The sequence below is a fragment of the Thermobia domestica genome, chromosome 7 (assembly GCF_964235325.1).
Source record: "Thermobia domestica chromosome 7, izTheDome1.hap1.1, whole genome shotgun sequence".
In the NCBI taxonomy this organism is placed as follows: domain Eukaryota; kingdom Metazoa; phylum Arthropoda; class Insecta; order Zygentoma; family Lepismatidae; genus Thermobia; species Thermobia domestica.
Genome location: NC_137460.1, coordinates 146,593,418 through 146,737,596, shown reverse-complemented (window position 1 = coordinate 146,737,596; position 144,179 = coordinate 146,593,418). Strand labels below are relative to the sequence as shown.

The 144,179-nt window shown below is 36.2% G+C and overlaps 2 protein-coding genes across 4 annotated transcripts; one reads left to right on the top strand and one right to left on the bottom strand.

The window, feature by feature from the left end:
• The first annotated feature begins 58,574 nt into the window (after positions 1-58,574).
• shtd (anaphase promoting complex subunit 1) lies at positions 58,575-81,048 on the top strand. 2 transcript variants are annotated; one of them, XM_081765371.1, is made up of 3 exons: positions 58,575-58,808; positions 69,288-69,423; positions 73,535-81,048. In XM_081765371.1, the coding sequence occupies exon 3, from the start codon at positions 73,581-73,583 to the stop codon at positions 79,479-79,481; it is 5,901 nt and encodes a 1,966-aa protein (XP_081621497.1). In that variant the 5' UTR covers positions 58,575-58,808; positions 69,288-69,423; positions 73,535-73,580; the 3' UTR covers positions 79,482-81,048. The 2 variants fall into 2 exon arrangements, with proteins under 2 accessions (XP_081621497.1, XP_081621496.1); XM_081765370.1 differs by lacking the exon at positions 69,288-69,423.
• Positions 81,049-92,384: 11,336 nt separating this feature from the next.
• On the bottom strand, positions 92,385-140,876 carry LOC145690462 (uncharacterized). 2 transcript variants are annotated; one of them, XM_081765369.1, is made up of 4 exons: positions 140,685-140,876; positions 138,586-138,764; positions 100,704-101,021; positions 92,385-93,166 (listed from the first exon to the last, which is right to left on the bottom strand). In XM_081765369.1, exons 3-4 carry the CDS (start codon positions 100,982-100,984, stop codon positions 92,437-92,439), a joined length of 1,011 nt encoding a protein of 336 aa, XP_081621495.1. In that variant the 5' UTR covers positions 100,985-101,021; positions 138,586-138,764; positions 140,685-140,876; the 3' UTR covers positions 92,385-92,436. The 2 variants fall into 2 exon arrangements, with proteins under 2 accessions (XP_081621495.1, XP_081621494.1); XM_081765368.1 differs by lacking the exon at positions 138,586-138,764 and having other exon boundaries at positions 140,685-140,875.
• Between the last annotated feature and the right edge of the window lie 3,303 nt (positions 140,877-144,179).

Genomic DNA, 144,179 nt, shown 5'->3' with positions numbered 1-144,179 from the left:
CATCAATAGATCCTTTGCATGTGTTTGTTTTAATTAGACTATTGGATTTCAACGCAATGTGACAGTTTGATTTGATCGATAAATAATCCTTTTAAAAGTTAAAGGAAAGATTTTAACAATGTTTACTAGATTTTCCGATTCTTAAGTAGTCCTTTGCTCTTGTTATTTTCCAATAATGATTATCTTAAGCTGTATCTAATTATCATTTTCTTACTTTTGAACATTCTTAAGTCTCTCTCTCATGCTGAGTTTCCTACTTTGTCCACACTCGGCCTATCCTATTACCCATTGAAGCCTTAGCGGTTTACTCCCTTTTCTATTTGCTTTTGGTATTGCTTTTGATTTGGTTCCCGCGTAAAATTCAACAGAGTGGACACCGGGATGGGGTAGTTGCTCTACTAATGCAGGAAAGTATGTGGACAGATAAGTACAACAAACATTATCTAAAATAATACTGGTCATAGGCAAAATCAAATGGGACTAATAAATTGTTTAAGGATCTGAGAAGTGAACTTTGTGCCGGACAATATTGTGTTCGTATCTTTTCTTGGGAATTTTCCCCGTTTTCCTTCATAGTTTTATTCATTTCGTCATTTCTTTTAGCCTAACCGACATAAATGTGGTACGTAATACTCAGATTTCACTTATTTCAATGTTTAAGGAGAACGAGAATGTTTGTCAGCAGTGGTTAGTGTAGGTTGCGAATATAGGTTGCAGATGTACTCGCTGTCCAAATCAGCTATTTTGCTACAAACTTATACAAATTCTCATATTCAGTTGATAAATCTCCGAGTGTCGATATTGATCATAGTGCAGTACACTTTTTATAGATAAATAGATACTGAGACCTTCATAGCTAACATGTCCTTAAAGACTGATAAGCTCAAACAAAGAAAGAAAAAAATCTAATTCCTAATAATATTTAAAGTAAACTGAGCAAATTATAAAAGTTTACAACATCGGCCTCTGCCACCTTTCCTTCTTACGTTTCATGAAATTGGAATTTATTTTACGGATAAAGTGTAGTATATCGCCTATTTATCTGTTGTACAATCAAATAGCTTTATATGTAATAGGGTACACATCTCTGATGTGGTAGTTTGTGATTCGATTCCCAACACCCATGTTTTCCTTCATTTATTCACCCACATGTCTTAAGAGGTGTTCTTCATACCCACTAGAAATAAAGATTTCAGTTCAAGTATACTTTCTGACTTGAGCCCATTCAACTTGTTGGTATTTAATAGCTTCAGCTATATATCAGGTCTAATTTTGAAGTGCTTACTCATCATTATTTAGTGTTCAAACAATTTTAACAAGGAGTCTGCTACGCATATGCACTCTAAAATAATACGAAAAATTACAGTGAGAACTATGAAATTGTTGACAAATCCATCATTAGGTTAGTTCTAGCTTCGTATTGCTTATGAGGAATTCAGTTGACTCTGAAGATCGTAATGTTGGGAAGAAGAAATAAAATGATGTGAACTATCAAATCGTTGTAAAGAAAGATAGGAACATATTCCGCAAAACCATGAAGATTATTGAATACAAACTTTTTTTTTGTAGTGTACATCCTCTTTCTCTTCCTCTCTCTCCCTCCCTCTCTCCCTCTCTGGACCTCTCTCTATTTCTCTACCTCTCTGTACCTCTCTCTCTTCATCTGTGGACCTCTCTCTGAAATTCTCTCTCTCCCTATCTCCCTCTCTGTACCTCTCTCTCTCCCTCCATCTCTGGACCTCTCTCTCCCTCTCTGGACCTCTCTCTGAACTTCTCTCTCTCCCTATCTCCCTCTCTGTACCTCTCTCTCTCCCTCCATCTCTGGACCTCTCTCCATCTCTGAACTTCTCTCTCTCCTTATCTGTCCCTCTCTGTACCTCTCTCTATCCTTCTCTTCCTCTCTCTCCCTCCATCTCTCTCCCTCTCTGGACCTCTCTCTATTTCTCTACCTCTCTGTACCTCTCTCTCTTCATCTGTGGACCTCTCTCCCTCTCTCCATCTCTATACCTTTCTCTATTCATCTCTCTCTTCCTCTAAATGTACATTTTGTTTTGTTTTGATTGTCAGCATTATTCATTTCTCTTAGCTTACAGAGCATAAGGAAAAGGAGATTACACTAAATGATCGTTGTATCGATTTCACGTCTCATATAACCTCTGTACTAAAAGTAATAAGAATAGTTTCTCTCTTTGTTCTAGCTTGCCTATGAGATGAGACGAGATGAAACAAAAGTTTGTATGGTTAAGCGGATAGCGTACATGTCTTTGACATCTAAATTTTATTCATACTTATATTTTTCTAATATCATTTTCCATTTATTTCACAAGTAGCTCTTAATATGTTCATAGACTTTAGTGTTTCGAAGGATTTTTATTGGCTCACAAATAAATTTGTTCATAGCTTGAACAAGCGATTCGTTAAAAATGTAATTGGTAAGTCAAAATACATACCGCAAAGCAGATAATCCAATAAAAGAAATATTCAAAAGAAGAAGAAATAAGTAATAAGAGGATTCGATTCCCAAGTAGAATGTTTAAAAGAACTTCAAAGTCTATCAGTTTACTGTCTAAGGACTACAAAGAAAATAGCTTTGATGATGGCGAACTCCAAACAAATTCATACGTATCATGACTATCTTACGTGAAGTTTTCCTTAATCCTGCCACGCAAATGTGATGTCGAATAAAATAAGATTGTTTTCACATTACGCTCACAAATTCAAAAGCAAGGGAGGTTTACACCAATTAAATGTTAGAATGAGACTTGACATACAACTTGCTTACTGTTCTATCTTCACGAATACATATTTTCAAACTAATTGTTGAACCAAACTTCACCTTAGATGGTTGAGATCCCGGGTTGACCAACTAAAATTATGGCTGAACATATTGTGTCTGTAACTTTTTTCTTGAGCATTTTCCAAGCGTTCCTCTCAGAGTTTCTTCATTTTACCAATTGCTTTATCCTAGACAAAATAATTGTGAGGTGTCACATTTCATTTTAATACACAGTCAAGGGGAAATCATTTCAATACATAGCGAAGAGAGACCACTAATTATTTATTTAACTAGTAAAGAATCTGATTTCAAATTTCAATATAAGACAGCAGTGGGTCAGTGGTAGTACCAGCAGTTAGACTTGTAGTGAACTCTCTTGGAGTTTTTCAAGACGAAACAACATTAAATCATTCATTCATTTCTCATAATTACTGTCTCCTTTAGCCTATCCAAGTTTAAACTTTGATTAGTTTACCACAAGACAAAGAGAAATATTACTGGTGAAAAATCAAATAAGCAATTTTCTTTCTCTCTTTTCAATTGTTTTGAAATCTTCAAGGTTTGTACAGTATAGTTCCGTGTACAGTTTGTTTTCTACTGTACCAACTAAAATTGTTTCATGACCAAGTGGTTAGTATGATCGTCTTGGCTAACTGAATAGTACATCAGTGTTGGACATTTAATATTTTTATTTGTACGAAAACATTTTCTAATATCACTCGTCAAGGATTCGATTCCCGAAGATAGGTCATGTGACAACAGATTAATTCTTACAAGGAATGTTCTAAGAATTTAGAAAAAAAAATAGAGACTTCTTGCTGAAAAATAAACTCAAAATTCAACCATTCATCAAAATAGAACCTGCATTAATTTCAAGTATATATAAAGGAAGAAGAAACCTTATATGTTTGCACATTAGTTATTGAGACTATTATCAAAATACCTCAGTACTGTTAAAAAGTTAGAAAGGTTTTAAAAATTCAGAGGAAAGAAAACACAAATTTCCCAGCACCCATCCAGCAAGAACACACGATTTATTTACAAATATATATACAACTTATTTTATTTCAAAAATTTTTCTTTTAATTTTCTTGCCTTCTCTAATCTATCCCACTTTTCCCCTGCCTTCACTATAACCCAATCTTCCCCATCGTTCAAATATATATCAGCTTCATTCGCTGCCCCGCTATTACCCCGCTCCCCCACTATTTCCAGTGTTACTTCTTCCACTGGTCGAAGTTCTTTTCTTTCTTGAGTTAGTGGCACTGTTACTTCTTCCACTGGTGTAGCTTCTTTTCTTTTTTGAACCACTTCTACCACTGGTGAGTAGCGCGTCTTTTTCGTCCTTTGTGATGTCCCCTCATCTCTTCTCCTTTTCTTTCCCTCTGCTACATCTAATAAATTATGTATTTTTTCAAACCACTCGATATGGTTAAGGGAGGAGGAGGAAGAAGCGGATGATGATGTTGATGGTTGGTGTTGGGACTCCATTTCTTCTGGAAAATAATTAAAAAAATGTTATTAGTACAACATAATTTCACCGAAATAGTGCAAATTATACTTAATAGAAATAAAAATTCTGTTATTCTATCCACGTACGAAAATCAGTTTCTTTTAGCCTTTAGTTTGCAAAAGCTATGTAGAATTCTGGCAGAGTACTTTATACATTTTCCAATTCTGAATAAATCTGTACAAGCAAACTATCTGTGTTGTGTAAGACCCAAAGCTAAACGTACCAATAACTTAAGATCAAATCTAGTGTTCCCTCACAATATAATCGGTAACGTTCTTGCATTCAGTGCGAGCACCACCTGGTTCAATTTCCGGTAGGGGAACTAGTGTTCCCCCTCACAGCGTAGTCGCTAACGCGTTTTGGCTTTAATGCGGGTGGTTCCGTGTAGCGTACTTGCTTTCGCTTTTTGCGTTCAATGTAAGCGATCCCGGGCCCGATTCCTGGTATAAAGGTGTCGCGACGCGGACGTAGCCGAAAACGTATTCAAAGCAAGCGGTTCTGGTCCAATTACCGGCGGGGCATTTAGTCAAAAATAATAATAATGTTTTTCTCATTTACACCAAACAAATGCCTTGCGTGATACCTAATTTCCCTCTTTTTCCCGAATAGTGTGCTCGCTGAAAATTGTCTGATCTCACAGGTTAAATGTTTAGAAATCGGAAATATAAAATCAAATCAATCTTTCATCATCGTATAAAAGATAAATCTAATTCACCCGCAAAAACTCTTGCACTTGTAAAATCCTATATCTCAATCCCGATAAAAAAAAACATATGACTCCACTCCTACAACATAACAAGCAAAATTTTGATGCTATAAAACGGAATTCATACAAAATTATTTATTTATTTATTTAAAAAGGTGGTAAGATGTTCACTTCATATGTTTAGGGGGTATGTAGTTCAATCGTAGGTTATGCCAACTGAACAAACACTATGTCTGCGGATTCCTTATACTTTTTATACTAATACTACCAATATGTTTCCAAGAAAAAAATTCAAAACCAATACATTAGCAATAGTGATTTAATACTATTTTAATAGAACTAGTAGTGACACCTATCGGCAAAAGTCATAATTAAAGATTAGTTGTGCGTTGAAAGTTGAGCACTGCTGACGCGTGTGCGACTGATTTCCGTATATTTCTCAGGTGAGTATAGTATATATGTTTTCAATGTGTAATAAACCATAACACATATTCACTTCATTCAAATACATATGCTTGTATATTCTGTTGGTCTTAATATTCTATCAAAGTATTGAAAATCAAACGCGTATAAGTAAAACTATTGGGTTAAATAAGGAATATAAACCCAAGTCTTTCAGTGACAGAGCAAATATTTACTTAAGTGGTGCGGTACCTCATCATTTCTGGGATATGAACCCCAGTCTTTCAGTGAGGGACCCCTCTACTAGTATTGCTGCATACGTTTACAATAAAATCCTAGTGCCTCACTGTGAAATCCATGTATAAAACAAGTAACGTTCAGTAATAAGAGGCATTACTCTTAAAGACGGGTATAGCCCCTCTTCTCTACGCAAAAAGAGCGCGTTCACTATTTGGAAAAGTTATGAGGGGGGAAATTCAGTTCGGGTATAGTGTCCCCTTTTCTCCACGCAAACGAGTGCATTCAGTAATTGAAAAGTTATGAGGGGGAATTCAGTCCGGGTATATTCCCTTTTCCACACGCAAAAAGAGCGCGTTCACACTGCATTGGATTCTCTTTCTGCACCCCTAACAAGATATTTCGTATTTCATTTCATTTTACAAAGCCAATATTTATTTTTCTCACTCATTACCTTGCTTAATATAGAGTTAGTATGTACAAAAACCATGTGACTACCATATGATTAAGATTCTGAATACTGCAACACATGTTTAAAATACGCAAGTTCATATTTCTTATATTTTTCAAATATATTCCCAAGACTTATTCAGAAATAAAGAACATCTAGCTTAAATTTCTCTCATTTAATTACATTCTTTCATTTGTCATGTCTTGGAAAAAGAACCATTTGAGTATTCACTACGTTTCGTGATAGCCAAGCTATTCTAACACGAATTCAAAGGGAGAAGTCCGCTGCTATGATCCAAAATGAATCAATGAACGTAGTTCTTTTCTTTCGAGTCTAACTGTGGGAAAGAAAAGTCTACACATTTACGTAAAATTGCAATATTCGCATGTATCTTGGAAAATTGCATCCAATACAACTAAGAACTCTTTATATAAAACACTTAATACTGACTGATTTTCTAAATATTAGGGATACAAGCAAAACAATTGTCTATCTTTTCTGTTGAACTTAATTATTTTACACTAAACAATATATTTTGAACATTATCTGTAGTAAATATTGAATATGTATGTGTTCTAAAAGTGTTCTTTATGTGTAAATTGCTTATTTTCCGAAAAGACTTCCCAATATGAATACAGATTCATGACAAATCATTCAGACACAATGTATTTATATAAAATCTACCATCAAAAATATTGGACAGTACGCAATTCTGTTTAATCACAATTCCAGTTATAAAGATTCAAAGAAATTGCACACTTGATTTTTTGCCGTAAAGATTTATATAAAATCTACCATCAAAAAATATTGGACAGTACGCAATTCTGTTTAATCACAATTTCAGTTATAAAGATTCAAAGAAATTGCACACTTGATTTTTGCCGTAAAGTCCATCAGTGGCGGGTCTTAAGGCACATTACCAAACATTTCTAAAATACTAACTATTATGTATTAAACTATAAAGTATCTCATTGACGGTTCTTAATGGCTGTCACCACGCATTTCTAAAACTATAAGTCCGTCCGTCATTGGCGATTCTTAAGGGACGTCACCACGCATTTCTAAAACTATAAGTCCGTCCATCATTGGCGATTCTTAAGGGTTGTCACCACGCATTTCTAAAAACGTCAAAAAAAAAAAAAACGGTAGTCCTTATCTTCCTTCAGTTATTCTATAAAATCAAAATCATCCATTCATTCTTTTCATATAACTAACAATTCCTCTGGCAAGTGCAATGGTCGAAAACAAAGATATCGCGGTTCCTAGCCCCTTCCCCCATGTTCCTTTTTGCGTAGAATATCTAGAGAAAATCTTAAATCCAGTTAGTGACAAACTGTTGTAGCGTGTGATAGTGTTAATTTGTGCTTAGTGTTGTTTTGCATTTCTGAATTTTCGGTTCAGATGATTGAAAATGAAGAACGCAAAATCAATTGGTAGCTTCTTCAAACCAGTTCAAAAATCTCTGTTGTCGCGAATTCTGAAGAGGAATTTGAAGCTTAAAATATATAAAACGATAAACGTGCCTATTCTGTATGGTTGCGAAACATGGTCCCTTATTCTGAGGGAAGAACGTAGACAAAGTATTTGAGAACAAGATCTTGAGATGAATATTCGGACCCAAGACGATCGGGAATGGGGACTGGCGGAAAATTCATAACGAGCAACTACATAATTTTTACACGGTTTACCAAACATTATTAGGGTCATCAAGTCTAGGAGGCTCAGATGGGTAGGTCTTGTAGGTAGCCAGGATGGAAGAAAGTAGGAACGCTTTCAAAGTCTTAACTGGTAGTCCAATCGGAAAACAACCATTAGGAAGACCTAGGTGTGGATGGGAAGACAATATTAAGATGGATCTCACAGAAATAGGAATACAAGTTGGCTAAGGATAGAAGTCAGCGGAGAGCTTTTGTGAACGCGGCATTGAACCTCTGGGTTCCATAGGCCATAGAGTTAGCTTCTTCAACCTGTTTATAAGGTTCCCAAAAAATCAGGATATTCGCCATCATTAAATGATGCGCATCTCCTGTCCAGTGTAACTTCTGAGAACATGTTTCTTCTTTCGTATGGACATCAGAACCAAAACTCTTGTCCAACACGATGAGAATTTGTAACTCTGATTAACTGTTCTCATCCAGTAACTAAGCTTCATAAATTGGCTTATGTGATTTAAAAAAAAAATGACTAATTAATTTTTACATTTTAATTTTTTCATTCAAGCGTTGGAATGCAATCTTTTAACGTGCTATGATTTATCCCTTTAAGCTTAAAAAGACGGATGATTGATTGGAGTTAATGATTATGAAAGAATTAATAAAATGAGAATCTGGAAGGAAATGAGAGAACCTGGAGATAACCCACGACATCATGTCCACAACAAACTCTCATGGTCTGGGATTAAACGCGTATCAGAGATGAGCACTTTACCACTGAGTCACAGCGTCACACTAGTTTTAAAGTCTAATATCAGTAAAAGAGATAAACCTTTCGTTTTATGCACGTACCTCAAAACAGTCAATAATTGAAGGGGTAATTTGGATAAGGGCGTATCGACCTATTTCCGGTAAAATGAGATATACGTATTTTCTGCAATTTGAGTATGTTCGTATGTGTCTAACGAGGGAACCTATCCAAGTGTAACTCTGATTTCGAGTCGAGACTATGACCGTTGGATACCTTGTCCCAAAAGAACATAACACGAAAAGGGATAATCCTCGATCGCAACCGTTGCAGAGATATAAGCGTGAAAAGTTAGAGTTGTTGAGTTGATTTTAGTTTAGCGTCCCTTTCAGCAGCGAGGCTATATGAGACGTGGACCTACTGATTAACGTGGAATCCGAACCACATGAGCTCCCGCCGGGAATCGAACCCGGGTCTCCCACGCCAAATGTGAAAAGTTAGAAATTGAGCTCCATACTATACATTACAAAGTCAGATTCTGGGTCAGATTTTTCGGAAACGGTCAGGTAAGGAACTCAGCTAATACATATCAAATTAGTGTGGGGAGCACAGTACATTTTGAATGAAAAATTTATGTCCCCGGGGCACTCGCAGGGTCCCAGGCGGGGTCCAACTCAAAATTTGCAAATGAAACCGGGGGTCAAGTAGCATATTGTATGAAAGCTATTGTTAAATAAAAGAAGATAGAACAAATCTCAACTCTCTACCAGTTGCCCGTTTGCACAGGGTTATCATTCGTATCTCCTGAAAAATTGCTGAATTGCTAGTTACGCCCTTATCCAAATTTACCCCTCAATTGTGGGCCACTTCTAACATCGTGTTGGTCTAACGTAATCAAGGAAAATCTGATTTTTCAATTTCTCTAAAATTGTTTCTATCACGTTACTAATTACGTGCATTAAATTATTTTGTATATCTTTGAACATCGCTTGAAAACAAAAGACAAGGCCAACAGAAGAGTTGTGATAAGCGGTTACCTACACAAAGCGAGGTATGAAATTCATTATTAGAAATCGTAAAATCCTGGTGTAGTATCTATTTCTTCGAGTAACTTTCCTGTCAAGTCTTCAGCAGAGGGCCAGCCACTCTGATTGCCGTGTAAGATTATCTTCAAATGTAACTTAATCAAAAGGTTTCTGTTTTAGCTAATCGACGATATCTTGTTCCAAGTTTCTAATAACATTTAGTAGTACCATTAATGTTTATTCGATATAATAACTGTAACACAATTACATCAACATTCAATGCAGGTAAACATTGTGAGACTCCAAACAAATGTATGTGTCATGCTTTACAGTAGTAAGTGGTTTGCAGACAGTGTTTCCCGCAGTACCATAGTGTGTCGTGAAATTTCAGAATTTAAAAATCACGAAACATTTATTACCGGTAATTAGTTAAAAATCCATCTTGAGACAGGGTGTAGCAATCAATGTCTCCAGCACCAGCAACAATGCTCAGTACTACACAGTGCCAGACTGGCTACTTGGCAATTGCCAACGGCCCGAGGCCCATAAGGACCCCGCAGGAATCACGAGGAGCAGGACCTGTAGGCCTTGGTCCAATTTTTGCGATCGCAAATGCTTTCTTGAATCTTCCTACCAAAAGGTTGCCTAACTTCGTCTTTCCGGAAGAAGTTTTCTCGGCCCCTTGCCCATATCAGGACGGATCCATGAGGCAGTAAAACTTCTAACTCTATGGCCTTTGGAACCTGGAAGTTCAATGCCGCGTTCACAAAAGCTGTCCACTGACTTCTAACCTTAGCCAACTGGGTGTAGTTTTTACTCTGTGTTCCTATTTCTGCGAGTCCCATCTTAATATTGACATCCCATCTGCGCCTAGATTTTCCTAATGGTTGTTTTCCGATTGGTTTTCCAGTTAAGACTTTAAAAGCACTCCTACTTTCTTCCATCCTGGCTACATGACCTGCCCACCTGAGCCTCCTAGACTTGATGACTCTAACAATGTTTGGTAAATTGTATAAATTATGTAGTTCCTCGTTATGAAGTTTCCGCCATTCCAATTCCCATTCCTCTTGGGTTCGAATATTCGTCTCAGGATCTTATTCTCAAATACTTTCAGTCTACATTCGTCCCTCAGGGTAAGCGACCATGTTTCGCAACTATATAGAACAACTTCCATGTATTTAGTTTACTCTGCATTTACTTCTAAACCCATGTCCCTGCAAGCGTTTAATAAGACCGCTGCATTTCTTTCTATTGTTCTCCTATCATCCCCTATTAAATTTACATAATCAGCATACACCATAACCTGGTGAATACCATTCAACTCTAGGCCCTGGTTTCTATCTTTGACTTTCCTTATAGCGTATTCCAGGACAAAGTTGAATAATAATAACGAAACACATCCTTGTTTCAGTCTATTCTCGACGTGAAAGGTCGAGGACAAAAATTTTTCCTACCCGGCCTTTACTTTGGGATTCATTTAAACATATCTTAATTAATCTAATTAGCTTCTTCGGTATTCCAAATTCTGTAAGAACGTTGTACAATGTTTTTCTCCTAACCGAGTCGCAAGCCTTTCTAAAATCAACAAATAATTGATGTACCGGGGTATTCTATTCCCACTTCTTTTCGCGTATTTGTCGAGTGGTAAATATTTGATCGATTTCGTCTAAATCCGCACTGATAATCTCCAATAATTTCATCTGTGTATTGGGTCAATTTTGCTAATAGAATGTTTGAAAGAATTTTATAGAATGTTGACAGAAGAGAAATGCCTCGATAATTATTACAGTCAGTTTTGTCGCCTTTCTTGTGATTGAAAGAATTCTTTCCACTCTTGTGGAAATTCTTCCTATTCCACATAAGGAGAATGAGTTTGTGTATCTTGTTCCACTTTTTTTTTTTTTTTTTTTGCCAAAAAGTTAAAATTAATTCAGCTGGAATTTCGTCTACACACGGTTCTTTATAGCAATTTCTACTTCTATTCGGTTAGGTCTAGAATATACGGTTGTGCGGGGTATTTCCCTTTCTCCAAATTAGTTTTTGGCTGCGTGTTAAACAAATTGTCAAAGAAATCCAGTAAACCTTCATACTTAGGAAAGAACCCCTCTAGTCCGTAACGGGCCCTTGCGCTTATTCACTTTCACCTGTTGTCTCATGCATACGCCGTTAAGTCAAAACCATTTGTACTTTACGTTTTATGTTTACATAAAAAGATTTATTTCAGAATGTAGACAAAGAAAAAGTAATTGATTTGATTGCCTCATCAAGTGAAGAAGTGAAGATGTACGTTAAAACTGTCAAAGTAACTGAAATAACTTCAGGATTGCGTTTTATTATCTCAGTATTATTGTAACCTTTTTTGGGATCTGTTTTGAAGTACATATTGATTTAATACAGAAAGTATGATTTTGTAACATGTTTTGCAACTAGGGAGCCCTTAAAGGACCCGTGCTAAGGGCCCTCAACTTGCCCAGTCCGGCACTGGCACTACATAGAATTGCTACTTTATACAAACTTATCCTATTATGCGCTGTTATAGTCTTACATTATTATAATTTATATTATTATTACTAAAAAATCAGTTGTGTCATGAGTATTCAGTAAAGTGTATTGTAATTCATAAAAAGTTTGGAAACCAAGACCATATGGTGTGTTTGAGAAAGACAGACAAACACCACCGAACATAGCCGGGCAAGCGGGTATTCGTTAGATTTATAGATGACTGGTGCGCTTAATAGCAATGAAGTTAAATAGGAAACTTAAAGAATGAGAGGGGAAGACGGAGCATAGTAATGGATCTTTGGAGCTCCTCCGTGGCTAAGCGGTTAGCGTACGCGTCTTTGACGTGGAAGGCCCGGGTTCGATTCCCGGCGGGAGCTCATGTGGTTCGGATTCCACGTTAATCAGTAGGTCCACGTCTCATATAGCCTCGCTGCTGAACGGGACGTTAAACTCAAAATCAACTCAGTAATGGATCTTTCTTTTATCATTTCGATACACTGGATTTTAACGAAACTTTTGCTGATTTCTAGCTGCTCCTTCCAGTCTCTTGACAAATTTAGCGCAAATATACGTACATTCTGATTGATTTTTTTGTTATACTCTTAAAACCTTTAAAATTTCATAGTTGTATTATCCTGTTTTGTCATCACCGCATCTCGCGATGAACTAAGATTACTATCTAACGCCACAAAGGCACAAACTTTGTACTCGTACAACAAATTGGCTGAGGTACGCAGACAGAAGGTAGTGCGTTGTTGAGCAGTCGTATGAAAGTGCACCATGGAGATCACAGTTGCTACTATTTATTATTATTATTATTATTATTATTATTATTATTATTATTATTATTATTATTATTATTATTATTATTATTATTATTATTAATAATAATAATAATAATAATAATAATAATAATAATAATAATAATGAACCCGAACTGGAACATTCTGCACAACAAACTGAAAAAATAGCAGTGCATTTGAACCAAGACTGGTGAATGAATGCACCATTTGTGTTGGTTTGTCAAATTTTACAAAATGAGTCACATGAGCACCAACATACATCACGTTCGAATGAACTCCTCAGGAACACCGTGGAAGGGGACCCTCAGAAAATTGCTAATGCCAGAGATGGCGTGGGTCAATGAAAACTTGACACATCATCCACCGTAACCCACGGACCACCACCCACCAAAACCCATCGTCATCAACTCTGACCCATGATCCACGCCCTCCTCTACACTGACACTGACTAAAGAGTTTACACTCGTAATAAAACAAGGCTGTGAAATTATCACTAATCGGATTTTGAATTTCTACGGTCAATCGCTCGAAACGGCTCTCTTACAATACCAGTGGATCTAATCTTTATGATATAAAATGGTAAAGTGTTTGTCATGGATCATTTTACGATGGCTTTCAATTTAATTATCATATACAGAGTGTTTTCAAAACAACACCGACGACGTTTGGGAGGTGATTCCTGACACCAAGATAAGACAAAATAGTATAGACCAACGTGCGTGCACAAATGCTTCCTTTCGGATTTATAGGCTGCCGAAAACATGAAAAAATGAAATTTAAAGGTCCATAGCTCCAAAATTGTGGGACCTACCTTAGTCGGATCAAGATTTCACTTAGGAACTAGTATGTACCCTATCCAAATATCCAAGTTTCAGAATCCTGCGATACTTCTGCAACAATTTTTATAGAAGTAGTTGGTGAGTATTTCAAATCATATGCCCGTAGCCAAACTCCCACTACGAAAATTGTTGCGTGAGTAGAGCAGGATTCTGAATCATGCATTTTTGGATAGCATACGTATTAGATCATAAGTGAAGTCTTGACCCGACTACGGTAAGTCCCATAGTTTTGAAGTTATGGACCTCGAAAGTTCATGTTTTCAGCAGCCTGTAACTCCGAAAGGAAGCATTTGTGCGCCCAGGTTAGTCTATACTTTTTGTCTTATCTTGGTGTTAGGAATCACCTCCCAAACGTTGTCGGTGTTGTTTTAAAAACCCATTTTCTTGTTGAATTACAGTTACTTTTCAGTGGAAAATAATATGAAATTTGAAAATATCAAATCAAGGAAATGTAGGTCAACGTAAAGGGGGAAAAATGTAAAATTCGACTGTCTGGAAAAGCAAATAGTAAGTCCTATTACTATTATTACAATTACAAACATCAATATCCAAAAGTACCTGAATTCTTATTTCACTTAGATATATTCATCTCAGGTAAGTAAATAGAAACAAATGAAAAACGAAGGAAAATGGAGGCCTTGAAAGCCGGGGTGTAGCTAAGGGGGGCCCACCGGGGCCAGGCCCCCCAAATGGTTTCCTGCCCCCCCCCAAATAACCAGCTTTTAAAACATCAGAGTAAAATTATCTCGCTTCATTAATTTAAAGGTAACAAAGTTTATTGACAATTAATAATTTACGGTAAGATAGTATGGAGAAATATTGTTTTTCCATACCGATCGAAAAATGGTATAGTATCTCTTCCTTATACCGATCGAAAAATAGGATACTTTTTGTGACAACAGATTACACAATTTACTGCGATTTATATTTGACAGTTTGAAGACAAACGTTTTAACAAGGTACCGGTACTACAAATACAGCCATAAAACAAAGGTACTAAACTGATTTGAAAGTACAGTATATTTTTAGATGCTTTAACAAGTGTTTTAAAAGACATAGAGGATGGAAAATTTGGCGAGAAACTGTTTTTATTCAATTTGGATTTCATTTGCTCTCTCTTTTATTTCTACTCAGTGTAATAAAATAATTATGTTTTATTTTTTTTAGTCATGAATAATAAATAAATATTTTTGTCAGGAAACCGTAAAGAAATTAAGCGAAATTTCAAAGAAAATCAATCTTGTGTAGACAAGTTCTGTATACAAGGTCCTAAATTTAAATATAAAGGTAACCAAGAAAAGTTTTGTTGCTTTTTCACCCACCACCTTCGAACATCGATATGTCACCTAACTTGGAAGATCAAAAATAGTCCCCATCAGCATCGACGACCTTCTGAAAACGTTCTGGAAGGCCATGGAATCCATCGCGGTAGAGTAGGATTGACTAGATTTGTCAACAACAATAGCTTTTATTGCCCTCTTAATTGCTTTTATGGCTGTATACATTTGATGTCAATATGGCCGTGTCGGCCTTGGGGATGTTTTAGGGGGAGGTTGTTTTATTACCCTGTTTGTTAGGTGGTTAGACGGGTTCCTGGAAAAGGTTGCGTGTTAGGAGGGATGGAGTAGTTTCTAGAAAAGAGGATGAAGGACGTGATTTTGATAGGGTTGTTTCTAACAGCTATGCTATGATCAAATTAATTATTCTTTTATTTGTATTTTCTTAATAAATTAGTTGGAACAATTTGTATTGGTTCGCTTGCTATGCAAGCTCCTTATTTATTGGATCGTATGCTAAAGCATACACGTTGTTAAATTTGATTGTGATTATATATTAATTAATTTGACCATTTGCATAGCAACTTGTATTTTGATGAATCGTATGCTAAAGCATACTCGTTGTTAAATTTGATTGTGATCATATTAATTCTTTATTCTTTCGCTTTAGGGATGCGCTCGAGTCGAGACATGTCTCGAATCTCGACTCGACTCGACTCGAATTCGAGTCGAGATTCGAGTCGAGACACACTTTGTAAAATTCGAGACGAGTCGAGACAAACGTATTTCTCGACTCGAATTTTCGAGTCGAGACACGAGTCGAGTCGAGACGGCTCTTAAAAATCTCGACTCGACTCGAATGTCTCGAAAATCTTTCTATAATTTTTAATATTATTTTGAAGAAAGTATTCACTCAGAAACAGCCTTGAAACCAATTCCAGCTTTTATTCCTTTAGAAAGGTACAGAACGCATAAAATTAATAGTTAATCTTTAAAGATCAAGATTTAATTTTCAGCTCAATTCAGTTAATTAGAACTAATAGTTAATGTCGTTGTATTTGGTTGTACTGCAAATATAATGATAATAATAATAATAATTTATTATCTAGTTTGTATAAAACTATTATCCGTAGTCTAAATCTAGTTTGTATAAAACTATTGCGATAGAGTGAACTTCATAAATTCTCTGAATGAGCAGTTGGTAGTCTATAGTAATTTAGCATAGTTATAATTATTGTGTTTTCGTTCCCATGAACGCAATAGGGTTACGTAACTTCTGGATTATTCACTTGCCCAACTATTCTGAGGCTTTAATATGTTGCAGCATATCACGAGCTACGGATAATATATAATGTAACATTTGTTGTACATCACATATTATGATACGAGACTATTTTACATAGTATATCTTATCTAATATAAATAAAATAAAGAGTTTGTTTGTGTGTTTGTCTGTCTGTCTGTGCGACCTGGGGACCAGACGAGTGGACCGAGAGTTCCCAAAGTTTGGTCACGGGAACCTTAGTCCAGGCCCCAGATCAAGACGAAGGGTTTTTTTTTAAATTTCGAACCAGGGGGGTCTCGGGGGGACGTTTACTGGGACCGACCTGGGGACCAGACAAGTTGACCGAGAGTTACCAAATTTTGGTCACGGATACCTTGGTCCTGGTCCCAGTCTAAGGCGAAGCGTTTTTGTCAAAATTGGAACCAGGGGGTCTCAGGGGGGCGTTTAGCGAGACATGTAGTAAAATTAATCCAAATTGATCGACATTAGTGTCAAATCCATAGTTTTCACGGTCGCTGAGATCAATGGTGACACTTCCATCAGCGATGACTTGCAAATTCAGCTACTACTGTATGCGGGCCGGGTGTCAGCGGGTGAGGAATACCGAGACATGTATAAATAGCCCATATTGATTGATACTAGTGTCAAATCCATAGTTTTCGCGGTCACTGAAATGAATGGTGATACTTCCACAGGTGTTGACTTCCAAATACAGCCCCCATGCGAAGAATGGGTATATTAAGCTAGTATTACAATAAATGGACTGCTTGGATGCCAAGAACTAGTACAGATAAGTACCATCCACTTCTATGAATAGGTATTTTTTAAAAGGATTTTTGTAAACACTAAGTTATAAAACAATGAACTACATACAGTAGTTATGGTTTTGGTTCCCAACATAAAAGAAATATGGATTGTTCATGAGATATTGAACTTCAACTTTCACTCCTGGAAAATTTCAATTTTGGAGTTAGGCCACTTGGCATCAAAGCAGTTCACTGTAAGATAAATACATTCCGCACATTAGTAGCATAGTTGTTCAGGAGCCTTCGATTTCCATCCTCTCAAATGAAAGCTGAATGATTGCTTGATACATGCTGACTATATAGGAGAAATAGTGTATTAAGTTTTCGAGCTTTGGTGCGTATCCGTATTTACACTCTGATATAACTTTAAGTTCACACTCAAATCGAGCTAATTGTTTAATGCATTTCGAAAGCTTTTGTTTTTATGCAGCTCATTAAGGAAAATCTATTTCATAATCGTAACATTTATGTACTAAGAAACTATGAACGTAAAGTGGACTCGACCTAGCTCCGTGGCCACTGTGACTCGGTGGCACAGCTCTCACCCTTGGTGTGTGAGGACTCTGATTCTGTGTGTGTGTGTGAACTCCGCGGCTAGTGTATGCGTACAGAGTCGGAAGCGGTATGTATTGTTTATACTACTTACAACGTTACCCCCCACATAAAATATAAATTCACCCTTTCTCCCTTCTCTTTTTCGAATAAAATGAACCGACTCTTATGCTGAAGAACGATGCTAAAAGAAAATTGAAACATCTGTGTCTAAACTTTCTTTGAAGCGCAGTCTTTTGTATTTGTAAGGTTTTGCGAGTGTTTTCGAGATAGCCAAATTTTTACCATGGACTCCTGCTGCGAACTGACCGTGAGTAAACACCCGATCTCGCTGTGCTCAATTTCTATCGCACACGTGAAATGGGTTTGTTGTTTCCAAAACAAATAGGAAGTTACCTTCTGCTTTTGCATTTCTGCACGCACACAGGTACCATTGTTGTTTTAATGATCAGAAGAAATATCAAAACCATCCGATATATATGATACAAAACAGCTAACAGAGGGAGGCAAAGAGAAAAGTAGGCCTATACCAAGTTTTCCGCGTGGTACCATTATGGAGAATAAATATTTGATAAAGTCACGTAGATGCGCTTAAACCTATTCCATCTGTCCTTGTAATTTTTCTGGTCTCATCAATTTCTCAGGAGAATACGTACAACATATGTCCAAATTCCATATATACTCTTTCTAAACTAATGAGTAAAGTCATTAAGAACACCAACTGATATCAATAAACAGGAAAGAAAACAATACTTTATACTTCTATCATTTGGTACACATCTCTATGAAGCACAGCTTGTTTCTTTTTGAAATAGCTCCTTCGTGTCACAGCTGTGGCTAGTTTTGTTTTGTGTTAGGATGAAAGAGAGAAATGCAACATTTGCTTCGAGGTGAAGTTATATATATTATTAAGATGAGCGGTGTTAAGCGAGGTTTAACAAAGAGTGCCTTTCGGATGCACAATTTAACGGGTAGTTGCAGTCCGTGTTGAGAATCGAACCAAAGCTATGTAAGACATGTTAATATTGAGCTCTTTTGTGGTAAAAGTGAACTTCAGAAACACACAAAAGACTTGAAACATCAAGCTAATGTAAAGCAATTGAAAAATAGCCTACCTATCGCTGCATCTTTTCTGTGGCTAGAAACATGCAGTGTGTAGCAACAAGAATCGTGTTAAGGACTTTTTCTTCGAACATAACATTCCCTTCCACACCATAAAAGACAATATAATGTTTGTTAAAAGAAAGTGCACATAATATTTTTAAATTTTGTTTGTGATCCTATCATGCATAACTATAAATAATGCCTTTCATACTACGAGAATGAGTTCAACTATACGTCATGGCCCCTCTAAAGCGGGGCCGCGGTGGCTCAGTGGTAGATCGTTCACCTCTGGTGCTTGGGGACCCTGGTTCGATCCCAGCTCGTACCAAGTGAACTTTGTGGTGGACAAACACCGTGTGCGTGGGTTTCCTCGAGGTTCTTCCGTTCCTCCCACTTTCCTCATTCCACGATTTCACTAATTTCTCATCATCACCCCTCTCCTTTAGCCTAACCGGCATAATCGTGGGACGTAAAACTCAAAGATTTCACTTCATTTTTTCCCTCGAAAGCGATATCTTTCAAAATTATTTATTGTTAGATATTGTAAATTTACGGTATCTATTTTAGTGGACGGGAAATTTTGCATCTAATCGGATAATTTCATGGCTTCTAACAGGAATTCGCAGTTACGAAATTTGCATCACTGTCTTTTGAAAGGATGCCTAGAAAAAATACTACTAGAAAATAACTGAAAACACAAAATGGATTTGATAGCCAAATTCACGTCATCTTGGTGCGTCATCATTTTTCTTTAAATATTTGTATTTAGTATTAGATTAGAGTTTAGTGTCCCTTTCAGCATCAAGGCTATATGAGACGTGAACTTACAAATTAACGTGGGTTCAGAACCACAGGAGTTCCCATCGGAAATCGAACCTAGGTCTCCCGCACCAAAGACGCGTACGCTAATCATATGGACAAGGGTGTTCGATATTTAGTAATGTGTACATAAAGTTGTGAAATTGCGCTTGTATAATGGAATGCAATTCCTTCTACTGACATAAACCTTCACAATACTTAGCTAGACAAAAATGAGCTCCTCCGTGGCTAAGCGGTTAGCGTACGCGCCTTTGGCGCGGGAGACCCGGGTTCGATTCCCGGCGGGAGCTCATGTGGTTCGGATTCCACGTTAATCAGTAGGTCCACGTCTCATATAGCCTCGCTGCTGAACGGGACGATAAACTCAAAATCAACTCAACTTAACTTAGCTGGACAAAGTATCTTTAAAAAGAAAATGTCACTCTTTATGTTTCAGTTCCTGGTTCGACTGAAGGATGGAACAAATTGCAATGAGCATTTTTGGATCCTATTTTGTGTAGTTGATTCATCATAAATTTGGTATTTGATACGGATATAAACTATTACACTTATTTGGTGTTTATTTCTAAATAATAAGTCCTAATACAATTTCATAAAGTTGTAATTCTTCTTTAGTTTGTATCACTTTACACAATGACAAATGCAAAAGGTGTGTTGTATCGGTGCAGTACCAGTTTTTCACGTTTTTTAAAATGTTCCAAAACCCAAAGAATAATCTTTAATGTCTGATATTTTAGTCGTCACAAATTACAATTTTATAATGTAGTCAATGTTTATAATTACTGGGCAGTTGGGCGTTTAAACTAATGACATCATAATAAAGTCAAAACCCTAATTTTGAGTTGAATTGATTCTGATTTTAACGTCCCGTTCAGCAGCGAGGCTATGTGAGACGTGGACCTACTGATTAACGTGGAATCCGAACCTCATGAACTCCCACCGGGAATCAAGCCCAGGTTTCCCACGCCAAAGGCAAGTATGCTAACCGTTAGCCACGAAGGAGCTCCACCATAATTTTAGTGGGCGATAAGAAATATCTCGCCAGTGCTTTTACAATAAATAAAACTTTATAAGTATTAAAGAATAGTGGTAAGAGATTTTATAATAGCTCTTTTATTTATGAGATATGAATATTTTGAAAAAAAAACAACTAAAGAATAGGTTGGCGGAACCACAAAAGACTCGTAAAATAAACTTTCTTATAAATACATACGCACCTTACTCACCTTTTATAATTGCTATGCTTACGTTCTCCATAAAAACAGAAATTCTCTTATAGTGATACTTTACACAAGATCATGAAGTGGGTTCAAATTTAATTAAAGGCAAAATACAATACAATAATCCACAAATATTGCCTCAAGTGAGTTTAAGAATTCTAAACACTAGTCCGAAACCGGGCTCTGCCGTTGCGATCGATTTACAGGTCTTGAGACGAAAGTAAGAGGGGTCTTACGCACACAGTAAGTAAAAACAATTAATATGCCGGTAACTTTCCCCCAAATGGGTGTATCTTAAAACTAACCTCACCATTATTTTTCTAATTAAATTCTAGCCCGAAATTATGTATCATATTACCCTATTCCCATATTGAAAACTTGACCTTAATTCAAAATGGCGGATTTCAAGATGGCTGCCATCAAGGTCATATCTACCATACGACTTCCCCCCAGGACTTATATGTATCCACATGGTTTTTCTTCACTTTTCTTCATTAACGCTCCGTTTACAAAGGGTAGTAAGGGACTTCTGTGGTAATCTCTAATAACCACATCACAACTCTTAAAAGTTATTAAAAAAATAGAAAACATGCACCATGGCAAAAATTTGTCATCACAAGTAATGATGCATACATGCCTTCTATCAGCAAAAAAAGTTTCATTGAAATTGGAGCCGGACATTTGAGTGATGTCCCTTGTGGGATGTGATTGAACGTGACGTCAGAACACATCGCCCCCATTCCCGGAATTTACGGGAATTAGGTGACCTGAGTGAGCACATGTGGTGCCAGCTCTCTCCAGCGACCTATCAAGGATCATTGCGTGTATGCCAAGACGTGTCGCCGTTTTTATCCATGCCAAAAGTCGACATACTGACAATTAGGTAGGTAGTCATGATGGTCTGGCTGATGTGTGCGTATATTTTAACTCGTACATTTTGTCTCGACTCGAATTTCGAGACGTCTCGACTCGAATTCGAGTCGAGTCGAGACAGAGACTGTCGAGTCGAGACACGAGTCGAGACAGAAACATATTTTCGAGTCGAGACACGAGTCGAGACAACATTTTCTCGAGACGAGTCGAGACAGGCTTAAATCTCGACTCGACTCGACTCGAATGCATCCCTATTTCGCTTCATTAGAAGCTCTTTCTTATTTGTATTTTCCTAATAAATTGGAGGGAATAAACTTTATTCATGCGGGACTTTTTAATTTGACGGATTGTATCTTTATTTTCTCGAACCCTGTGTGAGCATACTAGAAATTTCATGTATAGAATATGTATACTGCGGTATGATATGTAATGCGTGTACATATACAGAGCGTGGTACTTGTACGTCTTTCGCTGCGGAACTTAAGACATGAACTGAACTTTTCGCGCGCTTTTTGGAAACTTGTTGTGCAACAGGGGGAAGATGACGTTGCTGGGTAACAGGTGCGTGTTAAAACATGAAGACAAATACAAAGGAAACCGACGACACGCTTAGTATACATCACAGAGTGCCGACAGAGTAATAAAAACAAGTTTGGCGCCAGGGTAGTTGAACACAAGACATTGTCGGCGAAGATTGAGGTTGTGGTAGGTAAACATGTTGAATCATGCCCCTTTGCTAATTGGTAATAAAAACAAGTTTGGCGTCAGGGTAGCTGAACACAAGACATTGTTGACGGCGAATACAAAGAAGATTGAGGTCGTGGCAGGTAAACATGTTGAATTATACCTGTATGCTAATTGGTAATAGAAAAGAAGTTTGGTACTGCGTTAGGTGAACACAAAACAATGTCGATGGTGAATACAAAGAAGATTGAGGTCGTGGCAGGTAAACATCACAGAGTGCCGACAGAGTAATAAAAAGAAGTTTGGTAATGCGTTAGGTGAACACAAAACAATGTCGATGGTGAATACAAAGAAGATTAAGGTTACGGTAGATAAACATTACAGAATACCGACAGAGTAATAAAACAACTTTAATGGTATAGGAAATGAAAATAAAACATTGTTGACGAAGAATACAAAAGAAGTTTGGCACCACGAATGGTGGTACATGACGCGACAGTGAACGGAAATACAAAAGAACTGTTGATCCTGTTGAAACATGAAGCGGCACTGAATACAATAGAAGATTGTCACATTGATATGATACCGAATGAAAACACAAAAGAAGTTTTGCAGTATGAATTGTGTTGACACTTTTCTTTGTACGTAGATAACATTTTAAGTGAATAGTACAGGATATGAATAACATTATTGAGGGAATACCGTTGTAAGATGTGAATGAACGTGGTACAATGTTAATAATATTGACGATGTTGTTTCAAAAGAATGTTTGATCAATAAATGATACATGACATCATAAATGAAATGTAAGTATATGTTTTCTCCATCCCTTATACCTATTGAAAGTTGTATAGAGAATTGGGAAAGTACATTTGAAAATATTTTAAATGATGTAAGGGGCGTGTTTTAAAGTACCACGTGATATGACGTTGACATAAGTTTTCCTTATATACTGGGTATGATGAGAAGACTGACATAGTATCATCATGGATTCGTCTGCCAGTACAGTACAACGAGAAATTCAACTTTGCAACGAAGTAGATTGGGATTCTTCATTTGACTATGTTGAATCTCCCAACAAAAAGTTTAAATTGCATAGAGAATCTCCGGACTTGTTTATTGATGAAGAAACTTGCTATTTTTCACCGGATTCTCCAGATGTTATTATAGAGGAAGAAACTTGCTCACCGGCTTCTCCAGATGTTATTATAGAGGGAGAAATTTGCTCACCGGCTTCTCCAGATGTTATTATAGAGGAAGAAATCATTGATTTAAGAGAAGAGCCAATATTAATTCCAACTTCGCCCGTTGGATCAAGAACAACTTCACCAGTACCAGTAACAGGAACACAGGAGCAAAAGTTTCAAGTTCCAGCGATAAAGTGGACACTTGCAGAAGAAGAACAAGAAGGAAGATCAACATCTCCTGATTTATTTAATGAGGAAGAGGAGGAAGAAATTTGTAAGTTATTCAACGAGATAGAAGAGTGCAAACCCAGCACGCCATCACCAAGTGTTTCACCGTTGGACTTTCCATCTTCACCCCAAAAGGTTCCATTGGATTTGCGTGTGCAGTACCAGTGCGAGTGTAATAGTGACTTTGTTAGTGAAACATGTGTTAAAGATAGTATTTTAAAGTGGGAACCAGATACAGTTTTACTCTGCCCTGGTTGTAACCTAAATTTTTTCAATCAGTTCGGGCACAGGTGCCTTCTTGTGAATATATTAACTCTCGAAGCAGAAGCATGGAAAATTATGGCAAGCAAAAATGTGAGAGACAATGTGTATTCAAATTATGTGAAATCACATTCTGCTAACAAAAGAAGTGAACATTTATTTCATGAAAACTATGACAACTTATTAAAGAACCCAAATTATATTGAAGGACTAGTGAACATTTTATTAGAAAAAGATAGAAACGCTACAAATTGATTTCTTTTTTGTATGTAATATAATCTGTATATATTATTTTCTATGTGCGTGTGTGTGTGTGTGTATGTGTGTGTGTGTGTGTGTTTGTACATATATATAATATTTTCTATACTTGCTTGCTTGTATATATCTTTATCTCCAAATAAATATATACGAATTTCATTTCTTGATTTTTATTTAATAAAAGAAACTTTCCTAAATAAAAGGTATCATTGACATTTTACAAGGTGAAACTCATTTATGGTTTCTATCGTTTAAAATTGGTATTTGATGAGTGTTTTATATTTTTTCTTCATTTTACTAATACTTTGAAGTATTTAAAAGTTTGTGATTTTGAAACATAGAGCCTCAAAGTTTGTGTAACAAACAAACATACCTTGAATAAGAAGAGTTTATGTAACGAAAGATCCACATAAATAAATAAATAAGAACGAATTTGTGCAACAAATATTTGATGAATTACACTCTATGAGTATTGTGTTAAGAAAAGTAAGCAGACTTTCTGCAAGAATTTTTATCATATTCACAATCATAAATTGTTCAGAGTTCCACAGAAACTTTTTTAAATATATTTACAATAAAAAAATTAACACCGACTTTGCAATGAGAAAGCATTTTTAAGTTCACACTTAAGTGTCCTTAGTATTTTACATAGTATTTATTTAACACTACATAACTATGTTGATGTAAGAGTATTACGGTAAGTAAAACGAAATAAGAAGATTGTTCATCGTATTCTTAATACGTTCACACAAAGTGTTCGATTAAATAATTACGAGATATTAAATAATACAAGAGAATAAAAAAAATTAACACCGACTTTGCAATGGCAAAGGAGAATATATATAAAAACAGAAACTGTTTTTACAAATGCGAATCATGACATACAGAAAATATTTTACATACAAACATCATAACATGCAGAAACTGTTTTTACAAATGCGAATCATAACATGCAGAAGGTGTTTTACAAACGCGAATAATAACATGCAGAAAGTTTTCACATACAACCATCATAACATGCAGAAACTAATTTTACAAACGCGAATCATAACATGCAGAAGGTGTTTTACATACAAGCATCATAACATGCAGAAACTGCTTTTACAACCGTGAATTACAACATGCAGAAAGTTTTCACATACATGTAATATAACACGTAGAAAGTGTTTTACATACAAACATCATAACATGTAGAAACTGTTTTACAAATGCGAATCATGACATGCAGAAAATGTTTTTTACAAACGCGAATCATAACATGTAGAAACTGTTTTACAACGTGAATTACAATATGCAGAAAGTGTTTTACAAACGCAAATCATAACATGCAAAAAGTTTTTCACATACATGTGGTATAAATGTCGAAAAGTGTTTTTCAAAAACAAATAATTAACACGGAACTTCTATTGAAGTGATTGAACAAAATTAAAACTAAAAATACAACTTACGAAAATGAAAATGTAATTTTCAAAATTAAAAAATGCAACTTGTCAAAATGAAAATGCAAGTTGTCAAAACTAAAATGCAACTTGTCAAAATGAAAATGTAATTTTCAAAATTAGAAATGCAAGTTGTCGAAACTAAAATGCAACTTGTCAAAAATGAAAATGCAAGTTGTCAAAATTAAAAAATGAAAATGTAATTTTCAAAATTAAAAATTAAAAGTTGTCAAAAATGAAAATGTAACTTTCAAAATTAGAAATGCAAGTTGTCAAAACTAAAAATACAACTTACGAAAATGAAATTGTAACTTTCAAAATTAAAAAAAATGCAGGTTGTCAAAATAAAAATGCAAGTTGTCAAAATGAAAGTGTAATTTTCAAAATTAGAAATGCAAGTTGTCAAAACTAAAATGCAACTTGTCAAAATGAAAATGCAAGTTGTCAAAATGAAAATGTAATTTTCAAAATTAGAAATGCAAGTTGTCAAAACTAAAATGCAACTTGTCAAAATGAAAATGCAAGTTGTCAAAATTAAAAAATGAAAATGTAATTTTCAAAATTAGAAATGCAAGTTGTCAAAACTAAAATGTAACTTGTCAAAATGAAAATGCAAGTTGTCAAAACTAAAATGCAACTTGTGAAAAAATGAAAATGTGAAGTTTTCACATGCATGCAATATAAAAGTGTACAAACAAATTTTAGGCACGCTGATCATAACATACGGATTTTTTTTTGTTACATGCACATGATAAAGTTTTTTAGTTGCATGAAATAATTTTAAGTACGATAATGTAAAACGCATTTACACAAAAGAAAGTTTTAAAATCATACATCTAAGGAAATAATATAAATGAAAACAAGTAATATACAGTGATAAAATTTTATTTACAAATTACAATAAGATATATATATATATATATATAGTTTACATACAGATACATTTGTGATTTTAACATTCCTTGATATATTGTTTAATACAATCTATATTTATATTAGTATATGTACAATTACATATTGGCCAGTTTACTGCTGAAAGTTTTTTATCACTTGTTTTTGTTAATTTATACACATTGTTATTATTATTATTTTGTAATTGATTAGCAGAAGAGTTTTATTTTCCATTATTACTATTTTTTGTGCATATTATAATGTAAATCTTTTTGTAAGAATAACTCTGTAATTAACTGAATGTTATCTTTGTTTAACAAAATGTTATATAATGTATATGTAAATGTCCAATCATCAATTTCAATATCACAATGCACTGTTGCAAAATCTTTATATAAGTCATCAAAACTTTGTGTGCTTACCATTCTACGCCATGCATTATAGCATAACATATCATAGTCTAAAGTAATACACTCATGTTCATTTAAATTTGCGCGATTTTGAAAACACCCGTAACACAAAAGTTCTCGCTGTGGTTTCCAACGGTCAATACATAATAACATACATTGTTCATCTATAGAAAAAGAAGAACACCGATATTCGCAATAATTGTATGTATTTAGGAAACGACATTGGTATTCACAGTATGGATTGTTGATACACATTTTTATCGTGTTCAAGATATGTTTCTCTTAAATCAGAAATGTGATAATCATTGAATGTAATCTCCTGATATGTATAGTTAAATTTGTTTATAAGATGGGGAATAATGTTCACGTCTATGTATTTCACATGAATCTTTAGATATTGTTTTAATATTTCCTCGCGTGTTGATTTCTTAATTAGGAAATTCCACACAGTAGTATTTAATTCTTCATCACTTTCACTTACACATTTATGCTCAGTTTCTTTCTCACTACGAATTGCACAACTTTCACAAAGTAATGGTTCAGAAAGTTTATATTTTTCTAGTAACTGTTTTACACAAACTTCATTTACTTCATTAGGAGTACAACCACACTTCACATCATTGAATATCAGAATGTCATTAGAAATTGTATTTTGATCTAGCACTACTACTTCCTCTTCAAAGGATATTTCATTCGGGTATCTGAAATTTCGTCTATACACACTATCGTCTATGCTAATTTCTTGTGTTGGATAAATAATCCTATATTTTTCAGCGTCTTCTTCAGGAATGTCAGGATCATTTGGATGTACAACAATAATTTTCTTTTGTTTTTCAAGTTCAAAACGTTTTTCACGTGGTGAAATGTACTTTACATGTTTACTTTGCGATAAGGAAAGATTGGTTTCAATTTCACCTTTCCTTTTCTTATTATGAAAAGAAGAATATGTTTTTAATTGTTTAACATTATTTATTTCTCGCTTTGCAACTGCTGAAACATCTGCCTTTTGACTGTACATCTTAACAACGTATCACCCACTTTATTTGTGTTAGTACAAGTACACGCATGCGCAGAATTTATAGTGCAAAGGTAGGGGATGCGCGAAACAAATGCGCAGAAAATAAGTATGAATATTTTAAAAGTTTTTCCCCATTACAATATTTGTTTACGTATTGAATTAGATTCTGTGTATTTTAAATATGAAAAATATTTAATTTGATACGTCAGACTAACTGCACTTTTTTTATTTTGATTGAATATAATATTAACTTAATAATAACATTAATTATATGCATGATCTTATGAAAATATAGTGTGAGAAAGCATGATTTTATTCATACAGATTTAATGGATGACAATTCAGTATTTGGATGTTACAGTACTATATCCACTTGTAATGTTTCATGATACAGAACATATACACAAAGTAAAGAAATATGCATGTAACAGTAGACATATACGTGTAACGGCTGACTTATGTTTGGCTTATGTTGCACATGTAAGGAAAAAGGTATTATTGAATGCACACATTGTGACACTCAGCATGTCTTAACAGACACATATTGTACCCCAGAACTTCATAAAGCGTTAAAGACTGGATATAAAATTCTGCAAATTATTGAAGAATGGGAATTTGAACTGTTGGTTATGAGCTTAGTCATTTAAATATATCAGGAAGCTTTAAGATTTTACCTTATGTCAAATCAAAGGAGACAAAGAAAAATACATGAAAGAGTATCATGTATATGAAGGAATAGAATTAATGGAAGATAATATTAGGATGAACCCATGCATGAAACAAACTACATGTCAATGTACGAAAAATGGACATAACGATCAGCCTTAATGCAAAACAAAAGATTTTGTTTACTTGGTGTTAACGCAACGCTATGCTACGGGTGTGAGGGTAAACATATGTAAACTTACTGCAGGCAGCATTCCTGCATTTTGGCTGTGTACCGACTATTGTGTTGAAAAGTTGCAAGTCCGCAAAGATATTATTGATTTGTACTGTGTGGGCTTCTTTCGTCAAGACAATATGCTGAAAGCTACGTGTGAAAAGATTAGTGAATTTGTGTCTGTAGGGAAGACTACTGGCTTAACTGCTGATGATTCCGACGAGTTAATGGGTGTTTTTTTTTCGGGGTTAGTACGAGTTTTGCACCAGAACATAGTATATGTTCCACATTGTATGGTACAATCACTCGGGATTACTTTTGCATTGTTAATAGTAAAACTATGCAATATCCTTATTTTGGTATGCGTGGAAAGGAAGTTACCATTGAATGTATGCACACTAGTGGTATCGAAGACCCGCAAACATATGTTCGCTCATTATTCGAATTTGTACAAGAACATACACTAAATGACGTCAATGATGATGATATGTTTATCGGTATTACTATTGAAAGTTCGCGTCAAAATTAAACAAACGATGTACATGACATGACAACCTAAAAAGGAATTGAATCCCGATATATCGTTCCATATAGTTGAAAATGTTTAAATACTAATGAACATTTGGAAAGAAGGGAGATCCATGCAAGGGAAAAGGTCGAACCCATGGTTCAGCCAAATAAGAAGATTATGTAACGCTTTTGGAAAAGTGTTATACCCCAATGAAGAAACATTGTATATTGTCATCCTCGGAATGGGTAAAACTGATCAGCGTCGTAACTACGTGTACAAACTAAAGAATCAGCCTGAGCGATTGTTAAAGCAGGGTATGGATTTGTGCGATGATGCCAATGTTAGTGTTGACCATTAACATGGTTGTACTATTGCAAATGCGAAGAAGTTCGAAAACAAACTAACCTCTGAATACCAGATGATCATTTATGAGAAGAACAAATGAGATAAGAGTATAAAATATCCGTGAATTAAAGATGACAACAAAATTTACACCTTGTATGAGAACCAATTGATAACTAACATACATAAACGTTTGTAACCCAATGTTTTTGTGGTTATTGTTTGTAGGATCTTACATGTATTATAGTGAATATCTTACTATCACTTATTTAGTAAAAATTATCTATTCATTCTTACATTATGAAACTTTTAACACATGCTAACAACTCATCAAGACTTATAAACACTTATTTCCCAAATAATTCTAGCAGAAGCGTATCTTTCAATATTTTAAATTGAGTTGTACATAGTTTTCATTTTGTATTGGTGTTAATCAGTTCTTCTCTGCAACATTTACCACATTCTTTTCATCATTATCAAAACATATGTTTAAAATTATCGCACTATACCGAACTATGCAGTAACTATTGTCAAGTTTCTTAGAGAATTACAGCAGTTAGATTCATTTGTTATCAGTTTTTATGCTCACAGAAGAAATCAAGTCTTATCAAATCCTTTTTACACTTTGTATGTGTCATACACCTACAGCGGAGTAACATTTTATCCATACGTCTATTATTTCTTCATATTTTTCAATCACAAACAGTATCACTATCACTATAGTTTTTATTCCAAATTAAGAATTTCTTAAAATCTTTCTGCAAGAATATTTCTATCAGTTGATTAAGAAATGTATCATTATGAATGGCATCATCATATATATGAAAAAACTGTTCTAATTTATTAAAAGTATTGCCGTGCATCTTTTGAAACTCGTGCCAAATTTCATCCTGTGTATCAATATCCATAACAATACTTTGTACTTTTGTTTTCAATATATTTTTATCTAACAGAATACAGTCATGGTTTATTGCGTCTTTTAATCCATCTGCACATCCACTGCAAAGAAGCATACTTCTCCTTTTAGATTCCCACAGTTGAAACGCATTTATTAAGCACTGCGTGGTTATGCGAATGTTATTGCAGAAACAAAACCATACGTTTTCAGCATTAGACATTTTTCAGTTCGAATCTTCAACAGTTTGAAAATATTGTTTTTATGTATTTTTCTAAAACACTAGGCATAAATATTTTCACTGTCCACTATACGAAGAAGAAATCTTTTTTCATCGACTACAACAGCACAAGATTATTATATGTACCTTTGTTAACCCTGGTATTTATACGTTTCACCGTAGGATGTATTGTATTATTTGGATTAACCAATGAAAACAGGTTTGAACAAGTTTAAGGTAGACCTGAAACTCATAGTTTCCACCCCCATTATTTTTAGCTGCTATTCTTTTATGATTATGAAGTGATTCTTATATTCAAATTAACTTGAATATTTCATCTTTGCAACAGTTTTTTTTCTACAACAGACAAAGTCACCCATGCCATTTACCCGCGCTTGCTTGAATATCACATTTTTTGCAATAAAATATTTTTATTTTTACAAGAGTTTTTTTACGACAGATAAAGTCACCCATCCCGTTTACCCGCGCTTGCTTGAATTTCTATATACTGACATTTAGATTAATAATTAGAATTCACGATACCTGAACATCAATAGATCCTTTGCATGTGTTTGTTTTAATTAGACTATTGGATTCCAACGCAATGTGACAGTTTGATTTGATCGATAAATAATCCTTTTAAAAGTTAAAGGGAAGATTTTAACAATGTTTACTAGATTTTCCGATTCTTAAGTAGTCCTTTGCTCTTGTTATTTTCCAATAATGATTATCTTAAGCTGTATCTAATTATCATTTTCTTACTTTTGAACATTCTTAAGTCTCTCTCTCATGCTGAGTTTCCTACTTTGTCCACACTCGGCCTATCCTATTACCCATTGAAGCCTTAGCGGTTTACTCCCTTTTCTATTTGCTTTTGGTATTGCTTTTGATTTGGTTCCCGCGTAAAATTCAACAGAGTTGACACCGGGACGGGGTAGTTGCTCTACTAATGCAGAAAAGTATGTGGACAGATAAGTACAACAAACATTATCTAAAATAATACTGGTCATAGGCAAAATCAAATGGGACTAATAAATTGTTTAAGGATCTGAGAAGTGAACTTTGTGCCGGACAATATTGTGTTCGTATCTTTTCTTGGGAATTTTCCCCGTTTTCCTTCATAGTTTTATTCATTTCGTCATTTCCTTTAGCCTAACCGACATAAATGTGGTACGTAATACTCAAAGATTTCATTTATTTCAATGTTTAAGGAGAACGAGAATGTTTGTCAGCAGTGGTTAGTGTAGGTTGCGAATATATGTTGCAGATGTACTCGCTGTCCAAATCAGCTATTTTGCTACAAACTTATACAAATTCTCATATTCAGTTGATAAATCTCCGAGTGTCGATATTGATCATAGTGCAGTACACTTTTTATAGATAAATAGATACTGAGACCTTCATAGCTAACATGTCCTTAAAGACTGATAAGCTCAAACAAAGAAAGAAAAAAATCTAATTCCTAATAATATTTAAAGTAAACTGAGCAAATTATAAAAGTTTACAACATCGGCCTCTGCCACCTTTCCTTCTTACGTTTCATGAAATTGGAATTTATTTTACGGATAAAGTGTAGTATATCGCCTATTTATCTGTTGTACAATCAAATAGCTTTATATGTAATAGGGTACACATCTCTGATGTGGTAGTTTGTGATTCGATTCCCAACACCCATGTTTTCCTTCATTTATTCACCCACATGTCTTAAGAGGTGTTCTTCATACCCACTAGAAATAAAGATTTCAGTTCAAGTATACTTTCTGACTTGAGCCCATTCAACTTGCTGGTATTTAATAGCTTCAGCTATATATCAGGTCTAATTTTGAAGTGCTTACTCATCATTATTTAGTGTTCAAACAATTTTAACAAGGAGTCTGCTACGCATATGCACTCTAAAATAATACGAAAAATTACAGTGAGAACTATGAAATTGTTGACAAATCCATCATTAGGTTAGTTCTAGCTTCGTATTGCTTATGAGGAATTCAGTTGACTCTGAAGATCGTAATGTTGGGAAGAAGAAATAAAATGATGTGAACTATCAAATCGTTGTAAAGAAAGATAGGAACATATTCCGCAAAACCATGAAGATTATTGAATACAAACTTTTTTTTTGTAGTGTACATCCTCTTTCTCTTCCTCTCTCTCCCTCCATCTCTCTCCCTCTCTGGACCTCTCTCTATTTCTCTACCTCTCTGTACCTCTCTCTCTTCATCTGTGGACCTCTCTCTCCCTCTCTGGACCTCTCTCTGAAATTCTCTCTCTCCCTATCTCCCTCTCTGTACCTCTCTCTCTCCCTCCATCTCTGGACCTCTCTCTCCCTCTCTGGACCTCTCTCTGAACTTCTCTCTCTCCCTATCTCCCTCTCTGTACCTCTCTCTCTCCCTCCATCTCTGGACCTCTCTCCATCTCTGAACTTCTCTCTCTCCTTATCTGTCCCTCTCTGTACCTCTCTTTATCCTTCTCTTCCTCTCTCTCCCTCTCTGGACCTCTCTCTATTTCTCTACCTCTCTGTACCTCTCTCTCTTCATCTGTGGACCTCTCTCCCTCTCTCCATCTCTATACCTTTCTCTATTCATCTCTCTCTTCCTCTAAATGTACATTTTGTTTTGTTTTGATTGTCAGCATTATTCATTTCTCTTAGCTTACAGAGCATAAGGAAAAGGAGATTACACTAAATGATCGTTGTATCGATTTCACGTCTCATATAACCTCTGTACTAAAAGTAATAAGAATAGTTTCTCTCTTTGTTCTAGCTTGCCTATGAGATGAGACGAGATGAAACAAAAGTTTGTATGGTTAAGCGGATAGCGTACATGTCTTTGACATCTAAATTTTATTCATACTTATATTTTTCTAATATCATTTTCCATTTATTTCACAAGTAGCTCTTAATATGTTCATAGACTTTAGTGTTTCGAAGGATTTTTATTGGCTCACAAATAAATTTGTTCATAGCTTGAACAAGCGATTCGTTAAAAATGTAATTGGTAAGTCAAAATACATACCGCAAAGCAGATAATCCAATAAAAGAAATACTCAAAAGAAGAAGAAATAAGTAATAAGAGGATTCGATTCCCAAGTAGAATGTTTAAAAGAACTTCAAAGTCTATCAGTTTATTGTCTAAGGACTACAAAGAAAATAGCTTTGATGATGGCGAACTCCAAACAAATTCATACGTATCATGACTATCTTACGTGAAGTTTTCCTTAATCCTGCCACGCAAATGTGATGTCAAATAAAATAAGATTGTTTTCACATTACGCTCACAAATTCAAAAGCAAGGGAGGTTTACACCAATTAAATGTTAGAATGAGACTTGACATACAACTTGCTTACTGTTCTATCTTCACGAATACATATTTTCAAACTAATTGTTGAACCAAACTTCACCTTAGATGGTTGAGATCCCGGGTTGACCAACTAAAATTATGGCTGAACATATTGTGTCTGTAACTTTTTTCTTGAGCATTTTCCAAGCGTTCCTCTCAGAGTTTCTTCATTTTACCAATTGCTTTATCCTAGACAAAATAATTGTGAGGTGTCACATTTCATTTTAATACACAGTCAAGGGGAAATCATTTCAATACATAGCGAAGAGAGACCACTAATTATTTATTTAACTAGTAAAGAATCTGATTTCAAATTTCAATATAAGACAGCAGTGGGTCAGTGGTAGTACCAGCAGTTAGACTTGTAGTGAACTCTCTTGGAGTTTTTCAAGACGAAACAACATTAAATCATTCATTCATTTCTCATAATTACTGTCTCCTTTAGCCTATCCAAGTTTAAACTTTGATTAGTTTACCACAAGACAAAGAGAAATATTACTGGTGAAAAATCAAATAAGCAATTTTCTTTCTCTCTTTTCAATTGTTTTGAAATCTTCAAGGTTTGTACAGTATAGTTCCGTGTACAGTTTGTTTTCTACTGTACCAACTAAATTTGTTTCATGACCAAGTGGTTAGTATGATCGTCTTGGCTAACTGAATAGTACATCAGTGTTGGACATTTAATATTTTTATTTGTACGAAAACATTTTCTAATATCACTCGTCAAGGATTCGATTCCCGAAGATAGGTCATGTGACAACAGATTAATTCTTACAAGGAATGTTCTAAGAATTTAGAAAAAAAATAGAGACTTCTTGCTGAAAAATAAACTCAAAATTCAACCATTCATCAAAATAGAACCTGCATTAATTTCAAGTATATATAAAGGAAGAAGAAACCTTATATGTTTGCACATTAGTTATTGAGACTATTATCAAAATACCTCAGTACTGTTAAAAAGTTAGAAAGGTTTTAAAAATTCAGAGGAAAGAAAACACAAATTTCCCAGCACCCATCCAGCAAGAACACACGATTTATTTACAAATATATATACAACTTATTTTATTTCAAAAATTTTTCTTTTAATTTTCTTGCCTTCTCTAATCTATCCCACTTTTCCCCTGCCTTCACTATAACCCAATCTTCCCCATCGTTCAAATATATATCAGCTTCATTCGCTGCCCCGCTATTACCCCGCTCCCCCACTATTTCCAGTGTTACTTCTTCCACTGGTCGAAGTTCTTTTCTTTCTTGAGTTAGTGGCACTGTTACTTCTTCCACTGGTGTAGCTTCTTTTCTTTTTTGAACCACTTCTACCACTGGTGAGTAGCGCGTCTTTTTCGTCCTTTGTGATGTCCCCTCATCTCTTCTCCTTTTCTTTCCCTCTGCTACATCTAATAAATTATGTATTTTTTCAAACCACTCGATATGGTTAAGGGAGGAGGAGGAAGAAGCGGATGATGATGTTGATGGTTGGTGTTGGGACTCCATTTCTTCTGGAAAATAATAAAAAAATGTTATTAGTACAACATAATTTCACCGAAATAGTGCAAATTATACTTAATAGAAATAAAAATTCTGTTATTCTATCCACGTACGAAAATCAGTTTCTTTTAGCCTTTAGTTTGCAAAAGCTATGTAGAATTCTGGCAGAGTACTTTATACATTTTCCAATTCTGAATAAATCTGTACAAGCAAACTATCTATGTTGTGTAAGACCCAAAGCTAAACGTACCAATAACTTAAGATCAAATCTAGTGTTCCCTCACAATATAATCGGTAACGTTCTTGCATTCAGTGCGAGCACCACCTGGTTCAATTTCCGGTAGGGGAACTAGTGTTCCCCCTCACAGCGTAGTCGCTAACGCGTTTTGGCTTTAATGCGGGTGGTTCCGTGTAGCGTACTTGCTTTCGCTTTTTGCGTTCAATGTAAGCGATCCCGGGCCCGATTCCTGGTATAAAGGTGTCGCGACGCGGACGTAGCCGAAAACGTATTCAAAGCAAGCGGTTCTGGTCCAATTACCGGCGGGGCATTTAGTCAAAAATAATAATAATGTTTTTCTCATTTACACCAAACAAATGCCTTGCGTGATACCTAATTTCCCTCTTTTTCCCGAATAGTGTGCTCGCTGAAAATTGTCTGATCTCACAGGTTAAATGTTTAGAAATCGGAAATATAAAATCAAATCAATCTTTCATCATCGTATAAAAGATAAATCTAATTCACCCGCAAAAACTCTTGCACTTGTAAAAATCCTATATCTCAATCCCGATAAAAAAAAAACTTATATGACTCCACTCCTACAACATAACAAGCAAAATTTTGATGCTATAAAACGGAATTCATACAAAATTATTTATTTATTTATTTAAAAAGGTGGTAAGATGTTCACTTCATATGTTTAGGGGGTATGTAGTTCAATCGTAGGTTATGCCAACTGAACAAACACTATGTCTGCGGATTCCTTATACTTTTTATACTAATACTACCAATATGTTTCCAAGAAAAAAATTCAAAACCAATACATTAGCAATAGTGATTTAATACTATTTTAATAGAACTAGTAGTGACACCTATCGGCAAAAGTCATAATTAAAGATTAGTTGTGCGTTGAAAGTTGAGCACTGCTGACGCGTGTGCGACTGATTTCCGTATATTTCTCAGGTGAGTATAGTATATATGTTTTCAATGTGTAATAAACCATAACACATATTCACTTCATTCAAATACATATGCTTGTATATTCTGTTGGTCTTAATATTCTATCAAAGTATTGAAAATCAAACGCGTATAAGTAAAACTATTGGGTTAAATAAGGAATATAAACCCAAGTCTTTCAGTGACAGAGCAAATATTTACTTAAGTGGTGCGGTACCTCATCATTTCTGGGATATGAACCCCAGTCTTTCAGTGAGGGACCCCTCTACTAGTATTGCTGCATACGTTTACAATAAAATCCTAGTGCCTCACTGTGAAATCCATGTATAAAACAAGTAACGTTCAGTAATAAGAGGCATTACTCTTAAAGACGGGTATAGCCCCTCTTCTCTACGCAAAAAGAGCGCGTTCACTATTTGGAAAAGTTATGAGGGGGGGAATTCAGTTCGGGTATAGTGTCCCCTTTTCTCCACGCAAACGAGTGCATTCAGTAATTGAAAAGTTATGAGGGGGAATTCAGTCCGGGTATATTCCCTTTTCCACACGCAAAAAGAGCGCGTTCACACTGCATTGGATTCTCTTTCTGCACCCCTAACAAGATATTTCGTATTTCATTTCATTTTACAAAGCCAATATTTATTTTTCTCACTCATTACCTTGCTTAATATAGAGTTAGTATGTACAAAAACCATGTGACTACCATATGATTAAGATTCTGAATACTGCAACACATGTTTAAAATACGCAAGTTCATATTTCTTATATTTTTCAAATATATTCCCAAGACTTATTCAGAAATAAAGAACATCTAGCTTAAATTTCTCTCATTTAATTACATTCTTTCATTTGTCATGTCTTGGAAAAAGAACCATTTGAGTATTCACTACGTTTCGTGATAGCCAAGCTATTCTAACACGAATTCAAAGGGAGAAGTCCGCTGCTATGATCCAAAATGAATCAATGAACGTAGTTCTTTTCTTTCGAGTCTAACTGTGGGAAAGAAAAGTCTACACATTTACGTAAAATTGCAATATTCGCATGTATCTTGGAAAATTGCATCCAATACAACTAAGAACTCTTTATATAAAACACTTAATACTGACTGATTTTCTAAATATTAGGGATACAAGCAAAACAATTGTCTATCTTTTCTGTTGAACTTAATTATTTTACACTAAACAATATATTTTGAACATTATCTGTAGTAAATATTGAATATGTATGTGTTCTAAAAGTGTTCTTTATGTGTAAATTGCTTATTTTCCGAAAAGACTTCCCAATATGAATACAGATTCATGACAAATCATTCAGACACAATGTATTTATATAAAATCTACCATCAAAAATATTGGACAGTACGCAATTCTGTTTAATCACAATTCCAGTTATAAAGATTCAAAGAAATTGCACACTTGATTTTTTGCCGTAAAGATTTATATAAAATCTACCATCAAAAAATATTGGACAGTACGCAATTCTGTTTAATCACAATTTCAGTTATAAAGATTCAAAGAAATTGCACACTTGATTTTTGCCGTAAAGTCCATCAGTGGCGGGTCTTAAGGCACATTACCAAACATTTCTAAAATACTAACTATTATGTATTAAACTATAAAGTATCTCATTGACGGTTCTTAATGGCTGTCACCACGCATTTCTAAAACTATAAGTCCGTCCGTCATTGGCGATTCTTAAGGGACGTCACCACGCATTTCTAAAACTATAAGTCCGTCCATCATTGGCGATTCTTAAGGGTTGTCACCACGCATTTCTAAAAACGTCAAAAAAAAAATTCTGTAGTAAACTATAAGTGCATCTGTCATTGGCGATTCTTAAGGGATGTCACCACGCATTTTTCTCTAAAAAGATTAACACTGCCAAGATATTTTTCGTGTCCCCACATATTCTTAACTATAATAATAATGCTAGTTCCATTCTTCACTCTTTCCTGTGGTCAACTTGTCCAAAAACGCAACCGAAACGGAATCAAAACTCAAACATAGTATTCAAACAATTTTAAAAAAAACAAAAAACAAATATTTCGTTCCTTCGTGGTGACCGTTTAGGAAGCTAGCTTTTCCGGTGTTGGGCGTTATGCCCCCGCATGTATGGATCCCCGTGTTTGGCAAACACGGAAGGCAATATAAGTCATGGGAGGTTCCCCTGTTTGGGGCACTATTCCCCCATGTATGCTTCCCCCGGTTTTGGCAAACACGGAAAGTAATATAAGTCATGGGAGGTTCCCCCTGTTTGGGGGTGCTATGCTCCCCCACAAGTTAAAACATATTGGCAAACTCTTAGTTCGTTTCTACACTGTGTTAATTATTTTCATAAGAAAAACAATATGTGTTAATTTTCTAGGGGAGTCCCACCATTCGATACTTATGCAACTATATCTAATCAATTATAATGATATAAAACTTACTTGAATATAATATCTTCTTCTTTGAACAAGACACAGAAAAAATCCAGAAAAACACTTTAAAGAAGCAATGCAGAAGCCTTCGCGAGCAAAATTGTCAATACAGGAATGTGTACTCCATTTATATAATATTTTTTATTTATTCATTAACATAAGGGGAATGGAATAGGGGGAGAAAAAAATAAAGTAAATGAATTTGCCTTGTAATACAGAATTGCCTCACTCTGCAAAGAAGCAGAAAAGAATTCCTTTGTCGGTCTCTTGCCGAATCGAAGGAAATATTTCTTTTCTATAGAGGTAATACCAGGGAATTTTCACACAATGCCTAAAGTTTGAAAAACATCGCCAGCATGTCTGAATTCGTACCTCAAAGACGCCAAATTGTCGTATTTTTCACAGCAAATAGTTGTTTACCAAGCAATAAAATTCGTTAGCTGGGTTCAGGCGACAATGTTCCTAAATTTTAAAATTCCGGCTTTATTCAGTAAGCTATATAGCTATCATTTTCAACATCTGTTTCAATAACTTATATTTTGCCGAAAAGAACAGGACAATTATTGTATGTGGCAATACACAGAAACCATTCTACAGGTTCTTTTTTGTGTGTGTGTGTTGTTTTGCAAACTCAAAATGAAGGACAACCATTTATTCATCAGGTTATTGGCATTGAAGTCCAAGGACAGCCTGGCAACACCTTGTTTGTTTGTCCGAACAGGGTAGTGGGCGGGGGAAAGGTTGTTGATCGGAAGACCAGCCACCACAAGTGGTTTGAAGAAAACATCCTTTGTGAGGAAAAATGTGTCAGTTGTCGCGGGTGGGGAGAGGGTATAAGCATGTTCACACAAGATGCGGCCAAAGAGAGGCGGTGAAGGGTGGGGAGAAAAAATGTATGTCACTTGTCGCGGGGTTGGAGAGGGTAGAAACCTGTTCACACAAGATGAAACCAAAGAGAGGCGGGGGAAGGGTTGGTTCTCCCGTTCACTCAAACTAGAGGGAGTGATTGGCAGGTATCTATCTCCCATGGTTAAACATTGGAGGCGGAGCAAACTGGTTTTTCCTGGCCAATCATATCGCAAGGTTGTTTGCATAGGGTGTGAGAAACTGAACGTCAATCTCCCAACGCTCAGTATTGCAATGGCAGTTGGAGCAAGAACACAGGAGCTTGCGTATCTTCAGTTCTGTACCGCTGAAAAATACCAAAGTTAAGTCTGTCATTTAAGAGCCAAGCAAGCTAAACGAAAGAAGTGCAGTTCGCAACAAGAAAAATAAATGAAAATAAATAAATATTTCTTCCTTTCCTTCCTTTTTCCTATCTTAATACTTTACCCCGTAAAACAAAGCACCATTAAAAATCATTGCTAAACATTGGAGCTTAAAGGGTGTAATCATATTCATTATTCATAATTTTCTAGTTCAAATAAGAGTGTTCAATTAGTTACGAGCTTTACAAGTCAGATCATAATTAAATTAATGGGGAAAAACCTTGTGGGAACTAGGGACCGCGTTTTAAGCCATATACCAATGCTCTAATTATCTAAATCATAGTTTTAATTCTAATTTAATTATAATTTCGATTCAAGAAACGTATTAAATCATGTTTAAAGCTAGGAACAGCGTTCAAATCCGTATCCTCAATCAAAAACCGTGTTGTTTCATGTTTGAAGCCGTATACCATTGCTCTAATTATCTAAATCGTAGTTTTAATTCTAATTTGATTATAATTTCGATTCAAAAACGTATTAAATCATGTTTGAAGCTAGAAACAGCGTTCAAAGCCGTATCCTCAATCAAATATCGTGTTGTTTCATGTTTGAAGCTAAGGATCGCGTTCAATGACGTATACCATTGCTCTAATTATCTAAATCATGGTTTTAATTCTAATTTGATTATAATTTTGATTCAAGAAACGTATAGAAGCGTGTTTCAACAAAAAAGAAGGTCATTCCACTTTTCCAAACAACCTCTATTGCACAACTAATAAAACCACTTCCCCCAGAAACCTCCCCCAAGGACGGGGCCGGTCTCTCCAAGGCCGACACGGCCATATTGACATCAAATGTATACAGCCATAAAAGCAATTAAGAGGGCAATAAAAGCTATTGTTGTTGACAAATCTAGTCAATCCTACTCGGTAGAACTTGGTGGGCCGTGAAACGAAGAAGGTATCAGGTGCATTTTGGACTTTTACTAGGGATTTGAACTGACGTCCTCTAAGGTGATTGTCCAAAAAATGGAACAGGTGATAATCGGACGGTGCAATACCCGGGAAATATAGTGGTTGCAATATTGATCCCCATGCAAGGCGGAAAATGGTCTCCTGAGTCATCCTAGCCACGTGGAAATTAGCGTTGTCCCGTAAACGAGAACCCATTTGCAATTCAGAAGTGATGGCTCCAGAGTTTTGAACTTTTGTTGAGCACAGCTCAACTGCTGACACTACACAGTTGCATTGATACTCTGACCAGCTGGTAGCAGTTCCCGATGCACGAAGCACCAAACACACAGAAGGACCTTCTGGTACAGTGCTGGTTTCGGCTGTTTTGAAATCGGTTTATGAGATGCTAACCAATGATGACGGCGCCGTGGAGCTTCGATAGGACCCACTTTTTATCACATGTCAACGCCCTGTCCAGAAATGGCTCCAAAACAGTAAATAAACACAGGCGACTGCCGCGTTGCCTTCTGGCCCGGAGTCAAAACATGTGAGACCCATCAACCCAACTTGTAGTGCTTCCCAAGTTGATGGATGTGCTGCCGAATGGTTTCTCCACACACTGAATTGTAGTCCCAGTTCCTCTTTGTACATATGTTGGTCTTCTTGCACGTGGTGTTTTCGGGTGTTTCGTCATCGTCCTTAAACTTGTTAAACCATCGCTGCACTGTCCGCGTCGTCACGACACCCTCAACAAAGCCTGGCATATCCTCTGTCTCGCTACAGCGGCGTTTGACCTCCATTTGAACTCATTTAGCATACATGCTCTTATGACTCTCTGTGGATGTCCCATGTTCCCTCTGTCTTTACGCAAGTTCACGGTGTATCTGAATTGCCACAACCAGGTATAATAGTATGTTGGATATACCCACACCAACAACTGACGTTCGCCTTATCTCCACTCGCATTCAACTCACAGTGTGAGGTCCAATTGAACACACCTCCACGAAAAGGACAAAACTTTCTTGGTTACCTTTATAGTTATGCACAAAAGTATAGCGTTTGGTCCCGGGCAGTAGTTCTTGATTAAGCATAATAGAAACTATCTTGAATATAATTTATGAATAATAATAATAATAATAATAATAATAATAATAATAATAATAATAATAATAATAATAATAATAAGCTAAAAATAGTGTTTTTAGCTTTTCAGAAGGAAATCAAAATTTTCCTTTCTTTCAGGCCTCAAAAACATTACCAGCAACAATTTTTTTTTGGCTTTGTACTATGTAGCTGGCCCCCCTCAAAAACGACGGCCCCCCCTACACAAACCTGCTGGCTACACCCCTGCTTGAAAGTAAAACATAAACAAATTCACCAGTGTTCAGAAGATGCTGTCTACAATGCACTGAGCAGAGTGGGTCACGCCCTGTTGACCCACTCACAAATCTTGACCTACGACCCACGAACCCGCTCCATCTCTGATTCATGCCAATGAATCGAATTAGGGTTACACCATACCACTTTCGTTCGGTGGCTTCATGCAAATAGGAAGGTAAAAAAGTTAAGGCTCATCGGTACCAAAAATTTCAATATCGGAACAGCAGTTTAAGAGAAGTTTAGACAGCTAAGATTGTTACATTGCTTTTAATACTGGTATATTAGATGTTTTGAAAGCTAGGGGAATGGTGATCTTAATGAATAAAAAGAAAGGGAGTGTCGTTCTTCCTAACTTGGCACTCTTATTTGCATGAAAATATTTTCGAATTGCAAAGACAATCAAAATCAATTTCGATATTCAAAACCAAGAATCGGTTTCTGTTTTCGAAACAGGAGATTTTCAGTATAACCAGTTCTCACCACAGAACCAGCCAAACTACAGTTACTGACAAAAATCAATAATAATAATAATAATAATAATAATAATAATAATAATAATAATAATAATAATAATAATAAACTTCAAATACATTCTTTCAGATACAAAAGAACACTCTTACCGGAACTACAGACGACATATTCGTACACAACCAAGTAATCACAAAGAAGATCACGAAATCCAGAACCAATTTCTAACAAACGACAAGTAGAGTAGAAAATTACCTGACACACAAAAACAAAACTCAAATACTTCCGATTGCTACACAGACACACACAATTCGTATCACTCAAAAACATTGACTCATTCGTGTTACGCAAGTCTTGCTAGCCTGACAACAATGCAAAATGATGGAGAGGATAGAAAACTCACCACCACACAAGAAGAAATATTACGCACCACGTCAAGCTCTATACGACAGTCAAATAGAACCACAACATAGTAAGAATAAGAAGATTTGCCTGCTAACTGGTTGCCTCCCTATGTGTCTTCCAGAATCAGAAGTATGAAAAGTAGAATAGATACGAGAATTTCCTCGCCAGTTCAACGAAAAACAAAGAATCCATTGGTAAAGTAGCAGAAATACTTGACGCCCTTCCAGAGGTGGAGAATACGGTTTCTGTGTCACTGCTTCTTATAAAAATCTCGTCTAATACAAACAAATAAAAAGTTTGACCTTAACGACTTCCGTATGATTGTCATAATGTGCAGCATGGTGGCGAGCAGTGGCAGGGATTGGACGTTAAAAGTGGGGGGCAAGATATGATCTGAATATGTGCATATCAATGTTAGTGTTCCTGGTTGTTTCTAACACTTTGTTTGACGAAAGGTTGTACAGTATAACTAATAGGATACTATCTTTTTCGGTTAAAATACCGTATATCGTGTTTCATATTTAATTAAGTAAATTGACAAGAGCAACGCACATAGATACTAACCCTTGATTCCTTGCTCATGAACATCGCAAAATTGTCTGGAAAATTGTGTAATCAGATTATTTAATAAAATATTTGTAAAACAAATAAATAGAAAGGATATTATTAATCATACTAATGAAATATTGAGGATTGTTTTCAGAAATTATATTGAAACTGGAGATTAATCAACAACTTGCATTTTTAATTCCACACTTGCCATTAAATGTATGTTATTACTCTTAGAAAATGAAAGACAGTAAATACTACAAGCATATGCTACGACGCAATTGTAATATTAATTCCTTTGAATTGCAATTAAAACGCAATTCCTGTAGCTGTCTTAACTCCACGGGGAGACAAATAACCAATACACACTTACGCAACGACAAATATTATATGGTACCATTATTTTTCTATGAACCAGTAATATATGCAATAACTTTACATTTCCAAATGAAACTATATACATTAACCATTTTAAATTATAGCTTTTTAAAGGTAAATTATTGAATTTCAGTCAATCAGCTACAGCATCATCCCTATTTATCCTAGGATAATGGTTAGTACCTCGTTCTCTTTAGAATAGAACAACATTTCAAACGGTTCTATTTACGTTTTTCTATCATGTCCCTAAGGCGGGAAATTTTGAGGGAAATCTGGATTTTTTCTGATTTTTCTCAAACTTTGATCCCCTCTGGATACCCTTTGTTAAAGCACAGATCTCAAAATCAACTGAAAAATACGAAGGAGTGTACTAAATGTGTATAAAAAATTTCAAGCTTCTATCTTGAAAACAAAGTGCGTTAAAATGTTTACCAATGAGCTAAGAACATTCCCACAATGCCCCAGATAACCCGGATGTAATATAAAATTTTCATGAGACATCTCTATTTATCCTAAGATCATCATTCGTACATCATTCCCTTCAGAATAGAACATACTTTTAAACGGTACCACTCACATGTCTCCATCATGTCTCCATCATCAGATGGGAAAATCATGAAAAAATGGATTATTTGTTTAAAAAAAAAACATTCCTTCTTTGTACTTTTTTGCCCCTCTGTACCCACCTGTTTTAACGCAGAGATCTGAAACAGAAAATAATAAGTAGTGTACTAAATGTGTGTGTAAAATTTCAATCTTCTAGGTGCAAAAGTAAGCCCGCCAAAAATAATATTTCTACAATACTCCAGATTCCCGTATAAAATAGGATCTCAGGTAAAAATTCCCTGAGACATCCCTACTTATACTAGGATCATGGTTCGTACAGCATTCTTTTTAGAACAGAACAGCCTTTCAAACGGTACCATTCACATGTCTCCATCATGTGTCTGAGGAGGGAAAATCGCGAAAAAAGAGATCTTTGTTAAAAAGAAAACTTTTTTTTTTTTACCTTTTTGCTCCTCTGGACCCCTGTTTTATCGCAGAAATCTTAAAAGAATCTGGAAAATATTAAGGGATGCACTGAATGTGTGTGCAAATTTCAATCTTCTAGGTGAAAAGTAATAAAAAAAGTCACGACATCACACTACGTCTCGACGCAGAAAGGCGTGAAAGCATATATAACGTGTTCTACAATGCCTCCAGGCTTGAGGGAAAAAAAAAACAGAAGTAAAAAAGCTTTTTTGGTACTTTTTAAAATCGAATAATGAAGATTCTAGCCTATCATCGAAAAATAGATGATATAATTTAAAAGAGTTAAGTGGTTACTTCAAAAAAGTGGGGGGGGGCAACTGCCTCCTCTTGCTCCTCCTAATCGCCGCCCATGGTGGCGAGTAATGTTTTTTTTTACAAGTAAAAGGACTACTTTATTTTTAATTGAACGCCCCTTTCAACAGGAAGGCTATATGAAACGTGGACTTACAGCTTAACGTGGGATTCGAACTATATGAGCTAATGCCAGAAATCGAACCCAGGTCTCCCACATCAGAGGTACATACACTAATTGCTTAGCCAGTAGGGTGCACAGAAAGAAAGAAAGAAAAGAACAATAAAAAAAACAAAGGTGTTATTCTGTTCGATAGGTGGTGCAGTGGCTCAGTGCTCCGGTGCTTAGGGTCCCTGATTCGATCCCAGATCGCGCCGTGTGAACTTTCTGATGGACAAACGCCGTGCTCGGAGGTTTTCTCGGGGTTCTCCTGTTTCCTCCCACCATTTCATTCATTTCTCATCATCACCCTCTCCTTTAGCCTAACCGGCATAACCGAGGGACGTAAAAACTCACAGATAGGTGTAAGAAAAGAATGTTTAAAATAAAACTGAAATTAGCCAAAACTCTTGCGTTGGGATGTCCATTAGGTTTCTTTCAGGTACGCATACCACTTTTGTGTAGGGCACGTTCTTTAACAAACAGGCTCCAGTACAACGTCCTCATATTTTGTTCGCTCCCCAATTATTCTTGAAGAAAGGATGATAGTCATGGATTGTGGCAGCTATAAAAGAAATACTTGATGAATTCATTCTCGATTTTAACAAGCTGGAGAACGCACCGGTAATGCGAGTGTAAATCAAACTATGAAAAGCAATTATGGTGAGTATCAAAAATTAAAAAGAGTCATTCCACATTTGAATATCTTTAAAATGAGTTGAAACTTGTTTCAATTTCCAGCTTCAACTGCAACAAATGAGTGTCATTTAAAAAAATAATAATAAATTTTGATTTTTCTATTCCATAGTTTTTCGCAATTTGTATCACGTCAAAATATGTGCTGTACTCTGATTATAATTTAAATACTAATATATCACAGATCTATGGCAAGAATTTGCAATTATCGATTTTCTTTCAATGTCTAGTGAAATTTCTGGCGCTACTTTTCGTAACGGTTTGTATGAAAGCAACACTAAATCTGCGTTTTTTAGTTGGTAGTAATATGAATAACAGTTATAAATTACTTTTACATGTTTTGCGAGTCACTAAGTTATACAGAACATGTGAAAATAAATATAACTGATGTCTTTAATATCGCAAAGTGAATCTTGGAAATTGCTTTGCATTGACGCAAGCTGTTATGGAAGGTCCAAGGGATCCCTAAAATAGACGACCTGTTCAGGAGAGTAAGGCGTACTATACACTACGAGATCAATCCTAGGAAATATCTTAGGATTTATCTTTGGAAAAATGATATGACATATCTTGTAGGAAATCCTACCCTTTTGTGCCATACACGTCAAGAGTTTTCCTGTCTGATCGAATGACGTTTATCAACTGTAGTTCTATTTAATAAAAGTACAAAGTTGAAGAATTATTATGCTAACCACATTGCACATCCTACTGACATTAATTTCAGGCGCTATATTGTTAATCCTCTAAAAAAAGAAAAAAGGAAAAAGCATAAAAGTCAGAAGGGTGCTGGTAAACTTTTGGTGCACCACATTTTAGAAGATTTACAAGTAAAATTTAATACTTTGCATGAAAAGACAATATTATAAGGAACGATTTTTTTGCAAGCAACATAATTAAATACAAAATAATACACCTGTATTTTATGTTTACAACTGTAGGGTAATTAGTGTAAAATCACGGATAAAATAGGTGAGAGACAATGTTTAGCAGAAATACTCCAGCTAATTTTTCTAAGAAATGTACAATTTCGGTAGTTTCTATTCACATTCGTTTAGTGTAGATTGGTTCAGGTTAGAATGGTTATGTTACGTTAGATTATATTGGTATATGGGTCCAGCACAATTTTCAAAAAGCGATAAAATTTGGCTTACTTCTATTAATATTAGGTTAGTTTAAGTTAGTTAATTTTATTAGGTTAGATTTGGTTAGGTTGTATTAGGTCTAAGTGTGCTACTTCTGGACCCCTTCTGGAAACATTTACCTAAGTGAGTGCATATGAAAGATGACCGGTGATACTAATTTCCACCGCCGGAGTATTTCTGCATTGTTCACAGAAGCTATAATTTATGTTTACAAGTGGAGCGCTACTACCACGATACCATGACAAGTGCTATTCAAACTCGTATCATTACCAAAACCCACTCGTTTTCACTACATTCACTGGCGCGCCTGCTTCCTTCGCTCGCACCCCCTCGTTGACTCTCCGGCCCCCCGCTTCGCCCTGCTATAACTTGGTTAGATAGCATTCGTACTTTCCAGAAACCACCTAACACAACTTGGTTTGCGTTTCTTGCACTATTGTTTTTATACTATATATCCGGCCCCCGTATTTGTGCGCAAGTCGTAAAAGAGTTATAGTTTATCAACAATTGCTTTTCATGGTCCCCTTGAGGGATTTTATCTATGCTATGTAAGATATTTTCATGTCGGTCAACGCAAATCATTTAGGAAACAGTGACAAATTATAATTTTTCAACAATTATTTCGAGTAGTACACCTAAAGTAAACCTGCACGATCAGAAGATACCTCATCAGTTGTGTTTTCACTTGTTTTGTTTTCACTTTCTCTCACCTGATGTCGCTTAAATCGAAATCTTACGAATTTTCTTTCCGAAATAGAGCGTGCTCTAAACAAGAGAAATCTCATAGGATCGTCCAGAACACAGGAAATGACATGCGATCTGATGCCATACACGTTGAGATTTTGACTCTAGGACAAATCGTAAGAGATTTCCTAGGATCTATCCTATAATGTATAGCAGGCCTAAGTTGCTTCCGAATATGATTGCGAATTCACGTGCCTCTACTAGATCCGAAGTTTTGCGAATGCGAATCAAGTTGCAATGTCTTTCAAAGCTTCACTGTGAAATATTTGTGCTTGAAAATTCGTACCTTAAAGTCTTGTGAGCCTAAATAATAATAATATCTAATACCGTAAAGGTGGGGAACTTTGACATGTTTTGGGAAGTTTATTGAACATAACTCTCTTATTTTCGATGTGCAGTTACACCAAATGGACCTTCGGCTACAAACCCCTACTAATAACGTTTCCTTACACTAAGGCCGTGTCCAAAAGTGCATAGTGCACACTTCGAGGATGCACACTCGAAGTCTACAAATGGAGTGCACACTAAATAGTGTACACTTCGTAAAATTAGCTTTTGATCAGCACTTGGTTACAGCGCCTCGTTGTGGTGGAATATGGAACATTGATGACAAAAGAAGGGAGAATTTCGCGTACTAGAAAAAATTAGCATGCTTTTTTTTCTTTAGATGAATGACTTTCCAGTTATATTAAAGATAAATAAACCGTACAGATTGACTATATGGGGCAGGGGCGGATCCAGGACGGAGTTCTGGGGGGGCGGTCGGCGGTAATACTGCTACTTTTAAGAGCTCCAAACTTGTTATGGATGGGTTTATTTATATATAAAATAAGAAAGTTTCCTCTTGTGGGGGGGGGCGATCGCCCCGATCGCCCCCCTCTGGATCCGCCCCTGATATGGGGTAACCATAAAATGATTTAAGAGTTTTTTTCATGTGTGCCAACAGCTTCAGCTTTGCCGTGCCTGCAAATATTTGTCATTTTGGGTATTTCACGCGCAGATTAACAAGAGCGGAGCATAAATGCAATACATATATAATATATGTGTGCGTTGTCTTATGTGCACAATAAACTCGTAGCAGCATAAAAAACACTAAACTATTGGCGATATTCTACTTTATTAGGCATGCTTGCGGAGGGAATATTTAATAATCTCCCGAAAGAAGAGTAGCACTGGTGATTAGGGCGCTGAAGACACTTTTGCGAATTATTTTAGGAATTTTATTGCAACTGAAAGTAGGCAACGTACAAGAGCGTTAGGACACCGAGGGGAGCGGTATTTACAATAATGTGGCACAAAACTACTTTGGGAGAGGGTTGATACTGAGTATAATTGCTTCCTGTACGGTAGATTACACAACAATGAAAGTATAATTGTTGTAGTTCTACTGTATTCTTTCAGTTCAGGCATACTGATTGAACTCTTTCTACCATATTGCGCTAATATTGAAGTTCCTTAGATGTTATTCTTTCACTGTGAATTTATTGATTTTACCTGGAAATCATCGAAATAGTGTCTCCGTATTCTTAATCTACAGCAAAAGTTAACACATAGAAGGATGACAAGGAAAGAAATGGTAAAGTTGAACAACATGTGGGCCAAAATTACAGGAAAAAGCTATTATGTCGCTATGAAATACCAATTTATAAGGATAATGCATACTCAAGGCGGATAACCCTAATTAAAGTAGTATGGTAAAAATAACAAAAAAAGTGAGATTACTATCTTATAAGCCTGCTTGAATGGAGTTCTGTATATTGTATACACTTCAACATTTACGTACATCTTACTACGCTTTCGGCACCCTACATCTCTCTTGAAATATACTCTCCTACATGCTTCCCACTGCGAAAATGGTTATTCAGTAACGAAACAAATCCCCTCGTCCAAATATAAACGTAAAATAAACTACTAAAAATATAATATGAATTTTATGAAAATTAAGAGACGGTTTTATGAAAAAAATACAGTATGTAATGTAATGGCTCTCATTGTTCAACTATACGGAAGAAATTATTTGTTCATAATCTTTTAATACTGGGTACGGTAATGGGATTATATGAATTAAGAGGAAGGCAAGTCTTTACTTTGGACATTTCTTTCAATGAATCGTTCAATGAACCGATTCGTTACAAAGACGGAAAAGAAAGTGCTCTGCGGGGTTCCAACCAGCCTTCACTCGCTAACACTCGCTCGTCAATATTATGTGAATTAAATATTATACTTTGGTACAAAAAGGAACCAACCTAGCTACTACCTTATATACAGTATATGGGTGAAGAGGCAAGTTCTTAAAACCGGAACCGAGAGATCAAATCGCTAAATCGAAGAATAAAAAAAATGAAATGGCTATAGTAAAGACTTACCAGGAGTAATTTGTGAAATCTTTGATAAATGTGGGGAAAGGAATTTTTGATCTGTATTTCACTTTTCGGTACCTGTCAAAAATACACAATGTACGGTAATTGGTATATTACAGTCTGTCTCGAGTGCAAGGAAATATGGTATCGTTGAAAGGAATTCGTTTAGAATCAAAACTATAAAATTAGGCTTATGTGACTATGAATTAACATTTGCGGCTGCGGCTGTAGCTGTAGCATAGAGAAATGAATAATCTATGTATACTATGCTAGAACTTAATATATTTATACATCATTAAAATTTGTCATTTACGTGCAAATAGCCGCATTACCGATAGTGCAACTATTTCAATTAAGCTACATAAACCATGTAATATTTAAGCACAAATGTCTTTATAGCATTATTAAAGAAACTATTTGTTTGTTTTCCCTATACTATTTTAAATTCTATTGCATACTCAAAGAACATAACGTAAATACATTTGTTATTTGCGTAATATTTTTATATTCGACTTGTAAAATCACTAACTTGTATGTTTATCAAATAAATTATTATAAAATCAGTCCACAAATATATTTACTTAAACAAAAATATTAAGAATATGCCTATTAAAATTTTATTAGGTCATTCTACGAGAAACCGCCATATTAAGCACACAAGTATACTAACGTAGTGTACATCCTCGCACACTACGCACTATGCACTCGCACACTTGTGAACTTGGACCTTTTGACGCACACTAGGTGACGTCACTTCCGGAAATAAGCGTACTTCAAATGTGCACTTGTATCTTTTGGACACGGCCTAAGTCTTACACCAAAATATTCTGACTTAAATTGGTGACTATGTAGCCCCACGATTTGGGGCTAGTTTGACAAGTTACTTCTTTTCATTTTAGAAGAAATTTGGGTAGCTTTTGGGGCTTGTTTAACACTTGATTTTATTTTTAAAAAACCTTTTTTTGTTAATGGATGATAAAGGCAGATTTTGGGGTAGTTTTGTACTTTTATTTACCCTTTCTACATTTGACAACACTTTTAACAAATTCTGAAACTAAAACTTGGCTATCAAACAAAGTGAAACAATAGAAAAATAATTTTAAAAAATTGAAATCGAAACTACAAAATGTTTTGTAATAAGAACTGGTACAGTAATGAGTTCTATTACATATCATCTTGATAATTTTTGCATTCATAGAACGGATCTCTGGATCCTTTGTTACATATCCCGCAGACCCACAACTTGCATGGCAACAACAAATCCAATCTCTTCCTCGGTAATGGGCGAAATTGCACTTACAAATTGAAAAAAATTGTAGTCTATTTTCCTTTTCTTAGGCACATTGGAATACGCTGGCTCATCCACTGAGAAGTCATCACTTTGCACATCAAGTTCTGTAAGTTCTTCAGATTCGAGTTGATTGTTGTTCTTGTTGCTTTTCAGAGTAACTGGTGCTTCAGGTGCTACGTTCACTCTCTTGTTTTCTCTTCTGTGGCGGATTCTCTCTTGGTTGAAACCTCGTTCTTCCTTCGGAAATTCCAAAAGGCTTTCATCCAAGATCCTTTCAGATGTACCACTGTCACCGCCAGGAAGATTCTTGAGCACAGTCTGCTTATCGAAGGGATAAAGTCCAGTTGTTCTAAAAGCACTTTGTAGATTGCCTGGAACTTTAGTAGCCAAAGCATGCATGAGTCTTTTCAATATAACTTGAACTTGCTCCTTAGGTATGATTCCCTTCCGACGCGATTTCTTCCTCCATTTTTCCAAGATCTGTATTCAGTGTTTTTTGAGGGGGGCAAATATTCCGACATCTAAAGGTTGCAGAAGAAGCGTTGAGTTAGGCGGCAGACAAGTGGAATAGATTCCTTCTTTCACTGCAGATTTTACAACATTTGGGAAGACATGAGATCCCAAGTTGTCTCCTATTACAACAACCTTTTCTTTTCTATCTTGGTGTGCTTGAATGTGAGTTAACAATATCTTGAAGAACATGGTGTCAAAGTATCACCGAAAATGTCAAAGTTTCCTCCAAAGTTTAAGTAGCCCCCCTCTATGGTATCTATTAATTTGCTTTGTGTACAAAACAAAGTGCATGTCACTCTCGTTATTGTTATGCTTCCTTGGTAAACGCTCCCGTTTCCTCCCACTTTCTTCATTCCACAATTTCACTCATCTCTCATCATCACCGTCTCCTTTAGCCTAACCGGCATAATCTTGGGACGTAAAAATTATGATTTCATTTCATTTTTAAAAATGTATAGTACATGTAATGACACCTAGCACAAATTATGATACATTTAGAATAACATTAAAATTACAAACAAAACATTTTTTATTTTATGATACTCACGACCGTTTTAATTTTTATCTTTTAGGTGGCTACGTGGCGTAGTTAATGTATTAAACTGCGTTATACTCACAACAATCTTCGACCGGTGAACTCCTTCTGATTTGTTAGTTCAGGGGTCGAGTTGCGACTAATCACAGGAATTCCACAATGACTTCCACAGACGGTAATTCAGCTACGTTCGTTCCAATGTATTCATAGATGTACGACTTCCACTCTGGCTTCTTGCTTATAACAATCTTAAACAATGTACAACTGCTGAATGCGCTGGGATGTAGGAAAACATCAGAATGCGACAAAACAACGTACAACGCACGATATACAAAACTTCACTGGCTAAAACAGTACTGGTATTCATAAAACTCACTTTTGTGTTCAAACCCTCTCTTTTAATTCTTAAATTAACGTTTCATGTGTTCTCTTGGTACAAAAATATAAGACTTGGAGAGGCACGGGCACAACAGGCCTGGCGACTTCGGCTGGAGAGGCGCGAATGATCTGCTTGTCCAATTAGCTTTCAGATACGGCCAAGCGTGGGCGCGGGGTAAGAGTTCCGAAAGTACAGACTCAAAAGGGGCAGTCACCAGAAATGCAGCTATCACGTGATCACTCTCCCTGCCGTTTAACTATATATGGCCGTAGGATTGGAGCTAGACGCACCAACACACACACAAGAACATACCAAACTGGTGAGGGTAGCTTCGAGATGTTTCTCTCATGTACGAGGCTTGGTCAATTCAGTTTAAGATTAACACTATCCTTCCAATCTTGCTTAAATGCGATGAATGGGCCTGGGGCCGTTGATACTCTTCTCCAGTGATTTGTTTGCTACGTCAGTACAAAATGCTTATCAAAATGCTACCGTGTAAAAGCACCACATACTTTGATGCCATATTATAAACTCTTTCCTTTTGACACACCACGGCGCTGCAATCTGACCAGAGATGCCGGGAGAAATGCAACGGAATAGAGCATGTTCTATCGACAAAAAAATAAAAAAGATATGCCATGGTATGGGAAATGCTATAGCATTTGCAACTTTACATGGTAGGATATTGATGATACGATTTTTGCTACGATAAATGCTTCCGCCTAAAACTAGCCTAATACATCCAACTCATTTTTCTTCACTACAATGAATTCAATTTCCCACACAAAAGAAAGAGCATGGATATTTGGCACAAAATCTTTCGCTTCCTTTTAACACATCATGGCGCTGCAATCGGACCAGAAATGTTGGTGAAAATGCTACAAAATAGAGCAGGTTTTATCGACAAGAAATGCCATAAGATAAGTGGCGTATTTAGAATTTGGTTTCGGGGGCTATGCATATTCTCCTAAATGGGTGGATATGTACTGGTTCTATGTAGGTATACAGTTATTATATATAGTATGTATAAATTTATCTATTTCGGGGGGCTTGAGCCCGATAGCCACCTCCTAAATACGCCACTGGCCATGGCATAGAAAATTGCTACTTTACAGGTAGGATATCGATGATATGATTTTGCTACGACAAATGCTTCCGTCTAATACTAGCTTTAAAATAGTGGCTTTTATGTATTTAGTGGTATTCTGGCGGTTTCAAGACTGATCTGGTGGAAAAACGTGATTGTCATTCTGCAACACTGGTACAGTATATGCATTAAGTGCTGCAGCTGAAGTCACAAATGTGAAGAAAGACAAGAAAGATTATTAAAAATGTAGAAAATTTTGTTGGACTAAAGATACAGAAACAAAAATTAATGTAAGAAAAGAAAAAAAGCCAAATCCATAGATTAATTCAGGAATTAATCTATAGATTGAAGAAATTCAGGAAAGGAGAAATTGGGAAAGGGGAAGTAATTCAAGCATGGAACGAATATATAAATAGCAAGAAAGATGCACACATAGCGAAAATGAAAGAAATAAGAAGTTTCAATGAAGAAATAGCAGAAGAAATTAAGTCAGGAGGAAAAGAAGCAGGGAAAAGATTTTAGAGATATGTTAGGCAAAAACAAAATAAAACAGAGAAACCCCATCCTTAGAAATGAAAAGGGAGAAATGCTGAAAGACAGGACGGATATTGAGACGTAGTTAATAAATTGGGCGGTGAAGCAAAATTATGAAGAACGGATAAATGAAACAAATAAAGTAGTAAAAATAAATAATAAGAGTATTGAAGAAGAAAGTCAGGAATTAACATTTAATATTGAAAATATGGAAATAGAGAAGGCTAGGAAAAAGCTAAGAAGAGGGAAAGCAACAGGAACAGATGAGGTGTCAAATGAGACGTTAATAAACCTAGATAACATATCTTTGGAAAGTTTAGAGAATATTATGAATAATATACTTGAATCAAGAACCATTCCTCCAAGTTGGAAGCAAAGATTAAGTTAATATCTAAAGGAAAAGGGAAAGGTAAACATGACAAAAAATATAGACCAATAGCTATTACTAGCTGCGTATATAAGTTCTTTTGCAATGTTCTAAGAGACAAATTAATGAACCTGCTAGAAAAAACCAAAATATTAAGTGAGTTACAAAATGGATTTAGAACAGATAGAAGAACAACAGATAACATCTCCATTATAACACAATTGATAGAAATATGCACAGAAAGGAAAGAAGATTTTATAGTAGCATTTATTGATAATGCAAAAGCGTATGGTAGAGTCAATAGAAAGATATTATGGGAAGTAATGGGAAACTTAGGAATCTCAAAGAAATTTATTATGTTCCTTAAGAAATTATATAAAGATAACAAATACAGATATGAAATGAAAAACATTAAATCAAAATGGATAGACAGTAACAAAGGTTTGAAACAAGGATGTCCTCTATCACCAGTTCTATTCCTTATATATATACACGAAGTGGAAGAAGCATTGATCAAAACAAACAGAGTGATAGAATTAAGATTGCAAGGAAAAGAAATATTAAGAAAAATCACTGGCACTCTATTTGCGGACGATGTAGCTTTGATGAGTAATAAAATAGATGACATTAAGGAAATGCTAGAAACAGTATTTAGGGAAGAAGAAGAAATTGGTTTAAAAATAAATTTAGAAAAAAGCTAGTTCATCGCTTTTAGTGGAGTCATAGAGGATCAAAATATACTAGCAGGAAACAGAGTAATAAACAGTACTGAGAAAATAGAATTTTTAGGAATTACACTTGAAGAAGAAGAACAATGCCTATTTGAACACAAGGAAAAACTGAAGAATAAAATACAAAAATATACAGCAATTATAAAAAAAATAAAGCAATGTAGTCATACAACAGATATGAGTTGACAAGAATTATTTGGAAACAAGTAGCTGTACTGGCGCTAACATATGCATATGAAGTAATAACTTCACAAATTGGTTTAGGAGAGTTAGAAAATTAGAAAGAAAATATGATCAAGCTACCCGCTGGTACAGAGAAAAAAATATAAAAATTGAAAAAACACACCGAAGATACAATTAAATAGAAAGCACGGGAAAATTGGTATGAAGAAGTAGTCAAAAAGAACAGTTTGAAAGGAATATACACATACAAAAAGCGTTATGAGAAAATAAATTATATGGACAATGATTTAAGGAGCACTTTGCTTTTCAAAGCCAGGTCAGGGAGCCTTGAAACAGGGTTAAGGTTGAAAAAAATTCAAGAAGTGAACGAAAAATGTCCAAAAAAAAGATGTAATACTAGAACACTTAATTTTAAAATGTGAAGAAACTCTAAAAAAGAGGAAATCATGAAAATTCAACGATGACATGGAAAAGGAAGGGAACATGGTTAAATTAGCTTGGACGCTAGGCTTTAATGTAAATGGAAAAGAACTAACTGAGAAAGAAACAAACAAAGAACTTTTAGAATTTTGGTGGAAAAAGAAAATGGAAAATGTTAAATGAGAATGAGAGGAAGAGAAGCAGTACATATTCATTTTTCTCTCTAGTTTTTTAGAAACTAAACTTTTGAAAGAAGGAAGAAAAAGTCCTTGAACTTGAACCTGAACATCGTCAACTGTCAGTAGTACTACTCTATTAACCTTGGTTTGGAGTTCGACAGTGGCCGTTACGGCGAGTGTCTCGTGTGTTGTTGTGCTCTATGAGGAAGAGAGTGGAGTGGGATTTCCTATACACTTACACTACACTTACATTTTCTTTTCCATTTACACGTACATACATCCCCTTCTTTTTTCTACTGTTTGTTCTTTTTTCATTTTACACTCCCCACTTTCCTCTAACTTTTTGCCCGGTTCAAATTGGCTTTCAGCCCTCTTTCACTGTCTGAATTTCTTTCCCGATTTTGACTTTTTCCGGACTTTTACCTTTTTCCCGATTGTGTCCTTTTTCTTCTCCAATTATGTCCTGTATTTTATTCAATTTTGTTCCTGAATCACAAATCCTGCGTGTGAGGTACACATAAGACAATTTTGTGTAACTAGCACACATAAGTATAGAGCTGGTGTACCTACCTATTTGACCGGTAATGGTCTACGACAAGATAAGGTTCAGGTTCAGGTTCAGGTTCAGGTTCAAGGTATTTCCCTTCCTTCTCTTCGGAACAACCTTGGTTCACTGATGCCAACCAGTGGGAAAAATCCCATATCGTGGGAGTTTTGACCTTATTTTCTTGGAAAGGGATAAAAAGCAGTATATATGGAATTTTTCAAGAAGATCGAAATTTTACGGCTTATTTATTTAGATATTGTAAAAAGTAGGGATGGGCAAAACCGGTTTTTATAAAAACCGAAAACCGGTTTCTATAAAAACCGAAAACGAAAAACCGACATTTCGGTTTTCTCCAAAACCGGTTCGGTTTTCACCGAAACTGGTTTCGGTGAAAACTTTTGGAAAACACATAAAACTATTTCTGTGGAAATGGATTCGGTTTCCGGAGAACAACGAAACACCATTCTGGTCAAAAATAGAACAAATTTTGGAAAAAAAAACGGAATCAGTTTTGAAGAAAACCGAAACCGGATCAGGTGAAAAACCGAACCGGTTTTGGAGAAAACCGAAACCGGTTTCGGCGAAAAACCGAAAACCGGTTTTTTGAAAATGTTCAAAAAACCGAAAACCGAAAAAACGGTTTTTGTGCCCACCACTAGTAAAAAGTGACTAAAAGAAAGAAATTTAATTTTTAATCTTATAGTATATTTTTAAATATTATAACGTGGGAAATTCATACGTGAAATGGGACTTTTTGCCTCTCGTCATGGGATTTCGTAATGTTTCTGGTTGGCATCACTGCCTTGGTTTGGTATGCAACTTCCGGTGTATATACTATTGAATGTTATCTGTGTATGCATGTATGTTATTAAATACCGGTAAACATCAATTTATTCTTTTCATGTTCTGGCTTCTATTGCTGCACTCCTCAAGGGATTGAAAAGGGAAGTTACGCAAGTGATCCCATTTGTATGAAAGATTATTACCTGCCAAATTAATAAAATTGTATTTCAAATCTGGAAGCTGGAGGGTTGTTTAGAAGCAGTTAACCAAGGTATTCTGTTTTTGTAATTTGTAGGCCTATTTTATTCTTTTGTTTTTATGAGTTTCATTCAACTATTGTACTCTTTCGGTTAACGTAGACAATGGGATGTGAATGAGATAATGAGTCTTAAAAGAGTAATGCATAACATCCTGAACGGGTCTCGAACCTGGGAAAAAAGTTTTGCGGGACCCAGGCGGGATAGTTTTGGAACTGGAGGCCGATACAAAAGACAACCTAGCTTAGCCTAATTTAATCTAATGTAACCTGAACCAACAAAAGATACAGGGCACTAGAACAGACTGTTCTACCAAATTTTGACATTTCTTACATTTTCAGGTTAGGTTAGAGCTTTGTATTTCTTTTAGCAGAGCACGCACTAGGCCTAAATGAGGAACTCCATTAGTACTTGTAGATTTACTTCAGGACGGCTCAGTTTAATTATAGTGCGAACGTATGGCAAAAAAAAGTACAGTGCATAAAACGAGCCAAATTGTATTGGGTGACGAATGCTACCTAACTTAGTCAGAGGAGGTGGGCCCGAGCGTTAGCGAGGGGCTGCGTCCGTAGAGTGGGCGCGTCAGCGACGGGGGATATACACATAAACGAGGATTGTGGAAGAGCACACTTAAACATACAATGTTTTTACTATACTCACACTCTCATTCAAGAAAAATGTTTCACATCGTATTGGCTGAAGGTGTACAGAGATGCTCCAGTTGGTGTGTTTACGCAGAGACGCGAAATTTCACATGATTTTAACAAAATGGGTCTCCCTAACCCGAAACTAACCCTACCTTACTCTACTTTGTACTTCCCTGCTATATTAGCGATCCTAAAAATTGAGGATTATTACATTTTCGTAGCTGAGTGATTCCATTTCAAATCGTCTAGGGTTGTCCACACGACTCTCTCAGATTGTTTATTTTTTAAAATGAAAAACTACATACAAAATTATTAGACCCTTTTTATCTTATTAACAAAAAAAAAAAAAAAAAAAAAACTTCAATATACAACCTTTCAAGATAACCATCCTTCTCTCGGATTGCTTGAAAGCCTGAAAATTAAAAGTTCTATTTTAGAGAAACGAATGTACTTCATCTGATTTTCACTTACCTTTGCACACTTTGTAAACTATGCAGACCACAGTGCAGAAATGTTGCCAACTAATTAAACAAAAGATTTTATATGCTATTTTGTGCTAAGAAATGAATAAACAAACTGAAGTGAGAAACAATGAGATTAAAAATGAAATTGCATGAGTTTGTGATAGGAGAATAAGGAACCATTTTATCTCGTTTGCAGTGGTGTACTCGGAAGTTCTGAAGAGAAAGGGGTTCAACTTTTGAAGGTTTTCTAATTTCAAGTGCGCGTGTGTGTGTAAGTATCTCAATATCGTAATCGTTTATTTCTGCATAATATCTTTGCTCAAAAACCCGAGGTAATAGTATACATGAGAACCCCCTGATCTGCGTTTCTTGTGTGTTCTATTACCACTTCTACATGAAATACCATAAATTTTCTACGTAGTACAATAGTAAGAAGTATCCATGTGCACAAGACATGCGATATGCATTAAATCCCCCCCCCCCACACACACACATAGTCATAGATAAAGTACAAGGGCACTACACATGCAGATATAAAGTACAGGTACGTTCTTTTTTATTTTCGTATCAGTCGATAAGTAAATAAAAGTCGCTTTGTTACCCCCTTTGTAAGTTCGTACATACTCAATGAATAATCCCTAAAAGTATGAGCGTCCTGCTCCTTCGGGAACTGATGCAGCTTCATGTATACTATATCCAAACCCGAAACTTCCCTGAGTGCGCACTGCTCTCCTGAATCTTCGAACTACTATGTAAACATAGACACGTACCAGGAGGAAGAAGGGGAGAACCACATGTTAAGTTTCTTCTACCAGTGTAAATTACAACTAAAACTTACTATCTCCACTCCTAACGTTTCCTCTAGCTGCCAATCTAGTAAAAATGTTAGGATTTAGAGCCACAATTACATGATGACTTAGTTGCCCTACTAGTAAATCTATGATTGCATGAATGTATTAAAGTTTATTGTCCCCTTCAACAGCAAGGCTCTATGAGATATTGACCTAGTCTAACGAGTGATCCGAGCTACACGAACTTTCTCCGGAAATCGAACGCGGGTCACCCGACCGATGATGCATACGCGAATCATATAGCCACAAAGGAGTTAATTATCGGACCTAGAAACATTTGCAGTTGTACTCAACACTTCTATTCAAATGAAATGAAATGAAATGAAATCTTTGAGTTTTACGTCCCACGGTTATGCCGGTTAGGCTAAAGGAGACGGTGATAATGAGAGATGAGTGAAAATGGTGGAATGAAGAAAGTGGGAGGAAACGGGAGAACCCCGAGAAAACCCACGAGCACGGTGTTTGTCCACCACAAAGTTCACTTGGCGGGGGCTGGGATCGAACCCGGGACCCCAAGCACCAGAGGTGAACGCTCTACCACTGAGCCACCGCGCCCCCCCACTTCTATTCAAAATTGAGTTCTTGGTAGGGGGGGCGATGGCTTAGTGGTAGAGCGTTCACCTCTGGCGCATGGAGTCCCTGGTTCGATCCCAGCTCGCACCAAGTAAAACTTGTGGTGAACAAACACCGTGTGCATGGGTTTCTTCGGGATTCTTTCGTTTCCTCCCACTTTCTTCATTCCACCATTTTATTCATTTTCGTAAAAAGATTTCATTTCAAAATTGGTGAGTTCCTTGTACGTTTTCATTACAGACGAGCGAGTGTTTGGAACAAGCAATTGTTCATTTTTCAAGAACTTGAAAACTGCAGAGTTTACTTATTTATTGAATACAGAACTTATAATTTTTATTTCCTTTGTTATATGTAATGAAATATCTATAAAATGTATTTTGAATCCTCGTGACTTATCCTTTCATTTGATATCTAACAGAAAAGTAACGCCGTAAACAAATATCAGTCATGAGAGTATGAAGACTATCGACATTTTATTCATCAAATTCCAAGAAACTTTTTAGATTCTACATAGGAATAAAGACACATTATTTAACATGCATATAGTACCTCATCTTAATTTCGCTGCAGCCAGAAAATAATAATAATAATAATAAAAAATAAGACTCAAAAGTTAAGCACATTCCTGTCCAATATAGGTTCTTAAATGTTGAAGATTCCTTTGTGCATTTGATCAATCCTGGCATCGAATATTCAGTTTTTGCATCTCTCAAATGGTCATTTAATCTGCGCATTTTGAAAGACTGTATAGGAATTATAACTGAAAAAAATAACCTCAGTGAATGAAATGAATAAGTAACTGTGTAATTAATAAGTAAAACAGGTTTTATCCTCTTTGACTTCTCTCTCTTTTTCTTTTTTTAATTGACTATTTCCTCATCTGTAATGAAAGGTCAAACAATGATCTGAAATACTATAAGGAACTTAATATCTTCAATATGAACAGCGAGTACACTTAATTTCTCTTTTTCTTAGCCCATTTTCATGAAATGACATAATTGTTTGACAACGATTCTTTGTGAAAAACTGAAAAATAACTATAAGTTAGCAACACTGAAAGTGAGACTAATAACAGTTGATTCTCCCATAAGCAAATAGTACACAACAAATGCAATATATTATGGTAATTAATGTATTGTTAAGGCATAGTAAGAAGATTTAGATTCCGACTCAAAGTGTGTATCTATATGGGATCGAATTCTTGAACCAAGGTCAAAATTGTAAGAGAAAACTGTTACAACAAATGACAAAATACGCGAAGTTCGCGCCACAATTTAAAGATGTCATCCAGCGAAGTCAGCAGGTTACCTGCTGCTCCGAGTTATTCTGTTAAACATAAACAAGGCAAAGTCGTAAGGGCAGAAGAAAATAAAAGAGAATAGTTTATCAAACGATATCAACGTTGTTCATTTCACTTGAAGAAAATTAAGACCTTAAGTAGCTAATTTTCATGTTCTCATAGAATAGTATATTATACATTATTTATTTACTTTGTAGTATTGAAGTTACTATCGGTATGTTCGCATGATACAATGTAAGAAAGCACATCAAGAAATTGAACTTAATGGGGGAAAGTACCATCTGTTTTCATGGATATCCGTAATGATTTAGGTAATAGATGAAGAAATAATCTCCCATAATGATAAATATGCTTGCTTTTACATACCAGCGCCATCTCTTTATCGTTCAGTCGATATACAACACATTGTAGTTTCATCTGTAATTACAATTTGGAGAAAAATAACAATGTTCAATTGCTCTTAAAGGAGGGGGTATCATGTAGTATTTGGGTATTTTGCCCCATATCACGGTGATGGTGTGAGAGAGACGAGTAACCACATCGCAGTGGCAGAAATACATGCCCGTGCTGCGGCAGAAATATTGCGGGAAACAGATGAAACAATTTCCTCTCCAGCAATCAGCAAATAGTCGTGCGCGCTGTGATACAACATCGAGTTACGCGGTTTGTTTTTGAAGGGGTCAAAGGACTATGAAAGACGCTTTAGTAACATAATCGCAGTAGTAGGAAGCATATAAAGTAGTGTATTTCGTTGGAGGGGCAAAATTCGTCTGTTGGTCCAGTAGGAATCGCGCAGTTCACTCGCAATGTTGCCACTTTGGTGAAAATTTTGCCAATTCAAACTTTTTTTATTTTTGTCCTCACAAGCCATATCAACCATTTGCTTCTAGCATTGAAATCTACTCGATAAGGTCTCTTGAAAATGTCAAGGACTTACGTTTCAGATTATTACATCCTCCTTTATATTATGATGAAGAGCTGGAAATTTCACTAAGACGCCATGTTTGGCTGCCATTTTCTCAAAAACCACACCATTTAAAAATCTGAATTTTTTTACAACTATTTGAGAAGTACCTAAAAATTTAATATTTGTTAACCATTCATGCGGCTCCAGCCCCTAACTTTCGCAATGAATTACTGAAATTTCGATTTTTGTACTTGGAATGGAAATATTTCCTATGGGCATCTAGGTCCTGTATACATGGCGATTTGAAAGACAGTATGAAAATTTTGAGAGTTGAATCCTGACATCAAATCAAGCAGCAAAGTTCCTATAAATGTGAGTCGAATTACGTCTTGTTTTCAACTTACAGGGTTTCCAACTCGGTACCCAAAAATCGGCTGGTGACAATGGTAAATAAAATATATATTTCGCGTTAAATCAAAACCTATGCGTTGAAGTTATGATCAAAAAGTTGATTTGTATCAATATGATGATTTCTACGTTCGTAAGGGCGATGCAATTCAGTTGGCAGTGTTGTCAACTTGGTAGAACTTAGATTTGTTTCCAAATGTCACTACGTGGTTTTTATTTGATACTTGGTATTCATTAATGTTTGTAAACATCACATGAAGCACAATTTTCCGCACATCACCACAATTTTCGAAAACTTACATGTATTTCATTAAGAGATTTTATTTCGTGCGTTATTGATAGTTTGCTACATTGAGTATGAATTTCACTTGATGTCTACCATCATTAGTAAAACCAAAATGTCGAATAAAAACTACGTCTGTGTAAGTTGTCATAATAATAGTAATAATAAGAAAATTTCTTATTATTATTATTATTATTGCAGAACCACTCGTAACTCTACTCATGAAGTTCTAACTTGTTCAAGAAGTTATGCTGCAACCACAAAAAAGTTTGATACATGATTCGGTGTCGTCAACATCGTCCTAGTGTTCTCTGAAACCATGAAAATTGTTTTGACTGGTAACATGACATTGTAGTGCACTAATTACACACGTCCTATTACAGTAAGGACCTTATTAAATGTGTTAATTATGCTAAAAGGCATAAGAGGATTGTGTACAGAAAGAATTCTCAACAAAAATTTTCTTGCTGTAAAATTTAGGGATTACGTACAACCTGACTGCCCAAACGTACTATTAGGGGAGAATGATTATTTGTGTAAAGGGTGCTTTGAATATTTACCTTGAAGAACGTGAATGTGTGTGTGTGTGATATTGATGACCACGGAAGAGAGTGCAAAGATGAAATTATGCACCAGCAAGACGAAGAACTTGTTACTGTGAATTTAGATTTGGAAATTCTTAACCAGACAGTTAACGTACTAAACATGAATGTGTCGCAATTAAAATGATCGTCATCGGTGAAATCTAGACTACGGCGAAGGATTCATCTCTCAAAATTTTTCATACTGTCTTTCAAATCGCCTTGTGTACAAGACACAAATAATCATCCTCCCCTAACAGTACGTTTGGGCAAACACGCTGTACACAATCCATATGTTTCACCGCAAGATAAAATTTTTGTCGAGAATTCTTTCTGTGCACAATCCTCGTATTCCTTTTAGCATAATCAACACAATTAATACGGTCCTTAATGTAATAGGACTTCTCCATTGTTATTCACACAAACACTGTAATTAGTGCACTACACTGTCATGTTACCAGTTATAACAATTTTCATGCTTTTAGAGAACACTAGGACGATATTGACGACACCGAATCATGTATCAAACTTTCGCAGCAGAACTTCTTGAACAACTTGGAACTTGATCCGTAGAGTTGCGAGAGGTTCTGCAATAATAAAAAAAGAAATTTTCTTCTTCTTCTTCTTATAATAATAATAATAATAATAATTATTATTATTATTATTATTATTACAACTTACACAGACGTAGTTTTTATTCGACATTTTGGTTTTACTAATGGTGATAAACATCAAGTGAAATTCGCACTCAATGTAGCAACTATCAATAACGCACGAAATAAAACCTTTTAATGAAATACATGTAAGTTTTCGAAAATTGTGATGATGTGCAGAAAATTGTGCTTCATGTGATGTTTACAATCATTAATGAATACCAAATATCAAATAAAAACCACGTAGTGTCATTTGGAAACAAATCTAGGTTCTACCAAGTTGGCAACACTGCAAACCGAATGGCATCGGCCTTATCCACATAAAAATTATCATATTGATATAAATCAACTTTTTGAATTTCATCATGACTTTAACGCATAGTTTTTAATTTAACGCGAAATATATATTTTATTTACCATTGTCACCAGCCGATTTTTGGGTACCGAGTTGGAAATCCTGTAAGTCGAAAACAAGACATAATTCGACTCACATTTATAGGAACTTTGCTGCTTGATTTGATGTCAAGATTCAACTCTCAAAATTTTCATACTGTCTTTCAAATCGCCATGTATACAGGACCTAGATGCCCATAGGAAATATTTCCATTCCAAGTACAAAAATCGAAATTTCAGTAATTCATTGCGAAAGTTAGGGGCTGGAGCCGCATGAATGGTTAACAAATATTAAATTTTTAGGTACTTCTCAAATAGTTGTAAAAAAATTCAGATTTTTACATGGTGTGGTTTTTGAGAAAATGGCAGCCAAACATGGCGTCTTAGTGAAATTTCCAGCTCTTCATCATAATATAAAGGAGGATGTAATAATCTGAAACGTAAGTCCTTGATATTTTCAAGAGACCTTATCGAGTAGATTTCAATGCTAGAAGCAAATGGTTGATATGGCTCGTGAGGACAAAAATAAAAATGTTTGAAGTTTGCCACCTCCAAGTTCGTCCCCCAATAACTAATCACCATTCCTCGTTTAATTGAAACATCCCGAGAACCGAACTTGCGTCCACAGAGTGAAAGCGGCTCTTTTAGCATGTTTGTGCACACAGAAGGAATAGCATAGCTGAATAAACAGAAATAAAACGAGCCCCTAAAAGTATCTCTCTCTAAGCAATATTCTGAGATTGGGCTAGATGCAACGGATTTAAACAAAGCTTCAACACTCTCTCTCTCTCTCTCACACACACACACACACACAAAAAAAAAAAGTTCTAATAACCTTTATGGGAAGATTAAAAAGGAAAACGCCTAATAATTGACCTATACCAAATCTTTATTCATACTAAGAGGGAAAAAAATTGTCTTGGATCATTTATCTGGAAATGAAGACTCGAGCCCTTTATGGGAGAGAACCATTTATCGCGCTTATCCCCACCCCCTAAAAAATTGGCTGAAGAATACTAAAGAATCGCGATTTTAACGAAAGCATCAGATTAGTTTAATTTCGCCTCCTTAGTGAGGCGTCAATCGGGACTTGAACCCTTCTCCTCCCTCTAAAGGAGTGACGTGGTCCAAAAAAGAGAGAGAGAGAGAAAAAACGGTTCATTGACTTAATTCGCATCCCCTTCACATAACCCTCTTGCTGTGTGGTACAGTTTACAGACCAACAATCTCCATAGGCCTCCAGACACCCTTCCTCTTAAAAGAGTCGTGATCTGAAAATATGTCACAACTATATTTGTTGCATCACAGCGATACAGCCCTCTTGCTGCACCGTGTCACTCTCTAGCCGCCTCTTCGACCGAGAAAAATATTAAGAATTCCAGAAAAAGATTCCGTCCCCTCTTAAACAGAACCATCTATATCTTTAGACGGCCGAGCTGGAATCCTCCCCAACCTATGATTCTCCTGCTCTTATATAGGAGTTACAGCCGATGGTCACCAGCCAGACGCTTGGTTTAAAATATTTTAAAATTAACGAAAAATTAAAAGCAAGATTAGCGTTCGGTTCTGGCTCTCCCCTAAGTAAACTGTTAAAAAAAAAGCCTGTTTCGGAAAGAAGGAAAACTGCTGTTACTTAACAATTAAGCTACATAAACAAAATAGTATTAAAGACAAGAATAAATATAGATTATATGTACTGTAATAATTAATTTACCCGGCCGGGATTTCTTCCTAAATCTATATTAACTAACAATACATAAGATATACAAGAATAATAAACAAAATAGTAATTACAAATATTCCTAGCAGCTCCCTGAGAGGGGATTGCAAGTTAGCAAAATTTTCACCAAAGTGGCAACATTGCGAGTGAATTGCGTGATTCCTATTGGACCAACAGACGAATTTTGCCCCTCCACCGAAACACACCTATTACTAACGTAAGTACACTTGTTTCTCTACAATAGAACGTTTAATTTGACTTGTTTTTCAGTTTTTCGAGCAATCCGAAAGGACAGCCATTTTAGAAGGCTGTATATCGAAGGAGGTTTTTTTTCTGCAAAAACAAAAAATACAGGTCTAATAATATTGCATGTAAACCCCATATAAAAGAAATGAATGAAATCTGAGACTATGATGGGGACCAATTTTGTTTTGCCTGGACGATTTTAAATGGAATCGGTCAGCTATTATTACGGCTTTTCTCGAAAACCTGGCCTACTTCGAAATAAATGGTGCATCAGAGACTATGAGTATGCATGTAAGCGGGGAGAGTGAAAACATACTGTGTTCCTTGTGTTACTAGATAACTTATGTGTCGGACAGATTTATCTGTACGTATCATAGGATAGGTTAGGTGTTGCATTTACAAACACTTTAATGTGGGTTTTCACAGTTATACGAGTTCGTATAGTACATGTAGCGGTTTCATATTTGTAATGTTACATATGTAAAATAAATAAAGTTTCTGTACACTTGAAAAATAGTTCGCTGGCGGAAAGTAATATCTAATACAGTCCTTTTTCATATGCACTTGTAATGATTTTACACTAGTAAACCTACACTTGTAAAATTAAAATACGACTAATAAAATTAGAATTCTTACCTTTGCACCCGTGAATCTTTTTCATTATGTAGTTTGTTAATATTACGACTCGCTCTGGAGTCACGTTTGTAACTTTTTTATTTAGTTGAGGGCTGGAACTGCTATAATACCATTGCTGTCTGCTCTGCTTATGTAAGTCCTGTTAAGAAAATGATTCACGGACCTTTCTCGATTTCTTTAACCTTGTTCGCTTTACTTTTCCTTACAGTTATTTTTGCTCGTCTACGACACGATAAGAACTGCTATTTTGAATAACGGGTTGGTGTTAATTTTTATCACAATGCACCCTGGTTTCTGCCTATATTTGCTCACTATAATAAGTGAAATGTATACATTTACACCTACGTACAAATTCCTTTTCTTATTACATCGTCTTTTTTGTATTGGTACAAAAACTTGATCAGAGAAATGTTCAGACTACATTCAACAGTGTGCATACCACAGTAGTCAGATCAAGATTTTTATCAATCCCAAACTCTGATATGACTTGGATTTAGTAATTTAAAAGAATTTCCTGAAGTGAACCTGTGAACCTAATCCAAATCCATTAGGGTCTCTATACTTATGATATCATAAAAATATAGTTCCTTATATTACATATTGATATGAAGTTTCCACTGTTTTGCATATCTTCATGTACTCGAAACAGCCCCAAAGAAATAAATTAAACTTGGGTACTCAGATAACACACGAGGGTATCATTAAATGCAACTCCAGAACGGCTTTTAGATCTAATAAGGTGCATATATTAGTTTCTGCAAACTTTCCTTTTCAATGCGAATATCTAAAAGTCTAAAATTCTTTCCTTCTCCCATGATATTATGCACCAAGATGAAGGAAGACGATAATGGTGGAATAGCGAGAATGGATGGAAACAGGAGAACTCAAAGTCCACGCATATTGTTTGCTCAGCAAAAAGCCCACTTGGCGGGAGCTGAAATCAAACCAGGGATCCCACGCCCACGAAGTGAGTACTCTACCAATGAGCCACTGCTCCCCTCGCCTTTCCGTAACCAATTCGTCAAAATAGGTATAAACAGTATATGTTATAAAAGTATATAGTAAGATCATTTATAAGAACTCATCAGTAAGTCACTGGGATATGTATGTATGTATGTAGGCTATATAAACTTTATAGCAATTAGGCTAATAAGTTTGTAGCAATATGCGACCCTATTCTAATCTGCTTATTAATATAAGTACGCGGTCAACTTGAGAGTGAAATAAAAAATTCGTAGTAGACAAGTTAGCACCAAATGGTTCAGGCTAGATAAACAACTCAAGCCACCCAATCTGAGCTATAGTAAAACTGACCTGTAATATATATATATATATATATTCGCAGGTCAGTTTTACTATAGCTCTTTCAGGGGGAGACTCATCACACCTAATAGATGTCGGTTGAGTTTAAAAGTCACCAACGGTTGTTAGTTAGAAACTCTGATTTCAGCACAATTTATATCAAGCTCTTACTAAGACCTTTCCATTGGGATTGGAATTTCATTTCCATTGGGATATATATATATATATAATATTCCTTCGGTTGTATGTTAGGTTTAAAATGAAGACACCATCAATCATAACGCTGTAGATAACCGCAAGGACTAGCTTGAATAAATAGTACAAGTTAGGCATCATATAATCGGTTTCGGACACTGCAAGTCTGATGTTTCGAAATTTCATTTGTAGGAACTGACGTGTTGACATTGGTTTGTATTTGTGTACTTCAAGTCATTTATCATAGGTTGATTTCATTGTTATTTTGTAGTTACTTTCACGTATGTGTACTCTGAAGAATTGCTAACTCTGATGGTTTGTTTACTTGTACTTATGAGAGTGATTTGTTAAGTTCGTGCAAACTCAGATAGATGGCACCACAGGTGGATAGCATCATTTGGAAGAACACAGTGCCCGTTCTGCCAAATTGGGGCAATGTTGTGTATGTGGTGTACGTTGTAGCGAATAAAGTGTGATTTCCAAGACAGTGGGTGAAAGAGAATTTCATGTCTTAATAAAACATTTTTTGAAGGATAAATCACCAAAAAAGACCAAAGAGCGACTCGACGAACATTATAGTGAATTTGCACTGAAAATAACAACAGTGTATAAGTGGTTTCGAAACTTTCAAAGTGACCGTCTGAGCACAAGTGATACAGAACATGCTAGACGACCTGTTGCGTCCATCACTTCGGAAATCATTGACAAAATCCATAATGTGATTACCGCTATGGATGGTAAAGAGTACAGGTGCGTGAAATTGCTAGTGTCGTGGGTATTTCGAATGAACGGGTACAATATATTTTGTATCAATATTTGAAGATAAGAAATCTATGTTCTAGTAGCGTTCCACTATTGCTTACGGCGGACCAGAGATTGAATCGTATGATGTGTTGCGAGAGCAACTTGAAGCTCTTTCAACGGAATCATTTGTCACTGAACGAAACATGAATACACCACTACACACCAGAAACCAATGAAAGTTGATACATTGGGTTGCTAGCGGGGAATCTGTTTCAAAGAAGGCGAAGACAGTTCTTTCAGCCAGGATGATGATGATGATAACTGTATTCTGCGTTTTGCAGAGCATAATCTTGATTGATTATTTGGAAAAGGGTAGAACAATAGCAGGTCAGTCATATGAATCGTTACTGGACCGTGTGAAATCCGAACTGCCAAACAAACGTTTCACACTTCACTCACAGAAAGAGCCTGTTTCATTAGGACATAGCATTTAGTCACTCCTTCGGCATTTTAGCTACGACTCCAATTTGTCCGACATCCCCCTATTTCCCATAACGGGTCCCTCGAACTATTTCTTGTTTACGAATCTCGAGAAAGGAGTGGCGGAAAGGCAATTTGCCTCAAATGAAGAGATCATTGCAGAAACCAATGCTCTTTTGCTGGATTAGACAAATCCTATTATTCCCAAGGAATCGCCGAGCTGGAACATCGATGGACGAAGTGTATTAACGCCAGAAAAGACTGCGTTGAGAAATAAAACTGGTTTGTCTCCAGAACTTCTGTAGTTCTCATATTTGTACGTACTTCTCAAATGACTCTTGTACATGTAGAGTGCATGAAAGATAATTTTGCAGTCAGGAAATATTATTATCTTTCGAATTGTAAATGAACGAGATCCACGTAACCATATCAGTATGCTGTTCGTAACCTGCGCGTCGAAAATACGATACGACTCTTGCGTAAAATTGATATTATATATTAATGAAATTTGAAAATAAGTCGGTAGAATGTATTCCCGTATATCCCCATATTAAAGAAATTAATTATATAAAATTCAGGACAGCTAGGTATAGCATTTTTAGTTGTCAGTGTAGGAAGAGAGTCTTCAGTTAGCTTAATGTAATTTATATGGATATCACATAAAGAGGAAACAAATTCATTTAAAGTTTAATCCATTTAAACGTATATTCATTTACTTTTCTTGACCAGTTTTTAACAGATAATTGATGTATTCAAAAGTTCTTTCTTTTTTTCTTGACTTGAGGTGGAGGTAGCCAGATCTCATGTAAAGAACAAACAAAACGGGGGTTTTCTTCCAAAAATATGATTTATTTGAGAATTATAAATATGAGATACAAATTTTCTGTAGTTTTTTTTTTTTTTTTTTCGATATTTGTTGTTGATTGTGCTAATACATTTCTAAATCAGACAAAATAAGAATATGTGTATATTGAATTTTAGCTTGCTTTCATTCTAGTTATTTCGTACAATTTTGATTATCGTGTATTTTTTTTTGTTTGTTTGTTTGTTTGTTTCTTCCAGTATCTGATATCAATAAAACTTTGTTAAGAAATTAGTTCGTCTTTAAACACTACCGTACAAGTTTTATATTATTGTTTATTTAATATTTAACTTCATATAGTAAATGCGAAAAAGGAATAAGAAACTTTCGTGACTGGAGTGTAATTTTGGCAAGAGCTTAGAACTTCCGAGGATTTTTTTCTTCAAGCAATTTTCCGTTGTCAGATGCTAAGATGAAACTTAAATCATTTAGAAGATTTCCGTGTCTGCATCATGAAATAAGTAATAGTACTCAGTGTTCTACTATTTGCTCAAAAATTAAGTTATTTTTTTTCTTTTAACCTTGATTTAATCATCTATAAAATTATTAAATGACTGTATTTAAAATATTGTTTGTATCACCACCGTATATAACAAAATTGGCGACTTATATTTCAGGTGTTTTATTTACTGTTCAGTTCCTTTGAGTGCCATAAACATATTAGTGTTACTTGTCCAATATGTTAAGAGAATTGGTAAACATTTAATGCAGGTCTACTTATTTACTCTGTTCTGCTTTAAATGTGTGAAAAATTCTGAAATATTATTCCATACGCGAAATTTTATTTCAAATTCGGAAATTTAAATAATAAAGTTTGGACACAATTCGTTGGGATTTCGTAAAAAGTGGAAAATCAGGAAAGTTTGTTGACAGTTAGTAATTATCTTGTGTGATGTTGAAATAAAACAAAATATGTGATTCTATATAAAGGTATCTAAGGCTACCTGAAATTTAAGCTGTAATGTCAGAATTGTAACTGATTTAAAATACAGCCAATAGCTATTTTGTAAACTTTTGCTTACAGACCTTTGGTTGAGAGGTGTGATTTTCAAGTAAGATTCTTTTAATAGTGTTTTAATTTTAAATTACTTGCTAATTAGCTCATCAATAAGGGGATGTACTCACCATATCGTTAAGTAAAATTTATTGTAAATCACTTGCTAATTAGCTAATCAATAAAAAAGTGTATTCACCACATCGTTTAATATTTTTGATCTAATATTTGAGACCTCTCAAAGTTACTTGTTGAAGCGTTGAAACCCAGTTGTGAAACTATTAGCTAGATGAATTTAGTAGAATATACTGAAACAAAGAATCGTAGATTATACTACTAATTATAATTAATTTTTATCTCTTTGACATAGGACTCCGAGAGATGGTCGAAATATCAAGATGGCGCTAGAAAGATTAAATTGGAATGAGTAGCGCTGTTCTTAGTTAATTGTACAGGGTAAAATTATTGTAAAATAAATAATAAATAAATTTGTTCTTTCAGGTCGCTCTACTTTGTGTCAGCAAATCTGGATGAGAAGAAGGAAATAATGATTTCAGCCTCCGACCCCCAGGTGTTTGCTCCTCATGGTCGGAAGCATATGGAGCGACACCCAGGGGAAGTTGTGCTACCCTCTACCCATCCACAGCTTCAGCCGGAATCTTTTCTCCTGCATCGACTGAGCCAAGTGGCTATTTCCGAGAGTAACAAAGAATGGTGGACAATAAAATCAGGTGCAAACGGAGACCATCAATACGAAGATGAATTATATGTTTCCGGAAAAACAGTAGTCTGGAGTCACGGAGTAGTGTCAGGAGAAAATAGAGCAGTTTTGCGGTGTTATACGAGTGAAAATGTTATTCATCACGCCTTATGGTGCACTTTTTATAGTTCAACCGAAAATTCTTCTTTGATTAGTGGACCCTTCAGTGAAGAGCCAAAGGGTGAACCTATGCATTGTGTTTGTGTGGTCGACACTAACAATGTGAGTACTTTTACTCTCGATGGTAAGGACTACGTAACTTCGTTGCCCTTCGAAGTGCAAAGTATTTGGCAAACAAAGTTCGGTGTTTTGCTGGAAGCAGTGAATTGTAATACAGTAAATGATCCGATTGACTGTCATACGTTACATGGTGTGGAATGTGGTCAAGTGCCAACAGTGTTTTCGTTGTCCCATCCGCTAGATGAAATTGCGCCTGTCGTTTCACAGAAGAGTGGTGCGCCAGTGACGTACATAACGGATTCTTCACATAAAATAGTGTTCACTAATGATAATCCTTCGATATGCATGACGTATGATTCAAAAACTGGTCTTCATAGTGTATGGAAAGTACGGAAATTGCTACCAGAAGAAAGTCAAAATTTAGGTACTAGAGTAGAACATTCCCAGTTGTTGCAAGACACACATGCTTCAGATACTGTTAAAAGTAATTTCACAAGCTCGAACCAAGCGTTTGCAAGTGTTTTATCCCATATTTCGAGTATTGTAACATCACGAGATCGATTTCCAACCTTATATAATCTTCATGACACTCGTTCTGCTATTGGAAATAATAATTCAAATTCGGTTCAGGCATCTCGAGCTCAAAGCCCGATGGCAGCACTCAGTCGATGTCAGTCACCAAGCATTTCTGATACAAACCGGTTGATGTTATCGTCGTCTCCGCAGGGATGGGTAACACGAGCAATTCAGAAAATACGTAGTCCTTTCATGGCCCCAAGTATTTCTCATTCTACTGGTAGTGTATCCCACCATGATAAAGCTCCGTCCTCATATTTTACGATTGAGACTTCTGAAATGGATGCGAAACCCCTGTTGCCAGAAATTTGCTTCGAACATCAATGGACGGAAGCACAGAGCTTTGTGAAAGATATGCCATCAGGATGTGCAAGTGAAGTATTCTTGAGTACTAACTTCACAGGACAGACTTATCTTTGTTACCTGGTTTTGTCACAATTTCAGCTTGTGTGTGTGCAACTAAAGGATAACAACTTAAGCTCACAGAGACTTACATTTGGTGCTGCCACTACTATTTCAGCTAGATACGCTACAAATTTGCCGTTACAGCACATGATAGCTGTAGTAGACTTAACTGGATCGGTTGTGCTCTATTCGGGTGTGAATTTCATTAGTAAAGTGTACATTCCAGGCATAGCTGCTGCAGTGCTTCAACCGTCATATATATCTTTCAATCAGTTTTTGTCACCGTTTCCAAAGAGAAGCAGCCTTCTTTCAAATCACCCAGCCTCGGCAGTGGAACCTAATTTTGATGAATCAGTTCATTTATTATCTCCTGTTGTTCCTGATACGAGCCACACTGCGCCTAATCTCGACACATCTTCATTTGATGATTGTCCGTCACAGACAGGCCTCGTCAAACTTCGAGATTCTGTTGGAAACAGAATAACATTGGAATATAGTAATGGATCATATTTCCGTTTATCAATTCCTCAGCTGTGTTCGTCTCGGGTAGTTTCAGACTGTCTGTCTGCTTTGAAAACTGTTTTACAACACGATCTTGCAATGCAGTTGTTTATAAAATGGTACGGAGTTCGCAATGCCCCAGGTACACAGAATATTTCTGAAACATCCGAATGGCAGATGTTTATTGGTGTTTTGTTTGAGCTCATGGGTTATGAAGTGGATAAATTGCCTGTCATTCATCAACAGGAACCAGAAGGATCTTGTAGTCCAGTTGTTGTAACAAAGAAAAAACGAACACTAGACTGTGGATCGGAAGAAGATTGGGAATATTTGCTGACCTCCAAACATCACACTACAGTTGGAAGCGATATGGCGGCTTTGTTAGGATTGGAGGTGTCTCCGTCGTATCTTGCCTCTGAGAACATTCCATCAGGAAGAATCAACTCTGATTCAGTGTTTTTCTCACACATTCCTCTTATTCTGTTTTCTCTTCATTTGGTGTACGAAGAGTTCAAACTGAATTTACTGTTGATAGAATCTTTACCACTGTTAGCTCAATTGCTGCATCAAATAGCATTTGATTTAAAACTAGAGTCATACATGAATCATTATTGGAGAGATTTTCCTCGTCATTGTCCTTTATTTGTACAACGTAAAAGTCAGATATATGAAGAAGACTTGTGTAAAATGCAGAAACCAACATTTATGTCCTCAGAACCGCCTAGCATCTTTAGCCATATTTATTTTGTTCTTAGAAATGAAAAACCTGCACCATTTCCATACATTCATCAAATCAACAGGCGCACAAAGGATGTTGTTCAACTTGTGAGTCTTTTGTACCACGAACCTGGTGAGAACGTAAATCTGGATTCTTTTGTGCAGAACGTTTATTCGAAAAGAGAAAAATCCGATCAGAAGCTTTCGGTTTCATCAGCCCTAAGTAAAGATAATACTAATTCAATTCCTGAAAAGGTTGTACTTCTAATGTCTGAGATGGGAATGACCCCAAGAGATATACAAACGTTACCTGCTGGTGTTGCTTTACTTCTCAACAGCGCAATTTATCAATGCCGTCAAAATCCGCCTTCCAATTGGCCAGAATCAGCATATCGCCTTATTGTTCGCCAGGACCTTGCTGCTCAGTGTCATCCAAAACAAACAAAAATCAGACCTACAAGTTTGTCAAATCTTCCATGTGGAAATATAGATGCAAGGAAGGCAGGTCGAATGTCTGATGAACAGGATGATGGTATGGAAGGAATGGATATGGAAATACTTAAGTTGAGGTTCAATAAGGATCATAGGGTAGCCGAAGTTCGTCGTTTGCTACAATCCTCTCATCCAGTGAGAATCGCCATTACTCAGAGACCGGAAGTATCCGATCATGAGTTCATAGAGGAACAAGAGAAGCATCTTTACGCGTTGTGCACTAGGACAATGGCTTTAGTTGTTGGGAGAGGAATGTTCACCTTACGAACAGCAGCACCGGTAATTACCGAACCACTTCCAATTCCGAGATTGTGTCTCACTGGAAAAGCACCACCTCGTGGCACTACAGTGGATCTAACACACATTGAAGTAGTTCCAAACATGAATCTTTGGCCCCTGTTTCATAATGGTGTAGCAGCAGGTTTGCGTATTAGCCCTAGTGCGTCCGATATTGATTCAACGTGGATTATTTACAATAAGCCGAAAGGAAACAGCGAAGTGCCTACAGAACACGCAGGATTTCTAATGGCACTTGGCCTTAATGGGCATCTGGGAAATCTAGCTGTGATGAGCACGTACGAATATCTAGTGAAATGCCATGAAATGACCAGCGTTGGGCTGCTTTTGGGGATTGCTGCTACCAAAAGAGGCTCAATGGATGTTGCAACAACGAAACTTCTGAGTATTCACGTTGAAGCTCTCCTGCCACCAACATCAATTGAACTTGACATTCCACAGAACATTCAGGTGGCCGCATTGCTTGGAGTAGGTTTAGTGTATGAGGGGACAGCTCATCGCCATATAGCTGAAGTTTTGCTCTCGGAAATCGGGCGCCCTCCAGGACCTGAGATGGAAAACAGCGTAGACAGAGAATCTTATTCTCTAGCAGCTGGATTAGCTCTAGGACTAGTTGTTTTTGGTCAAGGATCTAAACTGTCAGGTTTAGCTGATTTGGCCATTCCAGATACGCTACATTATTACATGGTTGGAGGTCATAGAAGGCCTTTGACGGGCTCACAGAAAGAGAAATACAAATCTCCAAGCTATCAGATTAGGGAAGGTGATGCTGTAAATATTGATGTTACAAGTCCAGGAGCAACGCTTGCACTTGGTATGATGTATTTTCACACGGGGAACAAAGCCGTTGCTGAATGGATGCGACCTCCTGATACTCAATACCTTCTTGACTTTGTACGGCCAGACTTCCTTTTACTTCGTGTTGTTGCAAGGGGATTGATTCTATGGGACGAGATACTTCCAACTTCAGAATGGGTAGAATCTCACGTTCCAGAAACAATACGTCCGTATTGTTTGTGCAAACCAAGAACGGATATGGTGGAGAATGTGGATTATGAAACAATGAATCAGGCCTACTGCAATATTCTAGCCGGGGCGTGCATGGCATTGGGTTTACGTTTCGCTGGATCGGCTAATAACCAAGCATTTGTAACTTTACTGAAATACGCAAAAATGTTTACCTCGCTGTCGGGCAAATCAATTGCAGAATTGGCAGGTAAGTCAACGATTGAAACGTGTCTGAATGTTATTGTTCTGTCGTTGGCAATGGTGATGGCTGGCACGGGAGAATTAGAAGTTCTTCGTATTTGCCGATATTTAAGGTCACGAGTTGGTCCGTTGAACAGTGTTGTAACGTACGGGTCTCATCTTGCCACTCACATGGCTTTAGGACTATTGTTTCTAGGAGGAGGACGATATACTTTGTCTACATCTCCCTCAGCTCTTGCAGCAATGATCTGTGCATTTTTCCCCAAGTTCCCGATACATAGTAATGACAATAGATATCATTTGCAGGCTTTCCGACATTTGTATGTTCTTGCAGTTGAGCCCCGCCTTCTCATTCCTCGTGACATTGACACAGGTCAATTGTGTTACGTTCGCTTGTCGGTAGTATATTTAGACACAAAATGGTACAAGAATCAAAGTGTGAAGCTGTGTGCACCGTGTTTACTCCCAGAATTGAGTAGGATCAAAGAAGTAAAAATTCAAGACGATAGATATTGGACAATTACATTCAGTAGAGAATCTAATTGGGATCAGCTTCAGAATCTCTTGGAGAACAATGGTTATTTGGATGTAAAGCAGAAAGCTGGATGCTTATCCTATTTGGAAGATCCGCAGGGATTCCGAAGCTTACTCGCTCAAACGCTTACTTGTGAAAAGGCTACATGTTGGACAGTTTCGCCTGCATCAGTTTTTTGTTTCTCATCTGACCCAACGATGGTAAATTTCACGCATTATTTCTTAGAAAATAGTACTAACTGTAGTGATACGGAAAAGCAGTTGATTCAGATCTTGTCAACTTTAGTATACGAATGTGTAACGCAAGATAAATCCGGTATATTGTCTATTTGGATTGCTTTTCTAAAGGCTCTCCAGAATATGGAAACGAGTCCTGTAGTATTTTTAATGTGGCAGTTAAAAATCCTTTTTGCGCAAGTTCTCACATGGAAATCCATACAGGGAACAGGAAGTCTAGTCAAACCGGGAACACTTCTCATATCTCCAGACTTTGCTTTGTCTGTATACAACCAAGTGGAACGTAAATTAGAAAAATGGGAAACAGATTTAGTTCCGCTACTAAAGCAATATATTAAAGGAAATCCTCTAAACAGTGACGAAGATAATGTTAGACTTGTAGTGTATTTGTCGTTCTATGACATTCCTTCAGCAGAAAAGCTTTCTCCGATAGAAAAAGATAAATTGAATCCATTTGTATGTTACAAAAAACTCTCTGCTTTCAATTTGTCAGCCAGTACGACACTGAAACTGTCATCAATACTGTGTGAATCTGAGTAACAGCAAAGTGTTAAGTTGTAAACATTGAACTTTCAAACACTGTAAGTTGTACCTGAATTTAGAAAAGGAACTGCGAAACGTTAATCAGTAACAATTGTAATTCAGTTCATAAGTAATAATAATTATTAGATTCAGGAATAAACAACTGGGCAAGTCGTGAAATCTAATATAGATTTTCTGTATTAAAATTATGTTACATGTGTTTTATAGAGCGAATTGAAGAAGAATTTTTGTGTGTTTATACACGTTTAATCTCATTTCAGATATTTCTTCTAATGGTATATACAAAAGTTTTCCAAATATACACATTCCATTTGTAAATCTTTCCTCCTTTTTTAGAAACTGTAAATGTAGCAAAACAGCTGTTATATATATATTTTTTTTTTTTAACGTAGATCGATCGTCACCAATGGTGCATACTCATTTGCCTGTACATTTCTTTGTCAGTAAGTTCCGAACATTTGGGACATAGTTTGGTTTGATGTAGAAAGAAAGCACTTTTGCATAAGTTAGCGAAGATTATACTTAAACTTCACTGAACCTATCTTGGTATACACTGTTATTCAGTAATAGTAATGGCCGAATTTTTCAATGGGAACTTTCATCTTCTTCAGCAATGTTTTCGTATTGCTTCTACAGTAGTACTCTCCAAACCTTTCTTTAAGGCGACACGCTATTAGTATACATTTTTACACGGTACGCATTTACGTTGATTGTAGTGTAACAGGGATAGTTTATTGTGAAAAAAAACAAAAAACGTTAATACGAGGGCTATCCAGAAAGTAGATTACGTTTTGGAATAAAAAATCAACAAAGTATAGGAAACAAATTTTATTATATACAGATGAAAGCCACACACAAATACTACTTTTCGACATAGTCACCATTCAAATTAAGGCATTTATCGTAGCGATGTACGAGCTTGGAAATTCCTTCGTCGAAAAATTCGGCCGCCTGCGACTTCAACCACTTCGTTACCTTTTCTTGCAGCTGTTCGTCGTCATCAAAACGCTGCATAGCCAGCCACTTCTTCATTGCTGGGAATAGGTGGAAGTCGCTCGGTGCCAGGTCGGGACTGTACGGCGGATGAGGAAACAACTCCCACTGAAAAGATTCAAGAACTTCACGCGTGACATTTGCCGTGTGGGGCCGGGCGTTGTCGTGAATCAACAAGATCTTAGAGCTCAACATTCCTCTGCGCTTGTTTTGAATTGCTCTTCTGAGGTTTTGCAGAGTTTGGCAATACCTTTGAGCGTTTATTGTAGTGCCTCTTTCCAGAAAGTCCACCAAAATCACACCTTTTCTGTCCCAAAAAACAGTCGCCATCATCTTCCTTGCCGACATTGTTTGCATGCATTTCTTGGGTTTTTGGGGAGAACCTGTGTGCCCCCACTGCATTGATTGCAATTTCGTTTCACAGTTCACGTGTTTCACCCATGTTTCGTCACCAGTAACGATGCGATCGAGTAAAGAGTCACCATCCTTATTGTAGGCGTCCAAAAAGTGCAACGCTGCAGCCATTCGCTGATTTTTGTGGTCCTCTGTCAAGATTTTTGGAATCCATCTTGCACAAAACTTGTGGTAACCAAGCTTTTCGCTGATGATTTCGTGCAACAAACTTCGCGAAATTTGTGGAAAACTCAAAGAAAGTTCCGTTATTGTGAACTTTCGATTTTCACGGACTTTAACATCGACTTTTTCGACAAGTTCGGCAGTCACTTTGCTGGGTCTCCCACTTCGATCTTCGTCGTGAACATTGGTTCGGCCATTTTTAAATCTTATGACCCACTGTCGCACTCCACCTTCAGTGATAATGTTGTCCCCATACACTTCACACAGCTGCCGATAGATTTCTATCGGTTTACAGTTTTTTGCTGTCAGAAACCTTATTACTGCACGCACCTCGCAGCTCGCGGGATTTTCAATTAACGCAGACATTTCAAACCGTCACAGTATCTTAACGGAGCACAGCACGAACCTCTCACTAGCACGGCTAGATGCCGACTGAGCTGCGCAACGCTCTGACCCCAAGATGGCCGCGCTAGCCCCGCCCCTAGCGGACACAGACGAAAACGTAATCTACTTTCTGGATAGCCCTCGTATTTATAGTGGATATCCCAAAACGCCTTTTTCTAGATACAAAACTTGGTTTTACATATTCATATTATTATTGGGGTATGGTGGTTCAGTGGTAGAGCGCTTACCTCTGGTGCGTGGGATCCCTGGTTCGATCCCCGGCCATATAAGTTTGTGGTGGATTGTGCCCGTGGGTTTTCTCGGGGTACTCCCATTTTCTCATTCCATCATCCACTTGCTCTAATCATCGTCTCCCTTAGCCTAAAAGGGCACAAACGTGGAACGTTAAACTATAAGACTTCATTTCATTTTATTTTTATATTATTATTATTGAAAAGTTTTATCTCACATTGACTTGCTAACGTTACAATCTCACTCCCGCGGCTCGCCGAGAGTTAAGACTCGAAGAGATAAATCACAAACTGATTGATAGCGTTAATATATGGCATTAAGAACAGATACATTTAGTACCATCATTGACTTTTACACGCACAGAACTGTAAGCGTCATCTTGATCATTCGGTTAATACACTAAACGAAAAAAGGAAATTTAGTATTAGTTTTTTGCAAATTATTCGTGCGTTTTATATTCTAAATTTGAGTAAATATATATATATATCGCGACACCCTTTAGACTGCCACATGACACCCGAGTTGGAAAACTCTGAACTACAGCAAACTCATCTTTTCACAGGATATAGTATTCACTATTGTGTTCTAGAAGTATCAGAATAGAAGCGTTTCTTCTGGTAGTAAAAATATATACGAATACCTCGATGATATCAGTAACAAAAATTGCACTTCAGTTTTGGTGTAGATGCTTTTAAAAAAAAAACTCTGCTGAAGAAGATGAGAGTTACCACTGAAAACTTCAGCAAGCACTAATAACATTTATTCCAGGATTAGTTGAAGTGAATATTTATGATCATGCGTTAGTTTAGTTTTTTTAATTTGTTGTACTTAAAAACTTACTAATTCGTTTAGAGTTGTTACGATGTAGGCAAAGATACTTAGATAGGGAACAGCGTTAGTTCCACTACATTATTTGTATTGTAGAGGAGGTAGTATACATTTTACCTAAATAACCATGTTCGCGAACTCCTCCATATTTGCACAACGCATTTTACTAAGTAAGGCTGGATATCAGGAAGATTTCCAACAGTTTCGTACTCTTCTAAAATCCATGAAGTAAGTGCAGTACTGTTCACACAACGTGGATATTTGGATAGAACTTGTGAAATATCTACAAAGATTGTGTTGTCATACATTAAAAAAAAAAAAAAAAAAAAAAAAAAACACTTTATTAGCGTAAATAATCACTTCTCAAAAGCTGGTAAATTTTTTTCCAGAGTCTATATAAATACGTTGGTTGGTTTGTGAAATGTGGGCCTACATTTTTACGTAAAATCCGAACTACATGAACTCCAACCAGCAATCGAACCCGGGTCTTCCGCGAACTATATTGCTACGAGGAGCTCTTTACGTGTATAACAACGTGAAGATTAATATAGATGAAAATATTTTATCTTACAATCTTCAATTTGTTGAGAAAACAGTTCCTTCTAATTTTCAGCGAGTACACTTAGCGTTTTCTGGAAGAAATAGTACTGGAGATTTGATTTTGTTGGTCTGGAGTGTAACTTTTCTTTCCAATATTAAGGCTATATGAGACATGGACCTAAGCTTCACGTGGAATCCAAACCGCTTAAGCTGTAACCTGGAATCGAATATGGCTCTTTCCCTCCAAAGATGCGTATGCTACCATATAGCTATGAATACAAGATACTAGAGAAAACACTAAGTTATATATGAACTGGAAAACCGCGAAGGCTACAGGAAGATGTATTCAGCTATTGCTAGGACTAGATAAACTTCAGCTGAGGATCTTTACTTAACAATTTTTAGGTTCTGGACTCCATGCCTTGCTAAGGTACTCCGCTTGTGGGTTTTGTAAGTTTCTTTGTTTTCTGAGTATGACAAACAAAAACTAGGAAGACTTTCCTATCAAGTAACAAAAAGAAATTATATATACATTAACCATTACGTTCGAAAGTTACTGACAACAGAACTCGTAATATTAGGTATGTAGTTTTGGTGGTGAATATATAGCTCCATTCCAAAAAAGTTTAATAATAATTTTACTTTTCTGAGCCTGCAAGTTGTCATTTTTTTAGGAATGAATATATATATATATATATATATATATATATATATATATATATATATATATATATATATATATTGTTGCTGGCGCTAACTTAGTTTTGGTTACTTTTTATTTTATTTTATTTATTTATTTTTGCTGAGTCCGTATACGTAATTTTTAAATATTGTTTAATTTGCACTTGTTTACGTTCGTTTGCTGTTTAGAATATGGGGGGGGGGGGGGGGGAAGATATCGATGTCGTGATTGACTATAACTATATGTAATAAAGTATTCCTATCAGCCTCTCAACTAATATAGTACTATGCGCAGCGTGAAATTATAATTGTGACATCTGAAATATACGGAAATTCACATGGTGTTATATTGCATTGTACAAGTTCACTCAACGTTATCATTAAGAAAACTGGTAATATTTCTTGTTCTAGTTGATAATTACGTTCCATGTTGCTTAAAGTTGTTGGCAAAATTACCAAATGTTTATAATTGTGAGAAGAAGTCTTGTTAAGAATAAGTTTGTTATGTAGTCGATATTGTTAACAATTAATGAGTCTTTGTTGAACTACTTTTGTAAGTATGTTCATACCATTTCCCCAAACGAGTACTATTACATCCTGATTAAGGGAATTAGATCTGTTGATGTATTTATCCAATTTCCTTCTTTGTTTTTACTCTTTATACATGAGAAAACCTGCAATATACAGAACAGTTTGAGTTCAGATATATATATATATATAAAATATTTGTGTATACATACATTGCATTCAAAAAAGCGCTTCGTAGTGGATTATGGTAAAGAGATATATAGAAACACTCCTCTACAGTAAATGATGAAAATAGTTTATATTAGCTTGTAGGCATAGTCTTACACATTTTTGCAGACACTCGAAATGAAGATAGGTAATTGATAAATTGTATATACCTTATATGTAATAGCGAACCTCGGTACTTTAATAGTGTTAGGTCAATCCTGATATTGTTCAACGAATACTATTGAACCACTTTTCTAGAATACTTTCACATGTTCTCTATATTTGTCACCCGTAGGAAACGCGTGTTCAACCAAAAAACCCTTTTTGTTTCATTGTTAACATTGTAACACACATTTGTATTGCTTGATACTCAAAACAGCTCTGGATAATCTTTCAGCACAACAGCTGATTGCAATGTAACGCGACCTGTCTTTATTGTGCAGTATATGTCTCTGTTGAGTTGAAAAGTAAAGTCTGACTTCTGTGGAACATTTACATACAATAACATAAGGAGAAAATATAGATATTCTCACAATAACAAGTACATATATCCACTGCGGAGCGACTTTTTGAACGCATTGTGTAAGAAATAAGTAAATTGAATTTGTAATTCCTTTTAAAACTGCTTTTGGTATTCCAAAATATTTTATATGAAACTAAGAGTGGAATTGTCACTATTATTCAAAAGACTAGAGTCTTTATTATAACGATGAATTGTTGAAGAAGATTGTATTTTGTATTTCGTTGTACATAAAAAATACTATGGTAAACTACTATTAAAAGTAATAAAAGTTGTATTAACTCTCTCTCGTCTATTTATTTTTGTAGCGAAGATTAAGTTTTTAAATAATTTAATTTATACCCTTATATATAATAATAATGTATAAAAATTTAGCATGAGACTGCAGTTTTTTTTTTTTTTTTTTTTTTTGTATACTTTTACAAGTTTTAAAAAATACTTTACAATTCCTTGCAACTTTGTTCATATTGATTCAAAATTCATCATATCATGATCATAGTATTTGGCACTAAGGTACTTTGGGTGTACGTTGTCCCGCTCGTCTCACTTGCGTTACTCCTATTGAAGAGGCGTATAAAATGTGAATGTTTGTCATCCTGTAGCGTCCTTAGTTTCACTGGATAATAAAGTAAGTCTTCGTTTAACATATAAATTTGAAATACATAACAACCTGATACACTGCCATTTGGAAAAATAAAACTTATGTTTGATTAGCAACATTGTCAATCTGCTGGTATTGCAGAGTATATCAAACCATTTCCCCTGTCAACAGTTACATCGTACAAAATTTCAGCGTTTTATTATTATCTATTAGTGTAAAACGTTTCAAGATGAATAATCCACTCTGGTTAACAATATTAGTACGGTATTTGATTTATAATACGTGTGTGTCTTTCAGTTGGAAAATATTGTTTATGAACTATCCTATGTTTGGTAAAAGATGAGTCCCATACAGTTGATAAAAGTTTTGCTGATGATTGCATTGACTTTTGAAGTAAGTTGTTAAACGGTGCATTGGTCACTTAACCACTTTTTCAGTTTTTTCCAATAAAGCAAAAATACGCTGCTGACGTCCCTATAAAACTTCCAGTAATCAATAAAGTTAGTACCATGTATATAGGACCACTCATAGATTTCATGAGCATCCAGGTAAATTCAGCGGGAATTTCAAACTCGAAAAGAAAAAAAACAATTGAATAAAAAAATAAATAAATAAAACATTTTAAAAATAGTACAGGCCTTACGACCTTTGTCGAGGTTCAGTCCCTTCCCTCGCTTATGGCCAGCCCTGATGTATGAATTTAATGCTTAAAAATAATTCAGTATCCCGAAAGTCTCCATACTATTAGGAATTTCTAATTTTACTACCCTGAAGAACAGAATTATTATTATTTCTAATTTTACTATCCTGAAGAACAGAATTATCATGGATTTGGGTCAATTGTCATGTAAGGTGTGTTTAAGATGGGAGCACTCAAAGGTTTCAGTAAATTCAGTCTCCGGTAGACTTGCGGAAGTTAATGCATATTTTGGTGTTCGTCGTTGATATGTAGTTAGCAAACGCGTCTTCGGGTGGGGTTCAAGTCCCGATAGAAGCATGTATGATTCAGATTCTACCTTAAACATCAGGTCTACGTTTTGGTGCTGAAAATGAATGGTAGAATGAATTATTCATTCGTTGTAGAAATGATCGAAATCGAATACATGCTTGAATTTCAATGCATCATGCAAGTATTACTGTTTCTTATTTTACAAGTTAATAAATGTAATAAATATACGAGGAATGAAGCTAGTTAACTTTTCACCGTTATTTACGAGTACGTAGGCTTTGTATCAATTTCAAATTACTCTCTTCGTATGTCAGTTCTTATGTAATAGAGTGCTTTCTACAGAGTCGATTAAGAAATTAAAATCGATAAAATAGGTTGAGCAATATTAAAAATATTAATTGTTTCCACTTCTTGAATGGCTTGGATCCTTTATACTGAGTAAAGCATTTAAAATTAAGTTTAATAATTATGTAAAGACATACACTGGATATATAATTATGCAATTCATTGTTATATTTCCTGCAATATTTGTGCCTTTCATCAGAGAGCCAACACTGATGCTGACATATGGCAACGCCAGGTAAGGTATATTTACGGGGGTATATTCTGTTTTAAACACTTCATTGCTTGTTAATATCATATGCACTTGTATCTCCCTAGTATGGAACGATTTCATTTATTTTAAGACATGCAGTATATACCACAAGTAAATGGTAAACTACTTTTCAATGTACATTTCTTTTGTCCTGACATAGGTAAATACCTATAATGTATCTACCTATATCATGGTTCAATGCTCAAAGAAATTCCAACATCATAAAATTAATTGAAATACACATGAAATGATAAATATCTGTTAACAGAAAGCATATCTCAACTATCAGGCAACAGGCATGACATTTCTTATCTATAATACTGCTTTTATTTCTGAAACTCATTAACTATATTGGTCTTTAAGATCTTTTAACATATATTAAAAAATCAAACATTAAACATTCAGGCGCTACGTAGTTGAAATACCCTAGGTGAAGTCAAAATGCTCAATTTGCTAAACTTGTTGAAATTTCTGAGGGTGATAATTTCTCAATGTTGGTCATGTTCACTAAAGAGACTGGAAGAAGTCCTTTCCTCCCATTGACGCTTGCGCATGTGCATATTGAAGTTTTGTAACTGGTAATTTTGTTCACCTAACAGCCAAACCCGTCGTAACATTTACAAAGTTGCTAAAGCCTGGCTAAAACAAATCTGTATGCGGCTTGCAATAAATCACAGCGCCTCTAGTGGTGAAAGTCGGAAACTTATCAAATGTTCTTCAGAATAGATCACCGTGTTGTGAAGTGATAGACCATAGAACTCAAGAAACGAAAACTGATCTTGCGCAATAGGAACATCCAAGTTAGATAGTGTGAATGTAATCCAGCGTTACAAGGAGATTCTAAGAGTAGAGAGAGCACAGCGAATCTTCCGAAAAACCGGAACCATGGACGGAGGAAGGTGTTACGGTATGTTAAGTTCAAACCCTGGTGTTTCCAATGCGTGATGTTGCGAAAAGATATAGTACTAACTACCAGACCGTGCGAAATACCCTTTTAAGAGACGGCTACAAGTCTCATTATGCCAGGCAACATTCAAACCATTCCATGAAGCAAAGTGCTGTAGCCAAAATGCGGGCAAAACTGCTATATAAACACGTGCTGACGAAATTTAAACACTGCGTTCTGACAGATCACAAAATTTACGCCAAAATGAACTACAAACCAGGGTTGAAAAAAACATGTTTTTTTCTTTAAAAAAAGAACGTTTTTTATGTTTAAAACATGATTTTTTTGTTTAAAACAAAGTACTTTGTTTTAAACAAAAAAACATGTTTAAAATGTTTATTTTGTTTAAAACAATAATCTAAATACGCATATATATTACATTTTTACACTCTTAGGTATTGTTTGCCATCTATATTCAACCGCTAGATCGAATTTCGGGAACTTCCCTAATCTCGATCCGCCCAAATGTTCAATTCCGGAGAAAGAAATCGGGATTTTTCCCGATCTCCGTTCACGGATTATGTAGTTTAGTTTCTTTGTGTTACGTTCTACTGGTCGTCTGCATTCTTAATCTTTAAACGCCCATTGACACAACTGCTGTGTCAGGGCTTTAAACCTCAATGGTTCAGTCTTAAACCTCAAATTAAGGCTGGAAGATGGTTTTGGTACCAATTCATTCCTGAAAGATGCAGCTTTGCTGGTGTGCATTTTATGTATATGGGAGGAGGGTAAATATCATGTTTTTTGTTTTTTTTTCAACAATTTTTGGGGGGCCATTCCCCCTCTTGGAGGATAGATTCATAAAAATGGTTACGTGAAGCAATGAAGTAGGCCACTACATGGTAATATCGTGTATTTGTACTTCTTGCTTATATGGAGGAGAAGGGAGGGGGCAAAGTTAGCCATTTTTTGGAGTTTAAGGGCGGTATTCAGAGAGAATTCGTTAATCGAGGGTTAGACGCAGTCTGGTTTGAGAGATACTAGATCTTTACTAAAGAAGGTGCACTGTATGGTATTCAGAGTCTACTTTGAGTACAACTAAAAAGTTGATTTGGGTATGATTAACTTGTATAACCCCAATGCATCAGGTGAGAAAAATAAATGTGGCAACTACGGAAAAGTAGATGAGCGCATACGTAGTCTGTAAAAATGAAAATACATGAAATACGAAATGTTGTGTCGGACACTAAACAGTGAGTAAAAGATTAGCCTCTGCACTAGATTAATTAGTCAGATGTGATTAATTTCGTCAAATACAACTTCTTAATCAGAGACTCTGAATACAATTTTGATAACCATCCGTTAGTCAAACCCGTAGTATGGCTTTAATCAGACGTCAAAACAACTCTGCATAAGGCTCTAAGTCTTTTGACGTAAATTACATTTGTTTTTACAACAAACATCAATAGCTCAGCCTCCAATTAAGCTAGAAAGATGATTTGGTACCAAAGTATTTTTGAGGGATGAAGCTTTCCATCAGTTGCATTTTATGTATATAGGGGGTACGTATGTACGGCCGAGAAAGGGAGGGTGAAGTTCGTTTTATAATTTTTCATCAAACTTTTTTCATCAGGTTTTGGCGGGTATTCCTCCCCCCTTTGTGGTACATCCATAAAAATTAGTATGTGAAGCAATGAGGTAGTCCGCTACATGATAGTAACTTGTATATGTGTACTTGTTGTTTATAGAGGAAGAGGGGGTCAAATTTGGTTAATTTACATTTATTTTCGGGACGGTCCCATATAACACAAGATATATTTCACTGAAATAGTCTAGAAGCATAATTCTTGTTCGTATACATGATGTGTGCAGCAAAAATGATTTGCATATGGACGTGGTACTAGTGGGGGAGGGGAGAGAATGTCTAATTCAATGAATGTTTTCTGCGCACATATTTTTTAATATTTCCTACAAAAAACGAATTCATTACGCAATGGCTACCATTTCTTACATTATTGTCACAAGTATGTGGCCTAATCATTCATCATTTTGTCAGCGTAGGGTGGCTGCAAAAGTTGCCAGGGCCCCGCAAAGTCAATATTTTCATATTTTTAATGATTTTTTGTGTCTGTTCTTTTTCTACGAATACGGAGGGAATTTCACGAATGTTACCTCATTGGAATTTGTGGTCTATAAGCTTTCCAATGGTGTATAACTCATGACACTGTGATAATTAGGGAGGTCATCAGAGCACCGAACGTGAGAGTCTACCATTTTGTTAAAATCCCTGGTGGGCGTGTAGAGTTACTTGTGTTGTTATGCCGTAGACATTGATCATTATTAGCTACCCATGTTGCAGATAGAGATGTACCTTGAAAACTGTTTAGTTAAAATATATCATTTGCTCCTTGTAGGCTAGTCACTGCTCTTTTCTATGAGTTGCATTGTATTTGTCAGAGAATTTCTTCTAGCTTATGATGTGAGAACTCTTCATTATTATGGAAATGATAGTGATCAAAATATACCCAAGTTTTGAATTTGTGAATTTGGATCTTAGAATAGTGTATAGTGTGTTTAACCTCCGTTATTCTTGGAATTAAGAAATGTTGAAATACTTCATTTGAATTTCTGTTGGTTTAGTTATACGCACATTGATGTGCAGAATTTCGTTCAGTAATTGCTGTTATAATAAGAATATAACTCTGCTTGTAATTTACTCCATGCACAAATCCTGCGGAGGATGGGTTGTTTGTTAGAAAATTAAATTAACTTACTCAATCTGATATTTTAGTTGTTTTAAACATGTTCAACCACCACCGAAAAAAAACACGTTTAAAACATTTTGTTTAAAACAAACTGAATAAAACGACAGCCCTCGTTTTAAACATGGTTTAAACACTTGTTTTAAACATATCAACCCTGCTACAAACAGCTTACTGGTGAACAATTTTACACTGCAACTCGCCATGGTAAGTAGTTCAGTACATTGCTTACAAATTAAAAGCTCATGATTTGGCAAAGAATGCAATGTGACCTCAAAACAAAGGTTTTCATCACATTGTCCACCATGACGTCGCAGATCTACACGGACGAATGTTCCAACTACAGGTCTGCACGGGTCGGAATTTTTTGCCCGGGCCCGGCTCGGTCCGTGAATTTATAATGCGAGATCCGACCCGAGTTCGAAATATGTTTTAGCATTTAGGCCCGAGCTCGTGTGATAATCAAATGAACCCGAAATAAGCCTGAATTACAGAATCTTAATATTTAAAACAAAAAATGTATTTCTATTTACAGCAATTAGAGGTTTAATTTTGCAGCTGTGCTTTAAACGTTCTCCAGAAAGAACGGTGCAATAAATATCGTTGTACAGTATATTTACAAAGTTAGGTCCGAAAAGACCCGAGAAATATGATTGTATATTTAATATTTTACGATCCGGGCCCGAAGTGATAATGCTTTGTAGGCCCGAGTCCGTGCAGTTCCTAGTTCCAACAAGCGAATTTTGCCATTCACATATCAGCGTAAGTCCAAGGTTTGACCCGATCTGGCCCGCTGTTACTGTTCTAAACCAGCACTAGAGTAATACGCCTTTAATCAGGTTGAGTTTGCATCCAAGGAAATGAATCCACCCAACTGCCCTAGTTTGGGCCTATCGAACGACACTAGGCTATAGTAAAGCGGAAATTTCAAGAAAGAGGTGCAGAAGGAAACAACGTCCAACAGATGAATAAGTACACCGTTACAGTCACCATCAACTACGTTAACTGTGATGGGATCAATCAAGCGGAATGTTTGTGCACCACTTCACAATGACGAAATTTAAATATTGAAGCACTTCAGTTTAACGTTAATGCCCGTTAGGCTAAGGGAGACGGACGATTAAGGGAAGTGAACGATAATGGAACAGTTGATAGAATTATAATGTGGGAGGAAAAGAGAGTATCACGAGAAAACCCACAGGCACGATGTTGTCCACCAGAAACTTACTTGTCCGGGAATTGAACTAGAGACCCTACGCACCAGAGATTAAGCGCTCTACCACTGAGCCACTGTACTCCTCGTAATGGCGAAATATACTATTTTTTTATTGTCTAACCTGAAAGATAAATATAAATCTCTTCCATTTCAAACGTTGATGATCTTTGTACCTTATTTCCTTTGCATTCGTGTTTGAGGCACTTCAAAAGCGTAAGATCTGCTGTTAGCCAGGCTTATGTTCTTTTCGTTTTTCTATGTAACAAGCAATTAAATTTTTGACACGTTTTAATACATTTCTCACACAACAATCCTTCCTATGCTATGGCAAATCATGAAAAGGTTACTCATTACATCTGACTTTTCAAAAGATAACACTATATATTTTTAATAAAAGAAATGTATTATTACTTAAATAAATACAATAAATAAGCTTAATTCTCTGTAGATAACAAGGTGGAATTATCGTTACTTTCAGTTACATCTAAATTACCCTCAAAGGATAACGCTGGTACACTACCAGCTCCATTAAGTACCACAGCATGATCTTCAAGATGTGCATCTAATTGATATTTATGTCTAAACTGTGATTCACACTCAGGGCACTGATACGGTAATACTCCTGTGTGTATCCTTGTATGCACCATAAGGACATTTTTCTTCCTGAAAGACTTTCCACATGTATCGCACTGATATGGTGCTTCTCCTGTGTGATTTCTGCTGTGCATTATTAATTCTTGTCTGTCGCGGAAAGATTTTGCACACACTTCACACATGAAGGGTTTGTTCTCCACGTGAGTCAACTCGTGCAGCCTCAAGTTGGAGGATTTTTTGAATGATCTGTTGCAGACTTTACACGGATACGGGCGTTCGTTCGTATGTACTCTCATGTGAAGGACAAGCCGATCTCTCATCTTAAACGAGCGTTTACATATTTCACATGAATACGGCGTCTCTCCAGTGTGGCCACGCACATGCCTTAGCCACATACTCTTTCGGTTAAAAACCTGGTTACAGAATTGACAGACCCGGCGTTTGTCTTTCAAATGTGTTGCTAAGTGCACCTTGTATCCTTGAAAACTAACACATGCTTTTCCACAATGATCACAACTCATAGGAATTTTCTCCTTTCTCCTTACGTACTTCCTCTGGGGGACCAAAGAACTGCAAAATAACGAGATAAAAAATTAAAATTCGTTAAAATAAAGTGCTTTAATACATTAAACAGGAAAGGGATCCAAGAATAATTCTGCAATTCTCAACATTTCGTTAAACTGGTGTTTGTTACATCAATTTAGTGTACTATGTAAGGCGAGTAACTTTTTTCTCAGATGCTTTCTCTGATGAGGGTACGAAATTGGAAGAAAAGATCTTAAAACAGCAGTAACGGTCACTCCATTTGAAATAATTTAATTTCATAGTAAAAGGTTACTGACAAAATGTATTATTTTGTACATGAAGTTGTACTATATTTAGAAAGATGAAAAGAAGCATTCATCCATTTCTTAGATTCTCAGTTCTCTTTTGAGCAGCAATTTTGGATAGGCTCGTAAGCATATTTTGTACTTTATAAAGGTTTGTGGTAAACGCTTTCGGAAATTGGCTATGTTCAACTTGAAATATCTCAAAACATCAAATTTTCACAAAACAAATCATATGTGCATAGCAACAAGTGGTTAAAATTTGATCATTGAAACTTAGGTAGGGTTTGAGTTGCGGTTTGATTTTTATGCCGAAATCACAAAAAGTGGTGCGCTGTGCAAATATGACAAAAACTGCGCTGAAAATCGAAATTAAACAATAGAAACATATTCTAATAATTCTTAAAATTTATTTATTTATACAGTCCACATTTTAAACAACTCAAACTACTGTTAATCCCTTTTTATTTTCTTAAAATGTCATTGCTGAAAAACGCTGATTGACTTCTTCACATATTTTCACTGAATTGAGCCTTTGAACTATAGCAGTTGTGAACTCTATTGGTGTTAGCTTCCTTAGGACCTCACTAATTGGCATTCACACTTAGTCACCTTTCAAGATTTGGAAAGAAGTTCTGGGCCATGTTGTTGAAAAAAGTGAACCAGTTGAGAATGCTCCAAGAGCATTGCCAGGACGAACTTACAAAGAACTGTTTGTTGTCTACGGCAAATTGCTTTTATGAAAAGAAAACAAAGATAGTAGGCTATTTGTCTCTTATAACTAGAGGAAGAATAATTGCACGTGGAAGCTGGATTATCTAAAAAGCAAGTTGCTCGAGCCATGAGCCTGGATATTAAAACAGTAAAATATTGAATTGAACGATTCGCAGTAGAAGGGCACAGGGACTACAAACTAAAGTGAAACTGAGCAGACCGCAAGTGACAAAGACAAAAATGTTTCGATTATTAAGGCTAACGCAGCAAACCCTTTCGCTGCTGCAACAAACCTGAAAACAACTTTAGGTCTGGAATGTAGTGCAGAGACATGTAACTGTACTCATATTATTTGTTCTGCTTTGCAGGTCAAACTAATAGATGAACTTATACATGCTCGCTTAGAGTTCGCAAGGATGCATATCAACAAGCCACAACACTTCTGGAAGCGTGTAATCAGGAGTGACGAGAAAGTGTTTAGTTTATACGAAGGAGGAAACCTGTTAAAACGTTCTACGATGACATGCTCAAAATTAAAAAGCAAAGTATCACCTCTCTATGACTTATGGTTCCTGAGGTATGTCTCCTTAAATATCCCAAAATCTAAACTTTTTTGGTCAATATCTGGGGAGCGATCGTCAGTTGACTAGTGGGCACCGGTTACTATTTGGTACCAAAATGTTCACCATCCTCTTAGGTACTGATCAACACCGATATGATCTCTCTGACTTACGGTGCCCGAGATATGGCTCCTTAAATCTCCCGACATGGGAACTTTTATGCTCTGGCTGGCTGGCGGGTGAAAGTATTTTGCTCTGGGCTTTATTATTCTCATCCTCTCTCTCTTCCACCATTGCCACTGGATTTGGATATGGCCCCCAACTGGACACTTCATAGCTACATTTTTATTCGTTACTTCTCATTTTCTTCCTATCTGATGAAGCTTTTAGCGAAAACGCTTACAGTTAATAATAAAATATCAACCTTGAACTCACTTAAGCACGCGTATTTTTAACTTACTCGTACACATTTCAACGACAATTTGTCTGGTTATCGGCACGTGTCTTAATTAAGTCCGTGGATTCACATTAACAGCAAATTCTGCGCGTAGAAGGACCATTGTTATGCTCCGTTGACAACAAGCATAACTTTGAATTTACTCAAAAAACACTTGAAGAGTTGATGAATTTCAGTATCAAAGTATTCTTCTTGTTCTGTGTTTGGTTACAAAATTTCGGAGATGAAAAACCACCCTATTTTAAATCTGCGCCCACAAGCTTACGGGCTTAGCTGAGTTAGAATATCCGAAATAACAGAATATCAGAATTAATCCCGGTTTCATACCCTCTGATCTTGAGTATCCGTTTTCAGATTATGTAACGCTAATATTTAAAAAAACAAAATTGCGCACAACTTTTAAACACACATTTTAAAGAACTTTGCACGTTTGTTTATCTAGGTACTAGTGTGTTACATAATCTGAAGAGAACAATAAAGATCACAAGTGTATAACAGGGAGTAATTTCTTGTATTTTGTTATTTCGGAAATTCTGGCCTAAGTAAGCCTTTAGATTACGAACGCAGATTTAGGATTAGGTGATCCTTATACCCGAATTTGGTAACCAAGGATGTAACAAAAGACCACACATTGTGTAATACTGAAACACAATCAATCCTTCAAGTGTTTTCTTTTCTTCCTTTTAAGCAAATTGAAAGTACTGCTAATGTGTGTCCACGAATTAACTTAAAAGTTCCCTAACAGACACGTACCGATGATTACAAAGAGTCGTTGAAATGTATACAAAGTTAAAAATACAGGTGCTAAATGACTGCAAAATTAGTATTTTATTTAAAAATGTGTATCCTATCAGAAGAATGCTCAAGTTTATCTTTTTCAGTGCTCTGTAATGTTTTCACTTTTCTGGAAAGGGGAAATCTGCCCAAATTCGTACATTGGGCGAACTGTATCTCAAAACCTTGACGGTTTGGAAAATGCACTCAACTCAAAGAGAAGACTATTATCAACAAGTATAACAGAATCGAATTTCCACTAAGTCCTTTGACAGCTAGACGGATGGGGAGTCTAACCACCGATTTCCGAATGTTGGGTGGTTGATCTACCAGTTACGCTACTAACGAACATCGAGTTGTCTGTGTTTTAGATCTTTGTTCGTCAAGGCAAGCAACCTTGCCAGTTGCTAGCAATTTGTTGACAAGTGAAACTGTGGATAGTTGCTAGGAACAATTCTGTATCTACTGTTCTTAGTAAAGTTATAATTCATATAATAAATGTTTACAATTAAATAATACACAAGATTTAAATACCCATTAACGTGTATTATTTTACAACTCTGCAAAAGTCTGTTTTTTTACTGTCTTACAAATTTAACGCCAGAATATTTAAAAAAAGGATTATACGCCAAGTCTCTGCGCTGGAAAGACAGCAGGGTCTGATCTGTGCAGACAGCTACACCTGTCAAACTGGTTTCACTGAGCAACAAAACTGTATACACACATATATATATCAGTCTGTCAGCTGTTGTGTGGCGGAGTGAAGTTGTACTAGCGGGCAAAATGCAAAAATTGAAAACAGTACGTCATGGCTCTTTACCCGTGTAAATTTTAGCATTCCTCGCAGGTAGCACAATATCGGAACAATGCTTTTGTGGAGAATATTCACTGTTAGCGTAATAATGAAATGTGCACAGTAGTCTACTCTACAACCCACATCACCAGCAAAATGGCATCCAAAACAGGAGGTCAGTGAACTTTGAGACCCGTGGTACAGAAGATTGTAATGGTGTCTTTATACATCAAAAGACTGACTACCAGTCAAACTAGTGGTGGCAAAATAGTTATTTGTATTTCCTACAAAAGGACCCCTGCTAACATTGCAAAAGAAACAAATATACCTACAACCCTTCTGAAATATATTTACTGATCTCATAGGACACTGCAAAATTAAAACTTATTAATAAAATTAATATGCGCAAATAAGCATATAGATTTTCTATAGCCCAAACGAAAATCTAAAATATAGTAAAAGGTGTCTAGGGTAGCATTAAGGTATTCGAACTAAATACTCCGAATTAAATCAAAATCAGAATTTCATCCCCTCTTAAATATTTTTATTAATAAATGTTGAAACATCTAATGTTAAAGCTATCTTAATATCGGTTGCAGTGACCACAGACCAAATAGAGATCTCTAATGCAGCTCCTGTTCTAAGTGTTTACGAAACTTGACAGTTTCAGTTACTCTAATGGTTACTAGATTCTCTAATTATTTAGGTCTGTGAGGTTTACTCCCTTTTTCCTTCACTTCCATGACAGATAGTAAGCCTTTTAATTTATAAAAAGTCTAGTGTCATCATTTATAACTAGCCTGGACGAAGTCCCTACTCACGACTTACCTTCACAAAAGCCAAATTACATTGCAAAGAAAATCTAAATCTCTACAAGGATCAGGTACGGTTAGGTAGGAAATTACCTCTCAATTGAGGTCTTCTAGTCTCCACTCAAGACTAGTGATAGAATAGATAAAATACTAACTAATCATGCCGTATGCTCCTTTATTACAGAGCGCACCCGATTTTTCTCTTTCGGATAGGCTGCTAACGAACCTGTTGTAATACGGGGACACGAACCTAGTACAGATGGGTTTCAACAAAATTGTTCCTAATACTAGTCCTTACTTAAAACCAGATTCAAACAACAGGTCATTCAGACTCTGGAAGAAGAAAAAAAAAAGTTTCCTTACATGGAATAGGGTTTCAGAAAATCACAAGTTCTGTCTACACTAAAATCATTCTCTAAAACAAAAGCCTACACAGAAGGGAAAATTCTAACCTTACAATATAAGCCATACACTGCCTCCCTGTTAAGACAACATAGCTTCCAGACACGAACCTATCCAATCGAAAAATTATGGAGTGCTAAACGTTTCTTTCAGACGTAAACTCCGGACACCAACATAAGAAAGAAAGGGAAAAAAAAAACTTATGAACATATAGCATATTGGACATATTGGCAGAGTTAGAGAAAACCGAAAGCATTGGAACAGTAAGTTCGAAGCGGCATATGTCGAAAACCAATAAGCTTAGAGATGGCAGTCTAGAAAGTCTAGAGGTGGCGCTAGTGTGCAATACGTAGTTGTTCGGTTCACACACAAGTGGCGCTTGTGTTCAGGATTCTACAGTACAGGAATGCGGTCATTGTGCTGCGAGTGTTGAACAGGACAAGTAGCAGTGCTCGACTAAAACGACTCTATCAGAAGCGGTTTCCTAACAGACGCCAATCATCATACAGGATCTTTGCAGTACTTTATTGGCGCGTGTGTGAAACAAGGACAGTATTACCTGCCCATGAGGATGCTGTTCGACCCCGTGGTGTACGAGCACCTGTTATGAACGAACGTCGTGGCGTGAGCTACATGAAAATGCTTTGTACCCATATCGCCTGCAAAGGGTACAAGAACTGATAGGAGTGGATTTCCAGCCACGTGAAGCATTCTACCAGTGAGTGGTTCATTCAACAGACCACTACCACTATGCTGTTTCAGGCATCAGTACTTTTCACTGATGAGGCTACGTTTGGAAGGGATACACATCCCCATGGTACGGTTGTCACTCATCAACACAAGTTGCATATCAAAACTAATTTGGACCCAATGCATGGCATGGTATTGTCCATAATCAACTGACCGGCCCATACATGGTACCCCGAAGACTGATTGGAGCACAGTATTTTACTTTTCTGCACAATACACTGCCCAAATTACTGGGAAATGTTTCACTAGCGATTCACCGCAACATGCATGATGGGACTTCCGCGCACTTCAGTGTGAATATCCGCCGGTGGTTGAACAAGTTTTCAAGACGTTGGATCGGGCGTGGCGGTCCAGTGCATTGGCCTGCCCGGTCTCCGGACCTGAATCCAGTGGATTTTTATCTGTGGGGACACATGGAAAGTATGGCGTACGTTACTCCTGTCAACGATGTCTATGACTTGGAACAGCATACCCATAACGCATGTGGAGCTGCTCACCATGATCCAGGTATCTTCGAATGGGTTCGCCAATTCATGATCCGGCGTTGTCATGCAAACACTTTGAACATCTCCTGTGATGTGCCTAACGAACTTGCGCTTGTCTCTCTCTTCACGTTGGTATCTACTGCTTTGAACTTACTATTCCCACGCTTTCGGCCCTCGCTAATTGTCCCAATATGTTGTGTGTTAAGAGCCTGACTCACTAAAACTAATACAAAATTTACCATTTTTCTTTTGCTTATTTATTCATAAGTGAAAGGAGATAATGAAATGGAACTTACCACAATCATAGATAATGTTATTCTACAACAAAAAAATATGAACCTGAAGAATTTTCAGTGTTACCATCCATAGAAATTACATTGTTGCCAGAATAACACCGACCCTAAAATCTAAGTTAAGGCAGCGACTAGAGCAACAAACTTAACTGCATTTGGTTACGTATCATGTTGTTTTGGTTTCCTGTGAACTACTTTTTAAATAACAATATTATTTAGTTTTAATAACTGTATGCTAAAACTATTTTGTTTATTACAAACTAAACATAACTATTATTTAAAAAGTAGTTTAGAGGAAACCAAAACAAGATAATATGTAACCTAATGCAGTTGAGTTTGTTTCTCTAGTCGCTGCCTTTACTTAAAATTTAGGTGTGGTATTATTCTGGCAATACCGTAATTTCTATGGTTGACAACACTGTAATTTCTATGGATGACAACACTGAAAATTCTTTAGGGTCACATTTTTTGTTGTAGAATAACATTATCTATGATTGTGGTAAGTTGCATTTCATTATTATTTATGAGAAACAAGCCAAAGAAAACTGGTAAATTTTGTATTATTTTTAGTAAGGCAGGTTCTTAATGGGACCTTTTTTTTTTTTTTTTTTTTTTTGCTTATCCCGGTGTCAGGAATCACCTCCCCACGCTTGCTACATTAATTAAGTTACACCCTGTATATATCTATATAGATATAAGTTAGCATATTTAAACATAATATCTTTAGATTAACTTTTTTACTTCAGTACTTTTATATGTACGTATGAAAAATAAGCAATAGCGCTAGAATGGCCTATTGCAAAATTCAAGATACGGCGGCCTGTAAGAATCCAATACTACAGGTGTTGGCCACACAATTACATGTGGTCCAATCAACAGTAGATCGTGCAATCTACCATAAACTAAGGGTGGAAACTGTCCACAAGGCCAGTAAAATGTGTTAACAACATGGCATACCGCGTAGCGAAGTAGCAAGGACAGACGGTTGTACGAGGGTCCCTAGGTGACTGCTGGAAATTTTGTTGTGACAACGGAAAGCATGGATCTATCTAAGTTACTGTACAATCACAGGCCGATGGCTACCATATCAACCATGATCGATGGTAGTGGGGTAGAATAAGTTACGTAACAACAACTTCATTTTTTTCGGATGGAAAAGGATCAGACTTTGTATTATTGTGGGCTACAAGTTCCAATAAATTAAGTCGTCGAAACAGAAAATCTAGGTCTATTTTCGTACCTATAAATGATCTTTTGCACCAAAGAAGCAGTTTTAGAATCTTCCTGGGGTGAATCTAGTTCGCCATCCTTTTCTGAACTACCTTCTCGCTGGGTTCGTTGTAACTCAACGGCAAGCCACTCACTGTAATTAATCTCATCAGAATCGTTTGCTTCTTCTTCTTCTTCTTCCTTAATATAAACATCAGCACAGGGAATTTCTTCGGCTTCTTCTTCATGTCTTGTGTTCTTCTCTACATCACTCTCACATGTATCATTAGGTGTTGCAGCGTCGTCAGCCATCTGGTACTTACACTCACATCAAACTGAATCCGTCCACCTACGGTACAAAAAGTAATTACTGACTTAGTTGTGAAAGTAATCCATCACGATCAAAACAGAAAAACGTGTCTTACAAATAATTTCAATAAAAAACCGGAAATACTTATTATATGTAAACAGTAAGAGTTGTTAAATCAAATAGTGTTTGCATTTAATTACTAGCAATTAACACTGAATATTATTTTGGGAAATTGCACCACAATACTACAAATGCAGCTACAGAATCTGGTTTAATTAGAGATATGGGCTCTCCCTCAACCCCACCTCACTCCCAGCCTGATTAGATCTCAAACTACAAAAACGTAACACATTCTTTGACAGCTAAAAGCTCAGGTGTTCCTATTACTGCGTTTTTAAATTACGCTGACAATTTGTTTCTGGAAGTCGAGGTTGCAAGTGCAACTTTGTGCCACTTCGCGGCCACGTGGTCAGCAAGTCAGAAATGCCTCTATGTGCAACAGGAAATACTGCATGCCAAATTGTGCATTCCACTTTTTCTTCGGAATCGTTTCTTTGTATAAAAAGAAAACCTGAAAGTAGACTGTCTCTGAAAACACATTTTATTTTTGGGATTTTCACTACATTCGTAATGAAATAAATCAAAGAATACTACCTATAGGATTTAGGAAGTACAAAGCAAGTGTTACATTAACGGTACCTACTATGATAAACTGTAAACGGAAACAAAAATATCAATTTATCTAGCTCCATATTGCTACCGATATGCATCCCTAGTTCTAACGCTACCTCTACCTACCAGCTTGAAACTAGCTAAAACCAAGTTTCGCGTAAAATATTTCACTTTTTCAAGGAAAGTAACCAATTTGAAAAATCGGCACCATTAGATATCCTGGAAAATGTTCTCGGGGCACCTAGTGGAAAGCCAAGAGTGTTTCAGTATATCTGGGAAGTCTAATCAGCTACCTAATCCCTTTGCCGCAGAAAAAAAAAAAAAAAAAAAAGTTTTTGGACTTGCACACTGAAATTCTTAGGAAATTTATTTCGCAGTGACACAAGTTCCTATAACACTAGTAATTATTTCACACTAGTAACGCTACACTTCCGAACATAAAATACAGTTTTTGTACACTTGCAGAAATACTTCACCGGTGGAAAATAGTATCTACTATCCATTTCATAAAGATAGGTCCCTGACTTCGGGGTGCTGTCCTGACGTTCACTCAAAACTTACATTGCATTGTCGTACTTCGTTAGAATTGTTGAAATGTTGTCTTTTCAATACTTAAGACACAAAAATTTTCTTTGTGCTGTGTAATAAGAAAAGAATAGAAACGAAAAAGGGTCTAGTTGGTAGAGTATTTATTCTTTTAATAAAAATGTTTATTCCAACATGTTCTATGCGTTAAACGAAGAGCCATGTTGCAGCCCAGCCTTTAAATTCCCCGCACTTATATGAAGAAACAGCATACAACAGCATGTGATAACTGGAAATGTGGCAACGGTGTTGTGCTGTGTTGTCGCGTTCAGAAAGCTTGCAGCGCGTAGCCTACTTCATAAGAATGTAATGGGAAAAAGTATTTAAGATCTCATAACATTTCACAACATCTTAATAATAATAACAATGCATGTACGTATCTCAATGTAATCGAAATAAAAGGTTGAAGTAACACATCCAAAAACTCATCTCTTAACCTATTTAACTCATTCATTTTCGTCACTTGTTGACTCATCGCAGCTCCTCCTATCTTTTTGGACACTTATTAACAATGGCTCCATTTCTACCTCAGGATCTATCAGTATACACACTTACCAGCTTACGAACATGTTAAAGGGAAAAAAAGAAATGTAGCCTTGGCAATCACATGTTCACCCAAGTTGTTCTGTGATCAATTCCCCTGCTGAATGTAATACAGAAATATGGGTCCTTTGTTTTATTTCAACGAAAGAAAACTATGCAATGTGTATGTGACGATGACTGTTTTTGCGTCTAATCACGTCGCACTGATTACGTTTTCAACACTTCCCTTCAGTTCGTAGGCGTCAAAAACTTATACACTCACATCAAATGTGCTCATTGGAGTGAGGCAGGCGAACGTGCATTTATATTTTTCCTAATTACTTTTCGTGCTTTTTTATTAAAAAAAAAAAAACTATGAATATTCCTTCTACGAGCGGTGGCATTACAGAAGGAAGTGGGAAAATTTTGAGCGACAATGAAATTGCAGAACTGATTAATAACTCCGACACAGATGGTTATGAGTTAGATAGTAATCACATTGATTATTCTGTGCTCAGTGGCGGCATATCCGGGAGTGAACAAGATAGTAACTCTGTTTCAAGTGAAGCTGAGGTTGCGTCCTGAAAGAAGAAAAAGAACCGCGTCATTCCTATTTGAAGGCAGATTCTGATGTAGTTTGGAGCGATAAAACTAAAGTAAATGCAAAACCCCTGTTTAGTGGTGTCCCGGGAATTAATCAAAATGCTAGGCTATCTACAGAGTATTCCTCATATAAAGTGTTTAGCTATTTTTAATGATGAAGTTTTATAGTAAAAAAGTTGAGTTGATTTTGAGTTTAACGTCCCGTTCAGCAGAGGCGATATGAGACGTGGACCTACTGATTAACGTGGAATCCAAACCACATGAGCTACCGCCGGGAATAGTAGAAAAAGAAATGAATAAATATGCAAAACAGCAGATTGAGAAAAAGAAAAATTACTGAAACAAAAATCTTTGTTTTCTATTTGGTCTAGGAATTAATTCGTGCGGTTTTTAATAAAAATTGAAGCTTTATTTCAAAAACAAAGTAAATGAATACGTTAACAAAAATATTGTCCATCGCTAGCCACTACTTTCTCCCATCTTTCAGGCAATTTACGGATTCCGTGTCGAAAGAATTCCTCATCTTTTGACGCAATCTAATCAAAGATCCATTTTTCGATATTTTCTGAAGAAGTGAACCGCTGTCCAATCAAATCGTTATTCATGCAATCGATCAAGTAGTAGTCAGACGGAGCAGTGTCTGGTGAATATCGCGGGTGGAGTAACACTTTCCATCCGACATTTTCCAAATAGGTTTTGACCGGTTTTGCGACATGTGGTCGAGCGTTATCATCTTGATAAATAAGTTTATTATGCCTGTTATTCCATTCTGGTCGTTTTCAGGCCAGAGCTTGCTTCAAACGCATTAATTGTTGTCGATAGCGGTGTCCATTAATAGTTTCACCAAGTTTCAGAAGTTCATAGTACACCACACGTTTCAAATCCCACCATATATACAGCATAACCTTTGCACAATGAATATCTCGTTTCGGTTGTGAAGGACCTGGTTCACCTTGCTTCACCCAGGCCTTTTTTCGTTTAGGATTCTCGTAATGAATCCACTTCTCATCACCAGTTACAATTCGATGCGAAAATCCCTTCCTTTTCTGTCTTTGAAGCAGCAATTCGCAAACGGTTTTTCTTCTTTCAACGTCTTTCTTTTCAATTCATGTGAAACCCAATAAGACATCTTTTGAATCATTCCTATGGCTTTGAGACGTTTGGAAACTGTTGTTTGCTCAACTCCAAATGCTTCTGCAAGTTCGTCCTGCGTTTGACACGAATCCTGATCAAGCAATGCTCTCAATTGTTCATCTTCAAATTCTTTTGGCTGTCCAAATTGCTTTTGGTCTTCCAAGCTGAAATCACCACCTTTAAACCGTGCAAACCACTTCTGACACGTTCGCTCAGCTAGAGCATGGTCACCAAACACTTCCACTAAAATATGATGACTTGCGGTAGCACTTTTCTTCATGTTAAAGCAATGAAGAATAACTCCCCGCAAAAACACTTTATCAGGCACAAAATGCGCCATTTTCAGTTGAAGAAAAAATGTTGTTGTTTCCGCTTCAAGCAACTGACATATACTAAACAAGATGCTCAATGACAGTAGTTTTCAACGCATGTTTGGATCAACGAAACTATGGGACAATAAGCTAGTTACGCCATCTTTTGTAAAACCGCACGAATTAATTCCTAGACCAAATAAGTAAAAGCGTGTTACTTCAATTGAAAACAAGAAATCTTCTGCCTTGATTATTCACATGTTCTTTTTAGCCAGCTTTACGCGATTTTTACAAATCAGCTACGTAAGAGCTATTAGTATGTTTATCAACTAATGGAAGATGATGTTTTTTCTGCTGTTTGACTAATCACTGTCAGTGCTCACATACTGTACAGGAAGAAAGCAGGAAAACAAATCGCACTTCGAACTTTTTATATGAACGTAGCAGAAAAACTGCTGCACTCAGCAGGCACTGAAATACAGGGACTATCCCAGTCTTCACCCATGGAAGACTGGTAGCAAGGGGTCATTACCCATACAAAGTTCCCCTAATAGAGTAGGACAAAGGATATGCAATGTGCGTAGCATCCGCACGGTGAAAGAAGTTTTTGATAAAATATTAGCGTTTATTGTCTGATATATGAAGTTGAACTTTGTGTGGGGAAGTGGTTCGAAATGTACAACATTAATGAGAAATATTGGGACTCCTAGATCTGAAAACAGATTTTCTGTGAAGTGTAAACTCAATATTACATATGAACTAAGATTATATCATATCATAAACTTCCTGAGTGTATTTGTTTCGGTGCAAATGTATTTAGTACTGCGTGCAGTACGTGAAAAAACTGACAAAAAGCAACAAATTTTCGAAGACCATCACATGCAAATCTAAACAAGGTAAACAGTTCGTTTCTCTAATTTTAAACAATAGGTATGTTTACTTTATACCCTGTTAATTTCTCAGAAATTAGTTTAAAGTCTTTGGAGATATGAAATTTTAAAAATACCTCTGCAAAGTGCTGGACAGTGTGAGTGACAAGTTTAAATACCCGTCGGGCTGACAGTGTATACGCGCCACGAAAATGTGGCAACGTGATACCTCCGAATAACCTGCGATAGCGAAAGGCGCAGAGCAGAGAAAATCATAATGTCATTTTAGTTATTGTTTATCTTTTAAAACAAATCGAAACAGTTTGGTTGAAAAAGGCACTTTAAGATCTTTCTAAAAGTTTTTTCAGATTGATAATATCCGCAGCAATTCAGAGATAATGATGTCTCACTTTTTACTGAATAACAAGAAAATTACTACGTGTTGAGTAATGACATTTTCAGAACTTACAGGTAATAGATACACCTACATATCGTGCACAGGGAATTATTTCATGTGATATCCTTTCCGAGATATAGTCCTATAAACATTAGTCTACCAAAAAAGTATGATAAAATACGCACTTTTTTATTAATTCCTATTTGTTTCTCATTACACAGTACAAAGAAAATGTTTATGTCTTAAGTATTGAAAAGACAACATTCCAACAATTCTAACAATTTACGACACTGCAATTTAAGTTTTGAGTGAATGTCAGGGCAGCACCACGAAGTCAGATCTACGATCAGCACCACCACGATCTAGAAGAACAGGTAATTAAAACGTAACACTAATGAGTCACTGATATGACGGTTTCATCCTCAGCAAAATAATAGCATTTTTAACAGTGTAACATTATGCACTTTACATAGGAAGTATTTCCAAATTTACACAATGACACAGAAAGAATCCTAATATTTAGCAAATATAGAACAGAAAAGAGGAAGTCAATTTATAGTTAAGTTTTCAGTCTCAAATAAATTTTATGACATTCCCGGCGGGAGCTCACGTGGTTCGGATTCCACGTTAATCAGTAGGTCCATGTTCCATACAGCCTCGCTGCTGAACGGGATGCTAAACTCAAAATTCAATCTAAATTTTATGATCTTATATTCAGTGATCTTTTCAGTTCTTGTGAACGTCAAAATATATATTTTCTTCTTCGAGCAGTAATTGTTTCGTGGTTCTTTTCTGTCAATTGGAGAACAGAAGACAGTTTAGAAGCATTGGTTAGATTCTACTTACTATTATAGTTATGTTATTATATTCCCTGAGTTTGCCGACTTGAATGATACACAATGATCCACCATCGTACAATTTTGAGCAGCCTCCATTTTTTTTTTTTTTTTAAACAAGACTCACAGTAAAAATTTCGAATCCTGAACAGCAACTTAGGAGTATTTGTATATTATTGTACTGCCAATTACATAACCATGATCTTGGTTAAATTATTACATCATATATCCTACTCCGATAACACAGAGCCCTGCCAGCACGAACAGTCATGCATACTAACTATATTAATTGACATATTTCTTAGTCTCCAAATAATTAGCATACTGTAATTACAATATTATTGGAGATACTTAACAAAAACAACTCAATCGGCCATCACCTCAATAACATTGAAATACAAGAATATGTTTATTCCCTAATGCTTGTTAGTGTTGCTTAAAAAACCCATCTCAATATGGAGGGATAACGCGAACAATACAGCCTTCATTATTAACATTATCTGCAGAAGACCATAAAAATTAAACCATCTATTTTGACAATGGTAACACACGAAATTCAACCAACTATTTTTACAATGGTAGAAGAAACTCCGCGGAAGTACGCACGAAGTGTTTTCTGCTGGGATTTTAAGTTTAAAGATGAAACATGTAAAGAAGAAAATATCCAAGCACGAAGTATGTAACACGGAAGGCAAATACCGACACAATTGAAAGAACACTTGGTAACCTCAAAGACTGCATAAAAACTAGTGTGTCAAGGCAGGCGAGTAAATAGACAGTACCATTCGTAGGTTATCAAAGCCTTTAAATAACAAAAACACATATAACGTACCGATTCTATCGGTAACGAAACATTGTATGTTTAATTTGAATGTGGTTTGAGTTTTTGTCTTAGTTTGTGTTAAGTTACGTTCAGTTTATTATTATTGAGTTTCATTTGAACTTATTATTGATAACTCCTTTTTATTTAGTGTTTAATAATGTTACGGTTGTATTGTTATAGTATACGTATTTTATTTTCTGTGCCATATACATAGGGATACCTATGAACGATGATGCTGATTTCTCATTCCAATTTTTGACTTGTCTTGTAGGATTTTTTTTTTTTTTTTTTTTTTTGTCGTTTTTGCATTTGTATTTATTTCATATGTCATTAATTTCATTGTGTATGTTTAGTGGCTGAATTGAGTAAGTCAATATTACGGCCAGAAAGAGCGATGCCTCACATCTGCCACTGTTTTCTTCTAATTCTGAAATAAAGAAAACATGTAATTGTGGGATACAGAAAGGAGGATATTATCGCTCGTTAAACCAACATATTTAACGGAATAGCTTGAATGTTAATTAGACTTGTGGAATACAATGTTGTTATAGGAGGAGAATTGTAATCTTACTTGTGTGCCATTTTCCTTGTGATCATGCTTCATATAATTATAGTGAAATGCAATCACTCTGGAATATCATAGAGGTGCTGTATATGTTAGTACAATGAGGTATTTGAAACAGAAAAGTAAGATTTTTTCTTTCACTCTTTCTTAATACAAACAACCAATTAAAATATTCGATGATTTATTTCCGTATGAGAAAATACATTTAAAAAAATTGTGTTACAAAATTAAATAATAAAAATTGTACTTTGTATGAATAGTAATGTAAATCTTTAACAATTTCAAAAATTTTCTATATAAATATTTTTTTTCATTCAAACGGTATGATGTTATCCATCTTAACCAGAATATTGAATATTTTGTATTTCATTATCTGAAAACAATAAAAAGTCACTAACAGAGAAACCGAACATTCTACTTCAGTCTTGTATCAGAATTAAAACTCTTATAGTATATTTTTAGTATATATATATATATATATATATATATATATATATATATATTAAACAAAATAGTACCTTATTCTAGAAAAGTCGCCAATCTTTCACAAGCAGTTACTATTTTAGTAAATGACTTGAAAGTGTTAGAATGTATGGAATATAAAGTTCCAAGTCAAAAATTGGAATGAGAATAAAACAGTAAACTTAAATAAGTAACTGGGCTAAATAACTATCTGTTCTAAATTGGCATATTCAGTCAGGATGTTTCCGTGGAAATGAGACTGGATTTATGGAACAATTTTTGTTTGTTACCTTATACATTGTATAATGTAACATGGCCCGGAAGTTTTGAGCAACCAGTATATACATAGGGATTTTATATTTATTGAACTTTTTAAAAAATATATAATTAGTTGTTTACTCAATTTTCACGTAGATCGCAAATTTTGCGTAAAGTTGATTGAAACAATGATTTCAGGGTATTTAGATGAAAATATATGGTTATATATATCTATATTGGATAATATTCATATATTTAGCCAAAATCTAGTGTTATTTAAGAAAATAATGTCATATCCGGTCGTTTTGAATCCTTTTCTGTGTATTTTCATGGATATTTTTGGCTTAGGGGATCCTCAAAAGAAATCAAAAATTTTATTTCATAAATCTTCTTTAAAAATTTCACATTTGTAAAGTCTTTTACAAAAAAAAAAAAAAAAAAGTCATAAAATAAAAATATAAAATAAAAATGAAAAAAAATAAAATGATGATAGTGATACTGATTATGTGTTTCTGTATGATGTTCACTTTCCTTAAGACTATGGTTGCGTGAATGTGTCACTGATTGGTGACCGCGAACCCACCGGGCCCAGACGGGTAAGCTGTCAACACTCACTGACCCATCCACTACACCAATCATCTCCGGAAAATAGAACTCAAATTGCCCCAAAAGGTGAAGATTTCTAAGCCTCCTTCATTCTCACTCGCAGTCCAGTATCCCGATCTGCAGTTCGTCGTCTGCATCCCATCACGAAATAGGTCGCAAACCACAATCCGACAAAACAAGACACTGACCCAAGAGTGAAACTGACGGTGAGTGCTTCGAAAATCTGAATGTTTGTATTTACTAACTCAGATAAAAAAAATAATCTCAAATCGAATCTAAATCGCGCAACGGGATGGAATTTCGTAAAACTGAATGCCAAAAATGAATTTTGTTGATTTTATTAACGAAGTGAAATTTCCTGGCAGGTCTGTGATTCCAACCCCGGTCACACTAAGTGAGATCAATTCTGTGTGTTTTCAAGACGCTATAATTTAATTTCGTTACACTGTTCACGTACTGCTTTTCCAAACTCTACATTTTCTTGCTAACAATACCACTGAAGTTAATTTACCACATAGTTCTAAATAATTAGCTTTGTACTGGATAAGAAAAGATTTTGTTTCGACTCGTACCTTTTATTTACACTAATTTTCTGTAAGACAAGAAACAAGCCAAACGAATAAGAAAAAAAAAAAGTCGCAATGGTTAGAAATGCGAATGGAAACTTTACATAGCTGAATGGGTAAGTTTATCTACAAATGAAATTGAATTACATTTTCTCTTCACATCTCGTGAGCAATTTCTACATGTATTTAGTTTTGTCGATTGTAAAACAATTTGTGTATTAGGATATTTACTACAATAGTCACATAAGCCTTATACTACACAAATACTACTTATCAGGGCTGTGTGCTATATACTTTATTTTATTTTCTTCGTATTTTCTCTTTAGTCAAAGTTGTGCAAGTGGGGCCAGCACAGAGGATTTATACCAGTAGGGTGACCACCTTTTGTATAAGCTTAGGCTTATCCACTTTTATTTTCACAACAAAACATTTCTACTGAGATAATACATATACTTAATAAATTCACATGGAAAGAAAAGTATACTTAACCTAAGTCCCTAACCTAACTATCTAAACTAGCTTAATCTAAGACATATAAAAATCACTTTTATCAAACATATTCGTAATCTATAGCACGCACAGCCTATTACTGAGGACGTATTGGACGCTTACCATTCAGCTTTAAATTTTCTATAATGTAAAAAAAAAAAAAAAAAAAAAAAAAAAAAATCCTAAAATATGTTCTTAAAATTTGAGCTTCTGTTTTCCTAGTGAAGGAAATTCAAAATACAGAGCGAATATTTCACTGCTGATCAACATCTCGCATTATCAATAGTCGTACTAGCACCCTTGTCATTAATATGAGCCGAAACCTTTCTGTAAACATTTGTCTCATCGTATCCAACCTAAAGTGAAGGTAAGCACAAAACCAGAGAATGGATTTAATTCTGTAACATTTAGCAGTACGGAAAATTTTTGAAGTTACATATTCAAAATAAATATAAATACTGGGAAGAATGTGTGAACTCGAAAGTACACACTTTTCTTGGACTGTTTATGACAATCGTCCACACTGAAACTCAAAAAACTCCCCCCATTGAACGAGTGGTTCCTGTCACATCTCGAAATTCATATACTGTATAACTTAGGGAAAACTATGCAGAGTTTAGCACATTCTGTTAGGCATCACAACACCAAAAGAATAATGCATAACCAATTCAATGATAAAATTTAGCAGGTTTAGTTCGGCCGAAAACAACAACTTGGATTTAACTTCTACCACACTTACTTGTTGATATCCTCCATGGAAAATAGAATGATGTTTACTTCCCTGGTCTGTCAGTCCTTGACAGACTTCTCCAAGAAAAGATTCTTCACCACTACTCGGCTGAGTAGTTTCCCGGTGACCTCAAAAATGGAATTTTCTAGTCGCTGCTTCAACTCTTGACAACGAAGCTTCACCAAAATGGCTTACGTCAGCCACTCACGCCCTGACGTATAAATTTTGCTCTCACAGTCGTAACTCTATCGTCCATTGAGCACATCAAACACACCCTGCATACATATACTATCCAAAGACATGAAAGGTCTCAACTATTTCGTGTTGTTACTTTTAAAATTTCTATTTTTCCACGTTTTATATCGACGAAGATAATTGTACGTCCACCACTTAACACTGCTTCCGGTGAAAGACAAAGACAATGGGAAGAAGATCCCTAATTGGAGGTTCATTGTGACGTAACTATACGATGATAGGTGTATCTCTCAAGATCAAAGAAAGCCGAAAAATCTCAACCACAACTGTGATTGCAGAAGATCCAATCACAGATAATTTAGATTAAACAAAGAGATGCTTCAAGAAGCTACAATGGCTGACTTTACAAATGTGAAATTTTAGAGAAGATTTTTTTTGAGATAAAAATTTTGATTTCTTTTGAGGATCCCCTAAGCCAAAAATATTCATGAAAAATGACTGGAAAGGATTCAAAACGACCAGATATAACCTTAATTCCTAAAATAACATTATATTTTAGCTAAATATACGAATATTGTTCAATGTAAATATATATTACTATATATTTCCCTCTAAATATATTAAAATCATCATTTCAAGGAACTTCACGCAAATTTTGCGATCTGCTTAAAATTGAGTAATAGATTAATTATATATTTTACAAAAGTTCAATAAATATTAAATTCATATATATATACTGGTTGCCCAAAACTTCCGGGCCATGTTACATTATACCATGTATAAGGTAACATCCTTCGGGAGCTTCGGAAAAAAAAAAATCTAGCTTAGAAGTTCTAAGTTAAGCTCCTTTTTTTTTCTCTCTAACCTAACATTTTAGTCACAAAATACTCTAATGCAATACATAGATCAATATAGGAAATGTTTTTTTTTTTAATTGTGCAGAGACCTTAATCCTAACAAAGAATTTATAACTACTCTATATGAAAGAAAAGAAAATTGGACACGCAAAAGAGACACAAAACAAACAAAAATTACCTTAATCTAAATTTAACCTATAACTACTCTATATGAAAGAAAAGAAAATTCGACACACAAAAGAGACACAAAACAAACAAAAATTACCTTAATCTAAATTTAACCTACGATTCTCTCTCTCTCTTTTTTTTCTCTTTGACATGTTTATTTCGGTTCAACCTCCCAACAGCTCTCTCCTCTTTTCTTCAGAGCATCGAAATAATTTAAGATTGTCGAAACTCTGAGTACCAATATTTTCTCCTTTTAAACTCTGTAATCTAGCTGAATTTCTAGTTAAAGAAGAAACAATGTATGGTCCCACATAGGTATCAATAAACTTTGCAAATACTTTCTTTGGTATGGACGACACGTGATGTGTTTTAACCATTACCAATGAGCCTTCAGTAATGGTTTCCTGATGTTTCTGCTGTTTTCGTTCTTTCTTGGGCACAGTTGCTGGACTAGATATGACGAGCTTCTTGTCTTCACTGACAGGGAGTGATTCTTTTGGCCAGATGAAATTCTCTTTGAAACTCTTGGACGCAAAGTAGCATAGGAAACGCTCTGCCGGTGTGCATCCAAGTGCATCACACCAGGAATGGTTACACAAAACTTTTAGAAAGGTACTCCATTTGGATTGATTCTCGCTACAATAGAGGCGGAGAATACGGTGGAGGTCACGATGTCTGCGCTCGATAATGCCATGGAAGGATGGTATGGCGTGGTAAGTATGTTTGATTCGGTGTTTTTGACAAAATTCTCGCCAGACGCGCGACAAGAATTCCGGACCTTGGTCACTCACTAAGTACTTAGGATAAGGTAGTTGATAGTAATATCTTTTCTCAAGGACAGCCACAATTTCCCTCGTGTGGGCCGTCCTGAGGGGGAAGAAACACACGAAGCGACTGTAGACGTCCAAGATAGACAAGATATACTTGTAACCCTGACTCCTAGGAAGGGGCCCGACCAGATCTAGGCATTGCTTTTCGAAGGAAGCAGAGGCCTCAACATGGCAGGGTTCCTTTCTGATCACCCTGTACGAGTACTTAGTTCGTGCACACGGAAGGCATTCTTGAATATACTTAGTAAAAGTCTCACGCATACCTTTCCAGTGAAACATGGCCTTAGCAAACGACAAACATCGCTTCACACCAAAATGGCCTTTGTTGTGAATCGCCGAAACAATATTTTCCACCAAGCTGGCAGGAATGACCAGCAGCCAAACAGAATTTTGAGAATTTCTAACAAACTAAATGATTCTCCACACGTATCCTGTCATTGTCTCGAGAACCCTTCCAAATGGCGTGTAGCTTTCTACAATACGGATCCTTCCGCTGTTCTCGCCTCAGTTCCGCGACATCCAAGAGGTCAGCGTCCTCCGCGGTCAAAAAATTTATAAAATGATCCTCTTCTGCCTCAGGAATTTCTGGAGGATAGCGACTCAATAGGTCAGCGATTTCACTATCGGAGCCCTTGATATGAACAATCGAAACGTTGCAGTTTGAGCAGAAGACGAGTAGTTCGAGCATCGAGATTTCTAAGACTAAAAGCATAGGTGACTGCAGCATTGTCACAGTGGACCGTAGTCCGTCGACCCAAAATGAAGTAGGAGAACTTCTCGCAGAGGAAAAGAACAGCTGCCAACTCTAACTGAAAGACTGACAAGGAGGCCTCATGCGGCTTTATTCGCCGACTCGCGTACGCAATAACCTCCGGGTCATCCTGTCCCAGGGGAAATTGAGCCACGTAGCCAGCCAGTGACTCCGCAGAGGCATCACTGAACAGATGAAAATCCAAATTGAAATCAGGTTGAGCAAGAGCAGGAGGACTACTTAGAAGTTCTTTTAGATGATCGAACCTTTCTAATAACTCCGAAGAGTACTCTATCTTCCGGTCCTTCTTGAGATGATCGTAGAACGGAGCAGTTAAACCTGCGAAGTTTGGAAAATGTCGCTTTCGCCATCCCACGAGACCAAGAAATCTCCGTAGAGCCTTCTTAGTTCGTGGAAGGGGAAAGTGACGGATGGCCTCATTACTTTTAGGATTTATTTTTACAGAAGATCCTGAAACAAGATGACCGAGAAAAGGAATTTCGAATTTGAAGAAGTTGCATTTACGAAAATTGAGAGAAAGATTAGCCGAACGAAGAGTGTTGAAGACCTTTTCTAAATGCTGGAAATGTTCGTCTATGGAAGATGAAAAACAAAGAACGTCGTCAAGGTAGACTATAAGAAAATTTTTGAAGGTTTTTAATCCAAAGAAGGTGTGCATGACAGACTGAAAAATCGCTGGTGATGATTTCAAGCCCATTGTTAAACGAGTCATCTGATACTGACGTCCTTTGTAAACAAAACTAACATATTTGTAAGAGTCTGGATGGATCGGGACACTATGATATGATTGCGTACAGTCCAACGAGGTGAAAATGGTTGCACCACTGACTCGTGCGATTAGATCGGAGATCGGCTCGACCTGAATCTTTGGTGCAATCACACGCTCCTTGATACCACGCAAATCCATCACGGGCCTTAGCTCTCCAGACGCCTTACGCACAACATGTACAGGGCATCTGTAAGGTGAAGGACCTTCAACAATAATTCCAAGTTTTACCCACTTATCTAAGACCTCATCGAACTCTTTCTGAAGATGAATGGGTACAGGATACAACTTTCCTACCACCGGGAGGTCGTCGGAAAGCTGTATTCTATACGGCTCGACCTTTATGACACGGGGATTCTCTGTGAAAAGACACCTGAATCGTACTAACAAAGAAAATAATCTCTCCTGAGAATCCGAATCGAGATCGGTTCTCTGAGAAACAAAGTCCCGAAATTCCTCCTTCGTGACCGATGGCTGAAATAAAGAGTCGTCCTCTTTATGTGAAGTTAGTTCTGCGACAGTAACCTGGCAACAATGCTGCTGTTCTATGTCAACAGAAATGATCTGTCCCGAGTCTGATTCAAGCGAAATTTCTTTAGATTTACAATTTAGAGTGAGGTTATATCGAACGAAAAATGGAAATCCTAAAATACAGTGTGTTTTTAATTTCTGAACAACATAGACTGGGACTTCAAAAACACAACTTTGGGTAGTGAAGTTTAAAATCTGAAAACCTTTAACCTGGAATGATTAGTCTCCTGCAAAACCTTTTAGTGAAATATTAGATTTCGGTCGGAGTTTGGCAGAAGGATAGATCTCTTTTATTCGTCTCCAAACATCTCCCGAGAGCAAATTCGTATCCGCTCCAGAATCTAGGATACAAACCAAAGATAACTCTCCTACCGAACAAGTTAGAGTGGGTGAGGGATAGGATAAAAGAACACCTTTTTCCGCAATGGAGTCACACTCCCTCTCGTTTATCACGAAATGAACCGAGAACAGAGGCGTGCCCGATTTGTTTCCCCGAATTCCGGACGTTACCAAAACATCTAATTTTGAATTTTGAGGTTCGAGATTAACTTTTGGACAGGTTGATGCCAAACAAAAATTTTGATGTTCCGTTATCGAACTTTCTTCCTTTTGGGGAGTCGAGGAATTCATATCGCAGTCCACAGTCTCCCCTAATGAGGGCTGCGACATGTATTTCCCGAACTATTCCCATTCGCTTCAGATGACTGCGCCATCGGCGGCATGAACGTCGTATACGGCGAAGGCCAACCAGTGGACATAGCCATGTTCACCGCTGGGGAAGGAGTGGATGTGGGAGTTGCCACTCCTCCTCCAGGAGGCAAATTCGGCATGTATCCCTGATAGGCTTGCGCTCCCGGTATGTGGGTCGAATTCGGCGCGCACTGCTGGGATGCACCTCGATGACATCCGAAGTTCATCGCTCCCGATTGGTAGTTAGGGTTGGAAACATATGGAGCATTCTGGTTTCCGTTCCTCCAGTTTTCCCTTCGGTTGTTGTACCAGGGTTTTCCGGCCTGAAAATTTCTTCTTCGACCTCGGTTCCCCAAGAATCGATTGCCATTTCCATTTCCCTTGGAATCACCATTCTTCTTTCCTTCATCCTCCTCCGTCTGCGACGAAGTGTCTTTAGTCTGTTGTGACTTCCCGTTCTTTTCGGTCTTTTTTCCCATCTTGGCCTGCCGAATATGCAGACGCTTAAATTTCTTATCCGTCACTGGTTCCATAGGTTCCGGATGACCTTCTATTTCGGCTATCTTAACAATTAGATGCTGGATATTCTTGGGCTCCACGGCTCGCAACAACTTAGCATCTCCAGCTGGCAGACAATCTAGGACAATCTCAATGAGTTCTGTCTCGTCCGGATTTTGTGCCACAGCATAATACTCGGCTACGACCTTCCAGGCAAAGTCTGTTAGCCGGTTATACTTGGACCGGTCAAATTTCACCACTTGGATGAATTTCTTCTGTAGGCGTTCCATTCTGGCCGAGAAATAGTGATCCTTAAACAGACGCACAAAGTCAGCATAACTATTGATGTCTTTGCAGACCGTTTGGTACCAAGTCTTGGCCCCAGCCGACAAACAACACGGTACCAAAACCATGCGTTCGTATTCCGACGCGGAGATTATCTTGAATGCCTGTTCTAAGTTCTCTAGAAAAGATCTGGCCAAACCATATTCTCTAGCAAAGTTCGGTAAGTGATTTAGTTCCGACAGCCTTAGATTTAACGATCTATTTCCAGAACATCCCTCATATCTGCCGGGATTCAGGGGAGAGTTGCAGCCAATCACGGGGCTCTTTGCATTAGAATAATTTTGTCCAAGATTTGAATAAGATATATAATTTGGTCCAACAGGTAAATTGCCTGGCATCGATACCACTGTGTGACTACATACTCCCTCCGGAATTCCAACAAACGAAGGAGTCCTGTCTGCGGCAGTACTGGACGCTACATTACTTAATCTACATATATTGGAAGTCGAGACCGAAGCCTGAGACCACGTCAATAATGGACTTAAAACCCTAGAGGCAACCTGACCACTCATGATATCCCCACAGGTGGGACTGGAATTGTTCGTGACCAAAGAATGTGAATTTATGTCAAACGGCCAGACATTCTTAGTGTGAACGTTGGTCGGCTGACAGACAGACTGTCACCATTGGGACAGTACGAGTTTCCCCAACCGAAGAGACTGGTACATCCACTCGGGTGTCAGAGTCTGTTCCGTCAGTCAACCCCTTCACAACCAACAAGGTCACGTGACCGCTTGCGATCGACCCGACCTGGTTTTCTTTGCTCCTGATCCTTCACCAAAGTTTGGATCTTAGCCTCGAGTACGTCATAGGATTTCTGGGTGCTCGACTCGAGATGCGATAGCTCTTTGGCGAGCTGATCACACCTTCGATTTTGTTTTTCCACTGACAACCGGATATTCTCCTCAGCGGTGTCATCGTATCTTGAAATTCCCCCACCGAAGTGTACAAGTCGCGAACTTCGTTACGGAGATCCGATACGTCCTTGTTTACATTATCGACCTTTTCGTTTACTATCTGCACCATTTCCGATTTTAACATATCAAATTTTTGATTCATCGTCAACAAGTTATCGTCTACTTTTTCAAATCTCTTATTCATGTCTTGAAAATTATTGTCTACCCTTTCAAATTTCTGATTCAGAGTTAAAGTTAAGGTTTGACTAAAACGTTCTAGCATTTCCGCGAGGTCTGTCACGGATGCAGGTGAACCTGCAGTTCCGACACTCTCTCCACCATCATGCAAACTTTTCTCTCCCGAGTCGTGTCGTGGTGTTCCGTTCATTTCCACTTTCCTGTGACTTTGGTAGCGATCGCACAGTCAGCTGTTTGGCCACACACATCTTACAAAACCATGGCTCACTACACTTATTTAATTCTTCTACCTGCTCACCTGTTATATCGTAGCACTGTGCATGCACCCATCCAGAGCAACCGTCACAATACACACGAAAGCCCTGTATTTCCTCACTACAACATATATATTCATCCGGGGTTGTGAAAAGGGAAATGTGGATAGGCCTGAGCTTGTACAAGGAGGTCACCCTATCGGTATAAATCCTCTGTGCTGGCCCCACTTGCACAACATCGACCGAGAATAATACAAAAGAAGGGGAAACTAGTATATAGCGCACAGACACGACAAGTGATATATATTTATATGTACGTAGTATAGAGTATTGATTGTGCAATTAGTCTGATCTTCTTAGTAAATATCATAATATACAGAGTTGTTTTCACAGCCAATAGGAATTAAATACGTGTAAAATAATACTCACGAGATGGGAAAGATCAGGTGTCATTTTATTCAATGTTGTATTTTAACTCTTTCATTCAGATGTGTTAAAAATTCCAGCCAGATTACCAACAATGTCAACTTTTCCTTGTGTTTGTTTATCTTCTTGTCATAGTGAAAATTAACATAAATAAAATGTACGAGCCGAAACAATTTTTTTCTTTATAAGTGCAAAGCTCATTATTTAGTATAACGCAGTAAAGTCAACTCAGTTGTATATTGTTAGTATGTAGTATACAAAGTTTTGAAAGCAGTACGTAAACAGTGTGACAAAAATCAAAGTTTATCGTTTGAAAATATATGAAATTGATTTCCCTTAGTGTGACCGGGGTTGAAATAACAAACCTGACAGAAAATTCACTTCGTAAAAAAATCAACTAAATTCAGTTTAGGCATTTAGTGTACAAAATTCAATTCCGTTGCGCTATTCCGAATTCAGTTCGAGATTTTTTTTCTCTATCTGGTGTAACATCCCTTGTTTGTTACAGACAAGTTAATAGGCTCAATGTGAATATCGGATTATATTACTCATATTATTATCGTAATTTTATAATAGGGCAATTTAAAGTATCCTTATGTTTATTATTCTTTCGCAAACATTGCGTTGAAATGCAGATTTTGTTGTGTTTAGACGTTGGTTTTCTTAGTAAACTGCTCTTGAGTTTATCAATGTTCTTCTTCTTCTTCTATTGAGTCGCCCATAGTAGGAGAATATACAGGCATAGGAGCATTACGGAATGAGGCCAGTCTTTAACGTTGATTTATAGTTCAAATTAAGGTTGTAGTATTCTTTCTTAATATATATTTTGTTTATTAATATCTATATTTTATGCGAATTATCTTTATTTTGTTTAATAAAGCTGTGATAAAGATTTCACCGAAATTTCGACAGAGAGAATGAGAGAAGTGAAGCGGTGAAACGACTGTCTATATATATACTGTGTACTCTAAACTACGCCGGACAGAACTAGTGTTTCGAGCTTCCTTTCTTTTGTCAAAAGAAATGTAATTTGTGATGTATTAGAAGCTATTTCGTCGTTCTATTCTATATAATAAGATTCTCTAAGGAGCATAGTTGCCGACAGAGATATAGTTCTTTCTAAATTGTGGACAAAAGGTGAATAATTTGGATACGAAAGGGGAAGGCCAAATGAACACATGGTGATTATCGTGTAAGCTGAGCAATGCCGCAAAATTAATTATTTCTTCTTCTGGTAGCAGCACTTCAGGTAATGTGACTAACTTTAAGTCTTTCTACAACGACTGCTTTGCATGGTAACGTCGGAGTGAAGTGAACTTAACCTTGTTTTATTGGAAATCTTTGGTTGTAAAACTAGAACCGCTAAAAGTCAACGGATATACATTTAGTTCAGTTGACTTATTTAGAAACAGGATCATACTAAACGAAACTTTTTTTTTCCTACGAGCTACGGTGGTTTATCAGAGTTGAAATAGAATTTATAATTGCTTATTAGAGTTGAGATAACGAAAGCACTGGTGTTCTCCAGAAGTACAAAATAATATTTGTGTACTACAATGTATAGTTTACGAGTGTATCTTACACATGGCACAATGTCCGAGTAAAGAGTTCCTATGGGGGAAACCTTCTCCCAAAGGGGCCCAGCCTGTGCGCGGCCCCAAATAGTCTTAGCCAGCCCTCTCATCATGTAATCCACACGTTGTGTTAATCTCTCTCTCTCTCTCTCTCTCTCTCTGCTGCGAAGTTCATTAAGTATTGGGTTAACCGTATTATAAATGTACGTGAATATTTTCTATTAGAGCTCCAATTTAAGTGAAGTTTCGTATATTATAGATTAACAATATTTACCACTGCTTCTCACTATTTGTTATACGATGATTATAGTAGTAAGGTTGCCAAACGACAGAAGCTGTTTTCAATAGTGTTTACACGTTTCTAGAAGTTTGTGGACATTCCAAGTTACGTTAGGTCCAATCGCTATTTGTCAGGTAACTGTCTGCATATATATTTTCTCGTCCATCAATCCAAGGTTTAGCCAGTTAATACATAGATAGCTTGTCCAATCGGCATTTACAAAGTGTGCTAGAGATCATATGGTTCATTGTTTACTAAATCCAGATTATCTATCTACCGTCTACTGTCCATACTATCCATCCATCTTGTCCGCCCGTAAGAGAGCATTATTACAAAACGTCCAAGTCATTAGTTGCTGTGTCGGCCCAGGAAATGTTCGGCTGTACATATTATTATTATCTAAGTTGTTACGGCATATTGAGGCATGAAGTGTATGAGCAGGAGTTCGTACTTGCTGAAGCGGTGAGTGGGATGTCAGGTGTATCATATTGACTTCGTATAATTTTTATGACATTATAATTGGTAGTAAAGTGCGCCCATGGTTGGAGCTGCCGAACGGGGATGTCAGTAAATATTACCTCCGTTCCTTTATTGATTGTGGTTTCGACACCTGAACTGAACCGGAAGCGGTAACACTTCTTCCAGCTGACGCTCGCTCAGGCGAGAATCACTCTGTTCATGTTATTATGTCGTACGTATGACGAGTGTTATGAAAAATGTCTATTCAGTTTCCTGTGACTGAAATACAATTGTTTCTCTTGTGTGGTGTGACGAAGTGTCAGGTAACGGTTTCTAACACTTACATTGCAATCTATTTCGACTATTGATTTATTGACGGTTCTGTTATGAAAGGTGAACAATGGAAATCTGTTAATGGTTAATATTGTAAACAAATTGGATATGAGATTGACAGACAGAATTCTAAATGTATTCTCTTGAAGGTTTTTTTCTTCTTCTTCATGATGTCATGAGACTATAATAAATATACAGGCACCTTACGCTAATTGTAATATTGTGGTTAACTACCACAACAGTCAGAGACGAAGTATCGTTAATAAATCATATCTGGAAATGATTTTTTTTCAAAGCATTTAATATCACTAAGGTAAACCAGTCATATATACATATTTAGTTAAGTAAGCTTTATAAAAGGGAATTGAATGGAGCTATTACTCTCTCTCCTGATCTGCATCCGCCGGAGGTAAGTTTCTGGTTCTTCAATTTTTTTCCGTTTTCTTTTTTTTCCGTTGCGCGTTGAGTCCCTTCTCGGTTCCTTTCGAGGTTGCTAGGACTTCGAATCAGGGATCAAGAAGGTGAGTTCAAGGGAGGCGGTCGTTACGTATTGGCAATAATTAGGACTTCCCTTGAACTAGGCTTTAGATTGTAGCAGTTGTTACACTGGGTTAGTAAATACAAACATTCAGATCTCCGAAGCACTCATTGCCAGTTTCACTCTTAGGTCGGTGTCTTGTATTGGTAAGATTGTGGTCCGCAACCTATCTCGTGATGGGATGCAGATGATGAACTGCAGATCTAGATACCGGACTGTGAGTGAGAATGAAGGAGGCTTGGAAATCTTCACATTTTGGGTCAAATTTGAGTTCAATTTTCCGGGGATGATTGGTTTGGTGGATGGGTCAATGAGTGTTGACAGCTTACCCGTCTGGGCCCGGTGGGTTTGCGATCACCAGTCAGTGACACATTCACGCAACCATAGTCTTAAGGAAAGTGAACATCATACAAAACACACCAGTATCCTCATCATTTATCATTTATTATTTTAATTTAATTTATTTATTTTGTAAAATTGGCGATCCGCAGCCAGGATCTGTTGTTTCAATCTCTCGCGAGTGCTAAGTGAATCACACGAAAAGAGCAGTGTAATGTAATGGGGAACGTTATGACAATCAACTCCTTGAGCGATGCGTGGTCACTCTTGAATTTGTATATGTGTAACTTGGGGAAAACAATTTTATGAAAAAGGAGATGTCTGCTGGTAGCAGGTCAAGTACGGAATCCCGTAGCCCGGACGAATACGTGTGCTGTAGTGATGAAATACAGGGCTTTAGTGTATACTGTGATAGTTGTTCAGGATGGGTGCACGCACAGTGTTACAATATTTCTGATGAACAGGTCGAAGAATTAAATAAAAGCAGTGAGCCATGGTTTTGCAAAACGTGTGTGGCCAAGCAGTTGACTGTGCAATCGTTTCCAAAGTCACCGGACAATGGAGATGAACGGAACACCACAACACACGATTCGGGAGAGAAAATCTAGCATGATGGTGGAGATAGTGCCGGAACTGCAGGTTCAACTGCACCCGTGACTGACCTAGCGGAAATGTTAGAACGTTTTAGTCGAACATTGACTTTAACTTTGAATCAGAAATTTGAAAAGGTAGATAATAACTTTCAAGATATGAATAAGAGATTTGAAAGGGTAGACAATAACTTTCAGGTGATGAATCAAAAGTTTGATACGTTAAAATTGGAAATGTTGCAAGTAGTAAATGAAAAGGTCGATAATGTAAACAAGGACGTATCGGATCTCCGTAGCGAAATTCGCGATTTGTACACTTCGGTGGGGAAATATCAGGATACGATGACAACGCGAGTAGACACCGTTGAGGAAAATCTCCGGTTGTCAGTAGAGAAACAAAATCGAAGATGTGATCACCTCGCCAAAGAGCTATCGCATCTCGAGACAAGCACCCAAAAATCCTACGACGTCCTCGAGGCTAAGATCCAAACTCTAGTAAAAGACCAGGAGCAAAGAAAACCAGGTCGGGTCGGTCGCAAGCGGTCACGTGACTTTGTTGTTTGTGAAGGGGTTGAATCTGACGGAACAGACTCTGACACCCGTGTGGATGTACCAGTCTCTTTGGTTGGGGAAACTCGTACTGTTCCAACGGTGACGGTCTCTGTCTGTCAGCCGACCAACGTTCACGCTACAAATGTCTTACCGTTTGACGTAAATTCCCATTCTTTGGTCATGAGCAATTCCAGTCCACCTGTATGGAAACCATGAGTGGTCAAGCTGCCTCTAGGGTTTTGAATCCACTGTTGACGTTGCCTCAAGCTTCGGTTTCGCCTTAAAGTATGTGTAGATTGAGTCATGTGGTGTCCAGTACTGCCGCAGACAGGACTTCTTCGTTTGTTGGAATTCCGGAGGGAGCATGTAGTCACACGGTGGTATCGATGCCAGGCAACCTACCTCTCGGACCAAATTATACACCTTACTCCATTCTCAGACAAAATTATTCCAATGCAAAGAGCCTCGTGATTGGCTGCAACTCTCCCCTGAATCCCAGCAGATACGAGGGATGTTCTGGAAACAGATCTTTGAATTTAAGGTTGTAGGAATTAAACCATTTACCAAACTTTTCTGGAGAATGTGGTTTGGGCAGATCTTCTCTGGAGAATCTAGAGCAGACTTCCAAGGTAATCTCTGCGTCGGAGTACGAACGCATGCTCCTAGTACCTTGCTATTTGTCGGCTGGGGCCAAGACTTGGTACCAAACTGTCTGTAAAGATATAAATTGTTATGCTGACTTTGTACGTTTGTTTAAAGAACATTATTTTTCGGCCCGAATGAAACGCCTACAAAAAAAATAATTCAAAGAATGAAATTTGATCGGTCTAAGTACAATAGACTAACGGTATTATCACGTGACACAACATCCTGACGAGACAGAGCTAATCGAGATCGTCTTAGATTGTCAGCCGGCTGGAGATGCTAAGTTGTTGCGAGCCGTGGAGCCCAAAAATATTCAACATCTAATTGTAAAGATAGCAGAGATAGGTCATCCGGAACCGATGGAACCAGTATCGGACAAGAAATTTAAACGTCTTCACATTCGGCAGGCCAAGATGGGGAAAAAGCCGGAAAAGATAGGGAAGTCACAGCAAACAAAGGACACTTCGTCGCAGACGGAGGAGGATGAAGAAAGAAGAATGGAGACTCCAAGGGAAAAGGAGAAAACGGCAATCGATTCTCGGAAAACCGAGGTCGAAGGAGAAATTTCCAGGCCAGAAGACCCTGGTACAACAATCGAAGGCCGAACTGGGAAAATGGAAATGAGAATGCTTCATATGATTCCAACCCAACCTATCACTCGGGAGCGATGAACTTCGGATGTCATCGGGGTGCATCTCAACAGTGAGCGCCGAATTCGAACAACATAACGGAAGCACAAGCCTATCCGGGATATATGCCGAATTTGCCTCCTGGAGGGGGAGTGGCAACTCCCACATCCACTCCTTCCCCAGCGGTGAACATGGCTAGGTCCACTGGTTGGCCTTCGCCGTATACAATTTATACCACCGATGGCGCAGCCATCTGAAGCGAATGAGAAGAGTTCGGGAAATGCATGTCGCTGCCCTCATTAGGGGAGACCGTGGGCTGCGATATGGATTCCTACTGCAGAATTTAAAAGGCGAAAATATTGGTACACACAGTTTTGATAATCTGAAATTATTTCGGTGCTCTGAGGAAAAGAGGAGAGAGTTGTTGGAAGGTTGAACCGAACAAAACATATCGCAAATAAATGTGAAAGAATCTGTTTGTAGGTTAAGTTTAGAATAAGGCATTTTCTTCCCTCTTTGTTTGTTTTGTGTTTCTTTTCTTTTTTTGTGTCCTGTCTTTCTATTTCTTTCATATAGGGTATTCGTAAACTCATTGTTAGGATTAAGGTTTCAAGATTTCCAGAAATATTATTTCTTGTATTTATCCGTGCATTTAGTTAGAATATCTTGTGATTGAAATGTAGGTTTAAAAAATAAAAAGGCTCAACTTAGATCTCCTAAGTTTAGATTTTTTTCCGAAGCTCCCGGAGGATGTTACCTTATACATTGTATAATGTAACATGGCCCGGAAGTTTTGAGCAACCAATATATATATAGGAATTTTATATTTATTGAACTTTAAAAAAAAATAATTAGCTGTTTACTCGATTCACGTAGATCGCAAATTTTGCGTAAAGTTGATTGAAACAATGATTTCAGGGTATTTAGATGAAAATATATGGTTATATATATCTATATTGGATAATATTCATATATTTAGCCAAAATTTAGTGTTATTTTAGAAAATAATGTCATATCCGGTCGTTTTGAATCCTTTTCTGTGTATTATCATGGATATTTTTGGCTTAGGGGATTTTCAAAAGAAATCAAAATTTTTATTTCATAAATCTTCTTTAAAAATTTCACATTTGTAAAGTCAGCCATAATAGCTTCCTGAAGCATCTCTTTGTTTAATCTAAATTATCTGTGATTGAATCATCCGCAATCACAGATGTGGTTGAGATTTTCGGCTTTCTTTGATCTCGGGAGAAAAACCTATCATCCTATAGTTACGTCACAATAATCCTCCAATTAGGGTTCTTCTTCCCATTGTCTTTGTTTTTTTACCCGAAGCAGTCTTAAGAGGTGGACGTAAAATTATCCTCGTCGATATAAAACGTGAAAAATAGAATTCTAAATGTTACAACACAAAAATAGTTGAGGCTTTTCATGTCTTTGGACATTATACGAAGGCAGTGAGTGGTTGACGTGCTCAATGGACGAATGGAGTGGCTACAGTGAGAACAAACTTATACGTCAGAGCGTGAGTGGTTGACTTAAGCCATTTTGGTTTAGAGCCTCGCTGCCTAGATTAGAAGTAGTGGCCAGAAAAATCCATTTTTTGAAGTTACCGTGAAACTACTCAGCCGAGTAGTGGTGTAGGATATTTTCTTTGAGAAGCCTGGCAAGGATTGACAGGGTAGGAAAGTAAAACATCTATTTTTCCATGGAAGATTTCAGCAAGTAAGTGTTGTAGAAGGTAATCCAAATTGTTGTTTTCGGACGAACTTAACCTGCAAAATTTTCATCATTGGATTGAAGATGCGTTATTCTTTTAGTGTTGTGATGCCTAACAATGTGCTAAACTCTGCATCGTTTTCCCTAAGTTATATTTATACAAATTCGAGATGTGACACGCACTGCTCGCGCAATTGGGGGGGGGGTTCTTTCTTTAAGTTCAGTGTTTTGACGATTGTCATAAACAGTCCATGAAATGTGTGTACTCTCCGGGTACATACATTCTCCCCAAAATTATATTTTAGATATGTAAACACCAAAATTTTCCGTACTGCTCGATATCACAATGCAAATCAATTCTCTGGTTTTCTAGGCTCACATTTACTTTAGATCGGATATGATGAGACAAATGTTTACAAAACTTTCGGCTCACATTGATGACAAGGGTGCCACGTACGGCTATTGGTAATGGGAGATATTTGTCAACGGTGAAATATTCGCTTTCTATTCTGAATTTCCATCGTGAGTAAACAAAAGTTCAGATTTTTAAGAACATATTTTGATAATTTTGACCATTTAATTAGAAAACTATAAGATTTAATACGTCCTTAGGAAAGGCTGTGCATGCTATATACTCAAAAAATATATGTTGTTTGGAAGTGATTTTTATATGTGTTAGGTTAAGTTAGGTTTAGGGATTTTAGGTTAAGTATACATTTTATTTGAATGTTTTCCTAGTGTGTGTATTTTCTCTATGTCATTGAAATTTGTTGTGAAAAGGGAAATGTGGATAGGCCTGAGCTTGTACAAGGAGGTCACCCTATCGGTAGAAATCCTCTGTGCTGGCCCCACTTGCACAACATCGACTGAGAACAATACAAAAGAAGGGGAAAGTAGTATATAGCGCACAGACACAACAAGTAATATATATTTATATGTACGTAGTATAGAGTATTGATTGTGTGATTAGTCTGTTCTTCTTAGTAAATACCATAATATACAGAGTTGTTTTCACAGCCAACAGGAATTAAATACGTGTAAAGTAATACTCACGAGATGGGAAAGATCAGATGTCAGTTTATTCAATGTTATATTTTAACTCTTTCATTCAGATATGTTAAAAATTCCAACTAGATTACCAACCATGTCAACTTTTCCTTGTGTTTGTTTATCTTCTTGTCATAGTGAAAATTAACATAAATAAAATGTACGAGCCGAAACAGAATTTTTTCTTTTTAAGTGCAAAGCTCATTATTTAGTATAACGCAGTAAACTCAGTTGTATATTATTAGTATGTAGTATACAAAGTTTTGAAAGCAGTACGTAAACAGCGTGACAAAAATCAAAGTTTATCGTTTGAAAATATACGAAATTGATTTCGCTTAGTGTGACCGGGGTTGAAATAACAAACCTGACAGAAAATTCACTTCGTAAAAAAATCAACTAAATTCAGTTTAGGCATTTAGTGTACAAAATTCAATTCCATTGCGCTATTCAGAATGCAGTTCGAGATTTTTTTTCTCTATCTGGGTTGGTAAATACAAACATTCATATCTCCGAAGCACTGATTGCCAGTTTCACTCTTAGGTCGGTGTCTTGTATTGGTAAGATTGTGGTCCGCAACCTATCTCGTGATGGGATGCAGATGATGAACTGCAGATCTGGATACCGGACTGTGAGTGAGAATGAAGGAGGCTTGGAAATCTTCACATTTTGGGTCAAATTTGAGTTCAATTTTCCGGGGATGATTGGTTTGGTGGATGGGTCAATGAGTGTTGACAGCTTACCCGTCTGAGCACGGTGGGTTTGCGGTCACCAGTCAGTGACACATTCACGCAACCATAGTCTTAAGGAAAGTGAACATCATACAAAACACATCAGTATCCTCATCATTTATTATTTTAATTTCATTTTTTTTATTTTTTGTAAAATGTTCATTTTAAATAATTGCGCCAAGAGAGCGTATTCAAACACATTTTCCACTATACGTCAACAGTAGATGGAGAAACTAAGGCGAAGACTCAATAGACTCTGGATGTGTTGTCAACTGATTGCAGCTTACGCACGTGAACCGTTCTCTGCGAGCCGGTACGTCATATTGAATTCTGGTACGTAAGATACGACATGTAAAGTGTAACCTGTAATGTTGTACTTCTAGTTAAACAAACTTAAAAGCATTTGTGGAGGTTACGAAGACTTAACATTTAAGCATAGAGCGATGAAATTTAATTGCTAATGTATAAATTTGAAAAAGTGCATCAGGAAACGTCTGTTGTCTTGGTATGTAGTGTGTCATTTGTTAATGAAAGGTATTCTTAGATAAGTGCGGCTTATCATTTGCAAGTATAAATGGAAGAAAATTTGTTGATGTAGGGTTTAGTTGAGGTAACTTTGCATTTGGACAAGTAGGAGATTTGAAATTTTCAATTTAGCACTATCAGCTTTTCGTTATTAAAAAACTTTATTTGGAATCGACCGGAGTTAAGGCAGTGTATTAAGTACTTTATTGTTGCTACTACTCTTATCGACTTAAAAAGTACTATTATAATTTAATACAGTATAACTTCGGTATTTGGGGTTTAGAAATTTTCATTATCCTTTTTTGAAAGTAATAAAATGTAAGATATTGAAATATCGTTGGCTTTAAGTAAGAAAATTATTAAAAGTGCTAAACAATTCTTGAAGAAAGCCAATGTATATAATATATACACTGTATATATTCACAAAAAAACCTTCAGCCAACAGAAAATTAAATGAATTCATTTTTGGAGTTTGTACTACGAAAAATTCTTTTGCTTTTGCTTAGAAAGTACAGTTAGTTATTAACGTTCGCTGAAGTGTTAAAATAAATTATTAATTGAATGAAATTTAAGTTTTTAGTTCCAATTCTCTCCATATTTAAAAATTTGACGAGAAATCTGGTAAAGTTTTGTCTAAAATATTGAACAACAGTATTCAGAGTTAGTACTAGCTTCTGATTATTTTATTTATTTATTTTTTTTTTTTAAATTTTTATGGTTACTAAATAACTTAGTAGGAATATAAATGTCGTATACGAGATTTCGTTGTGGGAAGGGGGATCTATTCAAGGGGCTATAGCCCCCCCCCCTGACGCTCAGGTTTACACTGGATAAAATGGGCTTCAATTCAGCTTTACACTGGATAAAACGGCAAATTATGGTTTAGCCCCTCCCTTAATCATATGCTGGATCAGCCACAATATCTATCTATCTATATCTATATATTTATATATACACACACACACATATATATATATATATATATATATATATATTTGCATATACGGTAGTGTACAATTGTGTAAATGAATGTATACTTGCATGGCATTATATAATGTGTGTGTAGATATCAACTAAAACATGTTATTTCTTTATGACAACTAAACATCAGATTGAACGAGATATATATAAGCATATACGTGTCAAATACCGACATAACGCTTTGTAACAAACTATAAATGAAATAAACATCGACGTATTTATAACAAACATACGAGATGAATAATGAAAAGCGATGTAAGTTAGCTATTCAGTTGAGATTAGTACAGTAATTATTATTTAAAAGGAAGGAAGCAATATTTCATTTTTAGTTCGTCATGTTAGGTCTAACAATGGCCATTTCGTGTAAGTTGCCAGTGGGGACAAGTACATTTGAACGAGTCATCGCTGGCAGTATCCGTGTTCTTTCGTAAGAGCTAAACAAAGATATGGTATCAAAAATAAATAAATAAAAGAACAAAATACATAATAGTTAACAGGAACTGTACGCTAACCGATGATAACTGATGCTCCTAACGTACACACAGGAAATACATTTCAGGGAATAACGTTACTCGCAAAGTTTTAAATATTGATCAGTTTTCCAAAACTCATTAATTACTGTGTTGAAATTTTTAAAGAAAATCCGATGAAAAAAGAATAAACCTAAGATCTGGTTCCCATTTACTACGAAGGCACAAGCAACTTACAAAGTGTGGCTATCCTGAAACAGCTAGAAATCCTAAATGTTATGCGGCATCCATAAATCTAAAGTAGACTTTCTACTTGAAGATGACTACACAGGGTAAATTTCAGATTATTTTACAACTTATTCCAAATTGTGGGTTATACACAAAATTATAAAGTGCCAATTCTTCATTATGCCACGTACCGTGGCCACTTGTAAGTCTTCCTGTTTCTTAACTGACTTTGATCTGAAATACATAATTACGAAAGGGTATCAAAAAGATTCGTGCAATCAGCTAGCAGCTAGAAGGTAACGAACTACGAACCCGCTCGGACTTGTGTCGTTAGGTTCTTGTATGTTAACCATGCAAATTCTGGTCTTGTTGGAACAACTCTTTCTTTCTTTCGCAAGTATATCACTGAAGGTGCGATGATCGATTAGCTTGAGGCACGGAGCGTCTTTAAGTTCTTTCATATTCAGGGTAGATAAGCAAAGCAGATTCACGAAGAGACGAAAGTAATCTATGGGGATGAAAGCCCATCCTATGAGATAGTATCCAAGGCAATTCCAAACTGGACATATGACCACCACGGAAGCCTCTAGATCCGGAAGACCATCTCTCACTGATGATGCCGCCTTGACGGAGGAAGTTGGGAAGATCATAATGTAAGACAGGAAAATAACCACTGAAAGTATTATGTGTGCAATAGATATGAGTTATGAGTCTGCTTGGAATATTATTGACAACCAGTTGCATCTTCAGAACGTATCACGCCTGCTCACATCTTGCCAGAAGAGAAATCGTGAGGATTTGCAAGAGAAATGTTACATCGTTGTGAAGTGGATAAAAAGGACTTTTTCGGCAGACTAGTGGCAATGGATGAAAGTTGGGTTTATCTTTATGACCCAGAAACAAAAGGAAATGAGCAAACAATGAAAACACCCATAAAAGGGCACGAGTGCAGAAGTCTGCCGCCAAGATGATGCTTTCCATTTTCTGGGACTGTGAAGGGATCATCATGACAGATTACCTAGCATAGAGGAAACTATTATCTATTATTCCCATCTGACTAAGGACGAAGAAACGTCGTGGATTGGTCACAAAAGGAGTGCTACTGTTGGCAAACAATGCACTAGCTCATTCCGCCCATGCATCCATGATGAAGGCAGTGGAATAATGGTATGAAATATTAACCCATACTCACCAGACCTAGCACCAACTGACCTCTTTCTCTTCCCAGAAATGAAACATCCCTTTAGAGGACGCCATTTTGACAGTAGGGATGATTTTATTTCTGAGGCTGAACTGTGGTTTCAACGCCAAACTGTAGACTTTTACAAAACTGGCTTACGGAAAGTGAAGAACCGCTGACAAAAATGTGTCGCTTGGCAGGGTGACTACGTACAGAAGGACTAACACCATCATGGTGTTCGAGTTCTCTAGAGTGGATTTCTTCTAGATGACTGCACAAACTTTTTGATGTCCCCTATATTAGAATCCACATAGATTTTAGTTTAGAATATAAACGAAATAGTCTACTGATGCATAATGATATTTTAGGAAATAGCTTTCAGGTTTATCCACTCACGTAGATGTTAGCGTTCCTGTATTTCAGTCATCTTAACGCACAACATATTCCGCCAGCGATCACCCTAACGAACTTCCGAAAAGTTCAAAACTAAATATTCGACTAACAAAGAGATTACAAAATATCAAAACATATACTTTAAATTTCTATGTATATACAAAATTTTATTCTTTTTACGCATATTTAATATAAAGTAATAAAATAGCTACAGAATTTTTAAAATATGAAACTATTCACGTAGTGCCAAACAATTCTTTGAACTTTCTTCTTTAATTACTCTTTATCTTTTCTCTGCTACGCTGATAGCGTCACAATCAAAACAACTGAGCAGCATTACTGGAAACAAATGACAAATGAAACTGTTTAAAAGAAGATAAGAAATAAACTGAACAGTTTTGAAGAATATTAATGGTAAGTAACGATAGCAAATTCGGTTTATTATATACTGACTCGTAGTACAATTCCCTGTTTTCTCGAAATACCTGACATTTCCCGGTTTTCCAGTTTTGTCGTCAAGCTGCTAATTATTTAACTTATTTATATATTTGGATGTCAAGTAATTCCTCTATGAACATGGAAACAGCATTAAAATATGTGGCTAATCAGCAAAACTAGTTTGTAGTCACCATCGAGGACGAGTTAATACGCACTTGATTTTCTTTATGCATACGCTCACCTTCGCTTACAGCCTGCTCTATATAAACGCACACATTCCACCCTACTGCACGAGCCCTCTAGCCTTACCTTGTCCTAGATGCAATGCTACCTTATACTGATCACCTAACATCGGATTTTGTGTATTACTCACTATTAATAGGCTTTACAGCAATTATGCTTGCATATATATTGTAACTCTCTACGCAATGGGTGGGTAGGCGCAAAGAAAAGAACGGAAGAAAGGAAAAAAGTTTAGAAAGCATTAGATTGTTAGTGATAAGAACAAATTTTTGAATAAATATTTACAGTAATGCCCCTCATTTTTCCTGGTTGAAATGGGGTATCGCCATACGCCACAAACAAATTGTAGAAGGTGTAAGAACACTATTTTTATAAAGGAATGTGAATGTGGTTTTCAATGTAAAATAAATCTGTACCATAGTCTTTTAATCTATACGGACAGAAGAATACATTTCACAGGATTAGGAATAGATTAAGAATATAAATTGTTTAATGAAATTTACAGGTAAAAAACTGTTAATTGAGAATGAAGAGCAATGTCTAAGGAACTTATTTATCCTTTACCAGCTGAAAACACAGAACTAGTGAAAAAAAAAATGTAGTTCACTACTATGTAATAGTGATCAAAAACTAGATTAAGGTAACCACTCACAGTCCTCCCAGCAGCACATTGAAAAAATATAAGACAGTTTAGTTTATACAATAGAATATTAAGCTCTGAACCACAGAAAAAAAATACAAATGTAAGAAAAGGCCATCTTTCACCCCAATGGGCAACTGGAAACAAGGTTTAGAGTAATGCAGAATAAGAGTATATATATAACCTTTTACTTTTTAAACTTAGTTGACCTGCTGTATTGTTTTGGAAATAAAGAAACTGATTGAAATAAATAACGATTTACTGATCAAAAGAAAAATTCTTGTGGTCCGAGTTGCCCAAGGTTTTTTTCCTCGATCCACCACTATTACACATTTTTACTTTTACATTTTAAAGGTACAATAATGAACTGTAAAACACTAGTACACGTGTTACTTTTGCGACACCTTTGTTGTGGCAATTTTAAGTCTTTTGGTTTCAGCCTCAAACAGGCTTGTGAAGCTGACACACCAACCATATGCCGATGCTTTATTGCTTTCTGAAGCCGAATGTTTCCCTCTGAAATTAATTTTTCAGCTTCACATGTTTTCCCTTTATTCCTTTTTTGACACTCACTTTTGTGTTTTCTGTTGTGCTGTTCTAAGTTCTGTTTTTTCTGTCCGTATCTTCGATACTTCTTATGTGTTTCTTTGTAGTACATTAACATTTCTTTAGTGATATTAATTTCATTTACATTTTTACCCACTGCGTCTTTAATCATTCGCAGCCCATTTATGGTTTCTTCATTCAGTTCTTGTCTCTTGGATTGCATTATATTATTATTTTAACAAGAAACCACTCAACAGATGTCTACCCGTGTAAAAGTTTTACCATTGCTTTTAAAGTTTATAACTGTTGGATATTTTGGTTTCCTTGTATTATTTTCCACCAGCATTACATTGTTCGAATTACACGTCAACATTACAATCAACAAAAAGGTCATCGTGTATACTCTGATCACTCACATAAATTCTCTAGTCGTCTACAGCTTTGTCAATTTCCTGACTGGTCAACACCTGACGCACACAAGACGCTGATCGTTTGAAAGATGACAATATCTTATCTTGCTCTTCCTTTGCAGGACACAAAATCTGACTATGTTTAACAATCCGGTTATTTAGCAGCAATCTTTGTTGAAAATAACTTGTTAGTTAGTTAGTCTTTTTTTTTTTTTTTAATTTAATGTGTATAACTGTTGTTGCAGTTTATCGACTTTTTTCAATGTCAACCGTGCGCCTTCACCGACATCAATTTCGTTATCTGGCAGTAGATTTTTTTCTTCTTTCACTTTTATATTCAGATCAGAACCAGTTTTTTTATTGTACAGATCAAATATTACAACTCTTGAAGTAGCTCAACTAATTCATCATGCAAAAATGTGTGTAAGTGGTTCGTTTTTGCACACTTTTATTTCCATGTTTTCCAGGACGTGTGGGAACCCTGCATATTATGTACAGCAATATTGGAAGAAATTGGGATATGTTCGTGAATATCAATACACCTCAATGCCTAGCCAACACTGTTGCACACACTGTTGAAAGAAAATGCTAACACAGCGTTATAAGAAAATGGGGCATGGCAAAGTTCCTCAGCTGAGCTTCACTGGGGAAGAATAAGCACATAGGAAACAGGGGGAAAAAATAGCCATGAGAGGATAGGAAAAATCAAATAATAATAATTGTAAGGATTAGTGACTAATCCCTCAAAAAAAGCTGACACACATTTAGCATATTGCTAATATGTAACAATTTAAATCATCACTTGAACTGCACTTGGCTTGTATTTTTAATAATTCAATCACCGAAAAATATAGGAAGTAAAGGACAAGATTAAAATATAGGATATATATAAGAAATATACAAATTGCCAAAATATAGGAAAAAATAGTAAAATAGGAGAGCTGGGACCCCTGTACTCAGTGCAGGCTGGTGCGTGTTTTTCGCACTTGTCTTTATTTGTGCGCGTACCTACCAGTATTTGAAGTGGGATAGAAATCTTGTTAGTGATGGCCAATTAGTACTGGTTATTGGCTTAAAGATTAGGAACAGTCCATCAAATTAAAATTAAAAAAAGAATCCTTCGTTTACATGATGCCCTAAGACCTTCTGGACGATTATTAACCTACGGCATGTCCAAATAGTTGTACACTGCGATATGCGTGTAAGCTGATGTGCCTTGCAATCATTACGTTCTATCACGTTATATGCAATTATCTCATCACGAAATTCAGTCGTAGTGCCTTACGAAATGTTTCTTCGAGAATGAAGGAGTTGCATTTGAGACGCGTTAGATATCTCGGCTCCAAAAATAATCTTTATTATAATAATAATAATAATAATAATAATAATAATAATAATAATAATAATAATAATAGCTAGAATTGAATTTAAGAAGAAAAAAATTGGATTTCTTTTAATTTTAGAATTTAGGCAATGGAGATGTATAGCCATACTAGCGAGAACTTTAATTCCAAAAGAGACAGGATAACTCAGTAAAGATAAGTAAAAGTTAATAAAATATTGTTAAATAAAAAAATATGAAAAATAAGAGTATAAAAAAATTAAATTTTCAATCCGATTCTCATTACCATGATCATACAAATTCATTTGCCAAGTAGTGCAGATCATTGCCTCAACAAAACCCGAGCCCCTTTCGAATAAAATAATCATTTAATAATAATAATAAACATATTCCTTATATATCTGGCTTAGAATCACACATTAACAATATCTTAAATAAAATATATTTTCCATAAATCTACCATAAATCAGGTGCTGACACTGTTAAAGAAATAATAATTGATAAATATGTAAACCGCTGAGTTTTTTTAAAGGTTTATTTCCCAAAAGGGGATAACAAAACAACAAACAAACAAAAAAATAATAACAAGAAAAATAAAATAATCTTGAATAAATAAAATAATAGAGATAACAATCATTAAAAAAATAAACATCTTAAATATATCAGGTTCACACATTCATCAAATAAAAGTTTTTTTTTCTTTTTTTTTCTCTATTAATACACAAAAAAAAAAAAATTTTTTTGGTCCCTACACTGATCTATCCTCACCGGTGACAAACTACTAATGATTAGCACAAAGGAGTCAATATACAATCTAGTTACATTGTGTTGTTGCAAAATTGTTCAATAGATTTTCTTTCTTTCTTTTTCTTTTTTTAATATTTCAAATCACAGATTTTATTTAATGGCCTCTTATTCCCATTAACGTACTGAATTCATATTGACTTCAATAATGTTACGATTACAGTAACAATTCCACTTCTACGGCATTCACAAAATTAATACTTTAAAACCGAACGCAATGAATAAGACGAAAGAGACAGCCGCGGGGATTGTTTTCTTTTTTCTTTCTTTCTTTTTTTCTTAGCTCCATTACAAACTTTTACTACGAGTACTCATTTAATCATAATAATATTTTCACACTTGCCATTCATTGGCTATTCTTTACAATTGACACGTCGCTACATAACTTATTCAATCAACGAATAATTATTAGGAGCCACATTTCCTAATAATTATATAATTAACTACGATACAACGATTATTTCATTACAATTGTATCCCTGGGTAAAAATTATATAAAAAAAAAAGGTCTTTCTACATCACTTATACTTCCCAAAACTCAATTCAAGCTCGAAACTTTTACTTAACCTTAGAGGCCTTACAAAAGGAAAGGTTATACGCCAATCACAAAACGTAGAATTAAAATAACTAGTCTCAGAAGTTTACGGTCCTTTGGAGTTTCAAAATTTCTAACTACTACTCTGAAAATGCAATAAATCAGTATCATTAATGAAGAATTACAAAGATAAACGAAAGGTTGGATACACTTCAAACAGCCGAAAACGCGATAAACAGCTTTCCTTCATTTTCAAAATTTTGCATATTCCTCATCACTGATCAAACCGAAATAACTGTTACATAGCTTAAGGACAAATTAAAGTTGAATGTAAACACATAGCTGTTGGGTAAAAATTTGGAAAGAATTCAGAAACATAAGGTTGAAGAATCGAAAATTTCACTATAAATTGATAAGTCTCGTAACATGTCCTCTCCGAGAATGATTTCTGTCACAGATATTATATTCACAATCGTCCAATCAGAGGTAATCAATCATCTCGTACTCAATTTAGTAATACACTCTTCTAAGATATATTTAAAATAAACGTAAACACTTTTTCTTCGAAATTACGAAAACTAAAACAAAACTAAAATAAATGACATGGAACAGCATAACTGGCAACACATTTATCCTCCTTAAAATACTTTTGGCATCCGACGATAAGTCTAATTAAATTGGGTTCCCTATGCTCAAAGACAGGCAATCGATTTCCGAACATATTACGGTACACTGATAAAATTGACAGTTAACACACGAAAAAGAAAAATTCACATTAACGGACATATCATACAAAAGCCAGAAGAAATGGACAAGGTTTGTTGGGTGAAAAGAAAAAAAAAAAAAAAAAAAAAACAATAGTATACCATGACTAATCACAATTTCAATATTTCTACCGGTAACGAACTTGATACAACACGAATTTTTTTTTAAAAAAATCCTAACTTTACATTTGTAACTACCTATCCTGATATTTAAAATTTAATAATTATACTACCAGAATTAACTATTTTCGACCTATGCCATTGCGCCATCTCATTAGTTCAACGAATCTAATATTACAATTAACATACCGAATTGTTGCCATTATTAAGACGTAGAATATGTTTTGTGACACGAAGAGTATATTATTACTAGCAAAAATCAGAAACTATTAAGAACGAGATGACGAAATAATAATTTTTATCTTCGTCTCCTTTATACCAAAACAATTCTAGTAATTATTTACAGACTATAAACGCCTTTATATTCTCTAAGCCTCAGCACACTTAAATAATCATCAATTTTACTACTTTCAATTCATCACATATCAACGAATTATAACGAAGTAAATAATGAGGGAGAAAATAACAGAATAACTGACTCTTAAATCAAAATTTTAATTACATCTTGGCATTTACTGGAAACGTAAAGAAGGAGGAGTGCTAGTAAAACTAGCCTCTCATATCTCCAATTGTTACACGTTACACAGATATATGGCTGCTCTACAAAACATGTATACGAAACGAAATTTATCCTTTTTTTGCTTTCTATTAGTTTTAGATAATGAGGCTTTTTTAAAAAAATACAAAATCAACAACTTACTGGTCATCGGAGTCCTTATCTGATTTTATTATTGTTTTCTTCATACGTTACAACTGTGTATTTCGTTCATTAGCTGCAGAGAATAACATCTAAAACGAAGCACCTCGGCGGATTTTCACATACCAATACGCACACCTCCTGCCTTTGTTTCTGCTTCTAGCCAATGTTGCTAACTTCCTCTAAAATAAAATTCACCAAAAATTCCCCCTCAACGTTTTAATAACTAATGATAAAATTATTTGGGAAAATACTGTTCTAAGTTAAATATATCATTTTGAACAGGCCTAGTACAACAAGGAATGGAATTTAAAAAAAATAGAATAGGAAAAAAGAAAAACTGAAGAAAACGAACATAATGTAACGGACAGAATTATCTCCTTACACATTCATGGGTGCAGAATCACTTTACAAGGACTTCCCCTTACGGGTATAAATACGCGTCTGGACGTATGCCATAAAAACGATGATACAAATCAATTTATGCTAGGTAGCTACTGTAAACGAGAATGCTATCTAACCAAGTCAGCACAGGAGCAGTCGGAGACGGGGCTCGCGAAGGTGTGTCCGTAGCAAGTAGGTGCGTGAGCGACGGAGAATATGCGCATAAACGAGGATAGTACAAAAAACAAACACAAAATTCCACTTGTAGTAGTTTTACATTGGGCATATAAAATACAAGTTTTCTACATCGTGAAGAAATAATCCGCCTGTGGAAATTAGTATGCTACACAGTCATCTTTGGTTAACATTCATCTTAACCATAATATTGCTTCTGTAATGGTTTCACATTTGTAAACATGAAATACTGCATCCCTACGCTGTGCAATATTCCTCCAACAACAGAATTTAATACCCTACATAGCCCTCTTTTATATTCCTGTCATTCCTTTTAACCGTAAAATTACAATTGTTGCGGCGGACTAATGGGTAAATCCATTTCAAGTGATCCAGGGAAGGAATAAGTCAGTGCTTGACAATTTTTAAAATATCTGATTTTTGATGCGCTGTTACCTTACCATGTTATTAGTTAAAAAGAACTACCCCTATTTTAATTTTAGTGACTGTAGCTTTCAAGTGGCAGCCATATTTGTTTTCGAAGATGCGCTATTTTGTGTGTTGAATGGGATTACCGAATCTGAAGTATGTCAGCCCCTATTTGTTCTATCGATGTGGAACAAAAACTAAAATGATCAGCATATTGTAGGCTACAAGACTACAATTGCAATACTATGTTTAAAACATGTTCATGTTGGTCTATTCCGGGGCCGCCATCTGCGGAACAAAATAAGGTAAGACATTAGGAGCAATTAGTGTAATTTTTGAACAATTATTATTGGTGGCGCCTCTAAATTCCACCTTTTTCGAGCGGAGTATGGGTAAATGCTAACAAAAGAAGATTGTAAAGGTAAACATTATTTTTCCGAAAAAATGAAAGTTTCTGTTATATAAATTTGGATACTGCTCAAGTTGTGTTACACCAAGAGAGGTATTGAGAAAGTACAGTAAGTAGGTAACTGTTGTGGCGGTCATCTAGGGGAGCTCCTTCGTGACCAAACGGTTAGCGTACACGCCTTTGACGTGGGAGCTCATGTGTTTCGGATTCCACGTTAATCAGTAGGTCCCGTATCACATAGCCTCGCTGCTGAGACGTTAAACTAAAAATCAACTCAGCGGTCACCTACAGAAGGGTAGTGTATGCTTCTCGCGAAAATAGTAGTTTCAGCATATGCCCAACATCACTGACGCGACTGATTCCTAAGAACGCATACCTGCGTTCATGCACTAGCCCACCAGCTTCAACCTACCCTGACTCGGTTACATAGCGATCGTAATTTTTTGTCGACACCTAGCACAAATTAGTTTTTTTTTTCAACAATTATTTTGGAGAATAGGAAAATTTGTGAGAATTACAATTTTTTCAATAATTATTTCGCGTGGTGTGTCAAAACGTCACATGCACAAACATTTTTACCCGTATTCTTGATCTATACGGGAATACAAATTAAGAAAAGATCAGTTACCACTAAACAATATATGTGCTTGTAGTTACCCCATACACAGATGTTATATAATTATTTTCCAATACGAGGCGCACATACCTTAATAAATATCTTCTAATGAGAATAATCTACTAGTTTCCGTCCATTCTATCCACTGAAATTTTCTCTTCGAAGTACGGTAATTGTTATGATGAAAGTAACGTATCTTCTTCCTTTTTACATCCAAACCACGGAATATAAATTGCCTATGGCCTTTTCCTTTTCTTCCCTTTTCTCATTACATGACTGCTTACATGCAGTATTGCCAGATCTGAAGATCAAATACTTAGCGAAGTTGTGTTCCAAAAGCATAAAAATGAATTATTTTGTAGCTATTCAATTTATCGATCATCCTTATTGATTTAATGAAAATGCCTGAAGTGGAGTTGGAAATACGTCAGATGTATGGGTTGGCAATGGTCAGGCAGCGTTTGCACTATCTATAGGTGATGCGTTAGGGCAAACTCCATGGGCCTTATACAGCCATTTTGACCTATGATTAACATCATACTAAAGGCCTATCATTAACATCATACATCATCAACTACTGCAGGAAACATGTTATTCGAACTCGTTAGTATAGCACTAATCACGTGCAGGGCCGGATTAAGGGGGGGCTTTACGGAGGCTATAGCCCCGGACCTCCAGGTGGACAGGGACCTGCATCTGATCAAAATCTCAACGGCTATCTAATAAGAATCATGAAGATACAATCATCATAAAATAAAATATGAGGAAAAATATGAAACATATCCCCTTAACTTTCACACCACACTTTACTTTACTTTTTCTACTGTATTTCCACAGAAATGTATTAGGTGAAATTAGTATGGGCCACATATTTTTTCTAGCTCCGGGCCTCCAGATGGGTTAATCCAGCCCTGATCACGCATCAGAAAGACTCTGCATCAGCCCCATATTACTTAATAGTAGAATTGTAGTGTGAAATGAACTTACTTGTCAGACTCTGATAGCATAAAATGGACGACCTTTCTTATTTCCAAGAAGACATGTTTGCTTGTCGGTTTTGTGGGTTCTGAAATACACATTACAACTTTAAAGTATGCTTTTAACTTATTCCTCACTTCTTTTTTCATCTGCTAAAACAAAATATATGGAAAATTTGTGGTGAAATTTATTTCTTTGTAAGTACTAATGTCTAGAGCTGCCCTGCCTCTTTTGAAGGAGGTCAAGTAAAATCTGCGTTTTCGCTTGCGATAATTGGCATTCGCAGTTATAATTCCTTGTTATATTATTTGCAAAGCATTACGACCTCTGCAACATTCACGACGGAAGATATGGAATGAGGAAACTTAGATTCAGATTGGTAAGCTATAGGCAGATCACCATTGTTGTCGCATCATAGGTACTTGCCACTGTTGGCAGACTAGTTGCCACAAGTTAGAAGCTTCCATGCACCACAGACTTCAGCTAACCTCTTCGTCTTCACGCACGATTTTTCAGTATTAATACCGTCCATCAACTGCGTCCTTTTTAATCCCTTCGTCTTTTTTCTGCTATAATGTCCAGCACGTCCCTGATGATGCAATTCCTACTCAGCGAATGTTCTAACCAGTTTTTCTTACCCTCTCAATTCCATCTAAACTTGTTCTGTTCTTCCTTACTATACCTAACACCAGCTCATTCATTTTATGTTCGACTTCAGCTAATTCTCTCCTTTCTTCTCCACATTCACATTTCGAAAACTTCCAAAAGTCAAGAAGAATGTAATTTTACAAATAGCATTTGGAACTGTAAATTAAAAGTGGTACATAAGACATTAATTTACACCGTTTCAATATCTTTCTACAATAATGAGGCTTATAAGATGAAGGCCACGGGTATAATGGAGGGCATACGGCGTAATATTTTTATGCATAGCTGGTATATTGTTTACTTTTACCAAAGGAAATTAAAAAGTATAATAGACATCCCAAATATTGGTAAAACGAATGTCTTGTTCGTGAAGTATACCAAACCGTAGGTTTAGCAGAGGTCGTCTTTTCTCGAACATGTCCTTTCTTTGTTTCTGGAAAATACGTCCAGGTGGCTTTTTAAAATATAGTAATATGTCCAAGTAACAAAGTACGATTCGAATCAACGGGAGAGATGCTGGATATTTCCCCTTCTTGTCAAGTAACTTCCCCGGCTCGTCGAAGAAGAATTTATTCCTTGTCAGGAAAATATTTCCCTCATTTTTTATATACGAGGATGATTTAAATGAAAACCTTAAAAATGCTGTAAATATTATGTTATAACAAATAAGCAAAACATATCTATCATTTATCAAAGTAGTCTCCCTGACGTTCAATACAGGTATTCCAAAGCTTCGGAAGTGTATGAATATGAATACCACGTTTAAAAAGTCTTTTGGTCATGACTGTAGCTACTCGTGCGCCGCGGTTTTCATCACTTCTGAAATGCTTGCCTCCCAACGCTTCTTTGAGCCGTCCAAACACATGAAAGTCACAAGGCGAGGTCTAGTAAATAAGGTGGGTGTCGGAGACGTTCAAATTTCAAATCTTGGATAGTCTCAACTGTCAAACGGACAGTTCGCGGTCGAGCGTTGTTATGCTGTAACAATACACTTGAAGTCAGAAGTCGTCGCCGTTTACTCCGAATTGACGTGCGAAATTGGTTTGTGAGCAAATACAAATAAAAAGTACTGGTTACTGTTGCTCCCCTCTGCATGTAATGTTCCAAAATGTCTCCAAGAAGAGAGTGAGCATGCTATTTCCTACTGATGGTTGAGTATGAAAAGTGAGTTTCGGTGAGCTATGGCGCCATTCATTGCTTGATCTTTCTGCTTCTGGTTGGTGGTAGTGAACCTCATCACCTGTAACGATTCTTTCCAGAAATGAATCACTTTCGACTTGGAAATGACGCAACAGTTCTTCACAGGTATCGACACAACGATTTTTCAATTCAGCTGTCAAGTGACGTGGCACCCATTTTGTAGACACTTCATTGAACTGTAGCAAGTCATGGACAATATTTCCATTTTGAACCAATACCAGTGTTCGAAATGGTGGTTATTTCCTTCAGAGTAATACGCCTGTTTCTCTTTATAAGCTCTTCCACTAAAGCACTGTTTTCGTCCGTCACTTAGTGATGAGCAAATGCAAGACCAAGACCAAGACCCGGGTGGTCTTGGTCTTGCACTGGATCCTTTGGTTTTAGTCTTGATCTTGCACACCCAGTCTTCGTCTTGGTCTTGCTGCAAGAGTCTTGTAAGTCTTACTTTTCAGAAATCTTATGCTTTTTATACGTAAATTTTACTGTGGTTAAATTCTACAATGCGTCAATAGTAACGGAAATACAATGTATGTTTCTAAATGAAATATAGTTTACCTTCGTGTAAGTATGATTATAGTATATAACATAGGTGATAACCTTTATTTTTTTCAATGGGTCCCCACGCTTCACTACTTATAATATAAATTACAACGTTTTGTAATCTTTTTATATTTTTTAACAAATTAAATATCCCACTGGTTCCCAAATTGGGGAGAAGCATGAAAGAAAATCAAGACATCACAAATTACTGACCTAATA

What these genes read in the sequence shown, in the direction of transcription:
- LOC145690462 (XM_081765369.1), bottom strand. Translation starts at nt 100,984, where the DNA reads ATGGCTGACGACGCTGCAACACCTAATGATACATGTGAGAGTGATGTA. An exon ending in GTGCAAAAGATCATTTATAG is followed by an intron (nt 93,167 to 100,703) that starts GTACGAAAATAG and finishes GTTATTTTGCAG; the next exon opens with TTCTTTGGTCCCCCAGAGGA.
- shtd (XM_081765370.1), top strand. Translation starts at nt 73,581, where the DNA reads ATGATTTCAGCCTCCGACCCCCAGGTGTTTGCTCCTCATGGTCGGAAG.